The 105476-nt window shown below is 41.5% G+C and overlaps 1 protein-coding gene across 4 annotated transcripts; it reads left to right on the forward strand.

The window, feature by feature from the left end:
• Positions 1–3650: 3650 nt before the first annotated feature.
• Positions 3651–98694, forward strand: LOC125467264 (unconventional myosin-Vc-like). Of its 4 annotated transcripts, XM_059639181.1 has the most exons (41): positions 3652–3853; positions 20665–20775; positions 27905–28076; positions 28185–28329; positions 32634–32790; positions 33967–34110; positions 36873–36954; positions 37688–37795; positions 38692–38798; positions 41504–41769; positions 44266–44347; positions 44533–44673; positions 45963–46088; positions 46228–46311; positions 51206–51340; positions 51441–51538; positions 51662–51748; positions 51834–51945; positions 52458–52669; positions 54306–54471; positions 56447–56593; positions 57914–58078; positions 58224–58317; positions 62652–62715; positions 64524–64704; positions 69121–69214; positions 72792–72855; positions 76575–76655; positions 81323–81503; positions 82759–82852; positions 83101–83164; positions 84736–84904; positions 85590–85677; positions 85952–86059; positions 86186–86340; positions 86652–86741; positions 89139–89289; positions 92809–93094; positions 95863–96037; positions 97666–97746; positions 98054–98694. In XM_059639181.1, exons 1-41 carry the CDS (start codon positions 3827–3829, stop codon positions 98204–98206), a joined length of 5247 nt encoding a protein of 1748 aa, XP_059495164.1. In that variant the 5' UTR covers positions 3652–3826; the 3' UTR covers positions 98207–98694. The 4 variants fall into 4 exon arrangements, with proteins under 4 accessions (XP_059495166.1, XP_059495165.1, XP_059495164.1 ...); XM_059639180.1 differs by having other exon boundaries at positions 85952–86340; XM_059639183.1 differs by lacking the exons at positions 82759–82852; positions 83101–83164; positions 84736–84904 and having other exon boundaries at positions 3651–3853.
• Positions 98695–105476: the final 6782 nt, after the last annotated feature.

Genomic DNA, 105476 nt, shown 5'->3' on the forward strand with positions numbered 1-105476 from the left:
TTCTCATCTTTGTAAGTGAAGCATAATTTCACTACATTTGTATTCCATTCTCCTCAAAATAAATGATAAAATTCTCTGATTTCCTAATTACTTGTTACACCTGCATAGCAATTCAGTCAACTTTCTATTATTGTGGACCAGAACAAAGCCCGTCAAAATGTATTAAGAAGATAGCTTAGATGCTAAAGTTTTCTTATTTTAAAGGCAAGCGTAAGGCATTGCATTCCAGATGCAATTTGATTGGTCAAACTACCAGGCTTGAAGCAAAACACTTTTTATTCATACACTACAGTGAAAATACAACAAAATAAAGAAGAAATTGGAATAACAACTCTCTTGGAAAACATAACAGAATAATAGATTAGGAACAAAAACAGAAGTTGCTGGAAAAGCTCAGCAGGCCTGGCAGCATTTGTGAAGAAAAATCAGAGTTAACATTTTGAGTCCAGTGACCCTTCCTCAAAACCAATTCTTCATAGACCTGCTGAGCTTTTCCAGCAACTTCTGATTTTGTTCCTGATTTACAGCTTCCACAATTCTTCTGTTTTTTATTAAAATAATAGATTATTTAACTACTAAACAGTAATTGTTCCAATATAGTAACATCCTACAAAGACACCCTTGGCAAAAGCAAATTCAGTAAAATATATTGTCTGACATGCAATTCTCCAGTCCAGGAGGAAAAACATCAAGAGAAAACTCAGAGAGAGAGAGTAGCAGGAAGTGATGTACTGCAGTTCTAAACTCAGCTTCAAGACCCCAGCAACTGCTACTGAAAACCAAAAATAAAAGTGTTGGTTCTGTGAGAGCTTGATTACGCCGATTGTAGCTGCTTCTATTGTTCCAATTTTTAAAAAAAATCATGGCCTCACAAGCTGTATACTTTATTCGATTCAAACAGACAGCTCAGTACCTCTGTCTTAAAAGTTCTCAAAAAAAATACCCAGGACAAATACACCTCTTAAAGACATAGTGTTGTGACACTATCCATGCAGTTACTATCTGTTTTCTTTAATGGGTTTCAGTTTGCTGGCAAGTTTGGTATGTGGCACTTTATCAATTGCCTTTTGGAAGTTCACATGTACCATGATCAACCACCTGCTACTCCATCATTAAAGCTGAATCAATCAGTTAAACCTGATATATCATTGAAAAAATATCTCTAATGGTCCTGATGAAGGGTCTGGGCCCAAAACGTCGAGTCTCCTGGTCTTCTGATGCTGCCTGACTTGCTGAGTTCCTCCAGCTCCACACTCCAGTTCTTGCTAACTCTATGCTGGTTTTCTATCAATTTGACTGAAGTTGTCTATTAACTCCTAACTTTGTCCTGGATTGTTGTTCCTAAATTACCCTTTCTCATCACTGAGGTAAATTGACTGGCTTGTACATACTGGGAATATCCCAATAGCTTTTTGGGACAAAGGTGAAACAGCTGCCATTCTTCAGTCCTCACCACCCCTGTATCAAAGGAAAAAAATGGGAAATTGTGGCCAATGTCTCCTCAATTTCTCTCCTGATTTCCCGCACATTCTTGAATGCATCTCATCTGGTCCTACGGACTTAGCAACTTTAAAGTACAACCAGAGATGTTTCCTAAACTGTTCTTTCTCACATTTTAGATCATCAATTTCCTATTTCCTATATTTCCTATTTCACCATGATTTTGACAGTATCTCCTTCCGTGGTAAAAACCAATGTGAAATACACGTTCAGTGCTTCATAATTAATACTAACCATGCTGACCAGCTTTGTGTTGTATCCAGAAGCTTGCAGGTCAAAATCATTTTGAACTGAAGGACGCAATACCAAACCTATTGGGGAAGTCACAAGTTGCTCTACTCCAGTGGGAATCTGGAATGCATTGTCTGAGAAGGTCGTTGATCACAATCTTTAAGAAGTACTTGGATGAGCACTTGAAATGTCATAATTTTCAAGGCTATGGACCAAGCACTGGAAAGAGCGACTAGTTGGTGATGGGTTGAACAGCCTCCTGTCTGCTGTATGATTCAAGCAAATTCCACCCTCTGGGCAGCAGAGAGTCAGTTGGTCCTGGGCATTGGTTATTATACATGATTGCAGTTAATCTGATGTTGCTGTTTATACTTCGCTTTGGTATACCTTAAGATTTATAAATCAGGTGATTAAGTTGCCTATAACTCTGCCACTCAGGTCATTACCACATATAGAATTCCCAAACTGACTGAAGTTACCCCAAAGGGCTCTCCATCTCAACATCTCCCTTTGCCTGAGGTGTGGAGACCCTCAGGTTAAACCACCCTCAGTCACTTCCCTCAGAGAACAGCGCTCCTGTGCTCTGGGTCACTCTACATATATTGCACTAGCTAGTACCCTTTGGAAACAGTATCATTTTGATGCGCAGAGATAATTGGAACTACAGATGCTGGAGAATCCAAGATAACAAAGAGTGTCACTGGATGAACACAGCAGGCCAAGCAGCATCTCAGGAGCACAAAAGCTGATGTTTCGGGCCTAGACCCTTCATCAGAAAGGGGGATGGGGTGAGGGTTCTGAAATAAATAGGGAGAGAGGGGGAGGCGGACCAAAGATGGATAGAGGAGAAGATAGGTGGAGAGGACAGACAGGTCAAGGGGGTGGGATGAGGTTAGCAGGTGGGGAACGGAGGTGCGGCTTGAGGTGGAAGGATGGGATAGGTGAGAGGAAGAACAGGTTAGGGAGGCGGGGATGTGCTGGGCTGGTTTAGTGATGCAGTGGGGGAAGGGGATGAGCTGGGCTGGTTTTGGGATGCAGTGGGGGGGAGGGGAAGAACTGGGCTGGTTTTGGGATGCAGTGGGGGGGAGGGGAAGAACTGGGCTGGTTTTGGGATGCAGTGGGGGGAGGGGAAGAACTGGGCTGGTTTTGGGATGCAGTGGGGGGGAGGGGACGAGCTGGGCTGGTTTTGGGATGCTGTGGGGGGAAGGGGATGAGCTGGGCTGGTTTTGGGATGCAGTGGGTGGAAGGAACGAGCTGGGCTGGTTTTGGGATGCAGTGGGGGAGGGGAAGATTTTGAAGCTTGTGAAGTCCACATTGATACCATTGGGCTGCAGGGTTCCCAAGCCTCCGCTTGGTTTCCCCAATGTAGACGCGGGTACAGTGATGCAGAAATCAGTTCTGTGTGACTGGTGAAGCAATCGAAAACAGGACCCCAATGTTGAGCGGGAGAGAATGGACTGAACAACTATTATTTGTCAAAGATTTTAGATTCGGAATGATAGGATGTATGATACTGCGCTTTGTTTGAAACTATTTTTGTACCAGTCTCACTGATTATAATACCCAGAGTTTTGATTACACCGCAATATCCGAACAATTGTATTCTATAAACATAGGCTTCTGTATTCCTTGCAGATTTGGCGAATTTCTGCGGGTTTTAAACAATCCCGGAATCATTTATTTGTTTTAGGGCGGGGAGATTTCTCCTAAAAATTTGCTCACGCTGTAATAAAACGCGTTTTGTATTAAAAGAAGGGACTGATAAAACTTGGAAATGAGGCTAAACGTTTACAAATATAAATATATATCCTGCTACAGGGAATGCAGAGAAGTTAAAGATTGAATGATTCTTCCAGCTCACTGCCCAAGATTTTAGTTTCAGACACTCCCTTGTCACGAGGTGGGGGTGAAGAGAGAGACAGAAGGTGCAAAGTCTGCCTGATGTGTGGCTATAACAGGCGGGACGCGCTGAGAGCGCGATAGGCAGTGAGTGAATGTGAGCGAGGGGGACAGAAATTGTAACAAGCTCGTTGCTCCAGCCATGAGGAACTGCAGTACGCGTTAAATCTGGCACGTACTGAGGCGACACTTCGCTATGGCGGTGGCAGAACTGTACACCAAGGTAACTCAGTAACTTACTTAACTCTCCACACCCAATTTATTCGTGCTGAAACCCAGCAAGGTTACACCAGTCCAGTCCGCTCACCCTCTGCCGGTCATGTTTAAGGACTATGTGCAGGTGTTCGTGACTTTTAAGAAACTTTGGCTAATTTGATGTTACATTGTGTAAAGTTGTGACTGCGAAACGCCTGCAACAAAATAAAACAACAGCAGCTGCTGGCTATCTGAGACAAAACAAATTGCACGGGAGAAAGCCAGCAGGTTCTGATGAGGGGTTGCTGGACTCAAAACGTTTAATTCCGTTTCTCTCTCCATGGCTGTTGCCGATTTTCTCCAGCAGATTGTGTTTTTGCTCTGGCACAGACCATATGGAACCGGTTTTGTCACCGAGGTGTTTGTGGCAGCATGTTCCAATGGCGTTGTGGCATAGCCGTTGGGTTATATCAGTTTTTGACTGGCAGATCTACCGGCTCTCTCTCGTAGGTTTTGAGCAATTTGGGGTTTGAAAACGAATTGGACAGCGGGAAGAAAGATGTACGTTGTTCTGAAAAGTGACCTCACCTGGAGGCAGTAACAGGATCTGGTTGTGTGTACTTGCCCAGAATTCATTGAACGCCGATCCTCTGAAATTTCAAAGGCAGTGAAAAGAATGCACCTAATGTTGAAATGTCCGGGTTTTGTGTTTGCTGTGAAACGGACTGGCGCCTCCCACGAACGATGTAACTAACAGGTGCCCCCTCTTCTGCATCCCGACTTTCCAGGGACCTGTACAGTTTGAAAGTATTATGAACAAAGGAAGTCTGTGTGCTGCAAACTTTTTAGCAGAGAATGTGATCTGATTTGTCATTGTGTACATAAATCTGACTGATATAGAGTGGCACTCAGATGCCCCTCAGCCAGTACAAACATGATGGGGCGAATGGCCATCACAACATTTTGTCGCATTCGAATAGGTGTGGTCCATTCAGCCCCTCAAACCTGCTCCATCATTCAGAAAGATGATGGCTGTTCTGTAATTCAACCTCATTTGCCTTGACACAGCAAAAACGTTACCTTTTTCAGTTTTCAAAGTTCCAATTGCCCTAAAATCGAGATGACGAGGGAGAAATTTACTCCGTTTTGAAACAAAACAAACCTGCCTGATTTCCCTCCTCACGATCGCCCACTAATTTTCAGATGATATTCCCTTACCAGAGGAATCGTTTCTGTGTTTACCTTATTGAATCATTTTTAACACTTTGATCACCCTCCAACTTTTAAACTCCAAGAAATACAAACGAGGTTTTTCCAACCTGGCCTCAATTTAACCCTTTCAGTGCTGCACTATTTGTAATGAATCTGCACCATGCCCACTCCAAAACAAATTGCTGATTGTGGTTACCTGATTAAATCTAATGAGAGAACTCCAGATGGGTTTTGACCAAGACTGTGTCAGAACAAAACATCATTTGCTCTGCTTTGCAGCAAAACTGAGTTTTGTACCTACCTACCTACAAACTTCCAACACTTACCTAGCAAGCGAGTTGGGGTATGAGACTGTAATGTCACAGTGCTGTGAGGGACGGAGTTCCAGGATCTGACCCAGTGACCATTCCTGCAGTGTGATGTTGCTCCAAGTGGGGATGATGAATATCCTCGGAGCTAATGCATAGATAGCCTTTGTCCCTTCTTAGCGGTAGGGATCATGGATTTGGAAGGTAGTGTTGAAGAAGAACAGGAGAGTTGCTGGAGTAGGTCATGGTTTGGTTCATGCTGCTGTCGTTGGTGGAGGAAATGCATGTTCCTGGCTGTGAAATGTCATACTGAAGAGACAGGCTTCTTTTGGTGCAGTTGAAGCAGCACTCCTGCACGCAAACTGAGAGCATTCCATCACCCTCTGACTCCTACCTTTGTGGCGTCAGAAAATGGCTCACTTGCCTCAGAATTCCCACCTTCTGATCTGTATTGAAAGGGCCGGTTCAGTTATTTTTCTTATCAATGGCAGCAGCCTGAATGTTGACAGATGGAGATTCAATGACAGTAATGTCATTGACTATCAAGAGAAAATTGTTAAACTCTCTGGTCATACCTGGCATTGTGTGGTATGAATGCAGCAGAAGCCCAAATGTTGGCCAGGTCTTGATGCATGTTGGCATGTTCTGAATGAGTATGAGAGGAGATGCAAATGAACATATTATACAATTATCAACAAACATCTGCAGTTTGGGCCTGATGATGATGATGATGAAGAGGTCATTGTTCAAGAAGATATTGCAGAAAGTGAAGATGGTTGGATCTAGGACAGTATGTTGAAGAACTCCTGCATGCTGTTCTGAAGCTGAGATGATTGAACTCCATCAAGGACAATCATCTTCCATTGTGCTGACAACACAGGGCCATTAGCAACTAAATTTTCCTGATTTTGAATTTTGGTTGTATTTCCTTGCTCCCTTTGAAAGATACAACCAAGTCTCTCATTTGTACTGTTTATATTATACTATGTTATGATGTGCAACTGGGTTCAGTACTGCCGGAGTACCACAGTACAAGAAGTATAATATTCAGTATTCGCCTTCTGCCTGTAAATCAATGAATGGCCATCACAACAGGAGGGATGAAAAGGGTGATGTAGATACGCTTTATCAACTACAGCACTAGTCAAGTCACTAATTTTCAGAAGTCTCCTTGTCAATGGTACAAATACAGTCTGAGGGGCTTTTGTGGCTTGGTGGTAGTGTTGCTACCTCTGTACCTGGAAGCCTGAGCTCAAGTCCCACCTACTCCAGGGGTGTATAATAATATCTCTGAACAGCTTGATCTAAATATATCTAAAAGAACTGTCTGCAGGTCGTGGACACAACAGCCTTTAACATTCCACTTTGAGAGTAGCATCTTGGAGTTTACAGGCCAGCAGCATATTTGGGAGCTGCTTCTGAATGTTCCCCACAATTTAAACATCAACAGCGTGCCTGGCAAGGAGGGGCACTTGCTTGGTGACATCACATCTCTTTGGAACAAAACAAAATTTTAGATACTTAATATGGCATAGTGTCAATTTTTAACAAGGGTAATTTCTTTTAAAAAAAAAGATACATTTAGTTTTTCCTTTCCATCATTTTTTGAGTTTCCACTTGAATCACTATTTCAGAAAAATAAATCTTGACCCACTTTCTTTCTTTGCGATGTGGGTTTGACTCACTACTTATTGCCTCTGGAGCACACTCCCTATGGATCTCTATTACAGCTCAATTGTTTCCATGCTTGTTTGCCAAGTGCCCCTCCCTTGTCAGGTCTTCTCACTGTTGCTTCTTAGAGCTTTGAGAAAAATTATTTTTTGACTGCATAATTAATTGTTATTTAGTTCTTCCTCTCAAAATTTCTAGGTCTCTGACACTGCAGACACAGGTGCGGAGTTAATTTCAAATACACTTACATTTCTTACATTGGTTACTGAAAGAGGAATTGTTTTAAAGAATCATCGAGGGATAAATTGGACCCTGCTTCACTCATTGTTTCATGATTCCGTCTCCGACACCATCAGGGGTCTTATGGCATAGTAGTAATGTGCCTATATCTGAGCTAGGAGGCCTGTGTTCACGTCCCATCAGCTCCAGAGCAATGTAACAAATCTCTGAACAGGTTAATCTGAAAATATCTCTCCCATTCCTCAAATGGCTGAAAAATCCTTTGATCTCAAATTGGGACAGCAATCTAAAACAGGTTTGTATCTTTTACTAACCTGAGTGAATTAGGCCATACTTAAGGCCCCTTTTCTCAGTTGGATGGCATTGAGTGAAACAGATGTTGATTGCTCTGTTTAGGAATCCTATAGCCAACAAAACAAGAGAACTTTTCCTCAGGTCAGTAGTTGAAGGGTCGAATGGAGGAGAGTGTGCATGATTGACCCCATGCTCTTTGTGTCTCCACCTCTCCCTTCAATCATAAGAGAGGACCAAAGGAAAGATTGAGGTGTAATGAATTCCAAAAGCTCACTTACATTTTTGAAATAAGATTCAATACCCAATTTAGGATGCGAAATTCTCCTAGTTTTTATACTTTTGGGTATACTGCCAAAAACACACATCAGTTTCTGCCCTCTTCCTAAACAAGTAATTTATTGTATTGGCTCTCATTATGATAGTTACTTGACTCTCTTGACATGTTAAAACCCAGCAACAACAATAGGTTATCACTGGAACACCTTTTTAATGTGTTCCCTCCGTTGAGGATCAACAATATTAAGTATCTCCAACACATCACAAATGAATTCCTCTGTGATTGTGAAAGATTATTTTTCCTCGACTCCTTTGCAGTCTATGAATGACACTGACCATCCTGTCTTCCATTATCTAGCTCAGTGCACCTCCCTAATTGTAAGCAGAACATTTTTGTGGCTCTCTTCCAATCCTTGAACTTTTACCAAGAGAGTCATCCAAGGATCTATCTACTCCTGGAATTCTGCTCTTCTTCATCTACATAATCTTTCTTCACAACATCATTCACAGCTATTGCTGCTTCATATACAATGACAACACACCACTTTTAATTCCTGCCACCTGCCTGGAGTCCTCTACCCCCTCTCCTTTGTCTGGTTGTTTTATCTGATGTCCAGTCTTCAATAGACCTCCTTTTTCTTCAGTGGGAGGAGCCACCCTGCCATCTACCTTCCCCCTTATAAACTCCACCACTTTGCTCCTTATGCGACCCACTTCTTTCCTAACTGCTCTCCAGCTGATTCCCGACTGTTGTATGCTGTTCAATGTTGAGCTGAGTTCCAACCCATCACGCAAGCTGTCAACATCTACTTTGGATAATGGTGCTGGCCTCTGCACCCTCAGCCCATCAATTAGTGAAACCTTGAATCATAATTTTGTTACTTGTTTGGGTGGCCTGCCACACTGCACACTCTGAAAGCTTCAGCTCCTTAAACTCAACTCTCCATGCCCTAAGACTATTGATATTATTACTGGCTGACTTTGTTTTATTCCCCAGTCTCTCTGAATTCCATTTCAACTTCTCAATTCAAATCCCTTCATTGCCTCACTCTCCACTATCTCTGCAACTTTCTCCAGCCCTGCAATGCCACTGTATAACTCCCTGCTTCTCTGTCTTTGACATTTTAAGGCCAGAAGTCACACAGCATCAGGTTTATTTGAAATCACAAGTTTTTGGAGCAATGCGTCAGCACCCAGAAAGCTTGTGATTTCAAATAAACCTGTTGGACTATAACCTGGTGTCAAGTGACTTTTGACTTTAGACCTTATCTAACCCAGTCCAACACTGACACCTCCACTGACTTTTTATGCATCTCACCCTTGTTGCTATTCCTGTTTACTCCACGTTTGGCACAACATCTTTAGAGACCTGGACATTGCTCTAAAGGTTACATCCCTAAACTCCTACCTTGGCACCTCCCTCGCGTTTTAGACCATCTTCTAAAGAAACCATTTGATGCAATGTTTGGTCAATTGTCCTAATATCTCATTATTGGGTTGGTGTTGACTTATTTCTGATTAGACTTCCATGGAGTCCTTCAGAAGCTTTTCTACGTTGAAAGCACCAAGATTTTACAATGAACATATTGGGTCCCAATCCCTGCTTTCACTCAACCTCTTGTATACATTGTAATTAGATAATTGTGTTTAAAGAAATGACACAACAGGATTAAGGAATAGCAAAGAGACAGTTACTGGATGAGAGAGATTTTCATGCATGATCTACAGGCACCAAACTACATCATAAAATTTTGTGTGATTATTGTAAAGCTACAGTCATTCTAAGACTGCATACCCATCACCATGAATAATGCCATGAGATAGTATCTAGTTGAAAGAAAGTGGTTGAGGAAAAATGCAATTGTGTTTCTAAAAAGTAGAACGCTTACACAGCAATGAACTTCCTTTTCTCAACTTCAAAGGATTCTTCATTGCTTAAAATTAAAATTACTGCGGCTGTTTTTGAAAATTATTTTAATTTTGAAATAAAATATCATCATTTCAGAACAAAACATGTCTTTCTAAAATCTGGTAACAGTGTAGGATATCTGGCTTTTAATGCTGTGGAAGTGGCTAAAATCTTTAAAGCTTAGAAAAAATGTAAAAGTCTGTCTTACGAGTTCCCAAGTGGTTTCAGTGAGTGCAATAAACCATTAAAACAAAGTATTTTCTGCTGTTTCATGTACATTATAATATCTGTTTTACTTTTTACAGTAAGTGCAAAGGGCAATGAACAGCTGCTGTTTCTCTTACCACTGCTCCTATCGCCTTTTATTTGAATAAAGGCAAATAGTAGCCATAGCAATAAATGAACATTAAAATTAAATGACTCAATGCTGGTCCATGCAGTAAAATCAGTCTTTAATGTACAGCTGGCTACTTTGTATCTATCTTGTGTGTTACTGCAAGTTTCAATATCTACTTTATCCTTTGACACTGTGACAACAATCACTAAATACAAAAATTATTGCCTGGGCAACTTTAGATGTTTGGATGCAGTTGATTTCTGGAGAACATTCTTTGAAGAGAGAGGGTGTGGAGTGGTATCATTTGAAATGTTTCTATAGTGAATGTGCATCCTATCGAAGTCGGTTGCATAATTTATTTAATTTTGTGTATTGAATTTGACATTAATTGTTCTCATTTAAACATGTGATCAGCTGCATGACTTAAGTTTTCATCAACATATAAAACAAAAAATTTAGACCGAATACTTAGTTTAATCAGTCCTTCAAATGCTGATTAATCCTTTTAAATCAATTGAGAAAATAACTTATAAAGCCTTAATGAGGTAATTGCTGCCCTAAGGGTATTCTAATGATGGAAAAGCTGAAAGCTGTTTTTGAAAAAATGGTGAGTTGCTTGTTGCTTATTACACAGTTAAGGATGCTAGCTCATGTTAAATATGAGGATCCTCAATCTTAAAAGTTGAGTGGATATGACTGAGAGACAGTAAGAACTACTGATGCTGGAATCAGAGATAACACGGCGTGGAGCTGGAGGAGCACAGCGGGCCAGACAGCATCAGAGGAGCAGGACAGTTCACGTTTTGGGTCAGGACTCTTCTTCAGAAATTCTTCACAGTGGGGTTGTACCTCACTCTGAGATAGTAAGAACTGCCACTGCTGGAGTCAGAGGTAACAGTCTAAAGCTGGACGAATGCAGCAGGCCAGGCAGAGGAGCAGAAAAGTTGATGTTTTGAGTCGGGACCCTTCTTCAGAAATTACCCTAAGCAAATATCTGGAAAAGCCATCTATTCTCCAAGAATGCAGCCAGCCAGAAACCTCTCCTATAGAACACAATTCAGGAAAAACGCTGTCCTTCCTCTTTTCCCAAATGGTACTCGTGCTGCTGAGGATTTAAGGCTGTGACTATGTCACACTTGACTAGGTTAGTATGATGGAATCTAAGCCTTACTATTTATGGAGTTGTGACAAGAATTAAAGAGTTTATAACAGTCTGCAAAATTCCCCAATTTCCCTATCTTCAACATCCTGGATGATAGAAAGCGTTGAGCGTTTTCTATAAGTAGCAAAAATTACTATTTAGTACAAATAAATAGATACTAGCTACATGTAAAGAGTTATGCACAACATGTGGCTTCACTGATTAAAGCTCTAATGCCCCTTTTAAAACTCAACCTACAGACATGTACACAGACACAATGGAACATTGGTATTATGGATGGAGGGATAAACTATGAAAGCAGTTCAATTCTCCTTGCCCAGTGATAATGGGAACCGCAGATGCTGGAGAATCCAAGATAATGAAATGTGAGGCTGGATGAACACAGCAGGCCCAGCAGCATCTCAGGAGCACAAAAGCTGATGTTTTGGGCCTAGACCCTTCATCAGAGAGGGGGATGGGGTGAGGGTTCTGGAATAAATAGGGAGAGAGGGGGAAGCAGACCGAAGATGGAGAGGAAAAAAAGATAGGTGGAGAGGAGAGAATAGGTGGGGAGGTAGGGAGGGGATAGGTCAGTCCAGGGAAGACGGACAGGTCAAGGAGGTGGGGATGAGGCTAGTAGGTAGGAGATGGAGGTGCGGCTTGAGGTGGGAGGAAGGGATGGGTGAGAGGAAGAACAGGTTAAGGAAGCAGAGACAGGTTGCGCTGGTTTTGGGATGCAGTGGGGGGAGGGACGAACTGGGCTGGTTTTGGGATGCGGTGGGGGGAAGGGGAGATTTTGAAGCTGGTGAAGTCCACATTGATACCATTGGGCTGCAGGATTCCCAAGCAGGATATGGGTTGCTGTTCCTGCAACCTTCGGGTGGCATCATTGTGGCACTGCAGGAGGCCCATGATGGACATGTCATCTAAAGAATGGGAGGGGGAGTGGAAATGGTTTGTGACTGGGAGGTGCAGTTGTTTATTGCGAACCGAGCGGAGGTGTTCTGCAAAGCGGTCCCCAAGCCTCCGCTTGGTTTCCCCAATGTAGAGGAAGCCACACCGGGTACAGTGGATGCAGTATACCACATTGGCAGATGTGCAGGTGAACCTCTGCTTAATGTGGAAAGTCATCTTGGGGCCTGGGATAGGGGTGAGGGAGGTGGTGTGGGGGCAAGTGTAGCATTTCGTGCGGTTGCAGGGGAAGGTGCCGGGTGTGGTGGTGTTGGAGGGCAGTGTGGAACGAACAAGGGAGTCACGGAGAGAGTGGTCTCTACGGAAAGCAGACAAGGGGGGGATGGAAAAATGTGTTGGGTGGTGGGGTCGGATTGTAAATGGCGGAAGTGTCGGAGGATGATGCATTGTATCCGGAGGTTGGTGGGGTGGTGTGTGAGAACGAGGGGGATCCTCTTTGGGCGGTTGTGGTGGGGACGGGGTGTGAGGGATGTGTTGCGGGAAATGCGGGAGACGCGGTCAAGGGCGTTCTCGACCACTGTGTTGGGGGGAGATTTGCGGTCCTTGAAGAACTCGGACATCTGGGATGTGCGGGAGTGGAATGCCTCAAAGTGGGAGCAGATGCGGTGGAGGCGGAGGAATTGGGAATAGGGGATGGAATTTTTGCAGGAGGGTGGGTGGGAGGAGGTGTATTCTAGGTAGCTGTGGGAGTCGTTGGGCTTGAAATGGACATCAGTTACAAGCTGGTTGCCTGAGATGGAGACTGAGAGTCCAGGAAGGTGAGGGATGTGCTGGAGATGGCCCAGGTGAACTGAAGGTTGGGGCGGAAGGTGTTGGTGAAGTGGATGAACTGTTCGAGCTCCTCTGGGGAGCAAGAGGCGGCGCCGATACAGTCATCAATGTAACGGAGGAAGAGGTGGGTTACTGAACCCTGCCGCATCTTCACCATCCCCCCAAACCTCCCACTAACTGAGGACGAATGGTCAGTCCTTAGTAAGGGGCTCACCTTTGTCTCCCTACAACCACACATCAACGAATACCAGTCATGGTTGGACATAGAACAGTTTTTCTGCCGCCTTCGCCTCCACGCCTGCTTCTTCAACCGGGAGCCTAACCCTCCCTCCACTGACCCCTTCAGCCGCCTCCAACACAAGTCCTCCTCCTGGACACCACCCCCAGGCCTCTTAACTTCCCTCGACCTCTTCAGCTCTAACTGCTGTCGAGACATTGCTGTCGAGACATTAACCGCCTCAACCTCTCCACCCCTCTCACGCACTGCAACCTCTCCCCTGCAGAACGGGCAGCCCTCCGCTCCCTCTGCTCCAACCCCAACCTCCCCATCAAACCCGCAGACAAGGGTTGCGCAGTGGTAGTATGGCGCACTGACCTCTACATCGCCAAGGCCAGATGCCAACTCTCCGACACCACCTCCTACGGCCCCCTCGATCATGACCCCACATCTGAGCACCAAACCATCATCTCCAACACCATTCATGACCTCATCACCTCAGGGGACCTCCCACCCACAGCCTCCAACCTCATTGTTCCCCAACCCCGCACGGCCCGTTTCTATCTCCTTCCCAAAATCCACAAACCTGGCTGCCCTGGTCGACCCATCGTCTCAACCTGTTCCTGCCCCACCGAACTCATCTCCACCTATCTGGACTCCATTTTCTCCCCTCTGGTCCAGGAACTCCCTACCTACGTCCGTGACACCACCCACGCCCTCCACCTCCTCCAGGTCTTCCAATGGCCGCCAACACCTCATTTTCACCATGGACGTCCAGTCCCTATACACCTGTATTCCGCATGCGGAGGGCCTTGAGGCCCTTCGCTTCTTCCTGTCCCGCAGGCCCGACCAGTCTTCCCACCCCCCCCCCCCACCCCACCGACACCCTCATCCGCCTAGCCAAACTCGTCCTCACCCTCAACAACTTCTCTTTCGATTCCTTTCACTTCCTACAGACTAAGGGAGTGGCCATGGGCACCCGCATGGGCCCCAGCTATGCCTGCCTCTTTGTAGGTTATGTGGAACAGTCTCTCTTCTGCACCTACACCGGCCCCAAACCCCACCTCTTCCTCCATTACATTGACTGTATCGGCGCCGCCTCTTGCTCCCCAGAAGAGCTCAAACAGTTCATCCACTTCACCAACACCTTCTGCCCCAACCTTCAGTTCACCTGGGCCATCTCCAGCACATCCCTCACCTTCCTGGACCTCTCAGTCTCCATCTCAGGCAACCAGCTTGTAACTGATGTCCATTTCAAGCCCAACGACTCCCACAGCTACCTAGAATACACCTCCTCCCACCCACCCTCCTGCAAAAATTCCATCCCCTATTCCCAATTCCTCCACCTCCGCTGCATCTGCTCCCATGAGGCATTCCACTCCCGCACATCCCAGATGTCCAAGTTCTTTTAGGACCACAAATTTCCCCCAACAGTGGACGAGAACGCCCTTGACCGTGTCTCCCACATTTCCTGCAACACATCCCCTCCCACCCTGTCCCCGCCACAACCGCCCAAAGAGGATCCCCCTCGTTCTCACACACCACCCCACCAACCTCCGGATACAACGCATCATCCTCCGACACTTCCGCCATTTACAATCTGACCCCACCACCCAACACATTTTTCCATCCCCACCCTTGTCTGCTTTCCGAAGAGACCACTCTCTCCGTGACTCCCTTGTTCGTTCCACACTGCCCTCCAACCCCACCACACCTGGCACCTACCCCTGCAACCGCAGGAAATGCTACACTTGCCCCCATCCCACCTCCCTCACCCCTATCCCAGGCCCCAAGATGACTTTCCACATTAAGCAGAGGTTCACCTGCACATCTGCCAATGTGGTATACTGCATCCACGGTACCCGGTGTGGCTTCCTCTACATTGGGGAAACCAAGCGGAGGCTTGGGGAAAGCTTTGCAGAACACCTCCGCTCGGTTCGCAATAAACAACTGCACCTCCCAGTCACAAACCATTTCCACTCCTCCTCCCATTCTTTAGATGACATGTCCATCATGGGCCTCCTGCAGTGCCACAATGATGCCACCCGAAGGTTGCAGGAACAGCAACTCATATTCTGCTTGGGAACCCTGCAGCCCAATGGTATCAATGTGGACTTCACCAGGTTCAAAATCTCCCCTTCCCCCACCGCATCCCAAAACCAGCCCAGCTCTTCCCCTCCACCCACTGCATCCCAAAACCAGCGCAACCTGTCTCTGCCTCCTTAACCTGTTCTTCCCCTCACCCATCCCTTCCTCCCACCTCAAGCCGCACCTCCATCTCCTACCTACTAACCTCATCCCCACCTCCTTGACCTGTCCGTCTTCCCTTGGACTGACCTATCCCCTCCCCACCTATACTCTCCTCTCCACCTATCTTCTTTTCTCTCCATCTTCAGTCTGCCTCCCCTCTCTCCCTATTTATTCCTGAACCCTCACCCCATCCCCCTCTCTGATGAAAGGTCTAGGCCCGAAACGTCAGCTTTTGTGCTCCTGAGATGCTGCTGGGCCTGCTGTGTTCATCCAGCCTCACATTTCATTATCTTGAATTCTCCTTGCCCATTGGGTTCACTGAGATTATTCTTTTGACTTGTCAGAACTTGTTGCTCTTTAGTCGTCCTTTTCCAGGTCCTTTCACTTCTTTGCAGAGGCAGAGAGCAATTTGTTCACAACTTTTAAAGCCTCTAATGTATTAGTTAAAAGTCACAACTACAGTACCTGATAAAGGGAGATAAAGTGGCTTTTTGCAGAGAAAAGACAGGTCCTTCTGTCTGACCTCTTGCTAAGCATTCACTCCTACAAGCTGTTCAGTACCTGGGAGCCTGTCACAAGGTTGGTGATAGGCAGAACACCTTTGTTATCTATAATTGAACACCATTCCACAGACCAATCAGCTACTTACTACTGACTGAATCTCCTTTTGTACACCCTGAGGTTCCAGCTCACCTGTAACTCAATTCACCCACTGCTTGAACAAACAGCAGTGTCAGCCGCACTTGCAATGCAATAACCCTTTCCACAAACCTTGGTTTTTGCATTTTCTCATTCTTTTCATATTCATCTATAATAAAACAAGAAAAATAAAAAGATATGATCTTTATATCAAGTAACTTAAATTATCTAGTCTATATTGTTATCAAAATATGATGTTCAACTTTGCATATTTAATTGAATACTACAGTTATGCAAAAGCATGGAAATGCAAGTAAATGTTTCAAGAAAACAACAGAAAAGCAAAGATATCTGGAATAGCAAAATAGTATAAAATGAATATTAGTATAAATATATCTTTGCCACCTATTGGATATCTAATTAGTATGGTGAATATCTTTCCTGTTTTTAGCAATTAGCAGTGACTGCATATTCTGATCTTAAATTTTATATTATTGTTGTTAGCTTATAATAACAGTATACTATAATTGAAAGATTTGTTCCACCACTTGCTAATCAATCAAGACATTCAGTCAGACAATTACATTGGCACATATTGTTTCACTCGGAGAGAGCATGGTGGATCAGTGATTAGCACTGCTGCCTCACAGTGCCAGGGATCCAAATTTGATTCCAGCCTTGGAACGTATGGAGTTTGTATGTTCTTCTGTGTCTGAATGGGTTTCCTCTGGGTGCACTGGTTTCCATTCACAGTCCAAATGTGTCAGTTAGGTAGATTGGCCCTGGGAAATGCAGGGTTACAGGGATAGGGCAGAGGGGTGGGGTGGTCTCAATGGCCTACTTCAACACTATAGGAATTCTGTGGTTCAGAAAATGCTAACATTCAGAAAATGCTAACTGAGCTGTATATAGTTAGGAGAGACAGGAAAAACATTTTCCTTTAGTAGAGTGGTCAGTACTTTTAAGGCAAGGAGCAGAAGGTTCAGGAGTGAATTTGAGAGGATGGTGAGTACCTAACACTTACTGACTAAAAAGTGGGGTGGAGGCTGGGACCCTCCGGGCATTGACGATTCTGTGATCTTTGTCATTGTCATGTGAAGATAAAATAATGTTGGAAACCAAGAATGATTTACTTCTATTTAGTCAGTTCTTTTTTTGGATGTTTTGAGGAACAGCTTGAAGTCCCACTGTCCTCGTGATTGTGGAACCTCTCCCAATGCCTCAGCCCCCATTCAACACTGATTTTCAATTAATGCCCACCATTAATGTTTTGCTTAAATGCTCTTTGGACCTCATCTAAGGATTCTGCAGTCACCACTCTGTCAAGAAAAATTGATGGTCTACATTGCTTTGAATGTAGGAGTTACCCGATTTTTGCTTTTCAAAACTGCAAAAGCCATACAAATAGTTGTTCAGAAATAATTGATCCATTACTGATCCTGTAGGACATTGGGGCATTTAAAGACAATAGCTGTTTAGCTGGGAAAGTCACATGAACATCCCTTTCCATTTCCTAGTGTTGCAGTATTAATTGATGCATAGCATAACAATAGTTGTTATCAAATAGGCTTCAAGTTGATTGGGCACATTGGAAAATTGTTGTATTCTAGATTAATAATCGAAACTTATTCTTGGGCTTACAGTCCCTATGATGTTACCTGCTAACTTTGCAGAAATTCCAATGCCAGCACCATGTTTAGTAACATAACATTTAGTTTTATGTAGATACTATTGGCTGATTGTTGAAGCCAACTCATACATTTTTCCTGTGCATGTCAACATCACACAGGCTTCAATATTTAGAATATATCCTCTACAAAATTTAATGGAGGTTGTGGAATGTCTGTTATAAAGTGCTAATACCAGTTTTCTTGTATTTACTGAAGAAGTCAGTGCTTAAATATAGAAATGTACTGTAACTGAGGTTGCATTGTGAACTAAAATCTGAAAGAACTGTGGATGCTGGAAATCGAACAAAAACAGACATTGCTGGACAGGCTCAGGAGGTTTGGCAGCAGCTAAGGAGAGAAATCAGAGTTAACATTTTTAGGTGTCCTGAGGAAGGGTCACTGAACTTAAAACATTAACTCTGATTTCTTGCAACAGATGGTGCTGGACTTATTAAGATTTTCCAGTAATTTCTATTTCTGTTACGTTTAGGAATTGCCTGACTGTGGTGGGCTATTGATGAATGATATCATATCCTATTCTTAAAGAGGATCAGAGAGGGCGAACAATATTAGATGATATCTGAAAGAGAAAATCAGGGAGGACCTGAAAGAGAACTGAACTCCTGGAATTATCAGGACTAGTTGAAATACCCAGTCAAGTGGCATAACCTTTGTTCCTCCTAGTGTTTCAGGAATACAAGCAAACTGTAACTCCATGAGAGTGTTGTATAAATCCATAGCATGTCATCCTTTATAGATGTGAGAGGAGGAATGATAAAACAGAAAGTATAAATTCATTTTAACGTGTACCCACACTCAGAATAGAACAGGCCGGTGTTTAGAGGGAGTTAACCACCTAGTTTAAGCAAGAAAACAATGTGCCTGTTTATAAAAGGTCGATACAGTAAACTTGGTGAAAACTGGAGGAGTAACTGGATCATCCAAAAGGTAAATTCCTCCATTTTGGACTAAATATCCAGATCCACTTCTCACTGGGAGTCCTCAAGGAACACATTTTGACAATAGCCAGGCTGTGATAGACTTGCTTTACTCCTGTTCTTTTGTACCAACACAAAATGGCCCTGGGTGGGTGCTTCAAAACTAAAACCACAAGTGGTGACTTTAGGATATACTCCATCGTGTTGTGGGCCATTACCCCTGTGTTGGACAGGCTGGATGTCAAACAGACCCAAACAGCTCCAATCTGGCCATGGATCAGGCCCTGTGGACCTTCGGCTGCAGCAGCAGAACTGTATTTCCTGTAATCCATAAGCTCATGACATGGTGTATGTGCCACTCTACCGTTGCCAACAAGTGAGGAAACCAACATTGGTTCATCAGAGTGAAGGAAGGCTTTCCTGGAGCAGCAACAGGCGTACCTAAAAATGAACTCCACCCCCTCCCCCCCATTATAGTTACAACACTGGCATCTACTGGCAATGTGGAAATTTGCCCAGGTAATGTCACAAAAATCAGAACAACTCCTAACTGGCCAGCTACTGTCCAACATACCTATTCTCAATCATTAGCAAATTTGATAGAAGATGTCGTCCGTCATACAACACTTGCAATAGAATAGCCTGCTCACTGATGCTCAGTTTGTGTTCTGCCAGGCCCCCTCAATTGTCCTCAGTACCTTTTTGTCTAAATATGGACAAAGGAGCCAATCTGGAGGGGAAGTGAGGGTAGTTCCTTCCGATATCAAGGCAACATTTGACAGAGTGTGGCATCAAGGAGTTGTGTCAATGGTGTAAAGATTTTAAAAGTAATTTGCAAAAGAAACAATAATAAGGTGAGAGAAAAAAGGTTTTTTTTCTGTAACAACCAGTGTTTTGGACAGGAAATGCACTGCCTGGAAATGTGATGGAGACAGGCTGAATAGAAGCATTGGATGATTATTTAAAGAGAAACAGTGTGGATTATTACAGAGAAAAGGCACAAGAATGGCACGTGGTCATGGTGCTCATCTGGAGAGCTGGCGCAGACACAATGGGTTGAAAAACCTTTTTTCTTCACGATAACACTTCTATGATGTGAGTCTTGGATGGGAGCTTGCCAGTGATAGCGTTCCCAGTCTGTGCTGTCTTTATTCTTCCTGGGGGTAGAGGTCCCACGTTTGGAGAGTGCATTTGCACTAAAGCACTTAAACACTAATTGCACACATCCAATCAGAAAATCCCAAAAGATGTAAACTGGTTTTGAGAATCCTTTTATGGCATTTTTAAAAAATTAAGGCCTGTGCTGTTCTAGTGGGACAATTTGGGAGCGAAATGATGCACATGTGGATAGACATGTGTAAGGGTGCCTCCTAACTTGGTGGGATACAATTTGGAATGAAGTGTCATCAATATTATAATGTCTGTCAGGTGAGTAGCACTTTACAGATAACTCTGTGGCCTATGTTGTGTAATAGAATCATTTTAGATTGCAGAGCTGGAGTATATAATGCTAAGATTAGTCAGTGCTGTTGGTCAGCCTTGCAATGAAGGTGACTAGACCAGGAAGATGCGTGGGAAAGAACATTTTTAATTTATTTTAAGAGGCACAGGGGAATAAAGCTTACTTCACCTTTTGGGGATAAAGCTATTGCAGATACTCACATCACACTCCATGATCTCTTGCAAAAATCTCCATTCCCTGTAGTGATGGTATGTATTCCATTCTCTGCCCTTGTTAGTTGATTGCTGGGCACACTGAAAGTGGGAACACTAGCAACAATTTATAATTGTAAAGTATCTCTAACGCAGTAATTGATCCAAGTGCATTGAAAATGCAGATGTAGAAGACTATGGAAAGTTGAGACTGAGGCAACTCTGATCAAGAGTCATCTAGACATGAAACGTTATCTTTCTCTCTCCGTGGATGCTGCCTGACCCGCTGTGATTTCCAGCATTTTTTTTTGTTTCCAACAATGATTTCCTTTGTTTTACAGTATAATAGTGTTTGGATTCCTGACCCTGATGAAGTCTGGCAATCGGCTGAGATCACTAAGGACTATAAGAAGGGATCGGATGTACTGTTTCTGCAGTTAGAAGATGGCACTGTAAGTTGACAATAGGCATGAGGACAAATGTCATTGATTTTGTTTTCTGCATACTTTTTTCTATATGCTTGCCAAGTCATTTAACTGAAGTTTTGGTCTGCATTGTGTACTACAGCAAAGTGCCAGCTGTGCCTCAGTTGCTAACATTCTTGCTTCTGAGTTGCAGGGTTGTGGCAGGTTCAAGACACACTCCAGGACGTCAATGCACAAATGAAAGCTGACAGTCTAGTGCCGTACCAAGGAAGTTCTGCAATGTAGGATGTGCAGTCTTTCAAATGAGATGTTAAACAGTGACCTTATCTGCCCCCTCAGGTGGAATGAAGATGTTATGGGACCCTTAATAAAAAACAGCAGCACAGCCATTTCCAGCTTCCTGCCCAAAATCTTAATCAAAGTCACAAAAACAAATTGTCCAGTCATTATCATGTTTGGTAATTGCAAGTTCCTCCACTGCAGGAGTATCCAAAATTCAAGGACCTCATTGCATGTAAAGTGTTTCAGAATGTCCTTTAGTCATGAAACGCACTATAAAGAGGCAAGAGATAGCAGGAACTGCTGATGCTGCAGAATCTGAGATAACAAGGTGTATATTTGGATGAACGCAGCAGGCCAAGCAGCATCAGAGGAGCAGGAAAGCTGACGTTTTGAGTCTGGACCCTTCTTCAGAAATGTGCCCAAACCCGAAACGTCAGCCTTCCTGCTCCTCTGCTGCTTGCCCTGCAGTGTTCATCCAGCTCTACACCTTGTTATCCTATATAGGGGCAAGGAGTTTTTGTCCAATGAAGGCATATTTTTGTTTTTTTGGCTGTGGATACACTGGAATTGTGATAATTTGTACTAGCTTAAAGGTGCTGCTGCTCACTCCATGCTTTGCTGCTAATAAAGAGGAACATTCCTTTTATATAAATGATTTCAGCCTGTCCATTCTCAGGTACTGAAAATGCTTGTTTAGTTTTATTTTGTGAAGTTCATGGAAGCTATTTAGTTTCTTTTCCTGGGCCTCCGATAATAACTTTAGGTGTATAAGTAGGTACACAGTTCTTTGGGAGAGACCAGCAAAAAAGCTTCAGATGCTGGAATCCAAGGTAGACAAACAGGAAGCTGGAAGAACACAGCAAGCCAGGCAGCAGCTGGAGGAAATGAGCAGTCAATGTTTAGGGTATTACCTTTCTTCAGTCCCGAAGAAAGTTACACCCAAAATATTTGTCAACATAATTCTTGGAAGTTTGCATCACATATAGACAGGATGGTTAAAATGGCATTTGGCGTGCTTACTTTCACTGCTCAGTCCTTTGAGTATAGGAGTTAGGAAGTCATGTTGAGGGGTACAGGACATCGGTGATGCCTCTTCTGGAATACTGCGTCCAGTTCTGGTCGCCCAGTTATAGGAAGGCACAGCCATCATTAGTTGAGTGACAGAGAATTGGGAATGCTTAATGGGCCAGGGTTGGTAGAACAGGGAGGTTGCAGGAGATTACTGAGATGGTGGGCAAGGCTACAGAGATGTTTGAACGTATAATGCCTTTCACCACCTCCAAAACATCTCAAATTCTTCATGTTACTACGTCTATTTTGAAATGTAGTCATGTAAACGACTCTATGAATAAACACAATATAAATTTCAAGTTAATTTGCTTTGGCATTGTTAGAACAATTAGGAAGTTAGAAACTTATCTCACACATGGTTGTTAAAACATTGAAAAGTTTAACAAAAGTAGTAGAGTAACTAAATTCTAGGATAACAAAGTGTGAAGCTGGATGAACACAGCAGGCCAAGCAGCATCTCAGGAGCACAAAAGCTGACGTTCCGGGCCTAGACCCTTCATCAGAGAGGGGAATGGGGAGAGGGAACTGGAATAAATAGGGAGAAAGGGGGAGGCGGACCAAAGGTGGAGAGGAGAGTATAGGTAGGGAGGGGATAGGTCAGTCCAGGGAAGATGGACAGGTCAAGGAGGCGGGATGAGGTGGTAGGTAGGAAATGGAGGTGCGGCTTGAGGTGGGAGGAAGGGATGGGTGAGAGGAAGAACAGGTTAGGGAGGCAGAGACAGGCTGGGCTGGTTTTGGGATGCAGTGGGGGAAGGGGATGAGCTGGGCTGGTTTTGTGATGCAGTGGGGGGAGGGGAGATTTTGAAACTTGTGAAGTCCACATTGATGCCATTGGGCTGCAGGGTTCCCAAGCGGAATATGAGTTGCTGTTCTTGTAGCCTTCGGGTGGCATCATTGTGGCACTGCAGGAGGCCCATGATGGGAATGTCGCCTGAGGAATGGGAGGGGGAGTTAAAATGGTTTGCGACTGGGAGGTGCAGTTGTTTATTGCGAACCGAGCGGAGGTGTTCTGCAAAGCGGTCCCCAAGCCTCCGCTTGGTTTCCCCAATGTAGAGGAAGCCTAGGAGTGGCTTTGGTGGATGCAGATGCTAGGTAGTGCTTGGATGTGCCTGTTTGAAAATTTAGTTTGAGCAGTCCATTTGCGGACTACCAGAATTTGAATTTACCTGCGGGCATAAAAACAGACTCTGCAGGGTTTTTGCACCCGGTTGGGATGATGTTTCTGTGTGAGCTGCAGCCAATCATTTCTTGTCAAGGTGTGGTGGCTGCTGAATGGCACACAATAGCATGAGGTTCAGGATGATTCTGACTGAGGTGAGAAGGCCTGAAGGATCCTGGGCACACCTTGAGAGGTCCTAATGGAGCAGGTCCACAGGAGGAAGAAGGATACCTTATATCCAAAAGGCGGATGTCTCCCCCTCCCTTCTGCCCTTCCCCATATGACAGTTACAATTGCTATGTCTGCTTTCATGTCCTTCTCCCATTCCTCCTCCAGATCAGTGGCTCGGTGGTTAGCACTGCAGCCTCACAGCGCCAGGGACCCGGGTCCAATTCCACCCTTGGGCGATTATCTGTGTGGAGTTTGCACATTCTCCCTGTGTCTGTGTGGGTTTCCTCCGGGTGCTCTGGTTTCCTCCCGCAGCCCAAAGATGTGTAGGCTGGGTGGATTGGCCATGCTAAACTGCTCATCGTGCTTAGGGAAGTGTAGATTAGGTGAGTTATAAGGGATGTGCCTGGGTAGGATGTTCTGAGAGGTGGAGTGGACTTGTTGGGCTGAAGGGCCTATTTCAACATTGTAGGGATTCTGAGAATGCTATTGACCCAAGGATTTCTTTCCCTGTCACTCCAGTAGCGCTTTTGAGGTGGACGGTAGAGCATTTAGTGTGAGAACTTAATTAATGGAGCATTGTGCAAACTCATGTTTGTCCCTTCGTGACAGGCATGATTTTTCTCAATGCTTTTCACCAGAAGCAGGGCTAAGTAGACAGGTTTTTCCCTTCATAGATAATAAAATGTAAGGCTGGATGAACACAGCAGGCCCAGCAGCATCTCAGGAGCACAAAAGCTGACGTTTCAGGCCTAGACCCGATGAAGGGTCTAGGCCCGAAACGTCAGCTTTTGTGCTCCTGAGATGCTGCTGGGCATGCTGTGTTCATCCAGCTTTACATTTTATTATCTTGGATTCTCCAGCATCTGCAGTTCCCATTATCACAGGTTTTTCCCTTCAATATTGTTAAGCATTTTCCAGAATAATCGTTGATGTTAAAAAGTTGTTTGGATGTCCAGAGCTTGGATATTCTGTGACAATGAGGTGCCATTGAAGCTTTCCATCTTGCATTCACCAGGATAAATGCAGGAGTACTAATTCTTTTGGGAACAACAGTTTCTACTGCGTGGGAATAAGTGTGTTGATTAGTTGGCAATCTCTGATCAAGACAGTTGCCAGTAAACAGCTGTCCTCGAGGAATGAAAACTCAGTTGATCAAGGCTTATGGCTTTTGTTTGCTGGTTGGAGAAGAAAAGGTCCTGCCTCTGAATATACACAGCTTTCGGGAAGCTGTAATACACTTTGCAATACTTTGACTAATCAGAGTTGATTTACCTTCCTTTTCAACCCTCTAGCAGCAAATGAACCCAAACACTCCAAACTAGTGCTCAATCCTTATTTACCAGTCACTGTTAGGACAAGGCATTAGTCAAACACTCGCCACCAAAATCCCTTCTTGCAACGAGTGCGGGTGGACCGTTTAAGTGACAATCGAGCCGTTAGTAACCCTCCGGAAAACCATTCCTAGAATAAGCCTTTACCTCTTCGCCACGTTGTCTTGCGCTAAAACCAACTTCCACAGAATCTGAGAGTTATTATGTTGCAGAAGGAAGCCATTGAGCCCATCATGTTGCACTGCTCCTATACTGTACTGAGGCTATTCAACCCATTGGGCCTACACCAGTTCTATACTGTGCCAGTCTATGACACTGTTGCTGATGTTTAGCTTCAGATCCAATCTGGGCTATATCCAAGCATCTGAAGGACCTGAGGAAAATTGCTCCCCTTCCAAATATTTATTTAAAAGGGATCTTTGTATTTGAAATGAGAAAGTACGAAAAGACTTTGGTAAGGAAAATAAGGTGGTCACTTCTCATTTGAGGAAGTAAGAATCCAAGTGGAGTAGAGGAGTGAAGTAATGTGGGATCCACATACAAAATAAAAGTAACAACACAGATAGGTAAGACCACAAACAAAATTAAGCGTTATGTTAATTTCTAAGGGGATGCAATTGAAACGTGCAGAAGTTGCACAAAACCTGAATGTTGTATAGGCCACACCGGACAGCAATATCGACAGCAAGCTGACTCCAATAGATTGATCTACCTAAAGAGTTGGAACTGGCTGAAATGCATTGGAAGAATGCTACAATTTCTGTAAGTGTGCCATTTGCAGATAATGCGTAAAACAATGATGTGTTCTTTCTATTAATGGGAAGTGAGCATTGCTCATCAGCATTTAGCCCACTACCTTTGGGAGATAGTGGTGAGCTGCCTTGCTGAATGGTGTGGTTTTTGTGTGTTTGGAACTCCCACTGAGCTGTTAGGAAAGTTGTTCCAAGATCTTGATACAGTCACCCACTATAATTAAGGCGATACATTTCCAAGGCAGGATTCTCAACGACCTTTGAGGATAAATGACAATTGGTCGTGTTCCAAAGTGCCGCATGTCGGTTCTCCTCCAAGGTAAAGGTCACAGTTTTGGCAAGTGCTGTGTAGCCGTGAAGTGCCTCTGTTGGAGGGAGTGAACATTTAAAACGGTGGCTCAGTGGTTAGCATTGCTGCCTCGCAGTGCCAGGGACCTGGATTCAATTCCAGCCTTGGATGATTGTGCAAACTCCACAAAGACATTCAGCATGGGTTTCCTCTGGGTGCTCTAGTTTTCTCCCATGGCCCAAAGTTGTGCAGGCTAGGTGGACTGGCCATACTAAGTTACCCTATTGTGTCCAGGAATGTGCAGGCCATATGGATCTGCCATATTAATCGTGGAGTTATGGGGATTGAGTAAGGGGCTGGGTCTGGGTGGAATGCTGTTCGGAGGTCATTGTGGATTCCATGGGATGAAATGGCCTCTTTCCTCACTGCAGGAATTCTATGACCAGCAATGATCAATGGGTGGATTTATCCCGGATTACATCAAGCTTTAAGTGTTCTTGCAGCTGCATTAATCCAGGCAAGTGAAGACTGAAAAGATTTAGGGAAGTCAGGAGGCAAGTCACTTGCTGCAGGATCTAGGATCTGAGTATCATATATGGCACATTATCTGACAGTACCTTGCTACTATTTCTTGTGAGGGATTCTTTCATAACTTACATTATCTTTGCATCTTACAGGAAACGACAGTGAGTTTTTCCAATAATTTATGTTTTGGTCATTTATTTAATTATATGAATTGAAGTTTTATGAAATTTCATTCAATACTTAGATAATACTTCATAAAACTGAAATGGCCTATTTTAGAATATCCAATTGAAATTTATTAAGTTACTTTTTGATGATAAAGTATTTTGTAAATTTTAACTTTTAAAAGTCTCTCACACTGAAATGTTAATTGCACACCTGAAGATCCAATGCTTTCTGCTGAGTATAGATTAATGCCAATTATTTTGACAGTCATTCAAGCTTCAGAAACCTGAATATTACTTGTTAAAGCCAAGTCATGTGCTTATGATGCTTACAATAATGTTTGATCATTCATTAAGGAAAAGAATCAACCGATTACATCAGTTTAGCATTTCTGAAAAGACTCCAACTCAATAAGGACAATAGATTCTGATATGTTGCAGTTTACTGTTATTTTGTATTTTAAACTTATTGAAATATACCGAAAGGGTGGAAATCAAGTCTAATCATTTAACAGGCAGCATAAGTCAAATAATCAAGCCACATGAATCTTTTTACTAATATGTAAATATGCAAATACCAGTCGAACAAGTTATTCCTCCTGCCCTCCTTTTATTTAACACCAAGTCTTTCATATGCAAAGACAGTGTAGGTGTGGATGTAGTTCACATTTTTAAATTTCTAATTTGTGCTGCCAACAGCCTAAGCTAGTATGAACTGCTTGAATTTAATTTGAATGTCAGTGCTCCTAGTATTGCTAAAATTGCCCAGCCGAAATATTTTAAATGTTTTTCTGTAACCTACTAACCAATTGTAAAGATTAATTTCTGTCCCATTCAACGAGGAACAAATATTTTATTTCCTTACTCATTGTAGTCACTTGCCTTTTAAATTGATCCTATTACTTTTTCTTGTGTGTTTGCCAGTGTACCCAATGTGGTGTTGTTAACAAACAACATTCTGGTCTGAGATGATTGGTGTTGATGTAATATGATTGTTGCATATGGAAGTTTGTACCAAGCTAAAAATATAAAAAGAAGTGAATAAATGATATAGTCTTTATTCATATTTTGGTGCCTTAACGTTGTTACCAGACAACACTCATCTGCACATGTGGCTTAAAAATTTCCCATTCTTCAATGGTAAAGTAAAACGTGGCACTATGCCTGTGATAAAGAAATGCATTCCATTGTTCACACTGTCAAAATAACTAGTTTCCTAGTCTAAGATGACAAGGTGTAGAGCTGGATGAACACAGCATCAAAGGAGCAGGAAAGCTGACGTTTCATGTCTAGACCCTTAGTCTATTCATTGTATGCAGTCTAATTCGAAATTCAGTGCTGAATAGTTGTAATTTTTTTAAAGGGTAAATTTCACACACCCAGCTTTTCTCATTTTAATTTGAACATTCTAGGAATTGGAGTATCCAATTGACCCAGTTAAGACACAACTGCCACCTTTACGGAATCCAGACATACTGGTGGGTGAAAATGACCTCACGGCACTCAGCTATCTCCATGAACCTGCAGTTTTGCATAACCTCAAAGTGCGCTTTGTGGATTCCAAACTCATCTACACTTATTGCGGTACGAAACAAAGCCACAACAGATATCACAACACATTTCTTTGGAAATTGTCACTTAACTAAATGATGGCTTTAGAAACGATATTAGTTGGCTTTTGCTTTATTTTAGGTATTATTCTCGTGGCCATTAACCCTTACAAAGAGATACCAATCTATGGAGATGCCATTATCCATGCCTACAGTGGGCAGAATATGGGTGATATGGATCCTCATATTTTTGCTGTTTCTGAAGAAGCTTACAAACAAATGGCCAGGTCAGTTTTTATCCAACCTATTTATTCTGTATTGTTACGGCCCCAGTTGACATTATTATTGGGCAAGTCGGATTCCAGCCAGAATTCTGGCTTAGTAGATCATATTTTGATCTGTTCGGTGTTAGCAAAGTGATCCCTCACTGAAACGTGAGCACACAATACTGCGGGTTTCGCAGTAACAATAAAACAGAACTTTATTAACAGAAGAAATGAAGATAAAATAGAATGAACCAAAATATCTACTTATCATGAAAATGCAAAGATTTTTAAACATACAGCAAAAGTGTCACAAATTGAAACAAAACAAAATGGCTATTGTATATTACTCAGATTACACCCCAGTACAGTATCCAAAACATTACTGATACAATTCTTGCTCCAGAATCCCTGTATCTAACCCCTCAGGCTTAGTCCACTTGTGACTTCAAATTTTAAACTGAAACTGCACTTCAAACCTGCCCAGCCGTGCCATATAATTGCAGCTGATCATTCAATTCGGTAGCCTGTTCTTGTTTTGCCTTCGTACCCTTTGATCACGTTGGGCCTGAGAACTATATCTAACTGCTGACATTCAATGTTTTGGCCTCAACCACTTTCTGTGGCAGTCTCACCACCCTCTAGTTGAACAAATATTTCCTCATCTCAATCCTAAACGGCCTACTCCAAATCATTAAACTGTGACCCCCTAGTTCTGGATTCCCAGGCCATCAGAAACATCCTTCCTGTATGTATACTCCCAAGTCCTGCAAGCATTTTATAGGCCTCTGAGATCCCCCTTCATTCTTCTGAAGTCCTGTGAATACAGTCCTAACTGATCCAGTCTGTTTTCAAAGGTCAATCCTGCCATCATGGGAATCAGTCCGGTAAAGCTTTGTTGCATTGCTCCATAGCCATTCTTCCTCAGATAAAGAGGTCAAAGCTGCACACAATACTTCAGGTGTGAGAACCATAGCTTCTGGTCCTGTTTCCTTTCCACTTTGGAAGCTACATCCACCTCCTGTTTCCACTCCAAGGTTGGGTTGTCTGCTGCTGAAACACTCATCTGAGCTTCTATTCCCTCTAGTTTCAATTATCTTAATGCTGTTTTGGTCACTCATCTTCTACCTCTTTATCCAAAGCTCTGCTGGCTTTATTATAAGATACCTTTGTCATATATATGTCGAGTGAATTTTTATTTTAGACTCTTTTTAAGATTTTGCTTTCTTTTTATTTGTTGTGGGACAATACTATAGCTCTAAGAGGTGTATCTTGTCCTTTTTTTTAATGAAGGGACGTTGAGACAAAATTGTGGAGCAATCTGCTTCATAAAGTTTAACAGCTCGTGGGGCATTGTGTTTTTTTAAAGTTGGAACAATAGAAGCAGCCCGAATGGGTGGGGTCAAGCTTCCACCTGAACTAGGGTTTTGAGTTTAGTTTTCAGTACCTTTTGGGGTTCTGAAAGTTGCTACATCTCCCTCTCTCTCTCTTTGCCATTAGCTAAAAGTTTGGGTTCTCTTCCTGCTGCTAGAATTTCATGAGAGACAATCTATTTTACTGAATTTATCTTTGCCAAGGGGTGTGATTATGATGTTACTATATTGGAATAGATTCTGTTTAGTAGTTCAATAATCTGTTAACCCTGTTAAGTTTTCCAATAAGAGTTAAAGATTCCCAATACTTCTTTCTTTTGTCTGTATTTTAACTATAGTGTATGAATAAAGTGTGTTTTGCTTTGGACCTGGTAGTTTGACCAATTGAATTGCATCTGGAATGCAACACCTGGCCCTTTGAAATAAGAAATTAAGGTCTACTTGACATGTTTTGAGGGAGTTTGATCTGGTCCGTAACAATAAAATGGCTCAAATTCTATGATGTTGAAATGGCTGAGCTTCTTACTATCATTATAGTTAGTATCTTCAGTTTTGCAGGAAGGGGTTCATGAAAACAATTGTTATCAGGATATAATCAATCATCTAGGACATTGCGTGCGTGCGTGTATGTGTGTGTAGAGGTCCAAACAATTCTTCAGCTTTCTAAAATGTCTTATTGAATGTCAGTAGCAAGAGAATCAATGAATATTATATTTAATGCTGGAATTAGAAACTGTGAAACAGTTGAAGTGTTTAACTGTCCGGATATAATTTAGTTTACCGTGTACTTTAATTTCAGTCGAGAGTGCAGGATGTGTTGTTCAAGCCTGCTGACTTCTTTCCATTGCTGCATTGTGATTGAGACAGAAAAAAAGACCATCTTGAGATAGGACTGGGCAAGAGTAGGGACAAAATGAATATTATGTGCTTTATTGGTTAAAAGAAGTTGATGAAATAACTCCCCAGATGCCGGTATCCTGTCATCAAGTCATTTACAAGTAGAGAGTCCTTGACAGGATCAAGCTTCCTCAGACCCAGCTCTCCAAGTGAACAGAGTCCTCTGGCACGCCTGTGTCAGAGCCAGGGCTCTCTGGACCAGGTTAACAGCCTCAATCAGGGAACTCATATTCTATAATGTCCACCTGGCTGACCTTATTACAATCACTGCAGTTAGTGTCTTCTATTTTGCAAGAAGAGGCTTATGAAAACAACTATTATCAGGATGTAATCAAACATCTAAGACTTTGTGTATGTGTGTGTGGAGATTTATACAATTCTTGAGCTTCTGAAATATTTTGTCGAACATGTCAGGAGCAAAAGGATCAATGAATATTATGTTTTTTTCTTGGGAAGGTGAGGTGAAGGCTTAATATTCTTTACTTAGCTGCACATCTACTGCTTTACGATATTGCTACACCTCCTACATGCACTGTTTTTGTACAAACATGGATCCATTCATTTGACGTACATATACATGAATATTACAGACTGAAACTGTACGTGATTGAGGATTTGTACATGAACTTTACGACAAGCTACATTTTTAAGTTTCTTTTTAAAATACAAGTAACTCAGTTTAAATGTTTGTATGATGATATATGTTGTCTGTTGATAGTATGTAGGGAAATGTTCAATGTCCATAGTTTGTTTCATTATAATCTGTGAGAACTGTTTTTTAATCTCATACTAGGTGTTTTGCACAAAAAAATCCATTTGGGGATAAAATGATACTTTGTAATAAAGAAACCATTTATTGAATAAAATTTAATTCAAAGTGAAAAATAATTTGACTTCATTTTTATTTCAAATAATGAGCATTTAAGGCTAATTGAATTTGCATTATTTTAGTTATGCTGCTAATTTAATGTTTATTGGTCCAATATAATTGGTTAGATTTGTTTCGATCTTTAATTTTTAAAAACTGTTCACCAACAGAGAAGAGGTCTAATTTTAATTATATTTTCAATGAATTTTTGTATCGTATGATCACCTATAGACCATTTGTATAGGAAGGGTGGTATTAAGCTGGAGAGGGTTCAGAAGAGGTTTACCAGGATGTTGCTGGATGTGGAAGGTTTAAGTTATAAAGAAAGGCTGGATAGACTGCGACATTTTTGGGGCGGCACAGTGGCTCAGTGGTTAGCCCTGCTGCCTCACAGCACCTGGGACCCAGGTTTGATTCTACCATTGGGTGAATGTCTGTGCGGAGTTTGCACATTCTCTGCATGTCCGCATGGGTTTCCTCCAGGTGCTCTGGTTTCTTCCCACAGTGCAAAGATGTGCAGGCTAGGTGGCTTGGCCATGCCAAATTGCCCGTAGTGATGTGTAGATTAGGTCAGTTAAAGGGTGATGGGTCTGGATGGGATGGTCCAAAGATCAGTGTGGACATGTTGGGCTGAAGGGCCTGTTTCCATACTGTAGGGATTCTATGGTTCTGTTTTTCATTGAAGCTTAGGTGGTTGAGGTTATAAACTTATAGAAGTTTATAAAATAAGGAAGAGTACAGATGGAGTTCATGGTAGTTGTCTTCTACCTAGGATGGGGGATTTCAATACTAGGGGGCACATTTTTAAGGTGAGAGGAGAGAGATTGGCTCACATGTGGCATGGAGTGTGAATCACATGTGGAATGAACGTCCTGAGGAGGTGGTGGATGCGGGTATAGTTATTATATTTAAGAGACATTTGGATAAATACACGAATAGGAAATGTTTGGAGGAATTAGACCAGGAGCAGGCAAGTAGGACAGGTTTTTTAGTATGGGATTATGTTCAGCATGGACTGGTTGAACCAAAGGGTCTGTTTCTGTACTATATGATTCTATGACTCTAAAACAACACTTTTCACTGTATATTGGTACACGTGACAACAATAACTGAAATGAAATCAAGATGAGTTGGGTTTTGTTAGTAGGGCTGTTGTGTAATGTCTTTTTTTTCCTGTCTTCAATTGGTAGGAAGAATAGAAACCAGTCTATTATTGTGAGTGGAGAATCTGGTGCAGGGAAGACTGTATCTGCTCGATATGCGATGAGGTATTTTGCTACGGTTAGTAAGTCCAGTAGCAAGGCTTGTGTAGAAGATAAAGTCCTTGCATCAAACCCTATAACAGAGGTAAGAAGCAACAAAGTGGTCTCTAAAAGTAATACCTGGTAAGGGGCTTGCAAGTAATTATAAAAGACAGCTTTAAGACTTAAACACATAACCATCTACCTGGACCAGAAGGTTAGGTTCAAGTTCTATTTACCCTGCAATGTCTCTTAGCATGTCCAATCAGGTTGGTTAAAAATAATTATAACCACCCTCCCCATTCTGTACTTACTTACAGCACTGAAATGATTCAATTCTATTTGTTCCATGTATGATAAGTAATATTCCGATTTTTGAAGTTTTGCTTTGGTGAAGTTGTTACACATTCAGGGACTATTGCTACTTTCAATTGTCTGCATAGTTTATGTGCTTGCTGTGTAGTGGTAATTAGTCATACAGCTGATGTCCAAGATATATAAAATTAGTGAAACTCAGGCTTAAAGCTAATAGTCATAGGATAGATATCTGTCTATACATGCTAATATAGTTAAAAGTCTTCACAATGTAATATTTCTCTAATTTTAAATCAAGGTAACTTTTCTCCTTCGAAATTTTTAAAATTATCCAATATAAATCAAGGAACTTTTCATCGTACAGCTGTCTTTTTGCATGGTTTGGATTCAACATAATCTGAAGTTACAGAATCCCTATGCTGTGCAAATAGGCCATTTGGCCCAACAAGTCCACGCTGCCCTTCTGAAGAGTACCTCACTCAGATCCATTCCACCAATTTCCTGTGTCTAACCCACTTAGCCTAAGCATCCCTGGATACTGGGCAACTTAACACGACCAATCCACCTACCTTCCATATCTTTAGACTATGGGAGGAAACTGGACCCAAACAAAACCCACACAGACACAGGGAGAATATGCAGACTCCACACAGACAGTCACCTGAAGCTGGAATTGAACCCAGGTCTCTGGGGCTGGGAGGCAGCAGTGCTAAGCACTGAGCCATTGGGCTACTCATTTAAATGAAGTTATTTAAATGAACTTATCTATGAAAATTGTTAAATTGACATTCTTTAAGTTGTAAATTTTAGTCTTACTCAAGTGTTCCTTCAATGAAATAGAAAAATAACGTCGTCATTTTTTTTAGCATTAATGTCACTGCTAACTATTTGTAAGTAGTTTTATTCCATTAGTCTTGTAGTCCTGTCCTACTTCAAGACAGTTGTAGCAATGTGTTCTTGTTTCCAGGCAATCGGAAATGCAAAGACAACGCGAAATGACAATAGCAGCCGTTTTGGTAAATACACAGAGATCAGTTTTAATAACCAGTATCGAATCATTGGTGCAAATATGAGAACTTACTTACTGGAAAAATCAAGGGTGGTCTTTCAGGTAGGAGCTGCATTCAGCAGAGAGTAATGTTGTGGTTCTCAAATATGTTCATGCCTTGACCTTCTCCATTGCATTCATCTAAACACATTTCCATTTGCAATAAATTTGTCTTTTTAATTAATAGTTTAACTATTGTTATTCTACATCTCACTGGTCACTCATCTTTTTTTAATATTTGTTTATGGGATATGGGCATTGCCGGCTTGGCCAGCATTTTTTGCCCATTCCACTTACCCTGGAGAATGTGGTGAGTTGCCTCCTTGAGCAGCTGAAGTCCATGGGGTGTAGGGTCAGCCACACTGTCATTGAAGGGAGTTCCAGGATTTTGACCTGATGAAAGTGATGCAGTTCTAAGTCACAATGTTGTGTGGCTTGGAGGAGAACTTGTTCCCCTGTATCTGCTGCCCTTGTCCTTCTAGGTTTATAGAGGCCACAGGTTTGGAAGGTGCTGTCACAGGAACCTTGATAAGTTGTTGCAGCACAACTTATAAATGGTACACACTGCTGATATTGTACACTATGGTGTGAAGGAATGAATGTTGAAAATGGTGGAAATTATATCTATCAAGCGGAATTCTGTGTCCTGGAAGGGATCAAGTTTCTTTGTTGGAGCTGCACACATCCAAGTGAGTGGGGAGTATACAATCACACTCCTGACTTTTGTCTTGTGGATGGTGGACAGGCTTGGGAGAGACAGGAAATGAGTTACTCCACAAAATTACTTGGAAGGAATGAACTGGTAACTGATGATCTTGTGCAATTTTGCTCAGCGTTATTGGATGATATTTGGCCCAGATTTTTGTGATAATGGCAGTGAAACTGTCAGCATTGGCCATCATTATTCCATTGAAACTGACAGTGACATCTAGAATCCAGACATGCATTGAAGAACAGAGACATTGCTGTTACTGGTTCCTTGTTTCGCTCACCCATTTGCTGCCCGCTTGTAAATCAGCAGAGATCAATTGACTTGGTGGGACCATTCACTCTTGAACTGTTGGCCTTGCTGTAAAATCCCTTGGAAACACTGTTTCTTCTTCAATGAGATACAACTGGGTTTTAACAGTGTTCATGCATCATAATTACTGCTGAGAATCCTCCCTGTCAAAATAATTTTATATTGACTTTGACTAGTAGTACTGGATTTGAACCTCTGTGAAAAGAGAGATGTGTTGCTGAAGCTTTTTGTCTTGCTCTCATCAGGACAAATGCAAGAATGCCAAATTTCAAATGACAACACTAATTTATTTGACTGGAAAAAAGTCGCTGATTTGAAAATTGGCATTCTTGCTTTTGTCCTGACGAGAGTGAAATGAAAAGTTTTAACAATATGTCTCTCTTTTCAGTAAGATTTAAATTTACATTTGTAGAATTTCAAATCATTCCAATAACAATTTGTCCAATTTTTGAAATATTTGCTTTTTTTAAATTTTAGATTATCCAATCATAGTTTGTTTTTCTTCTCGAGAAATAAATGATTAAAAGTGGAAGCCATTAAGTGCCTTTAACCAGGTGCAGAACTGGATGAACACAGCAGGCCAAGCAGCATCAGAGGAGCAGAAAGGCTGATGTTTTGGGGCTAGACCCTTCTGGCCCAAAACGTCAGCCTTCCTGCTCCTCTGCTGCTTGGCCTACTGTGTTCATCCAGCTCTATGCCTTGTTATGTCAGATTCTCCAACATCTGCAGTTCCTACTATCTATGAAGTGCTTTTAACCTCCTGGTTTGCTGTGTGTGAATGCTTCAATCTAATTGGCTGCTTACCTGCCTGCTGACATCACTGTTGCTGGATGCAAAGTGATCCTCTTTACATGGTGCCAGTTTTAATCTGTCCTTGGGATAGGACATAACAGAATGTGCTAACTCTTTGGCAGCTTTATTTCAAGGTCAGTAGTGAATGTCCTTACTTAATTACAGAATCCAAAATCTGAGCCATTATTGCCATACCCCTCCATTTTTTTCACCAAAATCCACAGATTCTAGTCACCCAGATTAGTCAGATTAGTGCAAAGACAAAACTGAATGAAGAAGAATACTTGCTGATGTACCAGGAGATTTTGAGGAGACCGGGCCCATATTCTCGATGTTTCTCTTGCAATGTGGGGCAAGGGATTCAGAACCAGGGAATGCAGTCTCAGAATAAGGGACAAACCATTTAGGACCAAAATGTGGAGGGATTTATTTACTTAGGTGGGGAGTCTATAGAATTCTTTCATGTAAACTCATTAATTGAGTTTGTCCATGACACAGAATGATGCATTTCTAGGTACTAATAATATCAAAGAACATAGAGATAGCAGAGAAAAATGACATTGAGGTAGATGGTCAACCAGAATCTAGAATGGTGGAATGGATTTGGAGGGCCGAATGACCTTTGTGCATAATGATCAGTTGATTATCTCCTGTGTTTTGAGATATCAATGATCTCCAGCAATGCGTCTAATTTTAAGTCCTTTTCCTAAACGCGTTTTAATGTATCCATGCTTATAACTAGCTAAATGGTGTTGAATTTAACAGGCCTGATTTGCTGATTGAAATAGGATATTTGGGGAAGCTCCAACTAGATAACCTTATTTCTTCCACTACTTTTAATTATAACATTGTGACTGTTGCTTACTAGGGTTCTGTAACCTACATCACGAAAGTTTTATTTCAAGTTCATTGTAAAATCTAGTCTTCTGATAAACATTGTCAGTTCATTCAGTGCTGTTATTGTACTTGACCCTATTATAATTAGATTACAATATCTATTTAATACATTTAGGCTGAAAATGAAAGAAATTACCATATATTCTACCAGCTTTGTGCTTCTGCTGATCGACCTGAGTTCAAGCATCTGAAATTAGGTAGGCATATTAATAGCTTTCTGTATCGACAACTCTGTTATCTGAAGAGCCTTAGTGATCTGTATACTGTACCGTGCTTGTGGTGCAGTGGGTCACACGTCTGGCTTGATCAGCCAGAAACTCTGGGTTCAAGTCCAACTCTTGGATTCAATGGCCCAGGAAGGCACATGTGAAACTCAGTCCATCAGATTGAGCATCAACTTGTAATGCTTTCAGAAAATGGCAGCTGGTAAGAGCGAGAGAGAATTCAGGTTCAGCCTGTAATGGAAAGGTAATTGGAGCCTTTACTATCATTATCTATATCTCCAGATTATAACCAGTGTGTGAAAGTGTACATGGCCACAGCAACTCAGATGTGAGGGATCAGTTGGCCTATTGGATCAGGTTGATGCTGACAGCATTGATTCAATTCTGAGGAAGGGTCACTGGACCCAAAACATTTAACCCTGTTTTCTCTCCACAGTTAGTGCCTGACCTGCTGAGTTTTTCCAACAATTTCTGCATTTGTCTCTGATTTCCAGCTTCTGCTTTTTCCATTTTCTTTTCAATAGACTCAGGACTTTTGCCATTCCTCTACCCACGGTGCTTTGAGTCAAACACATCTGTGGGCAGAGAATAAGATGATGAGTCTCTGTTTGCTTGTTTTTGAGCAAGTGAATTTCAGTGTCATAAGCTTTTTTACTCAACAGTTGTCTTGCTCAATTTTTGATTCAATATTTTGAAACATTTCCAGCTCCTGCGGAGAACTTTAGTTATGTGAACATGGGTGGAAATACTGTGATTGATGGTATTAATGACCGAACTGACTTCATTGAAACACAAAAAACATTTTCGTTGCTGGGTAAGTAAACGTATCTCAAAGCTACTCCAATGGCTGTGTTACAACCTGTATTCATAGCAGAGTTAGCTCATTTGGTGGGATGGCTTGTTTGTGATGCCAACGATATGGGTTCAATTCCTACACCAGCTGAGGTTACCATGAAGGACTCTCCTTCTCTGCCTGTCCCCTCACCTCAGGCATGGTGACCCTAATGTTTAACCACAATTGGTTTCCCTTCTCTTCGATAAAAGAACAATACCATGATCCAGTAGGACTATAGTGGCTTACACCTATGTGAACACACCCCACTGAAAACCAAGAATAAGACTTGAACTAAAGTAAGGGAATAAAAAAACTAGCCTTACAATACTTCATACTTAATAACCAACAATAGCATTAAATTTGAATTAAAAACTGGACTCAACTTTGAAATGTTTGAGCCTGAAGTTGATCCTTCCCACTTCAAATATATCTATGAGAATTTTCCTTGTTTCTTAAGCTTTATTTTGTCTGACGTGTACACATTTACTTTACCTGTCTCATTTTTTAAAAGACTTGTTTATGAGATGTAGGTACCACTGGCTAGCAAGCATTTATTGCCCATGCTTGTTAGCTCTGGAGAAGGTGGTGATGAGCTGCCTTTTTGGGACATTGACATCCATGTGGTACAGTTATACCACATCTATAAGTGGTGTTAGGTAGGGTGTTCCAGGGTTTTGACCCAGTGACAGTAACGGAACAACTAAAGGCAGGATGGTATTTGGCTTGGAGAGGAATTTCCATGTGATGGTTTTCCTGTACATTTGTTACAAATGTGCATCATCCAGAAGGATACGGGCATCACTTCAGCTTTCAGCCAAGAGTTTCCTCTAAGCTGACTCAGGTGTATTTACCTTAAACTTAAACCTATGTTGCAGGCTTGAACAAAGACTTTCAGATGGATATCTTCAAAGTGTTGGCAGGGATTCTGCACCTGGGAAATGTTGAAATAAAAGCTGTGGGTGATGACAAATCCTCAGTCAAAGTAAGATACAGCTCTCAAATCTTTAGTATTTGTTCGGTCTTGTGCTGCAATTCACAAACAGGATAAATGTATAATGGAAGACTGTAATTTGGAGCAACCGATGACCCATCACTGATTTTTAAAAAAATTTTTTTGTTTTCATTCATATCTGGAACTACTACAGGTCATTCTAAGTTGAGATATATTTTAAATGAAGTCCTTTCAAGCCATGTTTGGTTGTGTTTATCCTGTTTCTACCCTTTTTAAAATTTGATTTGGATTTTATTGTCACCTGTGCTCAAGTACAGCCAGTTCTGCTACAATGTGATAGTTGCATTTCTGTGCAACATTGTGTTATAGAAAATTGTGCTATAGAAAGAATGGGGCCTGCGGGAAAAGCAGGGTTAAGGGCAGACCACCAGAAAATATCACTCAAAAGCCTAACTAGTACAGTTTGAATAATTATTTAATTCCTATTTAATAATGAAATAAAAGTAAATTCAACACCTTACCATGAAAAAAAAATGTAAAGATGACTTGATGGGGAAGAGGTTCTGACATAGCTGTGTTGTTAATGCAGGTCATTGTCGTCATCATCCCCTTCAGATGCAGCTGTGGCGGCAGGGTTAGGGTGAAAAGTAGTTAATCCAGAAGTGAATGCCTGTGGTTCATTGTCTTCAGGCTGTTTCTTGGGAGTTGGCTTCAGGAAGACATCCAGTTTTAGCTGCTTTGTCTCTTCCTTCTTTCACGATGAAGCTGTTCATAGGGTGCCAAATAAAATCTTAGTCGACGAATTGCTACCCTGCTGCGTTCTGCATTGTAATCGTTGTCCTCCAACAGCTGCAACTGCTTCTCAATTTCCCTCAGGATAGAAGACAAAACAGAAGTGGAAAGCTCTCATGGTGCTACATGCTGGACTTTTTCCTTATCTCCAGCTTCTACTTCCCCCTCAGCAACAAATTGTTGTAGATCAGCTGCAGAGGGGTCTTCACAGTGAGACTCAAGCAACTCTTCAACATCCTCACTCTCCACTTCTTCAAATCCACCTTACTTTGCAAGATCAACACAATATTCTTTGATTCTTGGGAGTTCCTCTGATGGATCAAAGCCTTTAAAATCTTGGGGGGGGGGGCAGAAAAAAAACTAGGAGAAGCTTCTGCCAAACTGCATGCAAGCAGTCCTTACTGATATCACTCCAGGCCTCCATGATAATGACATTTGCATTATTGATGTTAAAGTTCTTCCAAAATAGAAGAACACTGCCTTTCTCCCCCTCAGTGGCTGCAATCAGCCTCTTAAATGTGCACCTTAAATAATAAGCTTTAAAAGCTGCATTTGCACCCTTGTCCATGGGTTGAAGGGGAAATGGTTGTATCGGGGCTGTAGGAAAAGCACTTTGCTGAGCTTTCTGAAAACATAAATGGTGGAAGGATGGCTTGGCGCATTATCCTGGATAAGGAGAATCTTGAAATCTAAACTATTTTCCTGCAACGCTTTCTAAAACCATCTTCCAAAACAACAATGATATGGAATCGCGTTACAGCCAACACAAGCTTGCATTTTAGAAATAGCATTCCCCAATTCGTCAGTCATAATATTGCCAATTTGTGTAGCCGGACTGCGTGTCATTGTAAAACCAACTGTACAAGAGTACAGGACTCCAGTGAAAAATGCACAATGTCATCACACAGGGCATCATCTTAGGTGCAAGCACTGAGGCACAGAATCTTAACAACAAGGTAGAAAGGAAGAACAAATTTAAAGTTAAACATCACAATAATTATAATACAGTAATCATAGTACAGTAAAACTCTCTTAGTTTTAAGTAGAAAATAAAGCCCATTCAGCATTCCTTGCCCATCCCTAATTGCCCAGAGAGCAGTTAGAATCACATGTAGGCCAGACCAGCGGTTTCCTTCCCTAAAGGACGTGAGTGAACTAGATGGGTCTTTTCCCCCAAAAATCGACCATTCATGGTCATCATTAGACTCTCAATTCCAGATATTTATTGAATTGAGCCCAGAGTCCCCAGAACATTCCTTGGGTTTCTGGATTAACAGTCCACCGATAATACCATTAGGCCATCAGCTCCTGACAAAGGAACCCCCCAAAGCCTGATCGAGAAACCTTTATCATGGATTACAAAGAAGATGCAAAAAAAGATTTAGCAGAATGGTATTGGAGGTGAGAGATTGAAGTTACGTGGAATGATTAGAGAAGTTGAGCTTGTTCCCCATTGAGCAGAGAAAGTTGATTTAATAGAGGTGTTCAAAATGAATGTATGTTTTTGGTAGAGCATTCTGGGTAAAACTCTTTCCTCTGGCAGGAGAATTGGTAAGCAGAAGTTACTAAATAAAGTAATTGGTAAAAACAGCCAGCACAAGTCAGACTTTATTTTTAATTCAACAAGTTATGAGAGGTGTGATGAAAGTATTTTCAATGGTAACTTTTTGAAGTAAGTTGAATTTGTGAATAAACAGGAGAACCTCTGCAGGTCTAGAGGGTCAGCAGAACAGTTGGTAGAGGCACAGGCCTGATGGGCTGAGCGGTCTCTTTCAGTGCTGTATTGACTGCTCTATGAATTGTTTGTGCTACGTCATAAATGACTATCACCACAAAACATTTACACAGCAATGTTTTAATTAATTACTAAGGAATAAGAGTATTTATTTTAGGAATTAATCTGTCATTATCTTCATTACTCTTTCTTGTATTCCTCTAAATAGCATGATGATAATCACCTGAAAGTATTTTCTGAACTCTTGGAGATCAAGTTGGAGAAGATGGCTCATGGACTGTGCCACCGAAAAATTGCGACTACCTCAGACACTGTAGTCAAACCCATGACCAAGGTTCAAGCAATCAATGCTAGAGATGCTTTGGCTAAACACATCTATGCTCATCTGTTCAGCTGCATTGTGGATCACATTAACAAGGCTTTGCAGTTTACTGGCAAGAAGCATACATTTATTGGCGTTCTGGACATTTATGGGTAAAAGCATCAAATATTGTCCTGTTCATTTTACAGCAAGGTGTTGATTGTTGCTCTGGGCACTTTAAACATGTTTTTTATTCATTCAGGGGATGAGGGCATCACTGGCTAGGCCAGCATTTATTGCCCTTCCCTAATTGCCCAGAGGGCAGTTAAGAGTCAACCACATTGCTGTGGATCTGGAGTCCCATGTAGGCCAAACCAGGTAAGGATGGCAGTTTCCTTCCTTAAAGGACATTAGTGAACCAGTTGGGTTTTTCCAACAATTGGCAATGGTTTTGCGGTCATGTTGGACTCTAGTTTACAGATTTTTTTGTTACTGAATGCAAATTCTACCATCTGCTATGGCAGGATTTGAACCCATCTCCCCAGAACATTACCTGGGTCTCTGGACTAACGGTCCAGCAATAATGCCACTAGACCATAGCCTGCCCATTTATTATCTGTTTAGCTAATGTTACGATAACGAAGATTGAGCTTAAATTTAAAGTAATCGTGGATAAGTGAAAATGGCACAACTTTATTATTTTACGGGTAAAGGAACATTTATGCAGTTAAAAATCTCACTTTACACTGTGCAGTTCACTTTTCTCGTTGGGTGATTGTTTGACAGAAAGTGGAAAGGTGGCGCTGATTTTGAGGCCCTACTTGGTTTATGTGAGACCAGTGAATTACCAGCGGACACCCCAGTGTGGTTAAACTGGATTGAGGCCCCGTCAGTATTTGGCCACTTCAACCACAGCTCAGAAAATTTGAGGTGGCTAAGGGAGCGTACTGGAGCAGTGACAGTAGCAGCCTTGAATATTTCTATGGACTGGGGCAGGAGGGGACTTCCCAGTAAAGCATGCACACAGACTGTTTCTAACCTAAAATACTAACTGGGGTTCAATTTATGGTATAAGACTCACTATTAATAAAGTGGTTAGTGCTTTGGATTCTTGGTGGGAGGTTCTTCATAACCAAGTCCCAGTTACATTCCCAGAGGGAAGAGGGTGGTAATGCTATGTCCCATTTTGAGTTTGTGGCTGCTCTTTAGTATCAGACAAACCAAATGCAAATTGACAAAGAAAGCGCTCACTGATAAGTTTTAAAAAAAAGGGATTTTTCTTTCCTTTCTAAATCTGTAGAAAGTGCTGCTTCTGTTTCAAAGAATACTGGCAGATGCTTTATCCAGGTGCTGTCCATCATATATTTCCCTTGATAGAGTCTGGAATCTATTCAGTTGTGGACAGCACCATTTCAAAACCTTTGTTTTCATCCAAAACTGATCTAACTGCATTTTTGAACAAATATTCATTGGCCAGTGCTCAACTCGCAACTGAAAAGGAGGGAGTTCAGTTTTGGATTCAGGTAGACGTCAAATTTTTGCATAGACAACTCGGAAGCCAACTGTGTTTACTGTACCTTAACTTGCAACAGATTTGTTTTCTGTATTGCCCCTGTGTGTGCTCACCCTCACGTTCTACCAGGCAAGCAACAGCTAGACTTTTACAATGACTTTTAAAATTGTCATTCTCATTTCAAATCCCTCTCAATCTGTGTCATCTCCTACAGCCCTAGGACCCTCTGCAATACATGAGCCTCTCTGCCTCTGGTCTCTTGTGCATTCCCAATTCTAATGTAAGCCTTTTAATTGCCTTGACCCCAATTTCTGGACTTCCTGTCTACAGTCCTTGCTGTCAACTTCATGTTCTTCCTTTAGAGCACTATTCCCATGACCAAGTGTTTTGTTATCTGTTGATGTGGCGTGGTGTCATACCTGGTCCTGTGAGGAGCCTTGGAATATTTCATGCTAATAGTGCTATATAAATGTACATTATTATTGTTGTACTAGACTGGGACTTGCTTGTGTTTTTTTTTATTGCTCAGTGTCGGGGGTGCCTATTACAACAGATGAGAGGCACGATGATTGGATCTTACTCACTTTGGAGAGGCCAGCTGTAGGTCAGTTAACTCATTCGGCTGGATGGCTGGTCTTTGATGCAGAGTGACATCAACGTGGGTTCATTTCCTGCACCAGCTGAAGTTATCATGAAGGACTGTCTTTCTCAATCTCTCCCCTCACCTGAGACGTGGTGACCCTCAGGTTAAGCTACCACCAGTTCTCTCTCTCTCTCTCTCTCTCTCTCTCTCTCTCTCTCTCTCTCTCTCTCTCTCTCTCTCTCACGCTCTCGCTCTATTGAGAGAGTAGCCCTGTGGCCTAGTAGGGCTTTGGCAACCATTTGTTTTTCACTCCATTGCACTGAGTTATAGAGTTCAAATGCTCTAGGATTTATTTTCCCTTTCCATAACCTGGGCGCTGGGATTGAGTGTAATACCCTAATTACTGCTGTGACTGATCTCAAGGTAGACAAAGACTTAAACCTGGAATCTGTAACATTTAGTACTGATCCAAATGATAAATACATCATTGTGCCTTCAGGATGATGAAAGGATTTTGTTGTTTGGAGTAAATATATAAAGTACAAGCAAAATCATTATTTCATATTCATTTAGGTTTGAAACCTTTGACGTGAATAGCTTTGAACAGTTCTGTATAAATTATGCCAATGAAAAACTGCAGCAACAATTTAATTTGGTGAGTATTTAAATAGCATGCTGCCATATATGTTCTATTGCATGTTCATCACTTGGGTTACAACTTTAACCAGTCTGTGGATTGAAACTGTTGCATATCTGACCTCAACCAGCATTTGTGAGGTTATCTTGTCTGTAACGGAAAATAAATGCAAATTTAACACTTCAGATATAAAATCTCTGCAGCATGTGTTTAAACTGGAACAAGATGAATACATGAAAGAAGACATTCCATGGGCACTGATTGAATTCAATGACAACCAACCTTGCATTGATCTGATTGAAGCTAAAATGGGCATACTGGAGCTATTGGATGAGGAGTGCCTGGTAAGAATGAAATGTTTACATAATTCCTGTTACTAATGAGCATTTAGCTGAAACGGATCCTTTAGGGTGCAATCAGAAATATGCCTGAGGAACTCTGATCACAAATGCAGTAGATCAAGTGGTGCCGGATCAGATGCCAGCTGGTGAAGTGTGGAAATAAGCACAGCTCCCTTTCTGGATTATTTATTTATTTACAGAGCACAGGTCTAACCTTGACTTCCTGTTTTTGTATCCCAGCAGTCTTTCTTTATATCTGATCTAGCTCTTAATTAAACAATGCCTCATGTCCAATGCTAATAAATATGCCTTTAACATGTTACCATAGTTCTTGGAGCATAGGGAGACCTCAGTGCTGTCAGGAAGGGAGTTCCTGGATTTTGATTCAGTAACATTAAAGAAACTGCAATATAATTCCGAAAGGACAGTGAGCACCTTGGATGGGATCTTGGGGATGTCCCCAAGCATCTGCAGCCTTCGTCTTTCGAGCAAGAAGGGGCCACAGGTTTGTAAAGGTGCTATCAAAGGAACATTAATGATTTTCTGAAGTACATTGTGTAGATGATACACACTACTACCGTTGTACATTGGTGGTTAAGGGAGTGAACGTTGAAGCTGGTGAAAGGGGTATCACTTTCACATCATCTCTGGAGTTGAGCTCTTTTGTCTGTATTTGGACCAAGGCTATAATGAGCTTTTGAGCTTAATGGGCCTGGTATAACCCAAACTGAGCATCAATGAGCCAGTTATTGCTATGCAAATGCTGCCTGACAGCACTGTTGACAACCCTTTCCATCTTTTTGCTGATGATGGAAGTTAAATTTTTGGAGCAGTAAATGGCCAGTTGGATTTGTCCTGAATTTTGCACTTGGGACATACCCAGGCAACTTTCCATTCTACTGTGGAGATGCCAATATTATTTTAGTAATATATATTAAAATACACTGCATTGTTTTACCACCTACCCAGTTATGGGAAGTTTTTTATGGCATTGAGAAGCAATAAACCAAAAGTACAAAAGGTCATTAATTAATCCAGTCTGGTAGCCAGTCACCTTGAGGTGTTTCAAGAATAAGTATAACTTAAAGGGTGGTGGGGACAGGAGAAACTGGTAGATATTGTTTTGCTTTGGTGGTCGGGAGCCTGTGATTTGAATTGTGGTTCCAAATTTGAACCTGTGTCTTAGTTCACAACATTATGGTCCAGTGACTTGTAGAACTGAAGGCTCATGAGATGGTTTCCAAGGAGGCTTGAAACATAAAATTGCTTTTTTTTTGATATTATTCATACAGTTGCCGCAAGGAACGGAGGAAAACTGGCTTCAGAAACTTCAGAATAATTACTTGAATAAAAATCCCCTCTTTGAGAAGCCTCGAATGTCGAGTAAAGCCTTCATCATCCTGCACTTTGCTGACAAGGTAACACAGTGTCAGGGCAATTGTTCAGCAGTATCCTTGAGCTTGTCATTATTAACGATGTACCAGTTAACTCTGGAAGCTGAGATTTATGGAACTGATAGATTGCCATAAACTACTTTTTGTTTTTCACTTTGTCAAGGTGCAGTATGAATGTGACGGATTCCTTGAAAAGAACAGGGACACGTTATATGAAGAATTGATTGATGTACTGAAGAAAAGTAAGGTTTGTGACCACCTCTGTAACGTAATGATCACTTTCAGACCTTTTTTTCTAAGGGAAGTTAGCAATTTAAAATGTTGCTTCCAGATCTAAAGTTGGAGTACTTTATTGCAGTACTTGCGCAATAGCTTCACATGATCACATTCTGCTCTGTTGTCTACTTACTCCATCTGAAAACAGCACCGAATTTCTTCCCAAATTGCTTTTTAAACTTGCTTTAGATGTTGGTGTGCGGTTCCCCACCTCAACAAACCTTTCCTTTCTCCTCTTATGCTTTCACTTCATGAACTGGTTGACTGTTCTGTAGCTGTAATATAGGTAAACTCTTCTCTAATGCCAAGATAATAAAATGTGAGGCTGGATGAACACAGCAGGCCAAGCAGCATCTCAGGAGCACAAAAGCTGACGTTTCGGGCCTAGACCCTTCATCAGAGAGGGGGATGGGGGGAGGGAACTGGAATAAATAGGGAGAGAGGGGGAGGCGGACCGAAGATGGAGAGTAAAGAAGATAGGTGGAGAGGGTGTAGGTGGGGAGGTAGGGAGGGGATAGGTCAGTCCAGGGAAGACGGACAGGTCAAGGAGGTGGGATGAGGTTAGTAGGTAGCTGGGGGTGCGGCTTGGGGTGGGAGGAAGGGATGGGTGAGAGGAAGAACCGGTTAGGGAGGCAGAGACAGGTTGGACTGGTTTTGGGATGCAGTGGGTGGGGGGGAAGAGCTGGGCTGGTTGTGTGGTGCAGTGGGGGGAGGGGATGCACTGGGCTGGTTTGGGGATGCAGTAGGGGAAGGGGAGATTTTGAAACTGGTGAAGTCCACATTGATACCATATGGCTGCAGGGTTCCCAGGCGGAATATGAGTTGCTGTTCCTGCAACCTTCGGGTGGCATCATTGTGGCAGTGCAGGAGGCCCATGATGGACATGTCATCAAGAGAATGGGAGGGGGAGTGGAAATGGTTTGCGACTGGGAGGTGCAGTTGTTTGTTGCGAACTGAGCGGAGGTGTTCTGCAAAGCGGCCCCCAAGCCTCCGCTTGGTTTCCCCAATGTAGAGGAAGCCGCACCGGGTACAGTGGATGCAGTATACCACATTGGCAGATGTGCAGGTGAACCTCTGCTTAATGTGGAATGTCATCTTGGGGCCTGGGATGGGGGTGAGGGAGGAGGTGTGGGGACAAGTGTAGCATTTCCTGCGGTTGCAGGGGAAGGTGCCGGGTGTGGTGGGGTTGGAGGGCAGTGTGGAGCGAACAAGGGAGTCACGGAGAGAGTGGTCTCTCCGGAAAGCAGACAGGGGAGGGGATGGAAAAATGTCTTGGGTGGTGGGGTCGGATTGTAAATGGCGGAAGTGTCGGAGGATAATGCGTTGTATCCGGAGGTTGGTAGGGTGGTGTGTGAGAACGAGGGGGATCCTCTTGGGGCGGTTGTGGCGGGGGCGGGGTGTGAGGAATGTGTTGCGGGAAATGCGGGAGACGCGGTCAAGGGCGTTCTCAATCACCGTGGGGGGAAAGTTGCGGTCCTGAAAGAACTTGGACATCTGGGATGTGCGGGAGTGGAATGTCTTATCGTGGGAGCAGATGCGGCGGAGGCGGAGGAATTGGGAATAGGGGATGGAATTTTTGCAGGAGGGTGGGTGGGAGGAGGTGTATTCTAGGTAGCTGTGGGAGTCGGTGGGCTTGAAATGGACATCAGTTACAAGCTGGTTGCCTGAGATGGAGACTGAGAGGTCCAGGAAGGTGAGGGATGTGCTGGAGATGGCCCAGGTGAACTGAAGGTTGGGGTGGAAGGTGTTGGTGAAGTGGATGAACTGTTCGAGCTCCTCTGGGGAGCAAGAGGCGGCGCCGATACAGTCATCAATGTACCGGAGGAAGAGGTGGGGTTTGGGGCCTGTGTAGGTGCGGAAGAGGGACTGTTCCACGTAACCTACAAAGAGGCAGGCATAGCTGGGGCCCATGCGGGTGCCCATGGCCACCCCCTTAGTCTGCTCTTCTCTAATGCCACTTTCTTTTCTACAAAATCTTGACCATACCAGTTCCTTTGGAGCGGAATTAGTCCCATTTACATTGCAGGATGCATTAAACAGTGGAACAATCACACATGCAAGACTTGTTTCAGAATAGTGGCTGAAATAAGCAACATTAAATAGTGATGAAACACAAGTGTTGCTGATGCACAGTTCACGACATGGTTGCCTTTTGTGATTTGATTGTGCTATAAATGGATTTCCTCCTGTTCTTGGGGAGAAATGGTTACAAACGTTTGCCTGACTTGTTTCTGTGGGCTTGAAAGTACACCTCATCTACAAATTGATGCTTTTGCTAGTAGCTGGTAACTTATATTTTTGCTGATAGTGAACTATAAAAGGAAAAGGGCATATAGCCCTGTATGCTGAGGTTCCTCTTGTTGGAGATGGGTTAGCTGGAATAGAACAGTAAGCTGATGGCATGCTTTAGTCACAATGTTCTGAATGTGCAGACATTTGTGCAGGCTGAAATACTTTTAACTACAACACATGATGAAAATTGGCACTGAAGTGTAAAGTTTAATGCTCAGAAATGAATCTAGGAAAATAAAACGCTAAAATGGGTGCTGTCTTTGACCCACCAACACTCAGTTCTAATGGAGGCAGGATACAGAGTGGACAATTCTTGGGAGGTGTGATTTGTTATTTGAATATTTTAATGAGGTTGCACATCCTCAGTTTAGTAATGGTTCTAGTTTTAACCACAGTCTGTCAATTTTGCCTGGTCTTGCGTAACGCGCAATGCGCTGGAATAATGTTCTGGAAACCAAGTCCCAAGTCATCACAAATGAAAGTTTAATTAAATTGCTGAATTGCTTAATTCTATTGAACTGTCTAATTAGGGTTAAAAGAACATGCGCTTCATGAACTTTTCCATGAACAAGAAAATAACTATTTGTTGCAATCAGTGTTTTTAACCAAAAAAGCATGAATTGCTACCTTTTAACTAAAATTTAAACATTTTAAAATTCCCAAAGACATACAAACAGAAACACAAGAAGACGACAAAGTCAGACAAAAGTATTGTGGATGGGAAGTTTAAATAAAAGCAGAGAAACACATCGGTCCAGATCATTTAAGTTGTTTTCTTTCAGTTCCTTCTTTGGCTCCTTTTTAACTCTTTTTGTGCTGATACCAGCTCTCTGTCTTTTGTTCATTGGTTGAGAACTCATCCTTTGACTGTCTCTGAAAGTGCTTTTACTCCTCTACCTTTCAACAGATTTGCAGAGACAGCAGCTGATAGAGAAAGATGAAGTAGATGACCCAGCTACTAGGGATTTTCTTCTATTTTTACACCTAAGTGAGAGAAAGAGAGAAGGATAGTTTCTCTTCACAGGCTACATGCTTCTGTTGTATTGTCCACACCCAAAGCCGTAGGCACCTGCTTATGAACTAATCAAGTGCCCGTTACTATGTTGAGCTCACAACAACTAGGCTGATTGGAAAACCACTGAAAAGACTGACTGTGGACAAAATTACCCTGAACCCCCACGCAGCTAGTGTTGTTTTTTTATACTCAATGTTTTTTATATTCAATGCTCCATTTAGGCCACATTGGGCCTGCAATTCACAATGTGCTTCAATAAGTTATTTTCAAAGAAGTCAGAGTGGTTTGCTCAATCCATTTCAGAGGGTAGCTGGGAGTAATAGGAGTCAGGGTAACTCCTCTGGAGCTTGCAGGAAGGGTTAAGTCTCCTTTACCCTGGTCGTTATCATCCCCATAAACACTATATTTCTATTGTGAGCCTGTCCTGAGAGACGTACCTATCTGTGAGAGTCCTGCCTGCTCCTTCCTACTCCCTGTGGCTGGTTTCCCCTCTGCCTTGGCCTTTTGTCCTGAATTAAAATTGGAGGAAAGATGCCTCTGACAGTTGAATGCAAAGAAGCCCATTTGCACACAGTTTCCAAATAAAACAAGAGAATGAAATCTGTACTTTTTAAAAAAATCACTTATGAGACCTGGACACTGCTGGCTGGACCAGCATTTCTTACCCATCCCTAGTTGCCCCTGGGAAGGTAAAGGTGAGCTGCCACCTTGAACTGCTGTAGTCCATAAGTTATGTGTAGACCCACAATACCATTAGGGAGGGAATACCAGGATTTTGTCCCAACGACCTAACTATGTGTAGTTGTGTGAGCCCCTGCATAATTTATACATTTAATATATGACACCAAGTTATGGTCTCCAGTGATTTATGGAGGTAGTGGTTCTTGCCAATTGCTGTCCTGGCAATATGAAGATGTAGAACTCCAATATGATGGATGCATGAATCAGCTCGATCCAATTTTAATCATATTGTAAAGACCAGTATGATTAACATACACAGCTCAGTGATGAGGGCTCATACAGACCAAGTTTTCTATGCAAACCACCCCTTGTTGTCCACAGATAAAATCCATACTTCTATGGACAAAGCAGAATGCTCTCAAATGTAATATCTGGCCCATGATAAATTAGAACTCCCAGATAGGACAGCACAAGAGCAATAGGTTTAGCCACAGTTCTACTAGATAAACCAAGTTAAGTTGCCCAGTTTTGAACTGCTGAACCGCTGGTCTTGTGTGAGTTTGTACTGGACACAGAGTAAGCACAGAATCAAACAAGAGTCTGAAAACTTTCTGAATTTAATTGTTTTCGAGTACTGACCACTTTTGGAAAGATAAATGATGCCTATGGAACTGCACCCAGTGAAAGAGTGGAATAAACAATTATGACAAATTGGTGCTGATGGAACTACAGCAAACGTGGCTTGCCAAAAATGTGGAAACAGAACCTTTAGAGAAAAATTCTAGTATGGAAAACAACCTAAGCACTCAAACGTGGAGAATTTTTAGTGCATTACTCTAAATTTAGCTGTTGCTTTTCTTCCATTTCACCTGCACAGTTGAGTCTCCTAGCTGATTTCTTTCAAGAAAATGAACCATCTACAGGGAGCTTGAGGGCAAACATTAAAGTCAGGCCTGCAAGACCGGGGTTTAAATCCTTCAACAAACAACATCGGACAACTGTCGGCAGTAAGGTAACAACCAGGCAGCGTCCTTTTTTACTGCTGAAATGTTTTAACATTGTTGCGCAACATTGCATTTCTCTAACTCCGCTTGACTGATGTTAAATTACAGTTCCGTAATTCTCTGCATCTGCTAATGGAGACCCTTAATGCTACAACACCTCACTATGTGCGCTGCATTAAGCCGAATGATTTGAAGCTGCAGTTTGAGTAAGTATCTTGCTGCGTCTTTCCAATTTCCCATATGAAAATATTTAATTGTTACAAAATTGAGAAGAAAATCCATTGATAATTTGAATTTCAAAGTGCTACACTGTAAGCTTCTTCTTTTAGGTATGATTCAAAGAGAGTTGTTCAACAGCTTAGAGCCTGTGGTGTTCTGGAAACTATTCGGATTAGTGCGCAGAGTTATCCTTCCAGGTAAAGCCACGCTTTCTGCAGTTCTTTCCTCATAGCTGAAGACCTGAAGAAGCATAAAGATCAATTCTTGGCTTAATATTTTCAGATGGACTTACTTTGAGTTTTTCAGTCGCTACCGCATTCTGATGTCACAACAAGACCTTGCATTAGATGATAAAAAACAGATATGCAAAGAAGTCTTGAAGCATTTAATTCAGGTTAGTAAGTTAAGGCTGTAGCTAAATCACAGTTATCCAACTGAGTGTTATCCTTTGCCTTAGCCAAGGCATTTTTTTAATACATCAACTTATCACAATTCTGACAATTGATATATTGAAACTAATCAACAATGCTGCCATGGTTACTTACATTATTTCTGAATAAGAAAATTACTGCCAATGGCAGTAAACTATATGACAATAGTTTACTTTAGTTGCATAAGTAATGAAACATTTTTTAAGAATAATGCAGTGAGATAATATAGCCATAGTTTAGAGTAACATAGGCAACCAAAATTTTAATGAAATAACTTTTATGTGACATGTACCTTTTTAATAAGATTAACAATTGTTACTGCAGCTAGCTACCATTGACTCAATGTATTTTATCGCTACATGTATCGACTTAATAAAAAGTTGTGCACCGTGAGTTCAGTGGTCTCCAGTTTGGCAATTTAACTTTGCGAACAAGCAAATAAATACTACCCTTTTCATCATTCCACCCCCCGCAGGATCCAAACCAATACCAGTTTGGTAAGACGAAGATCTTCTTTCGCGCGGGCCAAGTGGCGTATTTGGAAAAACTGCGCGCAGATAAACTGAGGGCAGCTTCAGTCACTATACAGAAGAATCTGCGATGCTGGATTCAGCGGAAAAAATTCCTCAAGATGAAACGAGCTGCTATTATCATTCAGCAATATGTTCGTGGCGAGCGTGCCATACGGTAAGCGTTTTTTTTACATTGCTATAATTTACCACCGCGCTTTGAAATAACAAAGCAATCCTGTTTACAGCTCAGGCTGTAATAAAACCATAGTATGCCCTTTTAAAAAGTATTTCATGGCAGTGGGTGTCATTGTCAAGCCCATCTTTGTTGCCCATCCCTAACTGCCCTGAACTGAATGGTGCTCTAGAACTATTTCAGAGAGCAGTTAAGAGACAACTACGTTGCTGTGTGTCTAGCATCACATGTAAGCCTGACCAGGTAAAGACAACAGATTTCCTTTCCTAGAGGACATTAATGAGTCAGATGGATTTTTGAGTTAATTGTTGACAGATGACAACTCCATATTTAATTGAATATAAATTCGACCAGCTACTGTGGTGGGACAGGAACCTGTGCTCCCAGACTGGGTCTCTAGATTACTGGGCCAGTGACATTGTCACTACACCACCACTTCTGCATTTATAGAGTCATAGAGCTGTACAGCACAGAGACAGACCCTTTGGTCCAACTCGTTCATGCCAACCAGATATCCTATAATAAATCTAGTCCTATTTGCCAACATTTGGCCCATATCCCTCTAAACTCTTCCTACTCATGTACCCATCCAGATGCCTTTTAAATGTTGTAATTGTACCAGACTCCATCACTTCCTCAGTAGCTCGTTCCATACACACACCACCCTCAGTGTGGAAAAAGTTGCCCTTTGAGTCCCTTTTATGGCTTTCCCCTCTCACCTTTAAATGTACGCCCTCTAATTTTGGACTCTCCCACCTCCCTGGAGAAAATACCTTGTCTATTTACCCTATCCATGTCCCTAATGATTTTATAAATCTCTGTAAGGTCACCCCTCAGCCCCTGATGCTCCAAAGAAAATAGTCCCAGTCTAATCACTCATTGAACATGTTTCACACTCTCTGGGTGTTTAAAAGTGCTTTACAGGCAGTTAATTAGATTTGAAATCGAAGGCTGGCTGTTACATGGTCCCACTGTGTGTGCTTTCTGTAAAAATGGATGAGGGACAAGTCAACTAAGTTGAGTAGCCAACCCAGCATGAGCACTCCCTCTTCTTTTGTTTTGCACAGGTCTCCAAGGTCCTTGTGTGGCAATGACTTACAGAACTTATGATGTAGATGGTTTAACACATTGCATTGGATTGATAGAGCTGTAGAGTCATACAGCATGGAAACCGAACTTTCAGTCCAACCAGTCCATGCCAAACAGAATCTCAAACTAAACTAGTCCCACCTGCCTGCTCTTGGACCACATCCCTCCGTTACCTTATAAATAAAATGCGTTACTCATGTTACCTGCTTGGCAAAATAATTACGCATGTTTAATGTGTAATTGATTTGTATGTATAATCTGAAAAGGGCACGTTTTGGCAAAACTTTGTCTTGCATTTGTCGGGACAATTCACAAGAATACCAATTCAAAGTATTGGAAAACCAGCATTTATTCTCGATGAAAGAGTTGGTTGGAATTGGGACTCTGATTGGTAGAAGTGTTGCCATGGAGAATGCACCAATTAATGATGTTTGATGGTTAACAGCTGGAGAATGTGCCTTTTATTTGGAAATATTTAAGTTATGCACTACTAAATGACTACCAATATATATTGTGATTTTAATTTAAGACACGTATTGAACGCGGCTACTTTAAAACAATCCTGGGGTGCAGTTATCATCCAGAAACACTGGCGGCGATTTTTATTGTCTCGTCGCTATCAGCTCATTCTCATGGCTACCATCAGAATTCAGTCTTTCACGCGAGGCTGGTTAGCAAGGAGAACATATGAGAAGGTAAGATGTTAATCAGCTAAAAGGTACAGGCTAGTAGAAATGTCAACTGCAGAATAAGAGAATACGGAAGCATCATCACTGTCTCAAAGAGGAAACACATTCTAACTCAATCCCAGAAAAGTGGAAAATCTATAATTGCAGACATAAAAGTGGAGAATTCTTTCAGCACTTAACAATACACGGACAGTTAGCTGTGAAGAGGACTGTACAAGTTGCTAATGGGGGAATAAAAAGCAAGGATGAGCTATAGACAATCGGTATATAAAATAAACATTTTCTCTAGTATACGCCAAACAAGCAAATCCTCCCTAAATAGTCATAATGCAAGTGGACTTAATGCCTTCAACATAAATGTGTTTATCGGTTAGGGACAAGAACAGTTCTGTGATATGTCAGAAAATTCCATTAAATTCTGCTTGATTATAAATAGGGTGAAGTGGTGCCTGTGTCTAAAAAGGGTCCCATGACAGATACCGATAACCATGGATTATTACTTCTGTACCATCATTGTGTAAAATAATGGAATAAATGGTCAGGATCATTGTGAAAGCCTATTAAGTAATGTGTATATGGTAAGGAAAGATAGGATGTTCCCTGTGGCCTCTGGATACCTCCACATGGTCACCAGGGGATTAGAAGCTTGAGGAACATGGGAAAGAGTTAGCAACGAGAGTTTTTCTTTTGTCCTGAAGTAGCCTGAGGCTACACTCCTCATCCTGAAACATTCTAACAGGACTAGACAGGATAAAAGCACAAAGCATTCTCCTGATGTCTGGGGTGTCCCGGAACCACGATTCACAGTCTGTGATAAAGGGTGGACCATTTCGGACTGAGACATGGAGAAATTTCTTCACCCTGGAGAGTGGTGAGCCTCAAGAATTCTCTGCTACAGAAAGTGATTGAAACCATAACATTAAATGTTATCAAAAAGATGTTAGATACCATTCTTAGGGCTAAAGGGATTAAGGGATATGGGGAGAAAGTGGGAACCAACAGTTTTTTGGTTCAACTCAGCCACAGTCATGTTGAACAGCATAGCAGGCTGCTGAATGGCCTTTTCCTGCTTCAGGTTTCTATGTTTCTAAGTAAGATTGTTAAAATTCCAATGAACTTGGGTTTAGGGAGTGCAGATGAAACCTGCTGTAGACCAGTGGAACACACTGTATTTGGAAGATAAATTGGGCATCCTGTATACCCATTGATGACATTGAACAGTGGAGGCTGTGGTTATAGGGCTTTGATAGACTCATTGTTGAATATATCCAATGATCAACAAAGCCAATAGGACACCCAGCTGCAGTCAAAATGTGAGAGTATAAGTCATAAGAGGAAAAATGTTTAATCTTTATAATGTTCTGATGAAAGCATACCTTCAATAATATGTGCAACCGTAGAGATAGAGGGATGCTGCTCAAGCTCTAGAGGGAGAAAAAGCAATCACAGAATTGTTGAAACACTGTTGAGACTTGAATTATTTTAGCCCTGAAAATGAATGACTGCAACATTACAAAAGCTCAAGTGATGGTAAGTAGCTTACAAAAATCTAAATCCAGAACATTAGTTCAACCAAGCTGTGCCAGTACATTTTATATTGATACAAACAGGGAATGCATCAAAGGGATTTGTAGCTTGTGGATGAAGTACAATGGACTGAGAAAAGTTCTATATCTCTGTCTATCGGAATTGAATTCACACGAAAAACTTATATAAAGGAACTTCTTGCAGTTATTCAACATATTGGGATATTCTAAAATGCTTCAGAGGTGAACGACTCTCTCTGTTGACTTGGGCAATTACAGCAATATATGTTTTTCAAACAATGCTCATACCTATCAAATGAAGTATAAATGCCGCTTAGATTTACTTATTTATCACAAGTAACCAGTTGAATGTTTTATCACTTTGACAAGTGCAGGAAGACAAAGCCTTACATCTGAGAGATACCTTTCTTTAATTGGTTCAATGTTTCTTCTAGATGCTGCAGGATCAGAAAGCATTAGTAATTCAAAAGCATGTTCGTGCTTGGTTGGTAAGACGTAGATATCAAAGTATACGGCGTTTTGTTTTGAACATCCAACTCTCGTTTCGTGTTAAACAACTCCACAAGAAACTGGATGAACAGGTGGGTCATACATTTGTCAATCACCTATCTGAAAAGTTACCCCACATTTTTTATAATAGGTTTAAAATCTAAATGCCCCAAATCTTACAAGCTAGTATTTCGAACTTTACATACTTAGCGTGCCATCACTTCGGCAAATTCTCACAACGCTTTCAAAAGTTCTTCTAAATAAGTGATGAAAGAATACAAATTCCAATCCAGTCCTTTCTTATTCAGTGGTGTTCAAAAGATGTAACTCAACTAAGCAAATTTGAGCAATGTACGTAGGCTTTAGTCCACTGAAACCCCCAAACATTTACAGTGTGCACGCAATTAAAACTATTGAAACTTATTTTAGCAATTCTCACAGAAATAGCGTGTTTTAGGTAACTCACTAGAAATTAACTATGATTTTCTGTAATCTTGATAGCGAAAGTCAAACTTTGTTCTTCCAAGATGGTGTGCAAAATGTAAGGACATGCTAAAATGAATGACTAATTGAGAGGTATACTTAATAGTGGAGAAGACCTGAGTTGCGAGCAAACAGTAATATCATGGTAGAAGGGATGTGTAAATGGGGAAAAGAAATTCAATGTTAAGGTTGTGCATTTTGGCACAAAGAGAATAAAATGAGGTAGAAGTGGAAATTGATCTGGATTATGGATCCACAAATCATTAAAAAGTACAAAGAGGTTTTGGTAGCAACTAATTTACCTTCTGGTTAGCAAGTCCATAAAATAGGCAAAGTATTATGCACAGGGGTATTCATCGATTAGCAAATCAAGTTCAGCTGCATTACCTTGGAAACAACTTAAACACATTGGTGAAATGTTGGAATGATCCAGTGCTGATTTTGGTGCGGGCTGTGAGCCATTTTATCAGGTGGGAGATGGTGGGTGGGCACCCTGCTCCAATCCCGTGTCTACCCCTGGCCCATAATGGAATGGCCTGCAGGCAGGCCTCTAGCCCTGCTGCCAGCTGTGTCCCTGAAGACCAGGTATTGTACCAGCAATAACCACCATTTTCGCAGTGGCACTGTTATTTAGTAGGGCTGCTGGCCTCTCATTGACTGGCTGCCCTCAGTGGGTTGCTCTTTAACTCTTAGGGCCTGAGGAAAGTCAAAGCCTAATTGGTCCATGGTCCAGCAGGCCTCCCTGAATTGAGCATCAGCTAAAACCCCCTGCACCTCTGCAAGATATTTCTCAAACTAAACTGATGTCATTCCTCCCTCTCCATTGTGGTGCACTGAATATGCTGGATGATGTTGAACGTACCAAAAATACATAGAACAGAGGGAGGACTAACTTTAATTATATCTGATCTGGGTTTATCTTATACCAGAGCAAAGAGAACAAGGGGTTGTTGGAACGTTTGACACACATGTCCACAGTTCACTCAGCCGATCTCAACAAATATCAGAAACTTGAGGAAGAGCTACAGAAAACAGTGACACAAAAGCAGTTCATTGAGGAGCAAGTAAAGAAATCCAAGGGCCAAACTGAGCAGGTATTTCTGTTTATAGAACACCAAATTCAATCGATACTCATCTCAACATTTTGGAGGGGAAGCAAGAGTTGGACCTTTTTTAGATGTTCTGCAAAAATATCTGCAAATTTATTTTACTCATTCCTCTGATTTCCAATTCACGCAGACGCTGTCAGAGTTCAGAAAGCAAACATTATCACTTCAAGCACAAAACCAGAAACTGGAGAAGCAACATCAAGAACAGACCCAAGAAATGAAAGGTGTGGTTTGCTACTTGTAGAAACTGTATTTTTGTGCTATTATCATTTATACTTTTACTATTACAATTCAGTTAACTGTTGTTTTAAGAATAATTAGAAAGCACGAAGGGAGTAAACTGGCAAAAGAGCCAGAAGCAAAATGGCAATATCCTTTATTTACACAGTGAGTTGTTTATGATCTGGAATAAGCTGCCTGAAATTGTAGTGCAAACAGATTCAGTAATAACCTGCAAAACAGCATCAGATAAATAGTCAATGGGAGACATTTGCAGAAGCATGGACAAAGCCCAGCAGAATGGGATCGCTCATTTATACCGCCAGCACACACATGGTGGCTCAAATGTGTATTTTTCAATATTATATTTGCAATCTATCCAACTGTGGGCTGTTACTGCTACCTTTTACATACCTCCTGGGGGAGGGTTGCTTTATCTAAACAATTCCAAATCCTCAAAGGCAACCCAAAATCTTCAATATACGTTCAGCTGCACATTTTCAACAGTCATTCTAACAGAGTCATCGAGCCAAACAACACAGAAACAGTCCATTCAGTGCAACCAGTCCAAGCCGACCATAATCCCAAACTAAATTAGCCTGCGCTTGGCCCATATCCTTCCAAACATTTCTTATTCGTGTACTTATCAAAATGCATTTTAAATGTTGTAACTGTACCCACATCCTCCACTTCCTCTGGAAGTTCCTTCCACGCACGAGCCATGCTCTGTGTATAAGTGTTGCCCCTCATGTATTTTTTAAAATCTTTCTCTTCTCCCCTTAGAAATATTCCCCCTAGTCTTGAAATCCCTATCCTAGGGAAAAGGAAACCCGCCATTCACCTTATCTAAACGCCTCATGATTTTATAAACCTCTATAAGGTCACCTCTCAACCTCCTAAGCTCCAGGCCGCTCCTTATAACTCAAACACATCATTCCTCGTAACACCCTGGTAAACCTCTTCTGAACTCTCTCCAGCTTAATATCCTTGCTGTAACAGGGCGACTAGAACTGGGTACAGTACTCTAAAGTATTTGTATTGTACAAATCCTTCAAATTTACGATTCCATTTGCAAATATCTAATTTAAAGAAGATAATTAATTGGCATTAACTGCTTTGGCTCAGAGTCTGTTCCTTGATGCAGTTGATAGGGGAAAGGATTGCTTCTCATCCCTTCTCTTATTCAGCCTCACTGATTTTCTCTCTCAAAACTTCTAACAATATCATAGCAACTCAGTAATGGTAATGCTGCACCTCTGAAAGTATCTCCACATCAGGGTTACTCCCAGATGTAAAATATTCCCACTGACTAATGTGTTTGCATGAATGTAAGTGAAAGATGAAGGTTCTTAATGCTAAAACATACAAGACAAGGTAAGGAAATCAGTTTAGGGTAGGATTATTTGGCAATGTGAGTCATTGCATTCATCTGATACACAAAAACACCATCATATTTTTCTACCTTATTCCTGAAATTAGCCTTTTTTTTTTTTTGTTGCTCAATTAAGTCTTCTCTCACTGTAATAGGAGATGGCACACTGAAGCTTAAGATGTTATGAAGCAAGAATTTGATTCTTTACCAAGTATAACTTTGCGTGATACTGTGTGGATATATTATGATGCAAATATTTGTCACCATATGTGCTACACGTTAGCACAGGTGACAATAAACTTGTTCAAAGAAATGGGTTTTAAGTAGCATCTCAAAGGAGGGAAAAGAAGCAGAGCATTTTAGGGAGCGAATTCTAGAGCTTAGCAGAAGGATTGGGGGTTAGAGTGGAACAAATAAAATCAGGAATGCAAAACAGATCCCAATTGGAGAAGTGCAGACATCTCAGAGATTTAGAACATTAGAGAGATGAGGAGGGAGGCCATAGAGGGATTAGACAGTAGTTGTGAGTGTCTTTCAAGAAAGGGAATAGGAAAATCCCTGGAAATTACAGACCAGTCCGTCTTACGTCTGTGGTCAGCAAGGTTTTGGAAAGAATTCTGAGGGATAGGATTTATGACTATTTGGAAAAGCATAGCATGATTAAAGGGAGTCAGCATGGCTTTGTGAGGGGCAGGTCATGCCTTTACAAATCTTATTGAGTTCTTTGAGGAAGTCACGAGACAGGTTGACGAGGGTCGAGCAGTGGATGTGGTGTACGTGGACTTCAGCAAGGCATTTTATAAGGTTCCCCACGGCAGGCTCATTCATAAAGTCAGGAGGTATGGGATACAGGGTGATTTGGCTGTCTGGATTCAGAATTGGTTGGCTGACAGGAGGCAGAGAGTGGTTGTAGATGGTAAGTATTCTGCTTGGAGGTCAGTGCTGAGTGGTGTCCCGCAGGGCTCTGTTCTTGGGCCTCTGCTGTTTTGTAGTTTTTATAAATGACTTGGATGAGGAGGTTGAGGGGTGGGTTAGTATGTTTGCTGATGGCACAAAGGTTGGAGGTGCCGTTGATAGTATCGAGGGCTATTGCAGGCTTCAGCGAGACATTGACAGAATGCAGAACTGGGCTGAGAAATGGCAGATGGCGTTCAACCTGGATAAATGTGAAGTGATGCATTTTGGAAGGTCGAACTTAAACGCTGAATATAGGATTAAAGGCAGGATTCTCGGCAGTGTGGAGGAACAGCGGGATCTTGGTGTTTAAGTGTATAGCTCCCTCAAAGTTGCCACCCAAGTGAATAAGGTTGTTAAGAAAGCATATGGTGTTTTGGCTTTCATTTAACAGGGGGATCGAGTTTAAGAGCCGCGAGGTTATGCTGCAGCTCTACAAAACCCTGGTGAGACCACACTTGGAATATTGTGTCCAGTTCTGGTCGCCCTATTATAGGAAAGATGTGGAGGATTTGGAGAGGGTGCAAAGGAAGTTTACCAGGATGCTGCCTGGACTGGAGGGCTTGTCTTACGAGGAGAGGTTGACTGAGCTCGGACTTTTCTCTCTGGAGAGAAGGAGGAAGAGAGGTGACCTGATGGAGGTGTACAAGGTAATGAGAGGCATGGATAGTGTTGATAGCCAGAGACTTTTCACCAGAGCAGGATTGACTGCCACGATGGGTCATAGTTTTAAGGTGTTGGGAGGAAGGTATAGAGGAGACTTCAGAGGGAGGTTCTTCACCCAGAGAGTTGTGAGCGCATGGAATAGTTTACCAGTGGTAGTCGTGGAAGCGGAGTCATTAGTGACATTTAAGCGACTGCTGGACATGCACATGGACAGCAGTGAATTGAGGGGAATGTAGGTTAGGTTATTTTATTTTTGGATTAGGATTATTCCACGGCACAACATGGTGGGCCAAAGGGCCTGTGCTGAGCTGTACTTTTCTATGTTCTATGGCTGTGCTGTCAGATTGGGATCCAGCATAGATTGTTAAGCAAAATGAATGATATTTGGTGCGAATTAGGCACTGGCAGCAGAGTTTTGAATGAAGTTGAGCTTATGAATAGTGAAAGATGGAAGCTGGTCAGGAGAGAATTGGAATAGTGAAGGCTCAGGGTAACCAAAGGCCTGGATGATGCAGGGTCAGAGAGGGGAGATGTTGTAGAGGTGGAAATAGGCAGATGGAATAAATTACTCATTATATTGTAGGTGTGTTGAATAAGTCTTGGTTTTCCTTTTATTATACAACTAGCAAGAGTCACTCTCTCTAATTTTTGTCTTTATTATTTGGCTGTACATACCTCTCTTTCATTGTGCATAAAAGCATGTAAAGGTACTATGCAATAAGGCAGGAACAGTGTCTTAAAGAGGGGGCAGCTTGCGGATATCATGTCCGCTACCTCTGCAGATGCTAGGCAGATTACAGGGAATTTAATAAAAATAAAATACTTCAGTGGCTAGAAATCTGAAGTAAAACACGTTGGCGAAGCTAAACAGATTGGCAGTATCTGTGGAGAATAAGAGTCATAATGGACTCCAAAAAAAATGGTTATCTATTAATTATTTCTCTGATTGTGGTAGCCATTCCATGCTCTCCCTTTTTTAAATCCTTCCTTCTGCATAAACATGCTACTTGCTTTTCAACTTCACATAGGAAGGAATGGACCTCTGAGTTAGCAACCCCCTAGATTATGATACCATATCCCTCAAAAGGACTTGAACCCACAACATTCACATTTAAGAGACGGTATAACCAACTCGGCCAGATCAACGGACTATTTTCGTGTAAGAATTAATTAACAAAGGAAATGGAGATGATTATTTCACAAGTATGCACTGACCTTCAAGGCTGCTAATACTGAATTATAAGACCAGCGATTGGAGCTGTAATGTGAGGGCAACATTTGCAGAAGTCTAGGTTCTTTTTGGATACTTTCTGCAATATAACTGCTTATTTAATTGTTTGTTCACAGAAAAAATTACTGAAATCACACGCCAACATCTCAGTGAGTTAGAAAGGGAAGAACAGCAGAGGAGGTGAGAAACATTATGTATCTTACCTTGCTAAGAAGTTTATTTTTTTTTAATTCTCCAAAAATATGTTTTTTCTGCACTAAAATAAATTCAGTGTGGAAACGGCAATCTGAACAAGGATTCCATAAGTCAACTTTGGTTTCAGTATGTGAGATCATTGAAAAGTATAGTGCAGTCTTCCGTTTCTGATATTTAGCAAATACAACAAACTATGGCCGTTTCCACATTCCTGAGCTGAATATGACTGGATGGAATTTGGCCACAGAACAGTATTTAAGCATGTGTGTACAGGACGGATAGATAATGGTGAACTAGATAATGGACTGGTCATGTTGAAGTCTGGATTGAAGCTGTAGACACATGGGTTCCAATTCCTCAACCTATCTAGGAGAATTTAAATTCAATACATTAACAATGATCTTGAAACCAAAGCTGATCTCAATCACCAATGTTGGTGAGGGAATCTACCATCCTTAGCTGGTCTGGCCTACATGTGACTCCAGACCCACAGCAATAAGGTGGAGACTTACCTGTCCTATGATATGGTCTAGCAAATCACATAATCATGGGCAATTCACCTGCAACTGTCCTGGGCAACTAGGGACTGGCAATAAATAACATGTTGCAGGTGAAGATTATGTACCAAGTCTGAGGTATTTTAACAAATTGCCACATTGTTGTGAAGGAAGCTGCTATCCAGTTTTACTCCTGATAACTTTTGAGTGCTCAACAGACATCGTTAGAAAACCTGAGTTGTGAATGTCCTAAAGGAGAGTTAAGGTACTTATAATGTCTGGAGCGAGCTGGTTTCGAGTGCCAACCGACCTCAGCAAATCATTTGGGATCCCATATTAAATTTTCATGACGGTGAATGTTTAAGCTGTAGCAGGTGTTACAATTCCTGGCAAATAAACAACTGAATATACTTTCATGGGTAGACTGTGAATTAAGAAACTTTGGACTGTGAATTAAGAAACTTTGTTTCCCCTCAGTTATATGTTCACATCTGAGAAGCCAAGCAGCCATTTAGCTCCTGGAAAAACTTTACAGTGCCTACAAAAATCACAAGAGCAGCAACTTTCATCTGTATAGCATCTTGGAAACACAGAGTTCTGGGCTGAAGTCTCATTATTGTCCTCGAGCACAATATTCCAGGCTGACACCGCCATACTGTAGAGAGTGCTGGACAGTCTGTCTTTTTGGCTGAGATTCTAAGCTAAAGCTCCAAGTTTCCCCTCATGTGGGTGCAAAAGAATTCCTGGTACAATACAATTTTGTGGAAGGACAGGGGAGTTATCCCTGATCGATACAGTGCACAAAGAGGCCATTCAGTCCATTGAGTCCACACAAACAGTTGCCTGAGGCTGGAATCGAGCCTGGGCCCCTGGTGCTGTGAGGCAGCAGTTTGAACCACTGAGCCACCATGCCACCATATGGGAAGAGGTTAATTGTCATGGTAACCTCAGGCAGACTGGGAATTGTATCCACACTGAATTGCAAACCTGCCATCCAGTCAACTAAGCTAACTGACCCCCTGATGTCCTGGCCAAAAATGCATCCCTCAATCAACATCACAAGAGGCAGATATTATCTGCTCATTATCACGGTATGGTTTGTGGGATTTGTTGCATGTAAATTAGCTGCCACTTTTCCTTCATTACTAAGCATTTCAATTGTACTTCATTGGTGATGGAGCACTCTGAAAAATCTGGTGGGCATGAAAAATACTCTAAAAATGCAAGTTTATCTTTCTTCATCATCTGTACAATTTTGATACCAAACAATAATTTTCCTGCTCTCATCCTTATCAGAACATTGGAAAATAATTTTGAGACCCAGAAGGAGAGCTACGAGCAGCAAATAAAAGCACTGATTGATCAAGTCAAGCATCTACAAGAGGAAAGAATCCAGTTGCAGGAGCAGGTTCAAGAGGAGTACCTGATAAATGATGGTCTGCGCAAGGAGTTAGCACAACTGGCTGATGAAGCACTAGTAAGCATGAGAAAGCTCTTGCTTTATGATATTTCAAAAGAATGTAGCTTTAATTAAATACCAATTATATTAATGGGATAGATTCAGAATAGATGATCAGCAGAGATTTGGGGCCAGGCTCTCTCAGGTCTCGCCAATCAATGGGATGGTGATGTCTTTCAAACAGGGATGCCATCAGAGGTGATCCAGTTGGTCAGCTGTTAAAATTCCTGGTAAATAAACTACTGGATATACTTTCATGGGTAAACTGTGAATTAAGAAACTTTGTTTCCCCTCAGTTTTATGTTCACATCTGAGAAGCCAAACAGCCAGCCTGTGCCTGGTCCCAGCTCTCTGGTCTTCAACAGCACAAACAAGGCAGCTAAGGTGCCAACCCTCTGAATGGCAAGTTAGCCTTGTTAAATGTTCACTGCCAGTACAATGCTGGGATGTTCTAAGAGCCCCGAGCCTTTGCAGTACCTAATGTATTTAGCCATTTCTTAATACCACGCGGAGTCAGTCAAATTGGATGAAGACACTAGTCTCTGTGATGCTGAGAATCTCTGGAGGATCAACCGCTCCCAGGAAGCTGCGCCATTACCAACGGACAACGGAACCTGGAAGCTGACTGCAAAATCCCAGCTGGTCTCCAGTGTTTGGCTTTAGGTGCCTGTAGGTTAGCTTTCTGCCAAGTTAGGGGCTGGCTGTACCCACACCACTGTCCCATTTCATTCTGTGGGGAAAATGGCCTGGGGGTGAAATGGAGCTGGGAGATGGGCATGCTGGTGGTGGTGCCATTTTTAGCAGTGCCTAAAAATTAACTGTTAGTTTCTGCTGACTTGGTAGAGGTCAGCCACAATGATGATTCCATGGTTAATCCAATATGTGCCCATGTAAATGTGAAATGTAGATGCTTTGGATTCCTTTCTGATGCTCGCCAGTCTCAGTTTCATTTACAGATTTTTCATGTGTTGAATTGTGCAGCTTTGAGATTCATGAGGGTTTGGTTGTAAGTCCATAGTTTAGCTCAGACATCAGTTTCCACCTTTCCCTTCTGAGTTACTTTCCTGAACAGAAGATGATCCCTACTGGCAAAGAACTCAGCTCTTGTTTTAAAAAAAATTTTAACGTCACGTTTTTAAAAAAATTCTTTAGAAACATTTGAGCCACACAGACTGAGAGGTCAGAAAAGCTTCAACAAACTTCATTTCAAATATATGGCAAATATATGACCTATTTCCTGACTGGGTCATTCAGGATTGCTTCTTTTCATGAGTCTTTAGTTTCTCATTAGTCATTTTCTAGATCAGTCCTTGCATTTGATTCGTTCTTTCCCTATCTGCCAAGAGATGTGAGACATGTAATATGTTGGTACGAGTGGATTTCTTCTCTTTCAGCATTGTTATTGACCAGACCAAACCCCCTCAAAATATATTGAGAAGTAACTGTTGGACCCTAACTTTTTCTTGTTTTAACGGCAAGTATCAGGCAAAGAACAAAGAGAAAAGAACAATATAGCCCAGGAACAGGCCCTTCAGCCCTCCAAGCCTGTGTCAACACATTTTTGTCCTTCCATACTAAAACTGTCTTCACTTACTGGATCTGTATCCCCCTATTCCCTTCCTATTCATGCATTCAGTTGGTCAAACTACCAGATCTGAAGCAAAAAAACACTTTATTCATACACTACAGTTAAAATACAACAAAAGGAAAAACAAACTGAAATAACCTAATAGAATAAAAGATTAGTTAACTACTACACAGCAACTGTTCTAACAACCCATAAACACACCCTTGGCCGGAGGAAATTCAGTGATTAAAGATTGTATCACATGTAATTCTCCAGTCCAAGAGGAAAAACATCAAAAGAAAACGTGTAAGTGTATGTGTGTAAGAGAGAGAGTAGCAGGGAGAGATGTACTGCAACTTCCAAACTCCACTTCAAGACCCAGCAACTGCTACAGAAAAACTAAAAGTAAAAAAAAATCATTGTTCTGTGGGAGCTTGACCCCACCCATTCAGGCTGCTTCTATTGTTCTGAATTTCAATAAAAAAATACTCCAAGGTGAATTGAGGGGAATGTAGGTTAGGTTATTTTATTTTTGGATTAGGATTATTCCACGGCACAACATCGTGGGCCGAAGGGGCTATACTTTTCTATGTTCTATGTCTCACAAGCTGTTTGCTTTATGGGCTCTGAAGCAGACTGCTCTGGTACCTCTGTCTCAACCTTTCTTCATGAATGAAACCAGGACCAAATAGACGACTTAAAGCCATAGTATCATCATGGCATGTATTGTCCCCCTCTTGTTTCCTTTACTGGTATTGTTGATTTCCTGGGAATGCTGTGACATGGACTAATTCTGGCTATATATACCATACCATCTCTGCTGATCTGATGGAAATAACCGACTGGTTTCTGGCAATAAGAACCTTGCATTTTTTTAAGCATTTAAATCACGTTTTTCAATCTATCCTCCAAATAGCACACAAACTGTAGCTTGGAATTGGATAATTTGGAGTCTTAACATAATCTTCTTTCTGGTCTTAGCCTTAACTTGGCTTTTTTAGAAATCTAAACTAAACCCACTGCCGATTTGTCATTTCTTCCAATGAGTAAATTGCAAATTAACTAGCTGTTAAATGCCAGAGTCCAATGAGCATTACCTGCTCCCAATCAATTCTGGAACTGTTCTATTAAAGTCTTGAGGCTCTTGTGGTGCAGTGATAGTGTCCCTAACTCTGGACTAGGAGGCTCAGGTTCAACTCCCATCTGCTCCAGAGGTGTATGATAATATCTGTGAACAGATTTGTGTAGAAAATGCAAACACTGACATGCAAGTGGAACTTATGACCTAATGGATTCTTCATCTCGACCCTTTACACTGAAACGACCTGGTGAAATATTTCAGGGAGGCCAGTTAGTAAAAAAGGAACAAAAATGTATCTTTTTAAAATATCTATTAGTGCTTGAAAGACTGTGTATTTGTGGTAATCATACATCAACAGAAAGACAGATTTCACATAATAAAGACAGTGAATGTTGAAAAAACTCAGCAGGTCTGGTAGCATCTGTGGAGAGAAAGAAATAGAGTCAACATTTCAGGTCTGGTATAACTGTTCTTCGTAATAATGGTTAACCCTGTAGCTCTATCCTTAGCTACTGCCGGACATGTCGAATTTCTCCAGCATTTTGTGCTCTTCTGTCAGATTTCCAGCATCCACGTTATTTTGCTTTTATTTGACAAGTTTCTCAAATCTCATCCAGTGCCAAGGTAGAAGCATTTATGTGAATGTGTATGTTAAGGAGACAGTTACAGAGCAGTCATTGCAAATATGACATTCAACTTCATTAACCTGAAATGAGACATTTACCAACATTCCAAAAAGCTAATGCAAGTATTTTTGTAATTACAAATGACTTAGCCCTCAAATACCATTTCTTTCACATGACAGAGTTCACTGCTGATAATTTGTTTTGCTTGAATTTACCATCCATGCTACCTTGCGTTCTAACAATTGAATTTTTTTGATATATTTAGGCAGCAAAGTACAAAGGTACAAATGGATACAGATTTAATAACAGAAATCAATTGGTTTTTGTGACAATCAGGTTTACTAATGCTCTTTAGTGAAGAAAGTTTGCTATCCTCACCTGGTCTGGCCTACATGTGACTCCAGACCCACAGCAATGTGGTTGAATCTTAACTGCCCTCTGGGCAATTAGGGAAGGGCAATAAATGCTGTCTAACTAGAGATGCCCACATCCTGTGAGTGAGTTTAAAAAAAAATTGTTCCCCAAAGTTGTAGTGATTGTAACAATGTCAATCAGGTCGACCTCAGAATATGAGTTTGCTGATTGGGGCTGTTAATCTGGTCCAATCAGGGAGCCCTGGCTGAATTTTTTTTCATTTCAAAAATATACTTTATTCATAAAAATAACTTTATATATACATTGTCACAAATGCAGTTTGGTTCTGTACAGTAGTATGTCAGGTAAACAAACAAACATTTGTGTTTCACTGTATCCCAATAAACCAAAGATGATGATAACTGACCTGTTGAACTTCTTTTATCTGTACATATATTCATTGATCAAGATTTTTTTTCAATTTTGCTCTAGATTACCATTATTTTCAATTTAAATCACTGCAGGTATTTTAAGATATGCAAATACTCTATTTAAATATTTCAAATCCACCCGTGCTCAGAGATATTATGACATACGTCTAGAGCAGTGGGATTTGAATCCTGGCCCTCTGGCTTAGAGGTAGAGTCACTACCACTGCGCCAAAAGACCTCAGAGCCAGTTCTAAACTTCTATTTCTGATTATGTCAGTAGTATTAGGCTAATTATTGATATGCACATGACAACAGTTTATTATTTGAATTGCTGTAAAATATGTATGTAATAATGGATCTCTCAACTTTTCACAGGTAATTCCAAAACTTAAAGGAGACATTGCAACTCTTGAAATGAAAAGCCAAGATTTGGAAATGTGTTTGCAAAAGCAAAGAAAAGAAATGAGAGGTAAAACTGCCTGAGTAGTCAAGTATTTAAACTAGCATATACTTGGAAGAGGTTGTAAATCACAGGCCCTGGTTTAATCCCATTTAAAACTAATTTTATGAGCAACATGAACAAAAGTTTGAAAAAAGAAAAACTTTGGAAATGCATTTCTGTTCATTCTCCCCAGTGACCTTTGACTTCTAGCTCTTTATTACCAGTACATGTTATTTCCCAATATTAAGGCAAGAAGGTGACTCGGTGAATTCACATGAAATCAATGAGTGTAGCGTTGACAGAGCTTTGAATTTTGTGATTTTTTTTCAGCTCTGTAAGGCTCAACTAATGAGGGGATTAACTTTAAGGAAATTTAAAGTCAACTTAATGAAATTCCCTGTATTATCCCTCATTCAACAATTTCGTAGATTCACTGCCTCTCCATAAGGGAGAGCATATTAATTTTATTTTGTTGAAACTGTACTAATTGGGGTAAATGGGTGCTAATATTGGATGATGGAACTGCTTTCAAGCTTTGTAACTTGGCATCAGGATGAAGCCTTCCCAGTAACTCTGACAACAATCTGATGCAAATTAAAATTTAGTCTTCACCACTCCAACAATGCTCCTCAATGTCAGAATGTCATAGAATCCCTCCAGAGAGGAGGTAAGCCATTCAGCCCATCAAATCCACACTGACCCTCCAAGGAGCATCCCATCCTATCCCTGTAATCCTGCATTTTGACACCCCTGAACACAATGGGCAATTTCGCACAGCCAATCCACCAAATCTACACATCTTTGGACTGTGGGAGGAAACCAAAGCACCCAGCAGAAACCCACTCAGAACATGGGGAGAATGTACAGACTCCACACAGGCAGTCACCCAAAAAGGGTGGGATCGAACCCAGGCCCTTGGTGCTGTGAGGCTGAAGTGCTAACCACTGTGCAACCCATATGCGCTGTAGTTCTGGCTACCATATTTTAAAAAATGGTGTAAAGGAACAGGGGATAGTGCAGAGAAGATTTACAAGAATGATGCCAGAAAAGTGTAGGCATTCATACTAGGAGATGATTGATAGGTTGTGTCTGTTCTTTCTGAAGTTTAAGATGGGTGGTGGCCTAATAGAGCACTTCAAAAAATTAAAAGGTTTTAATTGAGTGGATATTGACAGAACGCTGCCTCTTGTGGAGGTGAGCAGAACTGGAGACCATCAATGTAAAATAATCACCAAGGCATCCAACAGCGAATTCAAAATAAACTTCCTCAGCCAAAGATTGGTGAGAGTGTGATCCTCATTGCTGTAGGGAGTAGGTGGAGTCAATAGTACAGATATACTGGTGAGGAAGCAAGTACATGAGGGGGAAGGGAACAGATGGTTATGATTAAAGGTTTTGATGACAAAGCCATGGGAGGAGGCTTGAGTGAAGCATAACCTGGTTGGACTGAATAGTCTGTTTTTATGTCATAAATCCCATGTAATTCTATGTAGAAAAGTCGCCCAAATGAGCCATGTTGTTCTTTAGATTTTCTGCACAACTTCAGTGATTTTAGTTCTGCATGTAGCTCTCAAAATGCAGGTGGTTCCTGTTTTAGACTCAAAATGAAAGCTAATTTAACCTGAGGGCTTTACAACCATTGGAGAGAGCCGTATTCTGCACAACACGAATTGACAAATTCAAAACAAATCTTGCAGAAGCAATGAGTTTAATTTTGCATTATTGCACATCCAAATGTTTAGTTCAACAATAATTTTTAAAATGCATCTATATGAAGTACCTTCCAAAACTTTGATCTCTGCCACCTCAAAGGCCAAGAGCAGAATGCACTTGGGAGCAGCAACACCTACATGTTCCCCTCCAAACCCTACATCACCCTGACTTGGAACCACATTGCCATTCCTTCACTGCCACTGGGTCAAAATTCTGGAACCCCCTCCCTAACAGGTGTCCCTTACACACTAGGCTCAAGAAGATAATTCATGCCTTTCATCTCAAGGGCAGTTAGGCTTGGCAATAAATTCGAGCCTAGCTGGTGATGTTCATATCCCATGAATACATTTTTTAAAATAACTGTTCAATATCCCTTGAATGAAATTTTTTTCAATTATTCAATATTTAGATAAATGTCCAATCTGAAATTATATTTGATGAAAACAGCTACCTTTTTAAGTTTGCTTAAGAAACTTAGAAACTTCTTGCCTGGATGGGTGCAGCTCTAACAACACTCGAGAAGCTGAACATCATGTAGGACTAAGCAGCCTGCTTGATTGGCACCACATCCACAAATATCCACTCTTGTCATCACTGACTCTCAGTAGCAGCAGATAATAGTAACTGCAGATGCTGGAGAATCTGAGATAACAAGGTGTGGAGCTGGATGAACACAGTAGGCCAAGGGTCTAGGCCCGAAACATCAGCTTTCCTGCTCCTAAGTTGCTGCTTGGCCTGCTGAGTTCATCCAGCTCCACACCTTGTTATCTCTATGCCAACTCATTGTTTCAGTTGATTGGTCCATTTGAATCATGAGGAAGAATTTGCCAGCATTTTACAGATGTTGCCTCCTTGTTACTTAAAATCCATGCGGGAGACTTAAGGAGACAGCTTTCATTTTGTAAAGTTGGCAGGACTAGATTGCCACCCATGCTGTACCTTATCTGATTGACCATTGGAAACAAAAATTGGGTGGACTCCATAAAGGTCAGCTGATCAGATATGGCTGGCTTCAAGTTCCTGTTGTTGATTAAAATTGCTGTCTAAGTCTTTGCATGGGAAAGCTTACTAATGGGAAAGCTTGCTTAAAACAATTGGTGATGATTAAACAATCCACTCTGTTACTGCTGTTTGTTATATTGCTCCTTCAGGTGAACGTTCAACCAACATGAGCAAGCTGGTATTGCCTAGTAACAGAATTCTGTTAAAATTTCTGTAACAGTCAAAGGTGGTCACTGAGAATAACTTTTTACTGTGCATTTGACAATGAATCACCGTTAAGTGTTTTTGATTCAAGTTGATTCTGATCTGTACTGAGTTGGAGTAATGGAGTTTTCATGCTGCAGCATGCTGATATGCCAATCTTGCGGAACTATGACACTGCCAAGTAAATACGTCCTCCTAGCAACCAGCCACTAGGATTGCCAGCTGTATGGAAGATTTGAGCAACAGCAGCTGTCTTCCTTAATGCCCTACAAACTCGTCTAATTGCTGAGGTGCTAGTATCCCTGCCTCTAGACTGGAAGATCTGGGTTCAAGTCCCACCATACTTGACAGTATCACTTAACATTTCTGAACATATTGAATAGAAATATCTATTATTGATGCGGGTGAATTGGTAAGGAGTTCTCCTAACTCTCGCTAAGCTAACTAGAGGCTGCTTTGCTCCTAGATTTTCCCTTTCAGAATAGTTGGTGTCAAACAGAAGTATGTGGGAAAATGTCAGAATTTCATATTATCATCTTACTGCATAAGATTGGAAAAGTTTAGGTAAATATTTCATGTTTCTAATGCTTTAGCAGGTTCCAACATCATGTAGCATGTGGTATTATAGGCAGTTGTGATCTATAACTAACATTGTAAAATTGTACAAACACATTCCAATTCACAGAAAAAGTAGAAGAAATTACAAAACAGCTCCTTGGAGGTTTAGAGGGAGAGGAGCTACGAAAGAGGTATGAATACTTTTTGTGTAAATTTGGCATTATCACTAATAATTATGACATAAAGTACTGTGAAGGTTTGGGAACAGAATGAGTCAGTTACGGTTTGAACTAAACAATTTTACTGAGCAATATTGCCCTTTTAATATGCTGAAAGAAAACTTGGCTTTTCCCCAAGTCAATTTAGTAGCAGAGCAGCATGTCAGTTTGAATCATGGGATTTTGACTGAGAAAGTCTGCCATCTGTTACTGTTCTCTATAATATCAACTGGAAGCAAAACAAAATGGCTTGCTGGCTGTTTAATTAAACCATCGTATTACAGAGCATCCAAATGTTTACAAAATAGAACTTGCTAATGTCTATTGCAGTCAGTAACATGTCTTTAGGTATATATAAAAGTAGTAAACCAGTCAAATTCTCTCCCTCGATAATAAAATGTGAGGCTGGATGAACACAGCAGGCCAAGCAGCATCTCAGGAGCACAAAAGCTGACGTTTCGGGCCTAGACCCTTCATCATCAGAGATGCTGCTTGGCCTGCTGTGTTCATCCAGCCTCACATTTTATTATCTTGGAATCTCCAGCATCTGCAGTTCCCATTATCTCTGATACTATTTTATTCTCTCCCTCTGTTGCCTGAACTGCTAAATATGTTGCAGTGTGCCACACTGTAATGCACACTGGCACGTACACTGCAGTTTATCGATTTGATTACTTTTTTTCCCCCTCCGTTTATTATCGATACGAGAGAACTTCCATAGTTCTCCATAAAATTTTACCTCCAGACCTGAGTGTTGAGAAAACACACTTTTTCTGGCCTCACTCCCATGTTCTACCCCCTGTGAGTATGAAGTGACGCAAAACTCTGCTGCCATTTCCTTATTCATACCCAGTTCCGCTCACTTTCCCCCTTCATGATCTACATTTGCTTCTGACTAGGCAATGTTTCAGTTTCACAAGTGCCCATTCTTCTTTACAGATCTCTCTGTGCCCTCCAGATAGTCACTGTTCTTTAATGTTGGACGCTGAGATCACTGATTTTGAATGCTCCACCTTTGATGGCTGCACCGTCAGTTGTGTAAACTCTAACCTTTGGATTACAGCTCTCTGCAACTTGACCTCTCTATCTCCCTTTAAGGTGTTATGGTTACAGCACAGAAGGAAAGGTTTTCAGTCCATCGAGTCTGCACCAGTTCTGTTACCTCGTGTCAGTCTCCTGTCTTTTTGCCCCATGTACGTGCACACTATATTTCTGTCCACATAATCATCCCTGCTGAATGTCTAATTGAACCTCCCTCCATCGCACTGCCAAGCAGTGCAATTTTTACTGAAACAACTCACTGTGTGAAAAAAAAATTATCTCACATTACATTTGCTTTGTTTGCACATCACTTTAAAACCCTCATTTTTGAGCAAGTTTTTGGTCATCCTATCTAATGACAATGAGTTACAATAATGTGTAAGATTTTGTTTCCTCATGCTCCCTGTAAATAACTTTGGGTGTTTTATGATGTTGACAATGTCTTTACTTTAGTTCCAAATCTTCAATGCATTTCACTGCTCTAAGTGTTGTTCTGTGTTACTGTTATTTTGTTGCGTGTGTCAGTAACATGATAGATAATTTATTAATATGTATTTAAAATGAAGACCGAGACTTGATATTTTGGCTCCCAACTATCATAACTTGAAAACAAACATCATTGCTCAATCTGAAATTTTGAACCTTGTCATGAGGTTTCTGAAACTCAGTGATGCCTTGCTCGATATTAGCTCTCAGTCCAATGGAATGGACGGAATTAAGTAAATTAAGACAAAAAAGTAAATTGGAAGTCTTATTTAAGCTGTAAGGCCTTCAACTGAAATTTGAAAATACACGGTCCAGATGCAAAGCTTCTATTCAAGTGCTGCAAATTAATCACTTTGTCAGCCAAATGAACCATTTTGATTCTTTACTGGAAAATTTGACACTGTTGAAGTAGCTACTAATTTCAGTAAATGTAGGCACATTGGTGAAATTAACCTTTTGATGCTTGGGCAGAAATAAGTTCTGCTTTTATTAAATAAAGTACAATGTAGAAAATAACTGGATAAATACATATCAGGTTTAATTATTGCTGCAACTGATTTTCAGACCGTTTAACTAAGCCAGCCAGTAGGTTTAAAAAAAATCTTCAGTTCTTTGAGCCAGCATCCATTGCAGAAATACACTTTGAGAGAATTTCACTGCAATATTTTTGAGAGCAGACATTCTCCTTTTGCGCACATGAGTGCACCTGTGATTACGACTCAAATCTATGCTATTTCATTCTGCTTCTCTTTACTGGGTACCGGGAAAGTCAAAATGGAGTTGATAATAGAAAGAAGAAAATAAGATAGAAAACTGAGACAGAAAAATTCATCCCAAATTGCAAAAAAACAATGAACTAAAATTTTAAAAGTTTCTAATAAGAAGCACACACAAGAAAAGAAAGGTAAGATGCTTTAAAGAGCATCAAGAAAAGTAACAAATTAAGAAGGAAGTGACACTCGAGCACCACTCTGAAGGAGCCTTATGTTTCAAGAGTTTATTATAATCTGACACCATTCCAGCTGTCATATAGGAGCTGGAATAGAATAATTCATTTTATAATTAGCCTTTTTTAAAAATGAGAATTATTTCTCCTTGTGCTTGCCTTCCAATTATAACTAAATTTCGAACTGTAGGTAATAGTTTTGTACGTGAAGAGTACGTAAACCCATTGCTGGCCCAAATGTTGCTGTCCTATTAACAGCAGGAATGGTACCTACACATGCACGGGTGAATGAGGAAGCATGGAAACTACTGTCAATGTTATACTTTACAGGCTGCAGTGTTGCAGGCTTTTCTGGTAGAATCTGCAGAGATAGATCACTGAGATGATGTGAATCTAGGCTAATCACTCTTATTTCCTCTGTAAAGACCCATAAGCAAACAGAATAACTAAGTTCACAATGGCATAGCAAGTTAAAATTTTGCGTTTGAACAACCTCTGACCCTGAAAAACAATATAATTATAGCATTTCATTCCCTTAGGTATAAACTTAATGTTGCAAATTTCTAACAAATATATAGCCTTTATACATTGCTTTTTTTGACTTGCATTTGATCCCATGCCTAGATCTGATTTTCATTTTGCATCCATTTAAACGTGGCTTACGATTCCTGTTTCTTTCAGTTATCTGTGTTGATTCATCAATATAATTAGTTGAATAGCATCTCTGTTGCATCAGGCTCAAAATCTGAACTGAAAATGTGCTAATTGTCTGTGTACAATTGTACATAAGGTGAACAGCAAAAGTTGTTATTTCGTCTCTTGCGGCAAAATATGGCCAATTCATTTAGGATTTTTTTTTGTTGAAAGATCACAGAAATAAAGCATTTAGTAAACAATTTTGACAGATGCAATTGTATATGAGTACCTTGTACATATAAAAGTGACACAGACCTAGTATCTAGTAGGTGAGTCATTTGAGGGTTATGATATGAAACTCTTGCTTGATGGCTTTCCACAGTAAGTCCAAATTCTAAAAGCAAAATGTAAGTTCCAGTAATACTTCCAGTTTGGTTTTGATGTCTCTCCACTATATTCTCCCTGTTCAGTGCACCTGAATAAAAACCTGTTATGTTATCCAAATACATTTTTAATTGCTAACAAGTTTAAATATAAAATATGTTGATTGTGTTAAATATGTTAAAATAATTCTTTACTTAAGGCTTTCTCCAGAGGATATGGAACAACTAAATGAAGATGGAGAGCTCTGGTTGGCATATGAAGGATTGAAAAGAGCTACCAGGTGATGGAATATTAATAAAGTCCTTTTCTGTTTAAGTTAATACCGGCAAAGTTGCAGAACAGTTTGTGGGCTGCTGTTTCCTACAGAAGCATTGTATCCGTATCTACATATTGCAACTATGTGTAATTAAGTCCTCCACTATAGAATTATTAAGTAAAAAAAACTACAAAAGGGTTGTCTTTATCTAGTGCATTATTACGTCTTAATATGCTACAAATTATAGCAATGATCATGTAACTTAACGCAACGTATTTTGTAAGATGGTTGTAAAAACATTATCTTTGATATATACTCATGCTGCGGTGACCGATTTGTGTTAATACCTGGGTTTTAAACACAAACTGGACCGTAATGAGCCCAGACAGTGAAGAGTGAATTCACAACAGTTTTGTCAAGAAGAAAGACTACATTTACAGGAAAAATGATTTTAAGGATCTAACCATCGTAAGAAGAATGCAGTGATAATGGGAACTGCAGATGCTGGAGAATCCAAGATAATAAAATGTGAGGCTGGATGAACACAGCAGGCCCAGCAGCATCTCAGGAGCACAAAAGCTGACGTTTCGGGCCTAGACCCTTCATCAGAGAGGGGGATGGGGTGAGGGTTCTGGAATAAATAGGGAGAGAGGGGGAGGCGGACCGAAGATGGAGAGAAAAGAAGACAGGTGGAGAGGAGAGTATAGGTGGTGAGGTATGGAGGGGATAGGTCAGTCCAGGGAAGACGGACAGGTCAAGGAGGTGGGATGAGGTTAGTAGGTAGGAGATGGAGGTGCGGCTTGAGGTGGGAGGAAGGGATGGGTGAGAGGAAGAACAGGTTAGGGAGGCAGAGACAGGTTGGACTGGTTTTGGGATGCAGTGGGTGGAGGGGAAGAGCTGGGCTGGTTGTGTGATGCAGTCGGGGGAGGGGAGATTTTGAAGCTGGTGAAGTCTACATTGATACCATTGGGCTGCAGGGTTCCCAAGCGGAATATGAATTGCTGTTCCTGCAACTTTCGGGTGGCATCATTGTGGCACTGCAGGAGGACCATGATGGACATGTCATCTAAAGAATGGGAGGGGGAGTGGAAATGGTTTGCGACTGGGAGGTGCAGTTGTTTATTGCGAACCGAGCGGAGGTGTTCTGCAAAACGGTCCCCAAGCCTCCGCTTGGTTTCCCCAATGTAGAGGAAGCCACACCGGGTACAGTGGATGCAGTATACCACATTGGCAGATGTGCAGGTGAATCTCTGCTTAATGTGGAAAGTCATCTTGGGGCCTGGGATAGGGGTGAGGGAGGAGGTGTGGGGGCAAGTGTAGCATTTCCTGCGGTTGCAGGGAAAGGTGCCGGGTGTGGTGGTGTTGGAGGGCAGTGTGGAGCGAACAAGGGAGTCATGGAGAGAGTGGTCTCTCCGGAAAGCAGACAGGGGTGGGGATGGAAAAATGTGTTGGGTGGTGGGGTCGGATTGTAGATGGCGGAAGTGTGGGAGGATGATGGGTTGTATCCGGAGGTTGGTGGGGTGGTGTGTGAGAACGAGGGGGATCCTCTTTGGGCGGTTGTGGCGGGGGCGGGGTGTGAGGGATGTGTTGCGGGAAATGCGGGAGACACGGTCAAGGGCGTTCTCGATCACTCTGGGGGGAAAGTTGGTGTCCTTGAAGAACTTGGACATCTGGGATGTGCGGGAGTGGAATGCCTCATCGTGGGAGCAGATGCGGCGGAGGCGGAGGAATTGGGAATAGGGGATGGAATCTTTGCAGGAGGGTGGGTGGGAGGAGGTGTATTCTAGGTAGCTGTGGGAGTCGTTGGGCTTGAAATGGACATCAGTTACAAGCTGGTTGCCTGAGATGGAGACTGAGAGGTCCAGGAAGGTGAGGGATGTGCTGGAGATGGCCCAGGTGAACTTGAGGTTGGGGTGGAAGGTGTTGGTGAAGTGGATGAACTGTTGAAGCTCCTCTGGGGAGCAAGAGGCGGCGCCGATATAGTCATCAATGTAAGGGGGGGAAGAGGTGGGGTTTGGGGCCTGTGTAGGTGCAGAAGAGGGACTGTTCCACGTAACCTACAAAGAGGCAGGCATAGCTGGGGCCCATGCGGGTGCCCATGGCCACCCCCTTGGTCTGTAGGAAGTGGGAGGAATCGAAAGAGAAGTTGTTGAGGGTGAGGACGAGTTCGGCTAGGCGGATGAGGGTGTCGGTGGAGGGGGACTGGGCGGGCCTGCGGGACAGGAAGAAGCGGAGGGCCTCGAGGCCATCTACATGCGGAATGCAGGTGTATAGGGACTGGACGTCCATGGTGAAAATGAGGTGTTGGGGGCCAGGGAATTGGAAGTCCTGGAGGAGGTGGGTGGCGTGGGTGGTGTCACGGACGTAGGTAGGGAGTTCCTGGACCAAAGGGGAGAAAATGGAGTCCAGATAGGTGGAGATGAGTTCGGTGGTGCAGAAGCAGGCTGAGACGATGGGTCGACCAGGGCAGGCAGATTTGTGGATTTTGGGAAGTAGATAGAAACGGGCTGTGCGGGGTTGGGGAACAATGAGGTTGGAGGCTGTGAGTGGGAGGTCCCCTGAGGTGATGAGGTCATGAATGGTGTTGGAGATGATGGTTTGCTGCTCGGGTGTGGGGTCATGATCGAGGGGGTGGTAGGAGGTTGTGTTGGAGAGTTGGCGTCTGGCCTCAGCGATGTAGAGGTCAGTGCGCCATACTACCACTGTGCCACCCTTGTCTGCGGGTTTGATGGTGAGGTTGGGGTTGGAGCGGAGGGCTGTCCGTTCTGCGGGGGAGAGGTTGGAGTGGGTGAGAGGGGTGGAAAGGTTGAGGCGGTTGAAGAAGAATGCAGTCTGTTTGTCAGTACTTACTTGGTTAACTCAATTGGCTGGACAGCTGGTCTGTGTAGCAGGGTGATGCCAACATTGTGGGTTCAATTCCTACATCAGCTGAGGTTCACATGAAGAACTGTCCTTCTCAATCTCTCCTCTTGCCTGAGACATAGTGACCACCCCCCCCCCCCCCCCCCCCAAGCTCAGACTGCCACAAGTTATCTCTTTACGATGAAAGAATGGGACTATGATGACTTTATTTTGCCTTTTACTTACTCAGAACACATTGGTTTCTACATCCCTTGGTATCCAGCTTGGCTCAGATTTTGATTTTTTTTTAAAAATTCCCTCCAACTATTGTGCATTAAAATAATGTGTGGTTTTCTTCCAAAGTTCTGTAGGATCAGGTGACATTGTTGAGATGATGTTACCTGGCTGATTAAAATTGATGTTTGTCCTAGTCCCTCAGTCGTGACCTGAACTCCTCCATCCCTGAAACTGCAGAAATTACAACCTACACTAACTGATGTTTTAGCTGTGGCCATATTCTTGACCATGTATTCTGTAGATCTTTGTTTTGGTTCCTGTTGGCAGCTATTCTACACTACTCATTGCCTCATCTCCTATCTTGCCCCAGTTTGCAAACACACTCACTGCTTCTGTAGCCCACTCAGAGCTTTGCAAAGGTAGATTTCAGCTTCCTGTGACCCTTATTTAATTTTCTTCCAGGTAGCTTTTTCCCAAACCTATTGTGATCCTGATGTCCCCAACATTGTTGTTAACTCTGTACAGACCTGTTGTCAATGATTTCCTCTCACTTGCCTGCCCCTTTATAGATCTGGACTCAAGCAAATTCTCTTTTCCCATCCTTCGCATTTGTTGATCCAGTTTGGAGGTAGAGATGGATAGTTTGACCATTTGACTCACAGTTGACCAAATTCGGTTGTGGAAAAACATCAGTTCACATCCCCTCTCCACACCCTTCAAATCCAGAGTTAAGTTTTGGGGTAGTTGACCCCCTCTACATTCTTGTTGCTATCATTTTCCTTTCTTAACCCTCCTTCTCTTCCCCTCTAGGCGTTCACCTCTATACTCCCACTCCTGTTATTCACACCTCTTTTTTTACCCTTGTTCTCCCTTCCTACCAAACTCCACCATCCACCCAACCTCCCCTCACTCTTTCTTGCCACTCACCTTTATCCCTCCTAGGGGCAGCACAGTGGCTCCCAAGACCAGGGGCCTGGATTCGATTTCAACCTGGGGTAATAGTCCGTGTGGCATTTATATATTCTCCCCATGTCTACTTGGGTTTCTGCTGGGGGCTTCAGTTTCTTCCCACAGCCCAAAGATGTGCAGGTTAGGAATATGCAGGGTTGTAGGGTAGGATTGGTGGGTGTGGATGGGATGCTCTTTGGTGGATTGGTATGGGCTTGATAGGTGGAATGGCCTGCTTCCTCACAGCAGGGTTTCTATGATTCTTCCCTATACTCCCCTTCTCTCCTTGTCCTGTCCTCCCTCCCCCCCCCCCCGCCCATTGTCACTCTTTATCCATGCTCCAGTATGACCCTGTCACTCCAACCTCCCTCCCCACAACTCTCTGTCTCATCGCTCCTCATCCTTTGTCCTGTCCTCTGCTGAGTCAGTCAGGCTGTTGTCCAACCCAGTTGGGCTTTGTTTATGACCTCCTTTTAGTGGTGTGCAAATATTTAATTATTTTTCATTGAACAAACATCAACTCAGATTGCTGATATTTTCAGTATAAATGTCAATTAATCCAGTTACTTTCCAGTAAGCTTCTTCAGTTTCTGCAGTGTTTTCAGAGACACTTGCACCAGTGGGAACAGCAATAATTCAATTAGTTGTGGCTTTCCATTCCACAGAGTGATGGAAATACATATTCAGTCTCAGAAAGAAAACTACGAAAAAGAAATCGAGGAGCTCAGTTTTAGAATTGATCAGCTCTGTGAAGAGACAACACATCTCCAACAAAAGGTCCAAGCAGAAAATGACACTAATGAGACTATTCGGCAGGAACTGACCAGACTGGCTAAAGAAAATCTGGTACAATCAAGTCTTTAAGATCTTGTGAGCTGTACATTACAAATGTTTCTCTCCAACTTATGTCGGCAAAGGCCAAGATGGGTTCATTGGCTATTAAACAGAAATTACCGTAGTATTACAAGAAAGATACACAATAACTGGAGTAATATTACACTCTGAAAGTCTCCATCTGTTGTTAGTTACAGGGAAGAAAAGGCAGTGGGAATTTTATTCCTATTCCAAATTTAATGCAGTTTGGTAGTGGCACAAACTAACTTTTCAATACTTTTATCTTTTAAAGTTATGTTTAAGAATAGACTACAGGTTCAACAGCCCTTTAACAAACCATCCATTGTGGTTTTCCATATGCAGCACTTGCAGAACCTGAGAAAAACATTGCAGTGGAATATCTTGCATTCCTCTCAAGTTGTCAGTAGCTGTAACATTAGGGGAGCTTGGGAGAAAATTCTCCATTGTCCCTCTTCAATAATAAATAAGGACAGAAGGTAATGGGGAAATTCAACAGGTCTGGCAGCATCTGTGGAAAGACAAATGATGTTAATACTTCGAGTCTGTTATGACTATATGTCAGACTCGAAATGTAAACTCTGTTTCACATTCCACAGAATCTGCCAGATCTGCTGAGTTTCTCCAGTACTTTCTTCTTTATTTCAGATTTCAAGCATTTGCAATATTTTACTTTTATTTGAGTGTCCCTCTATAGATTGCTATCTTGGAATTAAAAAGTGAATGCTTGGACAGCTAACAATGGCCCCCAACATTGAAGTAACCCATAATATGAATTAGCCTGTTAGGTACTTGGGTAGAATTTCACTCTTAGGTCCCTGATTTTCCACTCTGACCTTGGTAGGAGCCCCTGAGAAATACGAAAACATGCAATTTCCATCGTTGTTATAGCAAACCACTTTCAAGGTATCATTGACTAGATTCACAATGAAAACTAACCATTTGGCCAAAGTGTTGGTGAATTACCAGTAGAATTATGTTCCAAAAGCAGAGGAGAAAAATGGATTAAAATTAGATACTTAGGCAGGAAAGAATTAAAATAATTAAGTACAGGGAAATATGTACCCCAACATTCTTATGGCCTTACAGGACATTCAGATCCTCTATCCCAAAGTTAATGTTGACCTACCTGTATCAATGATGCCACTGAGTTTGGTTCATTTGTACCTGAGAGCTGCTGCATGTTCGATGTTGTTGATGGTGTTGAATTTTCCTTCATCGGGAGTAAACCATTTTTGTGTGCATTCAGGTCATACCAGATTTCAAACTCCAAATATTAGAGCTGCAAAAACAGAAACAAGACATTGAGAACCACTTACAAGGACAGGTTGTGGAAATGAAAGGTGATTATGTATGCTGTTTTGCATGTATCCAAAGCATACAAATTATGGAGTGTGATCTGTGATTCTTACAGCTCAATATAGCTTTTGCAGTTATCAGAATCTTTTCCTAACAAACTTATTTTGTTAACAGCTTCTTAACATTTTAATAAGTAAGCTTCCAGCTAACATTACTCATATCACTGAAGGCTATGCAGGTTACATGATTTGAAAAAAAACCTGTGCACTGATAAAATAACTCCAATTTACAGAAAAAATGGAAGAAGTTACTGATCAATTACATGGAAATCTTAAAGAAGAAGGATTCCAAAGAAGGTGTGAAATCTTTAATATTAGTCTCTTCCCTTAACTTATAGTAAGATTGATTCTACATATAAAAAGTGCATCAATATTTTGCCTTAAATACAAAAAAGCAGAGATCTGGATACGTGCATTGAAATGCATGAACAGAATAATTAGTTAGCAGCTGCTACCTATCTAATATCTAACATTGCACTTCAAATTTCTGATCATTACCTGAACTGTAATGCATATTTGCTATTGCATAATGAAGGTATTACTGACAAAATTGTACCGCTCAGTGTAATAGCATAATCATGTTTGTATGATGTTATTTTTGAATTCCTGAATAACATTTTGCTATCCATTTTTGAATTTAGTAATTAGCCATGCAAATCAGAACTGAATTGATCAGTATTATTAGTGCCACCTCGATCCAGAATGTTTTTGGTTTTGCTGCCTGCTTTTATTTTGCATCTGAATGTGATGGTCATTTCAGTTGTGAAACATCATTAATCGAAGTGTCAGGCTACCTGCTGTTGGCATATTTTCATTGAAATGTCCGAAATGAGAACAGCTTAGTGAAGCTCAACCATTTGCTCAGTTTTATAGAATGCTTATTCTGAAATGTGAACACCAGAATATTGATTTAGTTTGCTCGTTCTGAGACAGTGTTGACTTTACCACAGAAACTACCCAGCATGTTTTATCCAAATTATTTTTGTACAGTATTTGCTAAATGCCCTATTTTGAAACAAAGAATAGAATTTTCCAAGGATACCAATTACTCAGTTATTGTAGTTTTAATTCTTATTTTCTCTGTGAACCTTAATCTGTTAACATTTACTGAGTAAAGCATCAGATTGTTTTGAACAAAAATAGAAATTGCTGGAAAATCTCAGAACTGAGGTCTGAAGAACAGTCACTCAACCCGAAATGGTAACTCTGCTTTCGCTCCACAGATGCTGTCAAACCTGCTGAGTTTTTCCAGCAATTTCTGTTTGTTTCTGATTTCCAGCATCCGCAGTTGTTTGGTTTCTTTTATTACTGGATTGTTTTATGTAGGTGGACGTATTATTGCAGAATGATGTTCAGGCAAGCTCATATTAATCTGCTGGAAAGTCTGGTAAACAAGTTGCATTCATATCTATCCTTCACATATGAGTAATGACTTGTAAGTCAGTGCAAACTATATATTGTTTCAGTTTATCTGTAAAAGTAATTCTGGAATAGAATGTGATTTCTAGACTATATCCACTGCGATTGATCTGCAAGAGATATTGCCAAAAATTACAACATAGATTTGTACAATTTTAACTTGATTATCTTAATCAATTCATTTTTTTTAAAAAACCTTCCTTATTTCCAATTAATTTATAACTGAACAATGACCTAAATAGTAACAAAACACCACCATTCCTGTTTTCTAATTATAATAACACTGGGAGTTCTCAGTATTTAAACCAAAGCACTTAATATTCATATCAAATAGTAAATTCCTCAATTGTCCTTCTCAAAGTTAAATAAAAACAACCAGCACTGTTAATTGACAACAGTACGGTGAGGTTTTTCTATTGAAATATTCTCAATTTGTTGACAATATCTAGATTGTTAGAGATCCAGAAAGCTAACTGTGCCAAAGAAAATGTGGAATTGCTTGCTAAGGTGAGAAAACTTGAAAATGAGAATCGTCAACTACTGAATTGGACCCAAACTGATAGTGCAGCTAGTAACAGAATGAAACAAGAAGCATCTCAATTAACACTGGAAAACTGGGTGAGTGCTAGCATATTGCTATCCCTAAAGTTCATTGATAATTTCTATACTGGTAGATTCAAATGCATGCAGGTCTGTTAAAATGGATTGAATATGTTTAAAATGCAATTTTTGTTTCAGTGCAAAAATTTAACTTGAGTCAGCACCATATTGGCTGAATTTGGATACTGTCCTTGGAAACTTGACCATCCATGATGGGGACAGTTTCATACTCCATCAACAACATAGAACATGTGTCAGTAAGCTCCCTTGATGGAGTATTGAATTCACAGCTCTTGGGAACAATTTGGAGCTTCATTGTAATATTAACTGATATATGAATATGAAATGTTTGTTATAAATATTGGCTAAGTGGCTTACTTGATAAAACATTCACAGGTTACAAATCAATTGCAAATGAAAGCTAAGAGCAGCTGTTCTTCACTACCCCCTCGAAAATATCCCTTTAATTGGTTGACCTAATGGCAGAGATATGTGATTTGTACCTCATAAAGGTCGCTGAGTGAAAATTAGGAGAACAGCTTTGCTTCCATTTGGTGGTTTGTGTTTGATTGGAGGCTTTCCCTGTTTTTAAGAATGCTATAATGTGATTATAGAAAAGCTGGAATCGTGGTATGAATGTTTGACACAGATGATTAGTTTGCGAGACTGTGAAAGTTAATCCGCTTTCTGCTTTGTTTTGGAGGATCTGGAAGAACGTCTTGACCAGAAAGAAAAGCAAATCAGAAAGTTGCAAAATCAGATTAAGTCCTTAACTAAAAATATGGATAGAGGTACGTAACTTGACCTTTGCCCGTAATTAGTGCTGTTTGGCTGAAAGTGTTGGTGTACAGCAGAGACAGCAAAAAAAACAGCCAAAACCAAGGGATCGTAATCAGGGAGCAATGTAATAGAAATATTTCTCTGATATATGATATATTAACACTTTTTACAAGAAATCTAGAAGAGTATCACAGACGTTTGTGTAGTTGAGGTTCTGAAGGCTGAGAGAGTTTTGAAAGTGGAAGAATCTGCTTGATTCACAAATGTGTTAATGATTCTGAACAGGACATCGAGCCAATGGAAAAGTGAGCCCCATTGTGAAGAAGGAGTTCCTTGGCATGTTGGAATGTAAAGCTGAAGATGAAGAAAAGCTCATAAAAAATCTAATTTTGGGTGAAGTTGTTTCCTTTGTTTTCTGGTTCCTTCCGCTTTGTGAAAGACAGACGAATAGTATCAATATTAGACTTGTATTTAGGAGCCTTCTCTGTACTAATGTATATGGTCTTGCCTCACTATTAGACTTAAAACCACGAGGTGTGGTTGTCAATATGATTCCAGTACTACCAGCAAGCATCCTGTTCATGTGTATACGTTACGCCGATGATAGTAACGATGCTGAAATGCTGAAATCCCTGATGAACTCTCTACTTGATGGTATCAAAAAAGTCACTAAGGTATGTAAATCTGCCACAATGTCCAGAGGCATTTTTTAAAACACAAAAATTTGAAGGCATTTTGAAATATGAACTGTTTTGTGTAAAGTATTGTGTAATTTACGAATCAAATGTTTTGGAAGTTTTCAATACTTGATTTGGAAACTAGCTAACACATTTAAAGTTTAAATAACAACAGAAATGTTGATACAGATGTAATGATTTATGGATATCAGCCAGTCTACAAAAATTAGGTTTAATTTTCCAGGGTTTAGAGGTGAATATTTTGTAGTTGTTTGTATTCATTCTTCCAATATTGCCTTGTTTAATAGAATCACGATGAAGATTTTGAAATGCTGTCATTTTGGCTTTCCAACAGTGTCCATTTTCTTAACTGCTTAAAGCAGTACAGTGGAGAGGAGGTAAGAAATTTCACATCCAAGGAATATTGGAATTGTTCAGCAACTCTCCAAGTTATAAATTACATGATTTTCTATTTATAATTATAACATGCTACCCTACAATAAGATGATATTGAACTCAATCATGGTTTTACAATCCCTATGTTAACATTTTGTTTATTCTTTCACCAGCTGAGCTTTTCCAGCAAGTTCTATTGTTGTTTTACTCTTTCACTGGATGTGGGATGACTGGTATGGTCAGCATTTGTTACCCATCCCTAATTGCCCTCCATTTGATGGTGTCAGCGAGGCCACATTTGGACTACTGTGTGCAGTTATGGTCACTGTAGAAGGGATATTATTAAACTAGAAACGTGACAGAAAAGCTTTCCTAGAATGCTCCCTGGACTGGAGGGTTTGAGATTTAAGGAGAGGCTGGATAGGCTGGGACTTTTCTCCTTTGAGTGTAAGAGACTTGGGGATGACCTTTATAAGAGGTCTATAAAATCAAATGAGGCACCGATAAGATAGCCAACAGCTTTTCTCCATGGTATGGGAGTCTAAAACTAGAGGGCATAGATTAAGGTGAGAGGAGAGAGATTCAAAAGGGCCCAGTGGGGCAATTCTTTAAGACAGAAGGTGGGGAGTATCTGGAATAGGCTACCAGTGGTAGTGGTGGAGGCAATAATGATTTTGTCATTTTAAAGAAACAGTTGGATACATGGATGGGATAGGCATGGAGGGATATGGACTAAACACAGGCAAATGGGACTAGTTTAAATTGTGAAAACTGGGCAGCAAGAGCAAGTTAGGCCAAAGGGTCTGTTTCCATTTTGTAAACCTTGATAATCCTATGGTGAGCTACCTCAGAATCCATTCCAGTCCATCTGGTACAGTTTTGTCTACAGAGCTGCTATTGGGCTAATCTGAGATATCTCTGACATCTTACTCTTGCCCATAATGTTTTCTCCATATGTTCGTTAGCAATTTATTTAATATTCATCATGGAGAAGTGGGCATTCCTGTCAACATTATATTGCCCATTCCAAGTTGTCTTTGTAGACTTGATGATTCACTGCCTTCTAGATCTGTTGCAGTTCATGCAGCAATGTGATGTGTGATTGGGAGGGGAACTAAGTGCTGAAGGTGCTCCCACACATTGGCCTTGCCCTATAGGAGGTCATGGGTTTAGGAAGTGCAGTTGAAAGAGCCTTAGACAGTTGCTTTGTGATGAATACTGTAACCACCATACATCGGAAGTAGAGGGAGCAGATAAAGTTAGTCCAATTATCCCTTGTTATTGGTGACTTCCAGTAGATTACTGGTGGCAATTTGCTGACGGTAACATTGAAGGAACACCAGCTTTTGGTTCTTCCTTGAAGAGACGCTGATTTCCTTACATTTTAGTGAATGTTTCTTGCCATGCACCACCCCAAGCTTGAATGTTGCCCAACTCAAATTGTATTGGACCAGGAGCTGCTCTGTAATTTGAGGAGTAACAAATTAATCTGAGGACTATGCAATTAACAACAGTTTATGCTTATACAGCAGCTTTAATGTAATTAAATATGACAAGGTGATTTACCAGGGTGTTATTAGGCTAATTCTGACATCATATCATACAAGATAGTGTTTGGGGAAAATGGTCAATAGTTTTGTTATAGAGATATGCTTTAAGCAGCAAAGAAGATAGAGAGGAGGGAGATTTTGAGGAGAAATTCCCAAGCATCGGACCTAGCCAGCTGAAGGCACTGTCAACATTGGCCCTGCAGTTCCAGCTGGGAATGCTCAAAAGGCCAGAATTAGATGAACATATATTTATTTTGGAGAATTGTGAGGGTAAAGGTGATGACAGAGGTAGGGAGCATCTTAAAAGTAAGAATAAGGGTTTTTAAATTGAAACATTGCTTGACTGGGAGCCTGACGCCTGTCTAAGTCATAGACCACAGAGATGATCCCCAGGTTAATTGTTTCACCATTGTAAGGACAGAGGCAACAAAGTTTTGGGCTACCTCAAATTTATGGAGAACACAACATGGGAAAGCAGGCAAGAGTGTGTTAGAATAGTCCAGGGTGGAAGTTTCAAAGGCATGGACCAGGGTTCCAGCAACAGAGGAATGAGGCTGAATTGAAGTCAGGTGGTGAACCGTACAGATGTGAAAACGAGTGGTCTTACTGTTGGCAGGGATGTAGCTTAACTCAAGATTAAAAATGACACCAAGGTTGTAAATTGTATGTTATAGCCTCAGACAATTGCTAGAGGGAAGAATGGCATCAGGATAAGGACTGGAGTTCCAGGTCTTTGTTCCCTACAAGTACTGTCATCACATTATTTAATTGGAAGAAATTTCTGCTTATCCAAAACATACACCGTGACTATTATTGCTCCTTTAACATACATTCATTGCTTTTATGAAGGAATTTATGAAGCATAACACTCCTCAACAAAATAACCAGTGTCTGAAAAACTTTGACCTGTCTGAATATAGACAGATTCTGAGTGACTTGGCTATTCACATTTATCAACAACTCATTCAAGTGATGGAAGATGACCTTCAGCCAATGATAGGTAAGAATGGTCAACATTTCACTTGTATCCTCTTCAGAACTAGCAAATCTGGTAGATCAGATCCTTTCAGAAAATCTTACGCTCTCACCTCCAAATTAAACAGCAAATTTTCATCAAGGAAACTTAGACAAGTGATCTTAACTGAAATGCAACTTACTCATTCCAAGTGCCTTCGTTGGAATCGGTTGAGGTTGTACTTCTGTGATGCATGTGTCTGATAAAAGTGCTATTGTGTGAAATCGGTAAGATAGCGATAGCAAATGAACTGTTGTGTGCATGTAAGCAGTGGTGCACTCAAGCGATAGCACTCTTCCTGGTATGCTTGGATGGATTAATGAAATAGCTTGTGTTATGGACCAGACCAAACACCTTCAGAATGTAGTTTAATCCCTAACATTCACTTATTTTACAGGCAAATGTGCGGTATTGCACTCCAGATGCAATCTGAAAATTCAAACTACCAGATTTAAAGCAAAACACACTTTATTCATAGTTAAAATATAACAAAGAAGGAATCAGTATAACAACTCTATTAGAAAATGTAACAGAATAATACATATACAGTAACTATTTCTAATTAATTGGTCCAATACAGTAGCATCCCATAAGCACATCCTTGGCGAAAAGGTAAATTCAGAATACAGGTTGTCCCACATGCAACTCCAGCACAGAGGAGGGGTAAAAAAAATTGAGAGAAAATTCTGACAGAGTGTAGAACCAGGAATGAGTTACTACAGCTTCTAATACTGTTGAGACCCCAGCAACAACTGCAGCTACTAAAAACCTAACCTGAAAATCCTGGTTCTGTGAGAGCTTGACCACACCCATTCAGGCTGCTTCTATTGTTTCAGCTTGTTAAAAAAAAAATCCAAGGCTGTACAAGCGGTTTACTATAGTGATTCTGGGACACTGCTTGGTGCCTTAAAACCTCTCTTAAGTTTTAAAAAAAGGACAAAATAACCTCTTAAAGTCATAGTATCATCACACCTGAGATTGTTGACTTGCTCGCCGAGCTGGCTTGTTTTCGTTTAGATGTTTCATCACCATGATAGATAACATCATCAATGAGGCCTCCAATGAAGTGATGTTCTACTTTGCTTCAAATTTATACTGTCTGATCTTTTATGGTGAGTACTGTCATTCCTGATTTTGTTCTGTGTGCATTTGTATAAGGGGTCCAATTCTATATGTTTGTTGATTGTATTACAGGTTGAGAATCATGCCGCTAGGAATTCTTTTGCGAGTCTATGTTTGGCTTCAGCTACTAAAGTTACTTTGTCCCAGTTAAACTGATGGCCTTCATTGTCCAAGTGTACTGGTATTAAGTTTGTCATGTTGTTTTGCTGCTAGCTGATGTTCATGTATTCTGATGGCTAGTTTCCTTCCTGTCTGAATGATGTAATGTTTGTGGCAGTCGTTGCATGGCATTTTTGTAAACCATGTTGCTTCTGCACGTTGTAGGAATGGGGTCTTTAATCTTTGTGATTGTTTGTCATAGAGCGGCTGTGGCTTGTGTGCTACCATGATTCCTACTGGTCTTAGGAATCTCATTTTCAGTTCTGATAGGCTGCCCTGGAAACTACATTAAAAGACACCAGACTCATGGACAAAACACAACAAGCCACCGACAAACTATAATCCCTACACTACACGGAAGGAACGAATGGGACACCCTGAACACATCAGAGAAAAAAGCACTAGATGAACTCAAGAAAAACAAGAACATTACAATCCTACCAGTGGACAAAGGGTACATGACCGTCATTATGAACAAACCAGACGATGTTAGGAAAGTACAGGCATTGCTCACAGATAACTTACCAACAGGTGGTGATAGACCCAATATTGCAGCTAGATAATAGGATCACCCAGACACTGAAGAGACTAATGAATGCAGGACAAATAACCAAGGTGGACTACATGAGAATGAAACCAGAAGGCATGAACACCCCCACATTTCTACGGACTTCCTAAAGTACGCAAACCAGACATCCCCCTCAGACCCATTGCCTCCCTTCCAGGCACACCTTCACACAAAATGGATAAGGACTACAACAGAGGCCGAAATACCTAGTCAACAGATCACCCATCTCATCCACTCAACCCAAGATTTACTCGATACCCTCAGGAATGTAAAAATCAGTGATGATGAGATTATGGTATCCTTTTTGAAGTCACAGCTTTATTCATGTCATTTGACACCCCATTAGTCAAAGAAACACTAGTAACATTACTAGAGGAAGCAGGAATGCAAACCAGCAGCTCCATCAGCAATGGCAACATACACAACCTACTAGGTCTCTGCCTCACCACACACTTCATCTCCATTGGTCAAGTATACAGACAGATCAATGGCACACCCATGGGGTCACCCATTGTGGAGTCAGTCATGCAAAGACTACAACACACCACCCTCCCCCACATTCAACCTAAACTGTGGATCCGCTATGCAGATGACGCATTGATCATTAAATGCAACAAGCCAGAAGAGATCCACTACCTCATCCACTATGTATTTGCGGGGATCAAATTCACAAGGAAGGTAAAAAACAACAATCAGCTTTCGTTTATGGATGTCAGAGTTGAGCGTATGACCAACGGGGAGTTCCAAACCTCAGTATACAGGAAAGCAACCCACACTGACCAAATCCTCAACTTGCACAGCAACCACCCCAACGTCCACAAACAAAGCTGCGTTAAGGCACTATTTAAATGGGCCACAACTCCCTGCAACACTCTGCAACTACGCAGGCAAGAGGAAGAGCACCTATACAAAATCTTCACCATGAACGGGTATCCCTGCAACTTCATCCACAGATGCCTACAAAACAGACAACACCAAGAGGACACAGTACACTCTAACACACTGGCCACACTGCCCTAAATCATGAACATGTCAGAACTGACAACGAGACTCCTAAGACCACTAGGAATCATGGTGGCACACAAGCCACAGCCATTCTACAACAAACACTCACAAAGATTAAAGATCCCATTCCCACAACAAGCAGAACCAACATACTTTACATGCAACGACTGCCACAAACATTACATTGGACAGACAGGAAGGAAACTAGCCATCAGAATACATGAACATCAGCTAGCACATGACTCGGACAATGAAGGCCATCAGTTTGACTGGGACAAGATAACCTCAGTAGCCCAAGCCAAACCTAGACTCGCAATCAAATAACACATAGAATTGGACTCTATATAAACCCATACAGAACAAAACCGGAAATGACACAACTCACCGTAACAGACCAGGCAGTATAAATCCCAAGCAGAGTAGAACAACATCGCTTCATCGAAGGCCTCACTGATAATGTTACCTAGCATGGTGACAAAAACAAGCCAGCTCAGTGAGCAAGTTAACAACCTTACCCACAACCTGAGCTACAAATCTTTGCTAAAACTTTATCATCACACCTGTTTGTGTACTAACAGTGATAACATTAGGAAGTGCAGTATCACTCTGACTGCAGTTGCTTATTCACAATTATTATTACTCGATTTTAGTATCAGGAATGCTGGAGCATGAAAGTCTGCAGGGTATTTCGAGCATGAAGCCAACTGGACTTCGGAAAAGGTCTTCAAGTTATCGAGAAGAAGTGGACAAGTACACAATATCTTCCATTTTGCAGCAGCTGAGCTACTACTTCACCACTATGTGTCAGCATGACATGGACACAGATCTGATCAAGCAGGCAGTTAAACAGCTCTTCTTTCTAATTGGAACAATCACCCTTAATAACCTCTTCCTGCGCAAAGACATGTGCTCATGCAGAAAAGGAATGCAAATAAGGTAAAGCATTCTGCTTCAGTACTTCCTCACAAGAAAAATGAGTTGCAAAAAATCTGTTAGAGAAGACATGATGGGTTCAACTTTATATGTCTGAAAACAAAAGGGACCGGAATGAGTTAAAATCACACCTAGATAATAAAGCGTGAAGCTGGATAAACACAGAAGGCCAAGCAGCATCTCAGGAGCACAAAAGCTGACGTTTCGGGCCTAGACCCTTCATCAGAGAGGGGGATGGGGTGAGGATTCTGGAATAAATAGGGAGAGGGGGGGAGGCGGACCGAAGATGGAGAGAAAAGAAGATAGGTGGGGAGGGGATAGGTCAGTCCAGGGAAGACGGACAGTCAAGGAGGTGGGATAAGGTTAGTAGGTAGGAAATGGAAGTGTGGCTTGGGGTGGGAGGAAGAGAGGGGTGGGAGGAAAAACAGGTGAGGGAGGCAGAGACAGGCTGGGCTGGTTTTGGGATGCAGTGGGGGGAGGGAAAGAGCTGGGCTGGTTTGGTGATGCAGTGGGGGGAGGGGACGAACTGGGATGGTTTTGGGATGCGTTGGGGGAAAGGGGAGATTTTGAAGTTGGTGAAGTCCACATTGATACCATTGGGCTGCAGGGTTCCCAAGCGGAATAAGAATTGCTGTTCCTGCAACCTTCGGGTGGCATCATTGTGGCACTGAAGGAGGCCCATGATGGACATGTCATCTAAAGAATGGGAAGGGGAGTTGAAATGGTTCGCAACTGGGAGGTGCAGTTGTGTATTGCGAACTGAGCGGAGGTGTTCTGCAAAACGGTCCCCAAGCCTCCGCTTGGTTTCCCCAATGTAGAGGAAGTCACGCCGGGTACAATGGATACAGTATACCACATTGTCAGATGTGCAGGTGAACCTCTGCTTAATATGGAAAGTCATCTTGGGGCCTGGGATAGGGGTGAGGGAGGTGGGATGGGGGCAAGTGTAGCAATTCCTGCGGTTGCAGGGAAAGGTGCCGGGTGTGGTGGGGTTGGAGGGCAGTGTGGAGCGAACAAGGGAGTCACGGAGAGAGTGGTCTCTCCGGAAAGCAGACAGGGGTGGGGATGGAAAAATGTGTTGGGCGGTGGGGTCGGATTGTAGATGGCGGAAGTGTCGGAGGATGACGCGTTGTATCTGGAGGTTGGTAGGGTGGTGTGTGAGAACGAGGGGGATTCTCTTTGGGCGGTTGTGGCGGGGGCGGGGTGTGAGGGATGTGTTGCGGGAAATGTGGGAGACGCGGTCAAGGGCATTCTCGACCACTGTGGGGGGAATGTTGTGGTCCTTGAAGAACTTGGACATCTGGGATGTGCGGGACTGGAATGCCTCATCGTGGGGGCAGAGGCGGAGGAATTGGGAATAGGGGATGGAATTTTTGCAGGAGGGTGGGTGGGAGGAGGTGTATTCTAGGTGGCTGTGGGAGTCGTTGGGCTTGAAATGGACATCAGTTACAAGCTGGTTGTCTGAGATGAAGACTGAGAGGTCCAGGAAGGTGAGGGATGTGCTGGAGATGGCCCAGGTGAACTGAAGGTTGGGGTGGAAGGTGTTGGTGAAGTGGATGAACTGTTCGAGCTTCTCTGGGGAGCAAGAGGCGGCGCTGATAGAGTCATCAATGTAACGGGGGAAGAGGTGGGGTTTGGGGCCTGTGTAGGTGCAGAAGAGGGACTTTTCCACGTAACCTACAAAGAGGCAGGCATAGCTGGGGCCCATGCGGGTGCCCATGGCCACCCCCTTTGTCTGTAGGAAGTGGGAGTCCACGTAACCTACAAAGAGCCTACAAAAAATCTCACCTGATGTTTTAGTTTCTAAAACTGAACGGGGCTTTGAATAAAAGGAAATTGCATTTGTATAGCATCCTTCACAATCTCTGAGCTTTATAACCAATTGAAATACGATTGAATGTGGTCGGTGCAGAAATGCAGGGAAACACAGTAACCAATTTCCAAAGAGTTAGCAATGTGATTAACATCTGTTTCAGCGATGTTAGTTGATGGACACATGCTAGTCAGGACACTAAAAGAATACTCATGTTCTTCTTTAAGTTATCCATTATATCTACCTAAGAGAACAGTCAGGACCTTGGTTTAATTTATCTTCTGAAAGACCTCATCCCTGACAATTTGCACTCCCTGGATATTTCAGCAAACCGTTTGGGTAGATCATGTGCTCAGGTCTCCAGGTTGAAAAGACAACCTTCGAACACAATGGTGCTGCTCCTGAGCTGAGACGGAGACCACAATAAAAATTTTAAAAATCCTTTTTCATTTGTTATGCTGAAGTGTGCTGCTCTGTTCAGGATGATGTCCTTGCAATAAACTGGATATAAATTTTAATGGAGACCACAGGTTTGGAAAAGAAACCAAAAAGCGATATCAACTTCATAACCCAGAGGTCGGAATGCTATATAAACACTCAATCTAACTTGCACTCTGTGTATGTAGTGCACAAACGAGTAAGGTAGTACATGACAAGTAGTACACTGTTGTCACTTGTACAGTTGCCTGCTACCAGAGAGGAGACTGAAGGAAGGGAAGAAATGCCTACAGGGCATTAAACTTGCACACTTGAATGGCATGTTTCTAAAATAACAGATAGTGTTAGTCTCATTTTTTGCACATTACATTATTTGTAATTCGTGTGTAGTTCAGGATAATAAAAAGTGTGGTCTGACTATTATATTTTTCATTATTTCTATCTTTGTCAGAGCTTACAGTAATGTTGTTTGATGTCTAGAATGCATTATTAAGGAATAGTTTCTTTATATTCGGTGCAGGTGTAACATTAGTTACTTGGAAGAGTGGTTGAAGGAGAAGAATATGCAGAGCAGTAATGCCAAAGAAACCCTGGAACCACTCTCTCAGGCTGCCTGGCTACTTCAGGTTAACAAGATCACAGACGATGATGTGAAGGAAATATGTGAAAAATGTTCAGCTCTCTCAGCTGTGCAGGTGTGATTTTAGCTTGTAGTATTTCTGGGTAACCTCTTAATGATTGTTGCCAGACAAATTTTATCTTTTATGTCTCGACCCTCTCACCCCCCTTCTCTTTCCACATATATATGTTCCTTAACTCTCTCATCTCTTCTGGCTCATCTCTATTTTTGATCAAATCATTAGATCTGATATTGAGAGAATTAAATAAACTACTTGAGGAAAGAGCTCTGATTTTCTTGCTTACTTCATCTGGTTTATTTAAGTTTTTCTGGTTTATTTGTCTGCGTTCCAACATTTATAACCTTGTTTTGGTTTATCAGATCTTCAGATATAACAATAATTTCTTGTGCTTTCTAACAGGGAAAGAATGAATTTATTGTTATATCCGCCATTTACACCCCCGCCACAACCGCCCCAAGAGGATCCCCCTCGTTCTCACACACCACCCCACCAACCTCCGGATACAACGCATTATCCTCCGACACTTCCGCCATTTACAATCCGACCCCACCACCCAAGACATTTTTCCATCCCCTCCCCTGTCTGCTTTCCGGAGAGACCACTCTCTCCGTGACTCCCTTGTTCGCTCCACACTGCCCTCCAACCCCACCACACCCGGCACCTTCCCCTGCAACCGCAGGAAATGCTACACTTGTCCCCACACCTCCTCCCTCACCCCCATCCCAGGCCCCAAGATGACATTCCACATTAAGCAGAGGTTCACCTGCACATCTGCCAATGTGGTATACTGCATCCACTGTACCCGGTGCGGCTTCCTCTACATTGGGGAAACCAAGCGGAGGCTTGGGGACCGCTTTGCAGAACACCTCCGCTCAGTTCGCAACAAACAACTGCACCTCCCAGTCGCAAACCATTTCCACTCCCCCTCCCATTCTCTCGATGACATGTCCATCATGGGCCTCCTGCACTGCCACAATGATGCCACCCGAAGGTTGCAGGAACAGCAACTCATATTCCGCCTGGGAACCCTGCAGCCATATGGTATCAATGTGGACTTCACCAGTTTCAAAATCTCCCCTTCCCCCACTGCATCCCTAAACCAGCCCAGTTCATCCCCTCCCCCCACTGCACCACACAACCAGCCCAGCTCTTCCCCTCCACCCACTGCATCCCAAAACCAGTCCAACCTGTCTCTGTCTCCCTAACCGGTTCTTCCTCCCACCCATCCCTTCCTCCCACCCCAAGCCGCACCCCCAGCTACCTACTAACCTCATCCCACCTCCTTGACCTGTCCGTCTTCCCTGGACTGACCTATCCCCTCCCTACCTCCCCACCTACACCCTCTCCACCTATCTTCTTTACTCTCCATCTTCGGTCCGCCTCCCCCTCTCTCCCTATTTATTCCAGTTCCCTCCCCCCATCCCCCTCTCTGATGAAGGGTCTAGGCCCGAAACGTCAGCTTTTGTGCTCCTGAGATGCTGCTTGGCCTGCTGTGTTCATCCAGCCTCACATTTTATTATCTTGGAATCTCCAGCATCTGCAGTTCCCATTATCTCTGAATTTATGCTGAACTGGTTTAGTTCAGTAAATTCACTGGCTATCAGTTGTGAATGACTAATGTTGACTGATATCCCTATGGCTAAGGCAGTATTTTCAATATCTAGCGTCCTTTTTCCTCACAGATTGTCAAGATTTTGAACTCCTATACACCAATTGATGATTTTGAGAAACGCTTGGCTCCATCCTTTGTACGCAAAGTTCAGGTGAGCAAAAATAATCTTTGGTTTGAATGTCAATTTCATAATTGCACACAAGGAATTATTGGAGAGCGCGGGCTCAAGCAAGGCTTTGGAGAAAGAGATAAGCAGAAAGGACTGTGGATGCTGTAAATCAGGAACAAAAACAGAAGTTGCTGGAAAAGCTCAGCAGGTCTGGCAGCATCTGTGAAGGCAAGAAACAAAGTTAACGTTTTGAGTCCAGTGACCCTTCCTCAGAAGTAAGGAAGAGAGATTTGAGGAACAAGTTATAAGCTATTAAAAAGTAAAATTTGACGTTTTTGTTTTCTCTTAGTCACAACTGAACAGTCGTGGAGATGGATCAACGTTGATAATTGATGCCAAATATCGTTTTCAAGTGACTTTTCCATTCAGTCCATCTCCACAAGCACTGGAGACAGTGCAGATTCCCAGTAGCTTCAAATTAAACTTCCTTACTCAGATCTGAAAGAAATGCTACTGTGTCAGATATCTGATAGTAAACTTTGAAGATGAGAGTTATTTTAAAAATTAATTTTAAAGATGTGGATGACTTGGATTTTGGGATTTGGTATTTATTTTTCTTCCTCATGTCAAATTTAATGAGTTATTCGTGTTTAACTACATTTTTATATTGTGCATTTAAAAATAAGTGCAGTGTAGTTTTACAAAATTTCAAAACACATTAAGTTTTGATTGGCTGCTCTTACAAGGACAGTATTTAATAATTTTTAAAAGCTCTGCAAGGATTTCACAAATAGATGCAGTCTCATGTTGCCTAATATTTTATATAAAGGTGAAGGAAGTGATGTTTTTCATAATGTTTATAGGAGATTATTCTTCCAACAATTCATACCAGTAGGTATTTTTTATAAATTTTTTTAGGTTGTACAGGTTTTGAAAAAAATGAGCTTTTGAATTGTATAGAGAAAAGTAATACATGTTTAAAACTAAAGAAAAAATAGGAAATCCTATTTATCAAAGCATTTATTCTTATGTACAGAATATATTTTAACATTGTACACTTCATGTTGTTCAATAAAAGGAAAATAAACAAAAACAAGTATTTTATTCCCGTGTGAAGTTTCACTGCATGTGTCAAATTAAAAAAAACTCAAGTATCAATGTATTCTTATAAATTTAAGAAACATTTTTGCCTATTGCTCGCATGAAGAAAGACAATTTCTTTTGGACCGCTACCAGCGCAGCAAGACAATTGTTTTCTTTTTACTATGTTCTGTGTGGCCTGCTGTTCCCCATTTGAGAAGGATACCCTCAATTAAACACCATCCGACAGAAATGGATCTGTCTGCATTGCAGAGTTCTCCCCTTGTTGTAAATCTGTGCTGTTTCCCAGTTTGTTAATAGGAAGCCAAGGAAAATGCCAGTTCTTCACTCTCCTAATCTGAACCATTTTATGGTTACCTGGTCCACCAGATCTGCAAAGTGTTAGAAAAGTTTCCCAACAGACAATAAGATTGGAAATGCCTATATTGTGTTCAAAATGCTTTAACTGTACCAGATTGAAGCCACTTGTTCTCATGTGCCTCAATATGAAACCTACCAGCTTTAATTGACTTCATTAGGAAATGGAGTCAATCATCTGTGACTAACCTGAACATTTTGTGACACTCCGGCAGTGAGAGGCATTTATAACTCACCAATACCATAACAGGTATCAAAAAATTTATTTAACAAAACTCTTTATTGTTAACAAAACTCTTTATTGTTCTTAATCAAATTATAGCATGAACCGTGCATTGCTTTATAATGCAGAATTTTACTATAATGAGAAATCCTGCAGTTGTATGTATACAATGATGCTGTGAAAAATGCTGCTCATATTTGAGAGATTAATTACTTACAGCAAGTTGAGAAAAATGTTCAATGATGCATTCACTCCAATGGGTCATCTGGTCCCTCTCACCAAGGTATTATCTAGCACTGTAAAGCCACTTAGGCTTCCCTCTAACTTATGAATTTTTTAAATAATGTTTCAGACCAACACAATGGTTCAGAATCTTTAACAGTTCTGTAGACTTAGAGCTGTTTGACTTGAGCTTTCATCAGATTTTGCTTATCTTCGTATTAAGTGAAAGGGGCATGGGGAACTCCTGTCTATTTGGTTCATTGTTGGTGCTTCACTGTCAATCTCTTGATAAGACTTCATAGCTGCAATGAATTTTAGTAGTTACCCTGCGTTCGGTGGGAGCATGCTCCCTTTTGAGTTGGAGGGTACTCCAGAGACTTCACACAATCTATGGTGTCAATTTCTTGCAGCTCTGTGGTCCATACCGTGGTGAAATGTTGAATCAAGATTCTGTCTCACAGGTGCACATAAAATATCCCCAACACTACTTGAATAAGAGACGGAAATTCTTTTCATGTCCTAGCTGACATTTATCCATCAATCAATACCACTAGAACAAATTATCCGGTCTTTATTTCCTTGTTATTTACAATATTTCACTCCGTGTGGTTTGGCAATTTTTGAACATTGTACTGGTAACCATATTTCAAAGTATTGAATTGCCTGTGAAGCAATTTGGGATGCCTCATGAAAGTGCTAGGTAAATTCAAATTCTTTATCACCTCTAGTTGTATTTTCTGACAAATTAACATTTTCATGTAAAATTTATTTTTCTACAGTTATTTAATTTAAAACATGCTTCTGAGTGAACAGAAACTATAGGGAGCATGGCAACTCTGTGGTTAGCACTGCTGCCTCACATCGCCCGGGGCCTCGATTTGATTCCAGCCATAGGCGACTGTGTCAGTGTGGAGCTTGCACACTCTCCCAGTGCCTGTGTGGTTCTCCAGATGCCACAGTCCTTCCAAAGCCCAAAGATGTGTAGGTTAGTTGGATGGGCAATTCAGCATGGCCAATCGAGTCCAGGACTATGCAGGTTAGGTGGATCAGCCGTGGGAAATGCAGGGTTACAGGGATGGAGTGGGGTCTGGGTAGGCTGCTCTTTGGAGGGTTGGTGGAGACTTGATGGGCCGAACAGCCTACTTCCACACTGTCGGGATTCTATAGCACCTCCTTTTAGGAAAATAAAGTGTTAGTGGGTATCTGAAAACTACACACCACAGGCTAAGATTGTGTCTCATTGCTACGTGCAGAGGCTTTGTAACTGTTGACGACTTCCTTTGTTCAGTATTCCTGAAAGAAGTTGGTTCAGTTCATGAGGGGTGCCAAACAGGAAGATTGTCATGACCGCATTGACTAAGCTGCAGTGCAGGAAGGAAGTCTTGCTGCCAAATTAGATAGCCATAGCTGCGTGTGCTACTTAAATACCATGAATATCTACTTTGAAACTGTTCTGAACAAACTGTTAATATTCCAAGAACTTTGAAGGAGAAAGGTCATTCAGTACTTCCACTTTACTCATTACTCACATCCGCATTCAGCCCTGCGGATCATGTTGTTATTCTACTGCTTCTAAACGTTTTTTATAAAAAGCCTCCTGTCAAATCGTAACGTGTATATATTACTTTCTTGAGTGCACTAGATGGCAGTATATCTCATTTTATACATGACATTTTCTCTGGAAACGGCTATATTCAATTATATTTAGCTTGTGGCTTGGTCAGCCTCTGATATTGTAAATGAATATTTACCCAGCTCCGTCCCTATTTCACTTCAAAAACTAGATCATTTAATGCTACATTTATCCATCTCTGCACGAGTAAAATAAGTTGAGAATCTTGTTACTACAGCTACACACTATCCATCCCCTTAAATGGAATAGCTTGTGATTTAAAAGCAGCAGTTTCACAGACAAGAAATGCCAGCTCTAGTGTTTACCAGTCTGCTGTTGCACTAAGGTTTTTTTGTCAAATTTCTACTTCTTTAATTGGAAGGAAGCAAGCTTTTTGAAGCTGTGATTTTAAACTGCTCACTTGTTTTCTTTCAACATTTTTCTTCCCATTTCCATCTGTTCCCTGAATGTTATTCAAAATCTTCTCCATTTCTGAAACGTTTCTGCAATTTATCAGCTATTGTCTGACTTTACAGATTACACTATCTGCACCTGGGCTTTTTCAATGGCAGGCGACAATGTGTGTACTATGAAAGCATGACATGACACTGTGTCAAATTTGCCTGCATTTTTCAATAGCTTCAGCAGGATTGGATCCAATGGTGAGAAATACTTAAGAAAAAGATTGCAGAGGTGAAACAGTGCAGAAAGAGTTAATGGTCGTATAAGTGTCACAGCTTATCAAATATTTATTAGTTGTGTACACTATTTGTATGGATCCTTACTGGCAAAAGAGACAAATTAGCTCTCAATGACTGTCAGGACACTAACGTGATATTATAGACTTCAGAATTTTAATAACAGCTCATTGACTGAATGAACCAACAAAAGATAAGCTGTTTCACACACACACTAATAAAGACAAGGACTGACTTATACAGGAATTGCAAGTATTTGGCACGTCTGGGAGTGGGGGCTACATAGAGAAAACTGCTTTGATACCTGCTTGACTGGATGCTTTATGCAACACGGGTAACTAACTGATTGCCCTGTAGAAGAATTTAAGGAGGTAATCATAGGAAAGCCGTGTCTTGCCAAATGTAACAAGGAACAAAGAAATTACTTTTGTTAAGGAATCCAGCTGCAGTCTTGCAGTAATTTGGTGAAAGGACATTTTAAGCAATATCAATCAATATATCACCTCAGAGACTGAAGGATGAATATCTGCATAAGAATCAAAGACCAGAACAACTCAACAGCAGAACTTAACAGAACAACATTACAGAAGGACTGAATCCTGGAGACTTCCAGAGACAGACCATTTTTTGGTTGAAGTCCTGGCCAGATTTCATCATTAATTCAGGTAATCACTAAGTTGGATCGCAGGCTTATACTTGCTTACTTAAGGGGTCTTGTGTTTAGTTGCAACGTGCAATAAAGTTTGAATTATTGTTTCAGTACTTGATTTTATATGAGATTTCTTTAATAAGTAGCTGAAATGTGGTGACTTACCCACAGCACCAAGAAGCTGAGAGTGATCTTGGGTTGTGTGTTCAAACATTCTTGAAATTGGGTGTAGAGGTTAATAGGGTGGTTTAGAAGACACATCCTGGTCTTTATCAGTTGAGGTGTAGATTATATGAGCAGGGATGTTATATTGAACCTGTACAGAACTTTTCGTTAGACCACAAATAGAGTACCATGTGCAGTTCTAGTTGCCTCACTATGGGAAGGATGCAATTGCATTGAAGAAGGTGTGGCGGAGATGCACCAGAGTTTTGCCTGGGCTGGAGCATTTCAAAGAATCCCTGTAGCGTGGAAGCAGGCCATTCACCTCATCAAGTCACAGCAACCCAACATTCCACCCAGGCCCACCCCTCTTACACTACCCTATAACCCTGCACTTCCTACGGCTAACTCACCCAGCCTGCACATCTTTGGACTGTGGGAGGAAACTGGAGCACCCAGTGCAAACCTGTGTAGACATGGGAAGAATGTGCAAATTCCACTTGGACAGTCGCCCGAGGGTGGAATCAAACCCATGTCCACTGCTGTCTTAACTACAGAGCCAGAGTACTGCTCCAATTTCAGCTACAGAGAGAGGCTGGATAAGCTCGGGGGTTCTTATTCTGGAGTAGAGGATGTTGACAGGGGCCTGGTTTGAGGTTTACAGGATTATAAGGGGCATGGGCAGGGTAGGTAGAAAGCTGCTGTTCCCCTTCGGTGAATGGTCAAGAACAAGGGGGTACACTTTTTATGTTAAAAGGAAGTATTTAGAGAAAATGTTTCTTTCACCAGAGGTTGGGGTGGGGTCTGAAATGGGTTGCCTGTGAGGTCATCTCACAACCTTTTTTAAAAGTACATGGATGAACTATTGAAATGCCAAAACATTCAAGAATATGGACCTAGTATGCTAAAGTCATCTTAGTGGAGGTAGTGGTGTAGTTTTTGGTGATGTACTCAATGGGCCAAAGGGCCTCTTCTGTACAAAGATCCTATTATTCGATAAGCTTGAAACAATCCAAACGTACTCCATGATTCAACTGGAAAATACACCAGTGTCACTGCCTTCATCAGTGGATCTCGAATTGGAATCACTACAGCAAAAGAGGGAAAATAGGCTAACTCATATTCTATACTATATAGAACGGACATTAACAGAAACAAATGCCTAGTGCTTTCTGACAATGACAAACCACAAGGGAACGATCCACACAAACTGCAAAGACATCCCCTTTTGCAAGATGGTATACCAACAACCTATTTTCCCCACAAGGGCAACCTCACAATGGAACAAGCTGCCAAAAGAAGTAATCACAGCCCTTAGTGCTTGAATCTCGAAGACCTACGTTTAGATTAATAATTTCATTTTTATTACCAGGGTTACCATCTCAGCAATTGAGGCCTTGATTAGCCAGAGCTACCCATTTAAACATTGGTACAATTAGTCCATGATGATAACACTAGTAAAGCAGGAACAGTGGACCTAAGATTAGTCCCTTAGTGATTGACCCCGTTGTGAAGAAAGGATGACATTACCAAACACTAATAAAGTGAAACATTGCTTTGGGATTAAAAATAGGGTTTTTTTTTTTACTGGAGAGCAGTTTGATATTATCTAGTTTCAAATTCCGCTGACCTGGTCCCACTTCTCTCCTGCCCTCCTACATGGACTGGCACTATCATTTTATTTAGGCCATTAAATAATTAGACTGGTAAGTTGTACTGGCTTACTTTAAATGGAACAGTGACCAGATGAGTTAATTCTCCTCTCAATTGATATTTACAATTTTAATTTCATAAACTGTTGTTGGCTTGGGCAATAAATATGATTTGGCTTTCCTAAAGTCAGTAATTATTGCTCAGGATGACCACTTCAAATTCAAAGAGAACTTACCCTATTAGTAGGGATGTTACTACGATATGACATTTTGACTAATTTATTCAGGAATCAGCAGTCATGGACTGTAATACTCCCTGAAAACATTGGGTCACTAAAATTTACTGGGATTGGAGGCAGTGCAGAGAAGGCTCACTAAGCTGATATCGGGTATGGAGGGACTTTCACATGCAGAGAGGTTAAGTAGACCTGGGCACTACATCTTAAAAAGGATATATTGACCTTTGGAGAACTGTTGGCTTACAATGTAGGTTTACAAGAATGCTACTCGGACTTCAGGGATTGTGAGGGGAGGTTAGACGAATTAGGCTTGTTTTCTCTAGAATGTAGAAGTCTAAAGGGTGATCTTATCAATGTCTTCGAGACATTAACCGGAAAAGACAAGGTAGACAAAGATAAACCATTTCCACTTATCAGGGTTTCTAGAACTAGGGAACACAGACTGAGAATTAGGGTTACACTGTTCAGGAGTGATATTAGGAAGCTCTTCTACAAACAAAGTGTGGTAGATATTTTGAACTCTCTTCAAAAGGGCAGTGGATACAGAATCAGTCAGTCGAGATAAAAAGAAATTAATAAAACTGACCAGATTACTTAAAAGTTGCACATTATTTCACAGGCAAAGATGTGGATTCACCAGTTGCTTTTCTGGAAATGTTGATCAGGGTCACCTGTTTAGTTCACTCAGGTGCAGGTAGTAATACTTCTAACTCAACTTTCTACTCTCTGGGCTTTCAAAAACCTGATCTGGAAAATCAGGCAGGGCGCTTTCAAATTTTCATGCGGTGCTATCAGTAGTAAAACTCTTCTCCCAGAACAAAATTTTCAAAAACTTTGGATCCACCTTCATAGGCAGA

The sequence above is a fragment of the Stegostoma tigrinum genome, chromosome 33 (assembly GCF_030684315.1).
Source record: "Stegostoma tigrinum isolate sSteTig4 chromosome 33, sSteTig4.hap1, whole genome shotgun sequence".
Classification (NCBI taxonomy): Eukaryota; Metazoa; Chordata; class Chondrichthyes; order Orectolobiformes; family Stegostomatidae; genus Stegostoma; species Stegostoma tigrinum.

Bases quoted from the DNA above. Each gene is read 5' to 3' on its own strand.
- LOC125467264 (XM_059639180.1), top strand. From the start codon at position 3,827: ATGGCGGTGGCAGAACTGTACACCAAG. The intron at 36,955-37,687 runs GTAGGCATATTA...AAACATTTCCAG, and splicing joins GTTCAAGCATCTGAAATTAG to CTCCTGCGGAGAACTTTAGT. The intron at 84,905-85,589 runs GTGAGTGCTAGC...TTTGTTTTGGAG, and splicing joins AATTAACACTGGAAAACTGG to GATCTGGAAGAACGTCTTGA.